General features: G+C 32.0%; 3 protein-coding genes and 1 long non-coding RNA gene across 5 annotated transcripts in view; all 4 read left to right on the forward strand.

Annotated features, from left to right (window-relative positions):
* The first annotated feature begins 4,452 nt into the window (after window positions 1-4,452).
* LOC127708324 (uncharacterized) lies at window positions 4,453-15,050 on the forward strand. Its single transcript, XM_052213177.1, has 3 exons — window positions 4,453-4,774; window positions 9,984-10,283; window positions 15,010-15,050. The coding sequence occupies exons 1-3, from the start codon at window positions 4,594-4,596 to the stop codon at window positions 15,048-15,050; spliced, it is 522 nt and encodes a 173-aa protein (XP_052069137.1). The 5' UTR covers window positions 4,453-4,593.
* Window positions 15,051-18,990: 3,940 nt separating this feature from the next.
* LOC127708806 (uncharacterized) lies at window positions 18,991-25,344 on the forward strand. Its single transcript, XR_007985395.1, has 3 exons — window positions 18,991-19,050; window positions 23,622-23,697; window positions 23,988-25,344. It is a non-coding gene; the product is annotated as an uncharacterized LOC127708806 (long non-coding RNA).
* Window positions 25,345-68,127: 42,783 nt separating this feature from the next.
* Window positions 68,128-115,784, forward strand: LOC127707967 (uncharacterized). 2 transcript variants are annotated; one of them, XM_052212733.1, is made up of 5 exons: window positions 68,128-68,351; window positions 103,864-104,053; window positions 105,301-105,395; window positions 112,928-113,023; window positions 115,406-115,784. In XM_052212733.1, the coding sequence occupies exons 1-5, from the start codon at window positions 68,276-68,278 to the stop codon at window positions 115,645-115,647; spliced, it is 699 nt and encodes a 232-aa protein (XP_052068693.1). In that variant the 5' UTR covers window positions 68,128-68,275; the 3' UTR covers window positions 115,648-115,784. The 2 variants fall into 2 exon arrangements, with proteins under 2 accessions (XP_052068693.1, XP_052068694.1); XM_052212734.1 differs by lacking the exon at window positions 112,928-113,023.
* Window positions 115,785-137,683: 21,899 nt separating this feature from the next.
* LOC127707423 (serine/arginine-rich splicing factor 2-like) overlaps window positions 137,684-144,179 on the forward strand; it is a 6,964-nt gene continuing 468 nt past the window's right edge. Inside the window, exons 1-3 of the mRNA XM_052211930.1 lie at window positions 137,684-137,996; window positions 139,849-140,094; window positions 143,176-144,179. The exon at window positions 143,176-144,179 is cut by the window's right edge and continues 468 nt beyond it. Coding sequence (XP_052067890.1) covers window positions 137,815-137,996; window positions 139,849-140,094; window positions 143,176-143,275 — 528 coding nt within the window. The 5' untranslated portion in view covers window positions 137,684-137,814 and the 3' untranslated portion in view covers window positions 143,276-144,179. The remainder of the gene's footprint in view (window positions 137,997-139,848; window positions 140,095-143,175) is intronic.

A 144,179-nucleotide genomic window follows, 5' to 3' on the forward strand; every position in this document is an offset into this window, starting at 1 on the left:
AAATGATCTGAAAGAATAATTTACGGTGGTCAAGTATTGCGATACGATCATGAAAGATCTGGTATGAGATCGTGAAGGAAATCTTATCGAAAAGACACATGCAAGGTCAATAGATAATCTGATCTATTGAATTATAAGGACAAATTTAAAAACATATAAAAACTGTCTGTCAAAATGGTTCAACATTATGAACAGTATCTTAGAAAATCAAAGTTTAGAATATCACGTTTTTTACAAAATTACAAAGAGCAGATTGCTCTTCGACATTTCAATGACATATAAAATGTAAATAAACATGATTTGTTTTTCATTATATGAATGACTTAGTTACTATTTTCTGAACAATGATGTTCAATATTAATGTTTCAAATGGGTGTCAAAATTTTTTTTGAAGTAGCTTAATCAAAAAGTGGGTCAACATTGGATTATTTGTATACATTTGATATTCAATATCGTGAAAAATCGGGTACCGCATTTTTGATATCGTGAATAGGATCGTGAAAGATCCCGTGTCGCTTATATGTCATTGCACAAATATTGAAAGTACTCAAATCATTTTGTAATTATATGAATGTATTATGTTATTGGTAAAGCAACAAATTGGACTTCCATGACTTTTTTCCGGTTCACTTTTTGCGTGGGAATAATCTGTTAGGCTATGATTGTTCAATGCCATTAGATCTGGTTTTTTATTAAGACCATGGCCACTAGTCCTAAAGCAATCACTACATATGTCTGTCCGTTCTTCAACATTTTTATGTCGTGATAATTGGTCAAGAATGCCTCATCTGATATCAATAATGTTTCTGAACAGTATTTATTTCGATAAGAGGAAGATCCTTATCGATTCTTTAAGAAAAAACGAGGGGGAACATTTTTGTAAAAAGTCATACTTTTTTGGTTAAGAAATTCTCAATTTTTGTTGAATATCTTTTGGAGCTAGAATTTCAATTGAAAAGAATAATTGTATCCGGGGATTTCAAATTTGTGGCGTGTGAAAATGTTTGAAAAAACTTTTTTTTAAATTAAGTTCCATATTGATTCCCAAAGTCAATAATAGTATTGAAAAAAAACAAATCACAAATTTGGAGAAACCTTTTCTGTTCTAGAACTAATCATAATTAAATTAAATATAGCATGCTATTCTAAATTGATTATCGGTGTCCAAATTCCGGTAAAAAATGAGCTTTTATAACGATACGCAAAAAGCTTGAGAAACATCTTTTTGTGTTACTACTTATATGTCATTCTGAATGGAATCCCGGTGAGAAAAATTATCTATTGGCTGTAATTTTTCGAAACGATCGTCAAAATGTATGAACAATTTTATAAAAGAAATTTTATATATAAATAGAACATATCCCGAAATAATTCCTGGTTTAAATTTGCTGTGTTTAAACGTTTCAAAACCACGCAATGCTTAAATGGCGGCGGTGGAAACAATGAATGATATGAGTAAAAGAACGGCGAAAGATACCAAAGGAACATTCAAACTCATAAGTCGAAAATACCGACAGCGCCATGGCTACGAAAGAAAAAACGAAAACCGAACACGACACAAACATTATATAAAATGCATTATAGAAAACTGAACAACACGAACCCCGTCAAAAACCTGGGGTGATCGCAGGTGCTCCGGAAGGGTAAGCAGGTCCTGCTCCACATCTGTCGTGTTGCTCATGTCAGTACAAACCCGGTGATACGTCTAATTCGTTAGGTAATATTCGGGGAAAAGAGGACGTGATTGTGGTTACGACGATTGGAACATATCCGTCGTCATATGTGAAACATATATTTCATAACGGTCAACCCACTCGTGATGATCTCAACTTCATCACAACAAATAAATAGAACGGTCGCCCACTTTAGCAAGAGTAAAATCGTCAGTTGATTCCGTTTAGAAATGATTTCCCTTACAGGAATCTTGATTCATTTTTGCCTTTAGGAAACTTTAAATAGAGATAAGGAGAAACTTGAAAAACAACAAATAGAATCATGTAGACAGGATCTGCATATAACATGTATAAGTTGACTGTGATCGTAATTCGCTATCATAAAGGATTTATTGCCCCTCAATGACGATTTTCGTCGGTTCTCCTTCCCTTTCTCTAGTTTGATTAAATAGGATTCAATTTAATCCTTATTCAAATTTCTTTTTAATGGAGATTTATCCAGAGAACACTATAAACAGATACTTAATTCTGTGTGAATTTCAAACGCGCGATTTTACGCCAGTACTTAAAATCTTCCATCCTTTATGGGTGGATTTTACATAGATAAATATAATCGTATAATAAAAAAGCAAAATGAGGATGTTAAATTTTATGTATGCCTTTTTGTGCTTCTTCGTTACATCTGTTTGTTTTTATAGTGGTTAAGATGATAACACAATGTAGACTGCTATCCCCCTTTTTTTTACATTTTCAATATAATGGAATTTGATGCGACTGTCATACAAGTGAGAGGTTTAGCTAGCTTTAAAACCAGGTTCAATCCACCATTTTCTACATGAGAAAATGCCTGTACCAAGTCAGGAATATGACAGTTGTTATCCATTCGTTTGATGTGTTTGAGTTTTTGCTTTTGCCATTTGATTATGACTCATATCTAGAAATTGACTATGAGGGTCGGTTGAAAACAAAAATTTACGACAAAAGAGATGATTTCAGCTTCCCAATTGTGCATTTTCATTTTTAAACCAAGTGTTCCAAATGGTGAAGTTGAAATCATCACTTTGTAAATTTTACGGACGCCATCACGAGTTGGTTGACCGTTATGGAATATCTGTTTCACAGATGATATCGGATATGTTCCTTATGTCGTAACTACAATCCCGTTCCCTTTTCACGAATGTGACCTACCAAATTAGACTATTTACCCCTATTTGTGACATTTTTACCTATTGTGTCTGTTTGTTTTGTTCACACATCGTTGTCAATATAATGGAATTTGATGCGACTGTCATACAAGTGAGAGGTTTAGCTAGCTTTAAAACCAGGTTCAATCCACCATTTTCTACATAAGAAAATGCCTGTATCAAGTCAGGAATATGACAGTTGTTATCCATTCGTTTGATGTGTTTGAGCCTTTGATTTTGCCATTTGATTAAGGACTTTCCGTTTTGAATTTTCCTTGGAGTTCAGTATTTTTGTGATTTTACTTTTTAGGTCAATAGACGGGATTTGATAATCGCCAAATGTCAATATCTTTTTTTTAAAGAGTATTCTTCTTGTAAATGAACCAAACAGGGGCTTTTGTACATAAAAAAAATCTAGATTGTTAAGTGATCTACCCAAAGTACTGCGTTAAATGTTAGATTGTAGACACGTGTGTAGACACCTGACAATAAATCAGTTTTATTTTCTGTCGCTCGAGTCTCTTAAACCGTTCCACATTTTTATTTAAGAATGTGTACAATTGAAAATCCGACACAAAATCACTGTTTCTTGAATTGTATGTAAAAGGCAGCTGAATGTTAATTAATTATCAGAAACTTTTATTTCAAATAAAACCAAATCGGTCGCTTTGGTTCTAATTCACAAAAAATGTTCTTTGTATTTTTCCATATGAAGGATCCCCTATCATAGAAGTCTTTAAACCTCTCCATGTAAAAGGAAATTAAAGTTATCAAATCAAATTAATTTCTCACTTAAAAATCAAATACTATGGATTCATTTATTTTCGATGATACCAACTTTCATTGATTTATGAAAAATTGCATTTTCGTAGATATTTGATATCGTGGTTTTTCCAAAGTCTTCTTACCAACCTTTTTGTACCTCGATGAACAACTTCAGTGTTGACAGGCTAGTGAAACAGTAGTTCGACTACTTAGATCACCCGGCCTCCTTGACAAAATTGAACCAAATGGACTACTAATATCGAAATATCATTTCAAAATTCCACTAGTATAAATGTTTAAAACAAAAACAAATTGTATTTTAATTTTTTGTCTAAATCGTAGCTAATTCCTCTTTTAATCTTTGAAAATGTAAAGATGGTATTACGCTCGCCGTTTGTTCATCCTATTTATTATTTCCTGCTTCGAATAGGCCGTGTCTTATAGTCATATAAAAATAAGAAGATGTGGTATGATACAACTCTCCGCTAGAGACAAAGTGACATAGAGGTTAACAACTACATGTCACCGTACGGCCTTCAACAATGAGCATAGTCAGCTATAAAAGGAACTGAAATTTCAAATGTAAAACAATTCAAATGAGAAAACTAACGGTCCGATTAGCTTTAATAAATATAACCTCTACTTAAAGACCAACATTAGGTAAATACGTTTGGGTATAATAAGTGCACAAAAGAGATTTATTATAAAATGAGATCGTCCCAGGTATTTTAGATACTTAGTTTGCGTTCAATAACAATAAAAGCTGCATGCAAAGGTTTGCAGTTATTAATTATTGTATTTATTTATTACTTTTTTTTTCAGAAAACGGGTTCTTTTTTCATCTTAAATCTTTAGAGGGTTCTGGTAAAGGACGACTAGAGAGTAGTCTGATTGATTTTGCGGGACTTAAATGCTTAATCATTTGGTATTATATAATTGGTAACACTGCGAATAATTTGACGTTGTACCAAATGACTAGTGGTCGGAAAAGAGAAATAATGTCTGTCCATGGAGACCCTGAAGAGAAATGGGAGAAAAGGATGGTTTCTATTCATATAGCACTATATGATCAAATCATCATTGAAGGTTCTATAAAACAGATTGGCAGCATTTCACTGGATGACATTTCCCTCTTAGAAGGCCCTTGCATAGGTAATTAATAAAATGAAGTATATTGCTAATATATAAGATCATTTATGTTTATCTATGCAATGTTTTTAAAAAGTATCAAAACTTTAACTAGAAAAGTTTTAATTCGGTACAAACATCAAAAACAAGACAGCAATTTATCGTTTTCAGTTTTTTGCAGAAGTCATCATTAAATTTTGAACGATGTTGTGTTTTTCAGTAATTCAATGTTTAGGCTTGCTTATCCTCACGTTTGTAGGTCTTCTGTGAAGAACACAAACATGATAACACTAAAATTTTCACATATTACTGCGAATATAAAGCAGCTTATCAAAAGACATTTTTAGATTGCAATCAATATAGATTTATGCATATGTCTTCATGGAGGTCACCAGGTACATAACTATACCATTTAACAAGCGACTTTTAATTTTTACGTCTGCTTTTGAACCCGATATACTTCCCTTTATAGCGTGCTTGATGTTTTTGTAATTTTGCACATTAATAAGTTAGTAAGTGATTATAAGAAAACTTAAGCAGATTGTTAAAACATTATAACTCAGTAGTTGTTAATTAAGGTACCCGTTGTTTCAAATTTCATCAACCAATAAAACAGACAAATCAAGGAATCAAACAAAAGCTGATGTAATGACATGAATTCCAAAAGGAACAAGACCGGATGTATCGACAGAGGACATGTCTCTTTCTATGAATGCATCATTAGGTATGCGAATTAACCAGCAGTCAAAATGTCACAATCGAGAAACAATCTGTAAAATTACAGTTAAGACGACCACAGAGATCTTAGACTGCGAAAGCATGTCGCCAGTGAGTTGAGACAAAGACATATCGTATCGTATAACAAATTCGAGATGGTGCCTGTAATAAACATGCACTCTAAATCTCAGTCGTTCTTCCTCATACTAGTGTTGGAACAGATTTTGTGTAAAGAGCACACCACTGCAAATGAAGTCCAGATAGTTTGATCATGCTCACGCGCAACGTATCAATTGAGACATGTAAACGCCATACAATGGGACAGGGGTTATGTTACTGCTGATAAATTGGAAGTTGACGATTGCAAAGTTGATATTATCATGTTTGGCATTGATACTAGCTTGAAACCTCCCATCATTGTCAATATTTAGGAAAAAAATCACGATATGAAGGAGACCTTCTACTTTTGATAGTATTCTTTATATCAAGTTCATTGGGATATATAAAATGCTAGCACTCACTGAAATATGCCATATTGATTGACAGGACGTTACAATATACCTGAAAGTGAAATTCTAGAACTCTAAATGGCAATGTTTCATTTCTTTTTGTCTATGAGAAAGTTTTTTATAAATTCTGCTTCATATGAGTACAAAAACAAGTAGCAGAAGGGGTGCATAATAAGTCCCCATTGAATACCGTCTATTTGTTGTAAACTTAAACTCAAAAAAAAATTTGTTGATCAAAAAGTCCAACATTTTAATGATATCATACTCGTTGTCTTTATTTTTTTTTTCATGTCCTAAAATAAGAAATGTGTATCTATGAACCTCAACAGAGGACAGCCTAAACAGGAAATATTTATAGATGGTACTTTATGGAAATGAAAATATTCATGAAGAAACTGTTGCTGAAGTATGAATATGTAAAACTTATTGTACGTGCATGTATATAATATACTACAATACGAGCAAACTGCTAATGTTTCCCCTTTTTTTCTATGAAGGTGAAAGTAAAAATTTTTGCGTGCAATGATCTGTATGATTGTACAAATTTTTCATTGTATTGGAGCTTTTACTTTTCACTTAACTTTTATATTAGTTGACAAAGAAAAAAATGCAAATACTCTTTATAAATGCTTGTATACATTGTATAACGTTGTACTAGTATTACTAATTGTCTATGTTTGAACAGAGAGTTTCAAATAAAGGACATGTTTACCGAAATCATCTGAAATTAATTGCACTTTCAAACTCTGCGGCATCAAGCATATTGATAGGTTAGACTACGAAACTTTGTTTAAATGTGAATAAAAATGTACAATGGAACATTTCTTGGATTTTTTTTTCTAAGTTTTGAGATAAGGTTCTTTTTACATACAAAATATCATAAAAGAAGACTCAATAAAAATGATTTTTTTCTAAAATAATCTATATTTAACAGACAAAAAGGTAACAATGAAATAAATAAATGTCACACTTTTCAAAAATCATTTTAATGTGTTTTAAAAATTTAAGGTATATCAAAATAATTTGGAAACATAATTATGTAGATATATAGTTTACGATGTTAATGTTACTATAAATGCAATTGTTTACACTAAATGGCGAAGTTCCTGCATAATGACAGCAGTCTCCATGTTTTGTTTTTTTTTTTTTAATTTATTTTCAGATCTATGTTAAACGGACAATTACGGGTTTAATAATTTGTGTAATGTTTCGATATGTTCGTGACTACACCAACAAAAAAACTTAAGCATAACAGAGACTGAATATCATGTGTTCCTTTAGTCGTTCTAAAGTCGTGAAATGTGTTTTCAATCATACATCGATCATTAGTATTTTTGTGTTTCAAAACGAAATATTGTTTTCCTACTTCATTTGAAACTGGCAGAGGTATTTTGCTTACAAATAGTTTTCTTACAAAAGTCATAGTTTGTTTTCCGCCATCTGACATAAATGCTACACTCTAGAGATACATATGTTTTCTTTCAGCAAATCATTTGAATTTTCAGTAATTGCAAGATACAGTAGAGACCAAATGACATAGAAATGAACAATTATTTTGTCACCGTATGGCCTTCAGTGAAAGAGAGAGAGAGAGAGAGAGAGAGAGAGAGAGAGAGAGAGAGAGAGAGAGAGAGAGAGAGAGAGAGAGAGAGAGAGAGATTCACCATTAAAAAATGGTCAAGGTTTGCCTTTTTCGATGCACATGCATAGAACGGACATGTGCGTCAAATTATTTCAAATGTAATGTGATCAAAAGACCATGGTGACAAATTACAAATACCATACGCCGCATTTTTTGCGCCTGTCCCAAGTCAAGAGCCTCTGGCCTTTGTTAGTCTTGTAGGTTTTTTTTTTTTAATTTTGGTTCATTTATATGTTTCGGAGTTTATTGTGACGTCCGTTTTCGCTGAACTAGTATACATTTTTGTAAGGGGCCATCTGAAGCCCGCCTCAGGGTGCGGGATTTTCTCGCTGTGTTGAAGACCTATTGGTGGCCTTAGGCTGGTTTCTGCTCATTGGTCGGGTTGTTGTCGCTTTAATATAATATGACTATTTATTACATAGTTACATGTATAAGGCTAAATTAAGTATGGGCCAATGCCTAACCCAAGAGACACACATATCCTTGTATTAGACATCGTGGAGGAAAATATCTTTTTGGGCACGGTTGTGGTCCATTCATCTTATTTTAAATTACATGAATCTCAAAATAGGGGTTTTTTTTTGACAGTTTTGGAAGTTTTGCAATAGTTTAAGGTATGTAAGAGTAAATTCAAAAATATAAATGCTGACGTGTGATACAAATATCTCGTGATTATCTGAAGGATGTTATTTGATAGATTTGTAAAACTCTTTGATATTCGAATTCAAGAGGCAAACAACGTGACGTACATGTACTATTAGCTTTACTTCCACTTAGTAATGCCATCGTTTCGGTTAAAATATTTAACAAAACTTCCGTATTGAATTATCATTCAACACATGAAGGACTGCCATGCTTTCTTACCGTCACTTCGGAATCTTCTATCTATAAATGTTTGGAATTTACACTGAATACAACAGACAATTGTAAAACAAAACGGTATTCGAATAGTAAAATCGAAATACTATAATATTTCGTTGTTTGCTTTCGATTTTTATCATGAATATGCTTTATGTTGCTAAGTTATGCTTAAATCTAGAATAAACTCTGGGATGTCGTAATTGTTTTGTTTTTTTGGTTTTTTTTTACATATACATAAAATGTGTTTTACTTGAATTTAGTCTCTGATTCATGATTTTTTATTATTAGTTGTTTTTGGCTTTAACTAGCTTTCAGTAACTGCGAGTACTCTCAAATCGTACTTTCGTGTTAATTTGACCTATGATGAGTCTTTTGTAGACGAAACGCGCGTCTGGCGAAAATACATAATTTCAATCCTGGTATCTATGATGAGTTTATTGACACAATTTGTAATGCATTTTTGCTATTCAATGTTTACTTATTTTGTGTTTTATCTCGTCTCACTATTTTTAATATGTACCACCTTTGAGTATTTAGTATGACGATAAATTTTCACTTCTGTTCTCGTACTATGAACAACAAATTTATTTATTTTGTAAAAAATATTTCCGTACTCCTAACAACAAAATTGTTATATTTAAATTTGCCTGTGTACGTTATTTTATCTAACGCCATTTTGTCTAAGGTTATAGTTGTCTTTTTGACATTGTTTTACATCTCCCTTTTATCTAATATTGTATTTATATTGTGTCATAGATCAAATTTATCCGTTCAGTGTATGTTTACTTGTTTTTATTAATATGTCTTTTTGACTGAGTTAAGCCATTTCAATTGATATTTTATAGTGTGTCTTTCTATGTTGTAATGTTACACTACTATGTCAGGTTATGGTGTTAGGGTGAAGGTTGGCGCCTGTTAAAACGTTTAAACCCACTGCATGGGTTTTCATCTGTCCTCAGTCAGGAACATGTTGTTCAGTGGTTGTCGTTTGTTGATGTGGTTCACAAGTGTTTCTCGTTTCTTGTTTTTTTATATAGTTAGATCGTTGGTTTTCCTGTTTGAATTGATTTACACTAGTCATTTTGGGGCCCTTTATAGCTTGCTGTTCGGTGTGAGCCACGGCTCCGTGTTAAAGGCCGTACTTGGACCTATATTTGTTTACTTTTTACTCATTGTAACTTGGATGGAGAGTTGTCTCATTGGCACTCATACCACATCTTCTAATTTCTATATAGGAAGAGTTGTCACATCTCCGAGTGTTTATGTATTAAATTTTTAGAACATAAAATTCTGTTATCTACAAAATGCATGATATAAACCAAAATGTACAGTTACTGTAGTTTTTTTAAACCCATTTGACCATAAGAAATAAATTCTATATGCTATGATTGTTATAATATTGTGAGCATAATAGTTCCATTTTTCTTCCTGGATAATAAAATGTCAGATAAAAAGAATAAAATATTATATTGACGATGTATAAAGCATAACTTATTCATTTCAGAGGATGAGGAATACAATGACTCTTGTTTAAGCATCAACCAGCAATACAAAATAGAGGAATGTGCAACATTTCATTTCCAAAGAGAAGGGTTAAATATAATGTTGCATCCATCTTTTACAAATTCAAATAACGAAGAGGAGTGCATTAATCAGGAAAATGAAATTGAATGGAATTTGAATAAATTTTGCAGAGATAATTATTTGTACAACAACTGCAATTTTAATTTGGAATCATTTATTTCGAATTACATTGACTGTTTTACTTTCAACAAGAGGATATCAATTACATATCTGTGTACAGGTTAGTAATATTGTTGATTATTTAATTCACACTTTTTGTTTGAATGTGGTTTCAAGTTTATGAGGGGTAAAGTACTTTATAGGGATTTACCTTTGACCCGAGAGTGTACTTTTCCGAAATTCACTCATCATAAAAACAGGTTAATATATCTACAATATTAGGAAACAGATTTATTATTTGAGAGCAAAAATTATATCAATGAATTGCAATTTTAATGTAACATTTTTATTATTGAACTACTGAAATAAGAATATAACTGACGAGATATTATTCAAATTATGTGTTACCCCGAAGCAAACATTAGCGATAAGAACCAACTAACAGTCAGCCTAAATGTGTCAAAAGAAGTTTCTTATCAAGATGAAGATGTCAAGAATATTGTTTAACACTATTGCTAATTTATACCATGTTGTGGCCCAAACACAATATAAATGGATTGAATGCTTACAGAGATACACTTTTGATAATCATACTGCAATATGAAATGTCAATACTTCTATAAATATTATATTAACGCATGCCAAAATAACAAAACTCCTGATGAAATGAGGAAGAGAAAAACGTTTGCACCAAAAATTCATCTATTTGCGCCACAACTGATTGGCGCCACTGTTACCTTTCGCCACTAGTTTTCAAAATGCCTAGTATCATTTTCGCCAAAAAATAAGTAAACGATTACGCCAATTCATTTTAATTAAGAAAAAAGACTTCTCTCCGCATTTATCCGGGCTAATGACCGACAGTTTATACTGGTGGAGTTGGTCACTTAAAGTAAACACAAACATGATCTCTGCGGTTGAATTCTCTTCTTGTATAATTCGGGTATTTTTGAACAGCAAAAGTTTCATTTTCTCAGTTATGCATGTTATACTCTGCACAGGGACTACGTAATTAAATGTAGGTAGTGGTTTGAAATTTCACGATATTGTCTCAAGAATACAAACATAGATTTGAGCAATAAATAAAATAGTTCATTGTATTGCTTATGAAATGCCTTTGGTCCATATATATGACCTCACGCGGCTCATTGGAATTCAACCTATGAAAAGCCTGACTATGAGTTGCTTCCTATCTTCATTCTTTTCTTAAGGGTAACAGATTGTTGGGAAACATTATAAAAGATCTCCTCAGTTATTTCAGTGTTTCACAATGTTCAATGAAAAGATCACTAAAACTTTATATTAAAATTGAGTCCAAATGTATCGAACTTACTATTTCGGAACATAAAAAAGTTATTTTGATAATTTTAACATGTTGAAAGCCGGATTCGTCTTCCTCTCAAAATCTTGTCAGACACGATAAAATATTTTTATTGAATTCTGTGTCACCACGAAAAAAATTATTGTCGTTTTCAAATAACACCATTCAGTTTTAAAATTATTATTGACTTTAACTTAACCGTTCAAATGAAAGCAAAAATTGTCAAATTCTTCTTGTAGAAAATTAAACATGACAAGACTAGGAAACTTTGCTTGTTTAGACTTGAATTTAATTTTAATGCTGTTAATCAAACTAGAAAAAAAACCAGGCCGAATATGTTTCAGTTGTAATATTTTACACTTGAAAACAACAGAACAAAACTTATTAAACATTAACTGTTCATCGAAATATGTAGCGAATAATTACTTCAATAAGATAATGTTAAATTGCATGAGACAAAACCGGGATAATAATGTGTCTATGGAACATTTATCAAATCGAAGCAATCGCTTGCCTTCTTACATTATTGATACAAGATTTCAGCTCATTTCTAGGATAAATACATATATAAATTGTGAATAATTTAAAACTAATAAGAGAGGAAATAACAAATGTGACACAGATGAACAAAATACCCCTTAAGCCAAGAGTTTAATCTTACAAAATAATATTATTTATTATTATATGTACTTCTTTTTTAAATTAAAAATATCTCTAAAAAAAGGCAGTTTCAAATACTTTATGTACTTCATAAACATTATTATCAGAAACAAACTTTAAATAGAACTGATATAGTACAAAATAAAATAAAAAGTCAAATGTGTTTTTTTTATGACGACGGGAGCGATAGACGGAGTATAGTAGGCAAAAAAATAAATATCTATTTCTTTTGTTCATTTGTTTATTGCCAGTTATTGTTTGTTTATTGCTCTTTTTCTAGGTTGTTCATATATTATATCAAATTTCATTTCTTTTAAAAGTTCTTTTCTTAGATTATCACTTATTACTATTTCCCTTAAATAAATATCATATAATATGTACCTCGGAGTCCGCATTTTCCAAGAAGAAAATTTTGAGTGATTTAACTGGTCGTTTTATACCTCAACAAAGTATACAAAATTAGTTTTATCTATACTCTAAACTTACCAACGCTCTGAAGCCCTTCATTTGTTTTAAGCAATATATGCAACTGAGCCAACTGATACAAAGTTATAAATATGTCATCATTCAATCATTGTTAATTACTCGAGTATCGCTTGGTGAACCAAGTATCGAATACCAAAACAATACACTACTAATTGGTTTCCTTTTGGAATACTGTATCCTTCCTTTCATCAAATTGATTTTCTGGATAACACTGACACAGCGCATTTAAATACGTTTCGTATATTTGCGTAGGCTTTCACATTTATCTAAATGTGTCCTGGCCATTCCGCCACATCGGTACAGTCAAATCAATATTTTTGTCTGCAGTACTGTAAATTACAATTTTACAAAACCGACTGTTTAGAAAGCTCTCTTAACCAACTTGCGAACTAGCATTGTGTTTTAGTCTTAACAACTTAGGCAGAGGTTTGATGTAATTTAAGTACCATTTGCACGCCGAACAATTCTTAAAATGTAATCGGACATGCCGCGTTGAACATTCATATCAAACAGCGAGGTCAAATTCAATCAAATTTGCCAAACTGACCTCATGATTAGTCAGTATGCTCATTAAACTGTTGTACTTCCCACAACCTATTCAAATCCATTAATCGACACAATTTCACGTATCATTATATTAGAGACATGTCAATGTAAGTAAATATATAATTTTCAGATTTAACTTATGAAAAAGAAGTATTAACTCAAAATGCAAAATCACGACACATACTTAACAAAACTAATAGCAAATGATGAGTCCTTTATTGCTGTCTTGTTATGCCATAGTGAGGTCTTAACCATTAACCAAAAGTTCGCACGTCACTAGTTTGAATGTATGTATATAAATTAGGAGATGTGGTATGATTGCCAATGAGACAACTATCCACCAAAGTTCAAATGAAGTGGATGTCAGCAATTATAGGCAACCGTACGGCCTTCAACAATAAAAAAAAAACATACCGTATAGTCGGCTATAAAAGCTCCCGGCATGACAATTTTAAACAATTCAATTGAGAAAATTAACGGTCTAATTTACAACGAATTAATTTACGAAAAAGAAATATGACAGACATGAAACAACGACAACCTATGTTTGTTTTTATATTTTCGGTAAACTTTATCACAATACTACGGATTAAGCCGATCGCTTACTTTTTATTCCATATTGTTCTACTTTTTATAGGATATTCAGGTGAGAACGGAAATAACCTATTACCGATTATAAGGTTTAGATATGACAAAAACAATGCTTTTATACTTATTATGTCATTTGATAAGTTCCTTATATGATGCCTTTAAAATTATGATAACATCCTATAAATGAACAACTTGTTTTCAGAAACATATTAATTTGCATTTCGTTTCGCACATACTAGTACAGTAACTAAAATGACCATCAAACTGAACACAGGACGAGTTCATTTTACTTCTATGAATGAAACAAAAGGCCTAGTATGAAAGGTTCGACTTTCCCGTTCTTACTGTTTCACAAAATTTTTGTCATACAGATAACTATTACAATATAAAGTTCTTCAGAATTTTAAAAACAAAGCAGATCATAGGTTTTCATCCTTTGAAAAAATTCTCATTTTGATAAAAAAAAATTAAAAAATTGTATGTATTTTACGTACGTATAGCATTTTGACAGTCTTTGCTGTTCTCATTCTAATTTAACGAAAATCAAAGCAATGAATATATGAAGTCCAAATGTATCGAACTGTCTATTTCGGAACATACAAAGTCAATTTGATAATTCTAAGGCCGGATTCGTCTTCCTCTCAAATCTTGCCAGACATGATAAGATATTTTTATTGAATTCTGTGTCACCACGAAAAAACGATTTTCGTATTCAACTAACACCATTCAGTTTAAAAATCATAATTGACTTGAACTTAACCGTTCAAATGAAAGTAAATACTGTCAAATTCTTCTTGTAAAAAATTAAACATGATAAGACTAGGAAACTTTGCATGTTTAGACTTGAATTCAATTTTAATGCTGTTAATCAAACTAGAAAAAAATGGTCGAATATGTTACAGTTGTATGATTTTACACTTGAAAACAACAGAACAAAACTTATTAAACATTAACTGTTCATCGAAATATGTAGCAAATAATTACTTCAATAAGATAATATTAAATTGTATGAGATAAAACCGGGATAATAATGTGTCTATGGAACATTTATCAAATCTATGCAACAGCTTGCCTTCTTACATTATTCGTTGATGAGATTACTTGAGATGAACGTCTTTTTTGCATTGAGACTGAAATATACAGACATCATTATTTCCATAAACATTTGCCATCCTTAATACTCAAATGTAATGTTGAGCGAGTATTCAATCGCTTAAATCTTATCTCATATTTTATTTTACAGAAAGTGATAAAACTTTAAATGATTCAGCAATAGGTAAATGACTTTTTTTTCTTTCTTCCTGTTTTATTTTAAAATTAAAATGGTCGTTTTATGAACGCAAGCGATATTCCATCGAATTAACTGAATAAGTTCTTTAAGTAATGTAACAAGGTTTGAAAATACCGAACAGCAAGGAGACTGGCCGAAAGAAGAAAATATAAAACTCAAAAACTGCATGCGAGTAATGTAAAAATTAAAAAAAAAAACATCGAAATAGCACAAAAAACAAAAATACAGATTGAGGCTATTATCAAAAAACATAAATGAAAAAATATATCTATTTTGAAAAAAAGATAATTTAATAAAAAGCTTCTTTTACATATATATATGCTATATTGTAGCAGTAAATATACGTATTTCGAGCCTCTGATTGAATGCAATTTATTTTGAAAATATGATATATCTCAACAGATAACTAATATACAAGTGAACTATCAAATCGCGTACTTCTATAATTATTCCAACACTTAACGATGAATCAATACATTAAGTCAGACTTTGTTTTTTATAAAGCAGAATGGCCATGTGGGTATAACCATCTTGTTTCATTAAGAGACATCTTTTTCCGAAATAAAAGGATTTTCTTACCCATGAAAAGATTTTAGCTGTATTTTGCAAAAACTTTCGTAATTTTGGGTCCTCCTTGATCTTCAACTTCGTACTTCATTTGGCTTTTTTTACTTTTTTTATTCGAACTTCATTAGTGAATCTTAGGAAGACGAAACGCTACTCTTGCGTACATAGTTTTAAGCCTGGTAAATATGATTAGTTTATCATACTTTGTTAAAAAAAAATGCCTGCTGGAGCACATGTGTTCACCCCCGGTGGGAGACTTGTTGCATGATCGGTAGCGTTCTTTTAGCGTTCGTTTGTTATTGTTATCTGTCCTTTCGTCGTTTTGCTCTTAGATCATTGTCTGTCTTTTTTATTGTTCCTTTGCATTGGGACAAGAAACTTTTCTATCTCTCTTGCAATGTGGTTTGATTGTCAGTTATGGAATATATATGTCACAGATAACCACGGATATGTTCTAATTATCGTAACCATCATTTCATTTTCAATTCTTCCGCCATGACATCACCGAATGTGACTTATCTCCATATGCGTACTTATGGAGCAGGGTATGCTATTCTTCCAGGGCACCTGGGATCAGACCCGATATTCGGGGGCTCCTTTTGTTCAGTTTCACATACATTTACTGTATGCTCTTGTGGACTGCTGCTTGTCATTTCGTCGTTTTTATGGTCACTGATGTTGTCTGTTATTCATCTTTAAATTATTTATTTTTTATTTCTTGCAAATTTATTTTGATTGTGGAATTACATATTTTATTACAATGGAAATATTTGGAAAATGGCTAAAATTTCGACAAGACTTTTACACGTATTACATGTAGAAAAGCTCCGTTTGTACCAAAATAACGATAACCATTTCGTCATATATTAATAGGCATATTAATTTTAACAAGTTTTTCTCAATTATTATGTAGCGATAACTTATATTCAAAATGAAATATTGGTTTTCAGACAAGAAAACTACTACAGTCTCGTCAGATAGTACCTCAGGCGATTCGAGTGCAGGTATGGCTGAATAAATACACAAAAATAAACAATATTGCTCTTTTCAAGCAACGTATATTAATTCAAATTTATGTACATTTCTTTTTGACAAACTACCTGTCTGGCCATGCATCCTATTCTCATTGATTACAAATTGAATTGTAGTGTAGTAGGGTAAAGTACTTAGCCATTCATATTTAGATCTGCATGTTTAACATGTTTTGGCTGCATGACAAGACACGACATTGTCATGACAAAAAGATATTTGAGTTTATTAATCGTTTCAGCTTAGATTCCATATGTTAAAGTATACAGCAAGTTTGTAGAATCTATTCACGTATTTTTTTCTCACATGAACTACATTTCTTAAATTGTCAAATCACACTGTAATACATCACCCATAATCAGTACAGGGAAGCTGACAAAGGGGACCTTGCTTTTATTTTACATATCTAATTTGCCAGAGAGAATACAAATGAATATTAAAAAAGTTTCCGTTTTGAATGTTCCAAACATCATTTATTTGGCGGTGTGGTACAGATAAGGAAGTACAAAGGTGTCCCTTTATATTTTATATTGTTTCTACCAAAAACGTTCTTCAAGTATACTATTTTCTTGAACGTTCGGTCTTTTAACTATGAAGGTCACAACATGCAGTAATCGCTTTTTGGTAGAATGTTTGCCTACTTAATATGAATTCCATTTAGAACTTCACATATACATGAAAAATATTCAATACCAACTTCTTTGTCAAAGTATGACAGCCAGTATTTGACAAAAACATTCGAACATTGTGTTGGACTTTCTTATTCTATAAATTAGTTTTATATGATTGCGTTTTATGAAACATTCCAAAGTCATCAGTTTGATCCCCCTAAGCTTTCACCCACACAACATAATTTATAAAAATTCAAACATCATTTACCATCCAGAAAACATCATCTGATTCACTGTACGGAAAAATGTACATTTAACATAAACTTTGAATTACTTATAACTTCTGAACTCATTTTGTTATAGTCTACACTATTGTTATCAACGTGGTCAAAACCCAACCTCGATAAATGTAAAAACCTGATCCTTTTCATTATATAATACCAGCGAAATTCAAACCGGTTATTTCCAATATCAACTACGTAGCTGAAAGTTACTACGAGCACATATATATGACATATGTATGCCACTATGGTCATTGCTATCAAATAAGGATTTTATAATAGTACATGTAGGATTCTTGTAAAAACCATCAGAGCAATCGATCAATTAAATTTTGTATCTATCACACATGTGTCTATCAAAAATATTTGAACTGTTTGCAGTTATATTAAATTTTGCAACGTTTGAACTCTTTCCTATTTTATTGATTATTGTACAGACACCTTTTTAGAATCAGAATAGTCATATTTTACTTTGGTTACTTTCGTAAGTTATATTGTTGATAACAATATAATGGTCACATTTGATACCAGATACATTATTAGTACCTAGACATATGACGGCCTTTTTTTATTTTGTTTCCGTCAGTACAGGAATAAGAAAGTTCTATATTTTTCACTGTTCTAAAGAAAAATATGCACTTAAAGTTTTCTCCGAAAGTTTTCCGATTCATTTTGCTTTCAAAGAACTTAAAACCACAATTACCATTCGAGTGTCCCGTGTCCCGTGTATTGTGTGTCTTAATTTGCGGTAAGTGTCTCCTGTTCACTGTTTTTATGTGCAAAAAAACTTCCTCGTCATCTTCCTTGTTTGAACGTCAACCCTCAAATTTTTAATATTCGTGTATTCCCCACATTGGTGGCGTTGGTGGCATGCGTCCGCAATAAGCCTACACTCTTTTATCATGTGACCTTCTCGGTGGCCACCTTTAATGCCCCCAACCCCCCCCCTCCCCCTTTCTCCACCCCCTACCCACCCCCGTTTCATCGACACAGGAACAATTTGTCCGTATTTTGTCATTTGAGTAAATATATACATATCACTGAGCTCGCACAGAGTATCTTTGATTGTAACATTCGTTATATCTTTCTCCACATTATTCAAAAGAGCTGTTCTATATCGATTTGAAACACCAGATACCGGAAGTTTGTGTTTATTTCGCAATTCATTAAAGGTAATAACACATGAATTTTCAGTGATTTGGACAACTTTTATGTCATTTCGTGAAATTTCACTTTCCAACGACTCTCATATTTCTTCATGTGTAATACCTTCATACTATTTATGACTAAATATCAATGAAAAATGTCGTCCTGATAGTCTCGGTTTGTGTAAGCGAGTGATGAGTAGATATCATATTGGTAAACATATAATATATATTTGTTTCTGAGGTTTTGCTAATTATGTAGAGATAACTGAAATGAAATATTCATGAAATAGTTGTTTTCAGTTGTGGAAACTACGAAAGTTTCATCATTTACTGCCTCAAGAGAAGGTTCAAATGCAGGTATGGCTGAATACGTTAAATAAAAGAGAAACAACAGTGATCCTTTTTTCATTTAGTGACTTATATTATTTCGGATGTTATGTATTATGTATTTTACCAAACAACTTGTGTGGTTTCGTTATCCTGTCTATTTCCTTTTTTTGGCATTTTTTTGTTTGTTTAAGCAGTGTAGTTTCATGACAAAGCGTTCTATTGTCATGAAGAAAGGGGCATTATAAAAACACTTTACTTTACCTGTAGTCTTTCAGTAATGACTGTAAATTATAACTAAACTTTACGAAAAAAAGTGATGATTTTAGCTTCCCAATTGTGAACTTTCCATTTCTATGTAGCAACATTCTAGCAGCACCTGACTATTGCATATATATCTCCCACTTTATTCGATATTTAAGAGCTCGCGTTTCCCACTGTTATTTCCTTGATAGATGGTTACTTCTTAAAAAGAAGCTATTAAAAGAGAGGCGAAAAATACTAAAGGGACATTCAAACTCATATGTCGAAAATAAGATGACAACGCAAAGGCAAAACAAGGAAAAGACAAACAACAGTTTGCAAAACACAACATAGAAAACCAATGACGGAGCAAAACGAAGCCCATCAATAAGTCGGGGGTGATCTCAGGTGCTCTGAAAGCACTTGTATATTAAAACAAGGGTTCCAAGTGATAAAATTGACATCATCACTTCGAAAACTTTATGGACACAATTACGAGTTGGTAAACCGTTATGGAATATCTGTTTCTCAGTTGACGATATTTACTTACACATGAGCAACACGACGGGGGCCACATGTATCTGATATCCCTTCATCGGCATATGAAATCACCCCCGGTTTTCGGTGGAGTTCGTATCTAGAATTCCCTAGTTTTTTATGTTATTTTTTATTTTGTCATTTGGTCGCTTTTCGTATTTTGCAATGGCGTTGTCAGTTTGTCGTCGACTTTTGAGTTTGAATATCATTTTTCTCATCTTGCGCCTCTTTTGTTAAATGATTTGCCGCCGGTAGTGACCAATCGTGCCATTTCATCAAACTCAACACCATGTATGTCACTAGTGAAGCAGAAACTATTTCATGTACGGTTTCAGAAAAAAAAGAAACAATATGTATATATAATTATTAGATATAAGAAGATGTGGTATGAGTGCCAATGAGACAACTCTCCATCCAAGTCAAAATTTATAAAAGTAAACCATTATCGGTCACAGTACGGTCTTCAACACGGAGCCTTGGCTCACACCGAACAGTAAGCTATAAAGGGCCCCAAAAAATTACTAGTGTAAAAACATTCAAAAGGGAAAACCAACGGTCTAATCTATATAAAAAACGAGAAACGAGAAACACTTATGAACCACATCAACAAACGACAACTACTGAACATCAGATTCCTGACTTAGGACAGGTGCAAACAAATGCAGCGGGTTTAAACGTTTTGATGGTACCAAACCTTCACCCTTTTTCTGAAATAATAGTGTAACATCACAACATAGAAAGACACACTATAAAATATCAACTGAAAAAGCTTACCTCAATCAAAGGAAATATTAACACCATTGAACATACACTGAACAAATAAATTTGACCTATGACACAATGTAAATACAAAATAAATAAACTAAGGGAAGAATAATAAAAGTAACATGTTATATCGGTAAGAAATGTTAAACAATTAAAGAAAAACAATATGCTCGAACAAAAAAATCAGCCATTTGCAATAACTTTAAACACAGGTAAATGAAAATAATTTTGTTGTTAGGTATACGTGTACAGTACCAATAGAGAAAGGAAATATTTTTACAAAATAAATAATTTTGATGTTCATAGTACGAAGTGAAAATTTATAGTTATACCAAACACTTATCAAAGCTGGTATATAGACCAGATATAACCCTGAATAAGATTAAATAACAAAAAAGCAATACAATTAGTATCAACAGGTCATATAAACAATAAAGTACGATTTGAGAGTACTCGCAGTTACTGACAGCTAGTTAAAAGCCAAAACAATTAATAATAAAAAATCATGCATCAGAGACTAAAATCAACTAAAACACATCCCAGGGATTTAGTATTTTAACGTCATGGACAGTCAAAGAAGACATGACTAGTGCAATGCCAAAAATAAATGTATCGACAGACAGTAGGATAGTCAGGAGTTTAACCTCTTTATAGATCTAAACGAACGTGGGTGTGTCTTTATACATCCCACTTGAAAATAATACAAATTTAGTTATGTTTTAATTTGCTGATGACAAAATCGATATTAGTGCCAATGTAAACTATATTCAAAGATCTAATTACAACATTGGTAAGATAACCTTTACTAATAAATTTGTTTAAAGGTTCGATGAGTTTACACGGATCACATAGTGATTTCCGCGCTTTAAGTACAATATTACCTAAAATTTAGGATGTGAAATACCGTTTTTAATCAGTTTTCTACAAGTACAGCCAAATTTACTAATCAAATCTTTGTATCTATGACAGAACTTAGCAAAAGTTTTACGTAATTTATGGTAACGAAATCCTTGATTTAATAATTTACCAGTGATGCATTGATTACGTTCGTTAAAATCTATGACATCACTACACACACGGGCATAACGAACGAGTTGGGATATATAAACACCGTATGATGGAGCCAAAGGAACATCGCCGTCTAAAAAAGGAAAATTAACAATAGGGAATGAAAAATCGTCTCTTTTGTCGTAAATTTTCGTATGAAGTTTTCCTTTAGAGATTGAAATGTCCAAATCCAGAAAAGGACAACTACTGCTGTTTAAGTTAGATTTAGTTAAAGTAAGTTCTATTGGGTAAATTTCGGTAGTATATTTAGAGAACTCTGGATTATTTAACGAAAAAATATCATCTAGATAACGGAAGGTATTGTTGAATGTATCAACCAAATGTAACAAGGACGTGTCTTTACTGAGTTTGGTCATAAACTGAGATTCATAGCAATACAGGAATAAATCTGCTATTAACGGGGCGCAGTTAGTGCCCATAGGAATACCTACTACGTATATATACTTGTCGATACACTCTATCGCCGAAACGTACATATATGTTGTCCAGGAGAAAATTTAAAGCTTCAATCATATCTTCACATTTCCAGTAAGTGTATCTAGCATAATTTCTTTTTTCGTTACAGAAAAAGGCTTTAAACGAGTTACAGCAAATAAATTTGTAATGAGATTTTTCAAAAGACCATTTAATTAAATATGAAAACTTTTTCTTGATAAGATTGTGTGGAAGTGTAGTATAGAGAGTAGAAAAATCATAACTGTCAACAGAATTAAAAGGACCATCAAAAGCATGTATTTTATCTAAAACCTCTAAAGAATTTTTAACACTCCAAAAATAATTAATACCATTATTTTCATAAGCTTTATTACAAAAGTTAATAACAAGTTCTTTGATAGTAGTAAGGGAGGTAGTTAGAAGCACTGATAGATTAGTAGTAGAACACTTACTAGATGCGGAGATGAAACGGAATTTAAATGGTTTTTTGTGCAATTTAGGTAACCAGTACATAGTAGGGACTTTCAAATGTTCGGAAGAGGCCTTTAGCTGGGTAGTGGCAGTGATATGCTTGTTTACAATTTGACTCTCTGTGGAGCGTACGGACCTGAATGTAGATGAATTTGTAATTTCGTTTTGGAGAACTTCCGTGTAGTATATGCGTCACACCACCACTACATTATTTGCTGCTTTGTCTGCCGGTTCGAACACAAACCGCTTTGCGAGTACTTGGAGTTTATTTTTTCTTCTGGAAATGGGAATATCATGGACCCTATTACTAATTTCAGAATTGTTTTCAAAATGAGATATACGAATATTAACAGTATTCATAATTTTATTCAAATAACTTTCTAGAGATTTTTTATCAGATTTTTCACGTTTACAGCAATTTTTACAGTAGACAGACAGAGCGTCTTTAATGATCTGACGACACTGTTTCCAATCTATTTTAGATGGAGGACGATATTTCGGTCCTTTCTTAAGAAAAGTTATGACCTCACGGTCTTCGACGATGTTGAGGTCTCCTGTAAGGACATGACCATAGGGAACATATCTAAAACTAAATGTTTCACAATCTCAAGTGGAAGGAACATTATTTTCTATATTGACGTCTGATGTAACTGACGTATAATTAGAAATCAAACTTCTGCTGGTTTTTTATAAGAATACGAAATAATAAGTGGTTCCATATTATCAAAATATGGAGGTATTTGGCTTTGATTGCATACCAATCATAATCCATATTTCGTTTACAAGAATCAAAGTTAACCCACATTACAAAATAATAAAATGTACCGGATTCAACAATTTTTGGATTTGATTTAAAGAGTTGAAAAAGGAATAACAAAAACCATTTTATTCTTTTTCACTGGAAACTATATCATTCTTTAAATTGGATAATAAAACATTTCACAACCAAACATAGAAATCGGGGATTGGTCGTTGGATCTAATTGTGTGAAAAAGATGCGAATAAAACAAATATCTTTACGGTGCACTTAATGCTACAACAACCATATAGCATGTGTTATGTTTACTTTTTACATTTTGCAGGTTTAGTCGTAAGCTTGGTAATTGGTGCTTTGTTACTATTATGTGTTGTAATTTTGATTGTTGTTCTCATAAGAAGGTATGTTTACATAAAATTGTACTTTTAAGATGCTGATATTTGATAATTAATATTTCACGAAACCCTTTCAAATTAATATTTGATTCTATGTCATTAAGAAATTCAATTATTACGCGTGATTTCTATAACAATACAAATCATTGACCTTCATAAGGAAAGCAATAACAACTAAAGCAATTCACTTTTTATGCATGTGTATTGGGTTGATAAATTATGCAGACATGGCTTATTTGTATATAATTGATTTGATTTTGAATACAAAATACTTCTTACCGTAATTTATATTAAAGGCATACATACAAGAGCAATCCAAGAGAAAAAGTAAGAAACAATCTCGGAGGAAATGACTATATTGGAAGTCAAGATATAGCTTTACCAATAACCGCCAATCATTCCAACCATATGCAAAATAATGGCATGTATGACAGGAGTAGTAATAATAGTGTTCATGGTTATGACAGTACAAATGTTAATGCTCATATCAATAATGTTCAGCATGAATACACAAACGTAGGTGCAGTCAACGGTTTTGTTAATAAAGAAAAAGCTCCGGTGCCTACATATGCACACCGTCAGGATAAAACATTTGCAGATAATCACATGTCAAATGACGATGAATATGCGATTGTTGATCCTTCAGCTGAAACAAGTTTTAATGAGCCCATAGACAACAGGACTGGAACAGCAGACAGTTACATGGTATTAGATCCAACCGAAACGGGCTTCAATAGACAACTATTTTCTAACACTCCGGTAGGTTATGAGTTTGCAAAGCCTGTTAAGGATACGGAGAACAAAATTTGCCATGAGGATCAGTATGATATATCTAATGAAGGAGTCTACGACCATTCGGGAAGTAATCGTCACAAGGAATCAGAGGATAACATTTATAACCATGCCGTTGATACAATTTACGACTCCGGAAGTCACAAAAGAAATAACGAAGGGAGAGAAGACACATATGATCATTTCTTTGGACAAAAAACAGAAGATGATTATGATGTCTCAACAACGACATGAACTTATGTAATATACAAGTTGTATATACATTTTATATTCATATTTTTTTCGGATCGAAATTTCATTTTACTTGAAAGTTATACTAAATGCTTGCATTCTAATACAGCAATACAGAGTTTTTAATAAACTGAATGGTAACAATTGAAGATTAAAGAAATACATTTAATTAAATACTATAAGATAAAGGAGATATGGAAAGATTGCAAATGAAAGCAAATGGCGCGAATATCAACGACTTATAGTATACATCTGTGTACACGTCAACATCTTTGCAATATTAAAATCATAGCCATTGTTTTCCGGCAATCATTTTAATGTATCACAGAAAGCTTGGTTTTTTCCATTATTTCCGTATTAAAAGTTCCTGACAACAAAAATCCGAAATGAGATAATAATTAATCATCGCCATAATTCTTGACAATGAAATATCTAAAACCGATAGCAAAGCTTGCAAACTCTCTGGAGTTTAAGTGTACTCTTCCAATTGATAACCAGATTACATTACAATGTATATCAGTCACTACTCATCCAAATGTATTCAGCGTATTGAACTATTATGGAATTATATATACTTTACAACACAAATAACGCAGCACATCTTAACATGCATAATAGTTTCACAATTTCCTTTTTTGGCTAAACATTTGTTGAAATATACTAGTATGTTTTATGCAAAATCTAAAATTGAATGCAGATTTTACAGAGAAGTTTTCATTCAGTTGCGACAATGGAGATTTTTGTCACAAAAGTCATAAATCAAAAATCTGAGAAAAGTCAATTTGGAATTGATCAATAGACAAGAATTCGGCTTAGAAACTGAAAATCAAAGTTATTTTCGTTGTTTTTATATGAAAAATGCACATGACTTTAGTTTTCACAAATTTGGTAACATTTGTTTAATAATGTGCTTTTTAAGAACGTAAATTTAAACTTAAAATTTAGAATTAGGAATCAGGACAATACTCAAACGAAAATAATCAAATTAAGCATGATGGGATACAAGACATAATTGTTTGTGTTTTATCATTTGTTAGCTAGCAGAATATCAGTGTTTAATGTCAAAATGAGTGTGTAAGCACGATGTAGGACCACAGGTGTAAACACTGGAGACTGTTATGCTGAATTAAGCATTCAACAATTTTTAAATGACGATGTTCTAGGCAACATTAAAATATCTTTCGTCAAGTTCACCTTCATTTTAAACGTTTATACGGGTGAAAGGACATATACAAAACCAGTTTCCCCTGATTTTAGACCACATCAGATTATTTTTTTTCGAAAAGTGTTTACATTGATACTAACATTCACAGTAAATATTCTTTTTTTTAACAACATAATGTCCTATTTCTGAACATGTAACCATATTAAAACTGCTCCAATATGACTCAAAACTGCAATTCTGTATAATTTTGGCTAATATGATATATCACACACACAAACATACGCACTCAATAATTATATACCAAAAGTTATATCGGAAGTTACGCGATATAGAAAATCAAAAATTAGACAAAAATCAAAAACGTATAACAGCATAATGACCAAAAATACCAAATTAAATGTATCTTATCGGTTCCCGATAAATTTCCATTCCTAGTTCTATGAAAGTTTGAAATAAAACAGCATTTCTGGATAAATGATAACCAATTCGTTACCGTAGAAGCAAACGTATATTGAAAATTTATATAGCCAGAACACAAAACAGATAGCTCTAGGCTTTCTAGCACTTTGTAGGAAAATTCGTTAAATTTGTATTATTGTATCTAAATTTGACGTCACCAGGATATAAAAAAAAATGTTGGATGTATACAAATCAATTTACAATGTAGTATATTTTTGTGCACTCTCTCAAATTCTTCCCTTAGGGTCATCGTGAGCTCTTGCAACACTTTGCGTCCTTTATCCGTTGTCTTCCTTTACTTTAACAAGGCTAACATAAGAATACATGTATGTATAAAAATGCAAATATTGTCTAATATCTTGAAACGCAAAATGGACATGATAGATCTAGAATGTGGAAATGTACAAAACATCAAGATTTTCCTACTGTCCATTGTATCCTAATTTTCAGACGACTCCTTACATAATTTGAAACATTAAAAAATAAAAAAAAACAGTTTTTGCGTTTTGGGGTATTGTCTTGAAATAGAATAAGATCACGAGAAACCTCCTGTATCGAACATTTATAAAAGGAAACACGATATTTCGCTATTACATGTATATATGTAAGCTGTCAGTTTGGTACGTTAAATTCATCAAAATAAGCTGAACAATATAGCTGATGTATTATTAGCTGAAGGTAAGAATTCAACCCAATTCGAATCCGAATGCATGCAAACATTTTGAAGAACATTTTACTCCTAATAACAACCACAATAGCTCTATTTCTTGTATCAAACATAAGCTAAAAGAACTCGCAAAGGAATTTGCTTTTGCCTCGACTGATAAGGCTGCCAATAATATCATTATTGTTTGACGTAAATTTTATATTTAGGTTCTGCAAAAGGAAATCACGAATTCACCAACTTTCAAACTGACTCCATTTTCGGAAAATGACATCTGTAACAAACATAAACTTTCAGCTACATCTTTACAATCAGAACCAAATATAATGAAAGTTCCAACTATGTACTGGCTTCCGAAGCTGTACAAAACACCTTACAAATATAGATTTATTTCGTATTCAAGCCATTGTTCCACTACTAAACTATCTATTCTACTTATTAGTACAATTGGTACAATCAAAAACCTGGTAATAAATTGTTCAAATAAGGCATTTAAAAATAGTGGAATTAATTACTTTTGGAATGTCAAAAATTCGTTGGAAGTACTTGATAAATTGCATGTTTATATTGGTGATTTCGAATCTGTTCAAAGTTTTGATTTTTCTACCCTAAATACTACTTTGCCTCATAAACTCATTAAGAAAAAATTCACACACCTAATTAAATGGGCATTTAAAAAGTCAGAATGTGAATATATATGTTCAAATTCTTTTAGGTCATTTTTGAGTAACAATAAACAAAATAACTATGTCAATTGGACCTGCTTGAAAAGATAACTGCACTTGAATATTTACTAGATAAGATTTTCTTTCGTTTTGGAGATTCCGTATATCGTCAATTTATCGGAATTCCAATGGGGACTAACTGTGCACCACTTATTGCGAACCTGTTTCTGTATTGTTATGAGTTACAATTTATGACTAAAATCAGCAAATACCCATCGAAACAACATCTGGTACAAATATTTAATAACACTTTCAGATATTTGGATGATATATTGGCTCTCGATAATGACGACTTCAGTATGTACACGAAAGAGATTTATCCTGCTGAACTGACTTTAAATAAAGCTAATACTAACAATGAACACTGCCCTTTCCTGAATCTTGATATCTATATTTTTAACAGGAAGCTTAATACCAAAATTTACGATAAAAGAGATGATTTTTCAATTCCTATTGTTAATTATCCATTTTTAGATGGTGACATTCCCTTGTCACCATCTTATGGTGTTTATATATCTCAACTTGTTCGATTCGCTCGTGTATGTAACAACGTATTTGATTTTAACGAAATAAATCTCTGTATTACTGGTGAATTATTACACCAGGGTTCTCGATATCACAAACAAGTCAAAATATTTACTAAATTTTATCATCGGTACAAGGACATCATCCGTAAATAGAAATCAACATGCAGACATTTTATACGTTCAGGTATCTCACATCCTATACTTATGGTAATATTCTATACAAAGCACAAAAATGTCGTCATTCACATCAAAAGCTAACCAAACCTTTAAACAGACTTTTTCAGAAGGGATATAGTTACGATACTGTTGTCAGGTCATTAAAGATGGCATATTTTGGAATTGATATTGATTCACTCATATGGTCTTTGCATCGGAAATAAACACATTTATGTTAAAACCAGTTGTTGGCATGATAAGGGTTATGTTCTTCTCATATATTTTATGATGGTATGATACTAAACCTCATACGGCAGGAATTGTGCTTGATTTTCATATGATGAAGACATAATCTTTCAATCAGTTTAATTGAGGTCTGGAGCTGGCATGTCAGTAACAGCTAGTGGTCCTTTATTAATTTATCTATCATTGTCATTTTGCGTAGTTTCTTCTGTTACCTATTCTGACATCCGACTCGGACTTCTTTTTACTGTGCGTATTACTGTGTGTTTGTTTATTATACATTGGCTAGATGTATAGGGGCAGGGTTGAGATCTCACTAAACATGTTTAACCCCGCCACATTTTTGCGCCTGTCCCAAGTCAGGAGCCTCTGGCCTTTGTTAGTCTTGTAGGTTTTTTAATTTTAGTTCATTTATATGTTTCGGAGTTTAATGTGACGTCCATTTTCACTGTACTAGTACACATTTTTGTTTCGGGGCCAGCTGAACCCTCGGTTGCGGGATTTGTGCTTGATTTTCATATGATGAAGACATAATCTTTCAATCAGTTTAATTGAGGTCTGGAGCTGGCATGTCAGTAACTGCTAGTGGTCCTTTGTTAATTTATGTATCATTGTCATTTTGCTTAGTTTCTTCTGTTACCTATTCTGACATCGGACTCGGACTTCTTTTAAACTGAGTTTTACTGTGCGCATTACTGTGTATTTGTTTATTATACATTGGCTAGATGTATAGGGGCAGGGTTGAGATCTCACTAAACATGTTTAACCCCGCCACATTTGTGCGCCTGTCCCAAGTCAGGAGCCTCTGGCCTTTGTTAGTCTTGTAGGTTTTTTTTATTTTAGTTCATTTATATGTTTCGGAGTTTAATGTGACGTCCATTTTCACTAAACTAGTACACATTTTTGTTTCGGGGCCAGTTGAACCCTCGGTTCCGGGATTTTCTCGCAGTGTTGAAGAACCATTGATGGCGTTGGGCTGTTTTCTGCTCTTTGGTCGGATTGTTGTCTCTTTGACACATTCTCCATTTCCATTCTCAATTTTAACCTTAATTTGAACTTAAGTGGAGATGGGTTGCACATATTTTCAGCATGTGGTCAGCACATTCATTAATATTTACGGAGATGTTGTTATCCAAGCCCGGAAATTTAGATACGATCCGGGTAAACTTATCGATCCTTTAAATAAATTTATTCTAAAAGGTTACCAATTCAAAACTATAATTAGATCTTTGAATATTGATTTTATTGGTATTAATATTGATTTTGTTATCAGTAAATTTAAATCAAATTAAATATTATTTTCATATACATATGCACAGTCAGTATTCTCTGAAACTGACATTATCAAGATGCTTGATTTCTTGATTGACAACATATTTGTTACTTTTGGAGGACGTGTTTTTCAAAAGACTGTCGGAATTCCAATTTGGAACCAATTGAGCCCCTCTTCTTGCCGACTTGTTTCTTTATTATTATGAGGCTGACTTCATACAGGAACTACTTAGGAAGAAAGATAAGAAGTTAGCAATATCCTTTAACTCTACGTTCCGCTATATAGATGATGTTCTCTCACTAAATAATACAAAATTTGGTGATTATGTTGAACGAATCTATCCCATCGAACTAGAGATAAAGGATACTACAGATACAGTTAAGTCTGCCTCATATCTTGACTTACATCTAGAAATTGACAATGAGGGTCGATTGAAAACAAAACTTTAAGACAAAAGAGATGATTTCAGCTTCCCAATTGTGAACTTTCCATTTCTATGTAGCAACATTCCAGCAGCGCCTGCATACGGAGTATATATCTCCCAATTGATACGATATTCCCGGGCTTGTGTTTCCTATCATGATTTCCTTGATAGAGGATTGCTGCTCAAAAGGAAGCTATTAAACCAAGAGTTCCAAATAGTGAAGTTGAAATCATCCCTTCGTAAATTTTACGGACGCCATCACGCGTTGGTTGACCGTTATGGAATAACTGTTTCACAGATGATATCGGATATGTTCCTTATGTCGTAACTACAATACTCTTCCCTTTTCACGAATGTGACCTACCGAATTAGACTATTAACCGGATTTGTAATAACATAAGCAACACGACGGGTGCCACATGTGGAGCAGGATCTGCTTACCCTTCTGGAGCACCTGAGATCACCCCCAGTTTTTGGTGGAGTTCGTGTTGCTTAGTCTTTAGTTTTCTATGTTGTGTCATCTGGACTATTATTTGTCTGTTTGTCTTTTTAGTTTTGACCATGGCGTTGTCAGTTTGTTTTCGATTTATGAGTTTGACTGTCCCTCTGGTATCTTTCGTCCCTCTTTCATGGCTCTACAATCTGTCGATACCTGTATCTTGGCATTGCACAATGTCATGTTTTTCTCTGGCTATTAATGACGTCTTTACAATAATTCCATTGGATGTTGGATGTGTACTGATTGATATTTTAGTCTTAGATGTTTGATTTTTTATTAGTTGTTATTGGCTTTAAACAAGCTGTCAGTAACTGCGAGTACTCTCAGATCTGTACTTAGTGTCTTTTTTGTTGTGGGGGGTGTATCAATACCCTGCCACGTCCGGTGTGTGTTTTTGTTAGATGTCTTTCTGCTTTGTATCAATCTGATGAGTTAAGCCCTTTTCAACTGATTTTTATAGTTTGTTCTTAGGTTGTACTGTTACACCACTGTTCCAGGTTAGGGGAGGGTTGGCGCCTTCAAACTAATTTAACCCCGCCACATTCTGTATGTGCCTGTCCCAAGTCAGGAGCCTGTAATTCAGTTGTTGCCGTTTGTTGCTGTATATTATATTTGTTTTTCGTTCATTATTTTGTACATAAATCAGGCCGTTAGTTTTCTCGTTTGAATTGTTTTACATTTATCATTTCGGGGCCTTTTATAGGTAACTATGCGGTATGAGTTTTTGCTGATTGTTGAAGGCAGTACGGTGACCTATAGTTGTTAACGTCTTTGTCATTTGGTCTCTTGTGGAGAGTTGTCTCATTGGCAATCATACCATATCTTATTTTAATATCAAAATGAAAAGAATGTCAAGATGGAAAAGCCATCAGGAATTTCGGTGACTGATCATTATCCATCCCAACAAATCATTCTTGTACAGGTAAAACGAACATTTACAAATATTTTAATCATTACAGCACGACATCAAACCGATCTTGAAAATCGTCAGTAAACGATTGCACGTGCTAGTTTGTTAATTCATATTTATGTTTATATCGGGTTATATGACCGTCTGCATTCTTCTTTGGTCAACTCGATGGACAATTATATGGCGTCTAGTCTAAAATATGAAAACAATGCTGATGTTTTAAAACAAGTCCATGCATTGAAAAATATTTTATTTGGACTTTTTGTAATTTGGATCAAGTAAAAGAATGTTATGAATCAAATACGAGATTTTTTTTCAAATCGATCGGTGAACATGAATTTGACAGCTATAATGGCCCTTTAAAATTGCAAACATGATCAGCAAGACAAGACCTTATTAAGTGATAAACTTAACGTTGCAAAAGCGTTAGACGACTCCTTTATGAGTTGTTGCCTGAAATGACAACTTTGACTCATTTTTATAATCGTAAACACTTTAATACATAGAGAGAAACTTTAAACAGGAAAAATTATTAGCAGGACAAGATCTCAATATAATACGTCAAATGGCCAAGTTCTTCAGTCGACTTTTCGGTCATTGAATGAATACCAATTTGTCAACATTTTAGCTATTATCTTGAAAAGTATACGTAATAGATAGAAGGAAACTAACAACAGAAAAAGTGATCAGCGAGACAAGATCTACACAAATTTAATTATTAAAATTGTCAATCGACTCCTTTTAGAATGTATTGCTCTTTAATGACAATATAGATGATGCCTTCTCAATAAATAATTCGAACTTATTGAACGTATCTATCCAATAGAACTTGAAATAAAGGATACAACAGATTCGGTTAAGTTTGCCTCATATCTTGACTTATATCAGAAATTGACAATGAGGGTCGGTTGAAAACAAAACTTTACGACAAAAGAGATGATTTATGTAGCAACATTCCAGCAGCGCCTGTATCTGGATTATATATCTCCTAGTCGACTAGTTGATACGACAGTCCAAGGCTTGCGTTTCCTATAATGATTTCCTTGATAGAGGATTACTGCCCACAAGGAAGCTATTAAACAAAGAGTTCCAAGCGGTAAAGTTGAAATCATCCCTTCGAAAATTTTACGGACGCCATCACGAGTTGGTTGACCGTTATGGAATATCTGTTTCACAGATGACGACGGATATGTTCCATTCGTCGTAATCACAATCCCATCCTCCTTTTCCACGAATGTGACCTACAGAATTATACTTATCACCGGGTTTGTACTTATATGATCATGAGCCACACGACGGTTGCCACATGTGGAGCAGGATCTGTTTACACCTAAGATCACTTTTTGGTGGGGTTCCTGTTTCTCAGTCTTGCTGTCTGACGTTTGGTCTTTTAGTTTTGCCGTGGCGTTGTCAGTTTTTTTTTAAACTTAGTAGTTTGAATGTCCTTTGGTATCTTTCACCTCTCGTACATTTTTGTGTGTGTTTTGCTATAATATTTAAAACTGTAATAGAGAGGGAGAGACATCTTAAACTGATAACCAAGACAAGATCTACAATTGATACAGACGGCCGAACTCCTCTGTTGACTCGTTATATAAGCTATTGCCCTTTAAGGACGATGTATACCCATTCATGTGTTTTAGAAGAACCTATTGTAGACAGAGTAAAGCTACACATATTAACAACACCAAATTCGGCAGTTAACCCTTTATAAGAGTTGTTGTCTTTTTAATGAGAGAAAAAAATATTTTAGACTTTCATGTAGGAAAACAATTGGGTGGAATTATACAGCTTTTACACAACAGAGGAAGATTTTGATGAATAGTGATAAATACATTATACATTAAGTTGGCAACCAAGGGGTCTCGGTGGCCGAGTTGTCTAAGTAGTTTAACTACTGTATTGCTAGTCTGTAAACACTGCAGTGCTGAATTCGAACCCCGCACTTGTCTGCTGGTGCGTTCGATTCCAATTTTGATTGAGCACCATTGACAGTTTTCCTGCCGAAGATAGATGGTTTTCTCCGGGCAATCCGGATTCCTCCGCCAATAAAAAAAAATCCACAACAAAATATCCAAAAGTGCTGAAAATAGCCTTAAACAATAACAATAAATCAATCAATCAAATTCTCATCTAATATCAACCACAAGGTTTACAATATCTTAGTATATGCATTATAGAAACAAAGCATATTAAATTTAAATACGAAAAACATAATATGCAATGATACAATCGAGATGACAGATGGAATAAAATTCGAAAGCAAGGACTTCTAAAGATTACCTAACTCGCATTACACATTAATTAAATCAACGAAACAGGCATTTTATGCATTGAAACAATTTCTATAAGAAAATTTCGTTCTTTGTGTACTGTGGGTTAAATTGTAGTATTGTATATTTATATTGAAAGTAATGTAATGATAAGGTTAAATGGGTTAATAAAATGTTATACTTTTATTTTCCTTATTATGAGGATGAGTTAACAAACAAAACATAACTAATAAAATTGAATAAAGCTAAATAGACAAAAGCAAAATATATAAAAAAATTTGCACATGACAACTTGATCTATTAAGTGCGTGAACATATTATATATAGGTTTATAAAAAGTTTTAAAATGTAGCATATCCACCTGTAAAATTTTAGATTACTAGTGGTTATTAATTTGTTAAGGTTCCTGTTTTGATCAACGATTCTGATTAGAGATATATATACTTTAAAAAGTTAAATTATATCGTTATGAAAGACATATTGTAGTTTTTCGTAAATCAAATGACCTTCGTCAGTGTCGTTCATTCTTTTTTTTTTTCAAAATAAAATAATACATTCTGTTAATAGTTAAGTGTTTTTTGTACAACACAAAGCTCATGTACTCATATACGGTAATTTAGATAATTTGTGTTTCTTCACGTCTTCAACGTATTTACACTTTCCAAAAAGGGTTACAGATTGTCAACCATGCAGGTTATATTGTCTCACACAATAAATTAGAGACAATGGTAATATTCAAATATCGTAAATCAATTAAGAATACACAAATCAATATAAAAAAAAATCAAACGAATTTTTTTTTTCTTTCATCTTCCAACATGCGTAAGCACACTCGGTCAATATAACAGTAGTTTCAATTGCTGAAATTTGTAGCTTATTCATCAAAACGTTACGTTATCGGCAGCTTTGTTAAATTTGAAAAATAAACAGGTCATTTCAGGAAATGTGATGGGTTCATTCTTCACAGCCGTCCGATAACTTTGTTGGCTTTGTTTTCAAATTAAACCGGTTATTTAAGGAACTGCGTTCGGTTTCTTATTTAACACAACGTTGTGTCATTTATCATTGACAACAGTCCCTTGTTGTTCTATCCTATCAGGTTTGTTTTAAACTTAAAAGACCTGTTAGCATAAGAGAGAAAAACAGTCTTCGTATGTTGCTTGTGAGTTACAATATTTGTTAATTTGAGCGAAGTTATGTCATACCGTTCTCGGATAAGATGAAAAATCTATATAACTTGCATGTCGATTTTAAATTTAAAATGACATCCTTAAATAATGCAAACATTGGCTTATATTTTGAAAATACACGTAACCTGCTTCTACGCTCACGTGATGTGTTACTTCATGATATTATATTTTGAAACAGTTTGACAGACTGTAGTTGAATATGAACATATGCTGTCATTATTGTTCATTAAATTGTAATTTTGTTTGGCGCGTGTTAGTAAATGACAATGACATGAAACTGTTCCACGCATCAAATTGATATTATACGTAGATGATCATAATAATATTGATGAAGAGGATGTTTTTCTCCTTTCCTGATACTTGGGATTCGGCCATGTAGCTAGTTATACTGAATGTAGCTTTAAATGATCATCATAATACATTAAAACGTCACATTTACCAACTGAACAGCACATGGTTCATAGAGCCTCATCTTATGACAGTGTAAACTTTTATGTACTTGTGATTTGAAGATTTTCCTTTTTTTTTTATTAATTATCCTACTATCTCCTTTGTTTGTGAACATAAAAGTGTGTATTTAAATGAGGGAGAATTTCACTAATTTGAGTTATTTTCCAAACCTTTGATATTAAAATAACGCGTATTTGCGCGACTGTGAATCTATTTGAATCACGGAAATATGTCTAAAATGTAGTCCCGTAAGACAACAAAACTTCCTTTAAAAAAATGGATTATAATTTGAATGTTTTATTATCGTTGTTACATTTATATGTTTTTGTTCTTTCATTGGTACAAGAGCAATCGGGTAAGTGCTTTTTAAACCAAACAAAAAAACAATCAGCATATTGTTATCACCTAGACCACAAAAGTCGTCTAGTGTTACTCGCATTATTTCATCACTTAAAATTCACTTAGATTTGAACATTTTAGATTGATTGATTGATTGATTTTTGGTGTTTAACGCCACTCTTAAGCACCGCTTTTGGGCTATTTCGTGGCGGCCAGTTTTTATTGGTGGAGGAAGCCGGAGTGCCCGGAGAAAACCACCGACCTTCGATAGGAAAACTGACAATCCTAGTCAATTAAGATTAGAGTCGAGTGCACTCGCGGGGTTCGAACTCACAACCTCAGTGTTGACTGGCTAGTGATTACAGTAGTAACTACTTAGACCACTCGGCCACCGAGGACCCTTTGAACATTTTAGAGAACAGACTCTAACATACTTCCATTTACACACAAATTAACAGGCGTTTAGACTTATGTCCCTTTGTATTTTGTTGTATTATAAAATATTTATAGTTTTTTGTATGATTTACAGAATACAAGTGAAGGCCAATAGAAAAAAAAAAACTGTTTATCATCTTGACAGTTGTCAAAAATTTTAAATTATACCTTTATTTCTTGTAATGTCAATTACATGATTTAAAATCATATAACTGCCAACCTTTAACAGATATGGTACATCCTTAATTGGTGTATGATACACTAATTAGCGTATTATCTCAATTCTAATTCATTTGTTTTGTAAAAAGGTTTAAATTTGAAATTACACACTATTTCTAAAACTATATTAATATTTGTACAACAGTTTTATGTATATAGCAGATCATCTTAATAACTCTACCGGCAAATTTTCATCCATTTATACCACTATTCTATTCAACTATTTTAACGATAGAACAGTGCAAGTGCATGGTGGACACTCTTCTGTAATAATTCGTTTTTCTAATAGGTTTGATTTGAGTAGGCATTCATATTTCTCCCGCTAATGAATATGTATTGATGAAATTAATATATAACAAGCAATAAGAGATATTCATCCGCAAACATAATTTTTCGGTACGTGTGCATAGGTATTAATGATTTTTTTACCTTTATATATATATTTCTCACGACAAAACATTTTCATATTATTTAAAAAATTTTGTTCTTAAAAAATATTTTCATGAGTATTCATTGAAGAAATGAATTTATAACAAGCGATAAGGAATGTTATTTTGCACTCGATAATATCCGCGTATTTATACGAAATACGTTCGGTTATCAGTCAAAAACGTAAGTCACGTGGGTAGAAATGTCTGCGGCAACATAACACCGGAATGCCCTCAAGGTCATCCGCTGTAAAAAGGCATTAATTATACACGAAGAATCAACATATAAAAACTATCTTTGACCTTTTTTGCTAACATTCTGAGAAACATAAGAAATCCTGAAAACTTTACCTTATAGCACAGTTTTTTAAATCTGGAAAAAAATTGGAAAAAAATATTCAAACAATTCCATAATAACAGATGCTCAACATTTATATCTGTGTAATCTTTCAATGAAGGTTCAGGAAAAAAATGTAGTATGAGTTGAATACCCCAAAATTGGTACCCTCTTTTGTAAATTTTGGAAAGAAAATGACTAAGTTTCAAAGACTGGAAAAATGGTAAAAAAGTCCTCAAATATTCCCCAAAGACAGTTGCATAACATCAATATGTGTGCAATCTTTCTGTGAAGTTTAAAGGGTATGCACTGAAAACTATAGGAGGATATCACTACGGTACACAAATAGTTACAATTACCTCCTCCTCAATCTCATACAATGTACTATAAACCGGTTTTGCACTAGGGAACCAGGCCAAAAATAAGTCCTGGCATTTAAGATTTCCGTTTTCTGAAAAAGTAGCATTTTTAAACAAACCCAACCTTTTGCATCCCATTCAAATTCTGATAATGTGTCATGCTTGATGTACATATAAATCTATCTATACTGTTATAAGAATAGCAAAGAAAGAAAAGATTAAATTAAACAGCAAGGTTGGGATGTGCTCCAATCTATTCATCTCTAAACTGGTGAAGCTGTTAGCAGCAAAAAGTTACAGAAAACCCCTATTAATATCAAGACTGTCAAGACACTAGGATAAGTAGAATTTTCATACTGACCTCATCTCTTCTTTTTCTGAAATTTATAAGGTTATTTGTCAACTGAACATCTAATTTTTAAATTAGTTAACAATTTAAAGTATTCGATTTTTTAACTATTTTACTATAATTGTTGTTGTTTTTTTTCAAATATGTTTTTATTGTAGAATTGTTTAGATAAGATATCATCCATTCCCAATTAGAACTTAATACTTTTTTTTTTAAATTTTTGCTTTGATAAGAAATATGCAAAACTTCATTAAATTTCATTTCATCCCTATGATAAAACAAGTGAGCTTTTTACTTCCCTTGTATTTTGTACTATTTTTAAACATCAATCAAATGTTTCACTTCACAATTTTTTCAAACCTTTCCCGAACAGCATAAAAATTCTACTTTCCAATCCTAGTGTAATGCCATTCTTTCACAAGATTCATGGTAAAACTTTGCATAGAAATTAAATTTCTACAAAAGCATATACTACTAAAAGCTGTCAAAATATTGTTACTTAAGTCCTCCTTTGGAAGGCAATGTCTCTGCCACACTTGAAGATGCACTTTTTCACAAAACATGCTTCATGTTAATAGGCATAGAAGGTAGCCAGTGGGATATCAGAGTTCTCGAAATCCCTTTCCCTGGTGGTGATTGAAGAAAATATGCGGGCCCTCACTATTATAACTATTGCCAAATACCAAAATTATGTCGACCATTGCAAAATTTTGGTGGTAAAAACCTTCATATCACCACTTTTCAAAAATTCTGGGGATATATAGCCTTTATAAAAAATCTATGACTTCGACATCAGTTTGGCAGAGCAATCAGTCTGAAAAAGAAGCAACTTGAACCTCAATTTCAGATTGTAAATCTATCACTACTGACTTATATTTACAATAATAATTAAGATGGTACCAAACACCTAGACCTAAATTTGGCTCGTTTAATTTTCATAAAAATTTGACAAAATGTTTAATTTAACCCTTTAACAAAAATATAAAAATTTCAAAAAACTTGAACCACACACTTTATCGGAAAAATTTCATTGGATATATAGCAGTTTGACAAACACTAATTTTGATCATCATTGATCATTGAGAAGCTTAATATTTCCTTAACAATAGAACGTGATTAAAACGTTCAGCTGATTTTTACAGAGTTATCTCCCTGTAGTGTTATGTACCACCTTAAAACATGCAAGATATATATATTTTGTTTCAAATCTTCACGAACTTGCTTAATCTTATTTCAATCAAGTGCATTATTTATAACTTTGTGTAAGCTGCTATTCTCACATCCATTGTACTGAGAGAAAAATATCCAAGACAAGAAAACTGATATTATAAACAACCCGCTTTCTTAAAATTGCTTATATTTTGCTCCGCAACCCCTTCTCAACCAAATAACAAATATCAATAATAAGGAATAGATACTGAATGCTCAGTGACTCAAATTATCATACAAAAAAATTACATTTCACCTAGATTTGTGTAAGTATGAAACGACAAATTGGAAATGATTTTCTACAACTTCTACAATCAGCATAAAATAAAATTGAAAAAGAAACAAATTTTAAATGTGAGAATAACTACCTAAAGTTAATTTGTTCCAAAATGCAAATATTTTAGTGATGACATTCTGGTCATACAATTAATGTTGAATAATTAATGAATAGCACCAAGCAAGTCTAACATTACTAAAGTTAAATATTTATAAGGAAAATAGATAAAATACATATATAGTTGTAGCATTAGACAAAATAACAGATGTCTAGAATATGAAATACGAAAAAATACACAACTTCGATGAAAAACAAGAATACAAAAAAATACACAACTACCATGAAAAACTATTTTTTCAACCTTCATAAAATTATAATAATAAGAAGATAGGAAAACAAAACTTATGTCCCATTCAAAATAAAACTAGTACACTGGTAAAATTTTGTGGTGAACTAAAACATGTAAAAATGAATGAAACATACTGTATAAAGGAAGACAGAATATTTGTGATGATAAAAAGTGGCAAGGTTATAAAATATATATTTTCAGTTTGGCACAATGAAGTGGTCCAAGACACTAAATAATTTTATGCATGAAAAATTCATTCAGTTATAACATTCATGCTTTAAGTAAAAATGAAATGACATTCCCTAAAGCTGAATTATGGCATGATACTTTCACTTAAACAGTAGATATATTCTTACAACATGTTACCTCTTTCCATGCATATAATTTTATACTAAGAAAATAAAACATAATTTTATACTATGAAAATAAAATGTTCTTGTAGAATTTCATTGAAAACTGTTTATTTGAAAATTAAAAAAAAAACAATACTTTTAAATAAGTACATATATATTATGCTAATTTTGATAAAAAAATAAAAATGTCAATTTTATTGGTTGTTGAATTTGTTTAGTGAGGTTTTTAGTCGTAGTTATTCCATATGTAAGAGGGTCTGGGTGGGTGGTCTTTCGTTATTTTATTAATTGTTTTGACCCTTTTTCTCTATTTTTTATTCATTTTGCCAATTATTCTCTACTCTTTATATCTTAACACCCCATTATTCTCTATTCTTTATTTTTTGCCTATTTTTCTCTATTTTTTCCCCCTTTATTCCACTCTTTTTGCCAATTATTCTCTTTTCTGTAAACACCACCAGACCCTCAAGTAAGCCTATAAAATCATTATGTTCACATAAGGTTATATTCCACCCATTATAGAATTTCATTCCACTGACAAGTCTTCTCACAGGGATTTTCAAAATCCTTTATTATTCATTTTCTTCATCATAAATTTAGTTTGAGAACTAAATTACTTCCTTAGAAAGAAATTAAATTTTAAGAGAATATTCGTGGATTTAGCATTCAGTAAACTGTACTTGCTATTTGCAGTAGATAAATGACTGATATAAGAAGCCACTCTATGTAATTCATACTCTGATTTATGTAATCTTTGGTATTCTCATTCTTAGTGTAACAAAAATATGAAAGTGTAGACACATAAACATGATGAACATATAACAAGTTTCAGCGTTAATTCAAAAAACCCTGTAGCAGGAATTTATTTAGATTCAGAAGTTATCGATCACAAAAGTCCATGTTTTTGAATAAAATAGTATTTCTAAGTGAACACTCTATTTCATTGCAGTTACTGGCCATGCTGAATTCGGAGAGGTTTGATAATCTTTTAAAAGCAGTCAAATATATATCATAACTTTTCATTCAAACATGCAATCTTGACCAGTATACATGGGCAATAAAAAGTCAATACATCAAGTCATTGTACCTTTGAACTAGTCAGTTATAATTTCATTTAAGGGCATACGATACAGTTTTGATCCCGCGGTGAATTTTTTGGACATTTGTATCCTTTGAATAGACATACCTAACGTTTTTGTTTCAAAAGATAAACACAAGCGGATTTTTGTAGAACATTTTGAAAATCTTCATTACATAAGTATGCTCTAAATTTATATAACAATTCTTTGGAAATAATTATTTTTTATCAAAGTTTCATGATTTTAGAAAAAAAACGGCATTTTTTGCTGTATATTTATCTAATTTATAAAGATTTCATCGGTGACTTTTTCATAAAAATTGGTACCAATAACCGTCATACGAAATCAAACCTAATGTAATTTTAAAAAAGAGGGGTCCATGAACTCGTTTTCAAGTTAAATCAGTCTGAATGATAAAAATCAGTCTAAAAATGCATCTTTTCCCGATATGTCACAGTTTGACGTCGCGAAAATAAAATTTTACGTTAGCAACGTCATTACCTCCCCTGTAACTGTATCGTATGCCCTTAAAGAGACAATTGATGAAACTGGTTGCTGTTTAAAATAAATGAATCTTATAACAGTATGATGTTCTTAAAAAAGATTATATCTAAAATAATTAAAATGAATATGTCTATAAAAACCAAACCTAGAATTATAATAAGTATAACCCCGTGAAATTCGGTATAACTCCGTGAATTTCGGCACAGGTTACATTAAAGTCTGTAGGTCTATAATCGACACTGTGGCTGCTTTAAACGCAAGACCGTATACAATATATACAAATTTATTAACACAAGTTTACAGCTTGAAAGCTAGGGGAAGACTGCCCAAGCAACAGTTTACAAAACATACAATAATTCATTAATCTCAAGTTAAGGATCGTAAAAACATTATAAAAGGTTCTCATGAAATATACATGTCATTGTCTAATCTTATGTAATCATAAACGGATTATTGTACTCCGGCTAAACTTAGCAAAATAGCGATAATTGCTTCTTTTGAAGTTGAGTGTAAGTTTCGCACTTTTGACAGCCATCGGATTAAGTTGTAAAATAGTAAATCTATAATCTCTTTGGGTATTTGAAATCAAGAAACATTATATTTAAGAATAAAGAAACATTTAAAACAAGAAATATTCAACTTAAAATTAAAACGAGAAATAGTCAATTTAAAACGAGAGTCCATATAAATATCCAATTTAAAACGAGAGTTCATATAAATATTCTATCTAAAACGAGAGTTGATATAAAGCACTTTGCGAATTATTGTAAAAGTTCCCAATGACACTTTTCTTCCGGTTATATTAGCACCTAAGCAAAGTAATTGGCAGGACTAGATTTTGAATAAATTACTAGTTACACCTGGTATGCACAAATATGAAAATCATGATTTGCCCAGACACCACTATGATCCATATGAGATTCATTGCATTGTTTTGTTCAGTCAAAGTTCATGTCATGCAGAGTCAACGTTCAAAGTTCATACAGGGTATGGTATTGCTACAACACTTAGTTCTATATAAACCAAAGTACTTCAATGCATTGTGCACTTTCTTATAATTAGATTTAAACAATTTGACATGATATGTTTCCAGAAGCTGTTGCAACATGAAAGCTTAAGACTTCAAAGCACTATAAATGACAATACATACACACTTCAATTTTCATTAATAATCACCATTTAACGAATATTCTTATAATATTCATATTTTGATACACACTTTTATCAATGAATATACATGTATGATTAAAATTTAATTTTCCATTTGTTTTTAACATCTACTTCTAAAACAATTATACTTTTCTCCCAACAATAAAAAAAAAAGGCCGAAACTACTTCACAAAATATGGCCGAAATAGTAGTATGGAGGAAAAAAACTGTGGCCGAACTTGCAGTGTGGCAAGACGTCTTGCATCGGTAATGCATTATATCAAAGTATTTCTAAATTCTCTTATCCACACATCTAAAGTATGCAGATTTCTTGGACTGTAACTTTACACAACTTGATATTTATTCATTTATAACATTGTTTCAAGTATGATATTGGGCAATATAATTATTTTTTTTTCAAACTTTAGAAAGAGAAATCTTTATCTTAAACTTGTAAAGAGTTTAAAGGTAAAATTTGCAGGAATTTGCACTCCTAATTTACAGAATTAAAAGTTAATGGTTCAATCTTGATATTCAATGACTGTGATTTAAAGCAGGAAAGACAAATATGAAATTTTTCCTGTAATGAAACACTGCACTAATAAACAATATTTTTTTTTTTCTCAGTACTGAATAGGACCATCTATTTTCAGTATGTTCTTGAGGTTTGAGATCTCAAAAAACATGTTTAACCCCGCCGCATTTTTGTGCCTGTCCCAAGTCAGGAGCCTCTGGCATTTGTTTGTCTTGTATCATTTTTAATTTTAGTTTCTTGTGTATAATTTGGAGTTTAGTATGATGTCCATTATCACTGAACTAGTATACATATGTGTTAAGGGACCAGCTGAAGGACGCCTCCGGCTGCGGGAGTTTCTCGCTGCATTGAAGACCCATTGGTGGCCTTCGGCTGTTGTCTGTGCTATGGTCGGGTTGTTGTCTCTTTGACACATTCCCCATTTCCATTCTCAATTTTATCTTCACTATCTAATATCAGTATGACCATGTCATTCTATTTCCAGTATGACCATGACATTCTATTTTCAGTAAAATTATAATATCATCACATTTTTGTCTCCCCTTGTCATCAAAGTTTAGTTTCATAGGTGATATTACAATATGAATTATAATACCATTATCCCCAATGATTCAATTCTAAAATCACAAAACACTGGTCTTAAAAAGGAATTTAAATAGAAACTACATTTGTATTATAAACTTGTAAACAGAAGTGACTTTACTACGCTAGTTTCTTTTTTAAGAGAGTACCGGTGACTTCTGCCAAAATAATGTTGTCAAATTCGTATAATAAGTTTGAAACGGATGTACTCCACGACTCTTAATCTCTGATCTGGAAGGGAAATTGAGGTGAAGGTCAGATGGCACAAGCTACATGGACAAGAAATTTTGAACACAAGATATAACTAACTTACCTCACTTACTCACTTAGCCACACCCTGAAATCCAAAACAGACCAAAAGATGAAATTAACAAAAATGCGAGTTTAATTATTGCGATTTTAGGAAAAGCTACATACAGATATATGTATTTGATATCAGAATACAAGTTTTTATTATTGTGATACTCAAATAGTCGCATTATTCGCAATAATTTCTGAATTTATAGTAATCTTAATCATATGTACCCGTAATACATATTTTAAAATGAAGTTCCAAATAGGTAATAATTACATCATAGTCAATCAAAATTAACTATAATTAAATCAACGAATAAGTAAATTATAGAAAACTGACTTGTAAGCAAAGGCCTCAACAGAAAAAAATATAATTAAAACTCATTTAAGTAATGCAATTTTATAGTTCATGAAGTATCATTTTTCTCTAATTTTGAGATCAGGAATTGCTCGGGGAGACCAGATATTAATCCAGATCTGGGAAAATATTTTGTCGACCATTTCATAAATGTATTAACCATGCAGCACTATGTTTTTAGAACTTTGATATGGTGAATCAGTTTGGAAAACATATCATACCTTTGTATCAAATTTTGGTGAAAGATTTTTCAACTTTTGTGATATTCTAAACAAAAAGCAAACTTTTACCCATACTCGAAACCAAGAATCAATAAGGAATAGCATATTATACCTACATATCAATTTTGGTTGAAATCCTAGCATTAAAAGATTCTTTAAAAAGATCTCACACAAAATTAGTTGATACCTATATATATTTTTTTTATTTTTGACACCAGCAAACAATTTCGAATGGCATATTATACCTATATATGTCATTTTTTGCTGTTGAAATCTTAGCACAAAAAGCAAAACAATTGTGATCTTTAAACGAAAACTCCGTTTTATCAGCCTATTTGTTCCCCTTTGTTTGATATTTAGAGTCAATTTTAAATAGCACAATATAATTACCTATATTTATTTTTTTTTTAAATTCTAGCACAAAAAGAAGTTTCTCAAAATCTGTATTCTGTTCACCAAAAGTGTTTTACCCAGAGCTTGTATAAATGTAAAACAAAATCGAAAGGAACCTCCTTAATTAGGTTTTAACACTGTATTTAATTGGTCAAGACAATCTTGACTAATATCACGACAAAAAAGTGCTGGCGGACGGACAAACAGACAGAGTGCATACTACAGGACACCGCCGACTTGTCGTCAGGCCCTTATACACTACATGAATGTGATACAGTTTAGTGGACTATCACGTATATCTCACTTTCACCAATAGACGTCACACAGTATAATATAGGTTAGGCAAAACAAACTCGTTAATGTGTCAAGGCAACATAGTGGCAGTTTTGAAATCGAAAAGGACGGAGACCTAGAGACGGTAAATCAATTCATAAAAGAAAATCAATACGTACACAAGATAAAACCAAAAGGGAAAGGAACGGCGTTTTCATTGCTGTTCTTCATCTCAATCATTGTTCAATTAAACCTTCGAATTGGAATTCCCTCCCTTTAAGATGAAGACGGCTTTAGCACTGGCTTGAGTGGATTTCTTTGCTTTATTTCGAATTATATTATGCTACAACGTAAGAACACGCTGCTGTGTTATAACTACAAATTACAAATTGGCAAAACAAATCTAACAAATTCTGTCAAAAATTGCACGACAATTTCAATGTAAAATACATAAACAATACAAACAATAAGACAATCACGGGGCATCTTAATGTCTTTCTTAGATAACTTAGATAACATATATTTCATTTAACAATTTCCAATAAAGCGGCGGTGCATGTTCCCCAGGGACAAAGTAAAAGGTGCACTAGAATACGGAAGCCCATAATACGAATTCGAGTTAATGAATTTGGAAAATAGAGATCACGGATTAAATCGTTATTATGAATTACATAATTCGTTATCAAGAACTATGATTCGTTATGACGGATTGAATTCGTTATACCGGATCTGTGATATTAGCTATTACATAATTTTGTAATTCGGGATAATTGATTAAATTCGTTATCACAGATTTTTTAAATTCGTGATAACCGATTGCACTCGTTTTCGCAATTTCAAAAATTTATTTCCACAGATTTGAAAATTTATAATAACGGATTTAATTCGTGAATAAGAATTACATAAATGTGACTGCTTATTCCACGGACTCGTTCTCATCACTTAATTCTTGATAACGAATTACAATTCGTAGTAACGAAAAATTAAATCTGTGATAACGAAAATTCATCAGATTCGTTATCACTTATCAAATCCGTGATAACGAATTACAAAATTAGTAATTGCGATTTTAATCAGTGATCACGATTTTTTAATTCGTAACCTCAAATTCAAATTCAAATTATATTTTTTGAAAAATGGGCTTCCATACCAGAGGGTTTTAACCATAGCAGTTATGAATTTATCTTCAATCCATTTAGTGAAATTCAACATTTCATTCATTCAAAGCCATTTTTAAAAGGGGGGGGGGGTTCCAACTATATGTCCCCATTCAAATGCATTGATCGTCAAAAAAAAGGGGGGTTCCAACCCCCGGACCCCCCCCCCCCCCCCCCCCCCCCCCTGGATCCGCCACTGTGTTTAGATATTAGCAATATTAAGTTCTTTTAAACTCGTTATTAAAAGAAAAATCAAGTGAAATATCTAATCCCAAAAAATGAAAATAAATACCTTTTGCTGCCCTTTTTAAAAATGAACAGATGTTTCCCTGACCAAACCTAATCTCGCATGTCGTAGGGACATTTTCAAGTACTTTCAATTGAACAGCAATCAATCAAGAAATATCTATGATCTATATTAAAGTTATTTCACGTGCATTAACAATTACCGATATATGAACGTCTTTTTTTTTGTTGGGTTGTTGTATTTTTGACTTACACCTAACATGTTCTTGTAAGAATAATAAAACAAAAAGTTGAATGCATAACTGTGCATAGGAATCTTGTGTCATACACAATATAAACGTTATAATTTTCTATCTATGCCGTATTGAAACTATCGAATATGATCTCTCAAAACGAAAAGCGAATGGACACATTAGACGTGTTACGAAAAGGTATATACTCGACGCTGATGTTTAAATGTGGTGACTGTGTCAAAACATTGATTATCGATTAAAACAGGTAAAATCAATTTGCGTGATGTTAACCAGGTATCCTACACACTTCTTTCGTTCATTTGAAATTATATTAATTTAGAAAGATTATTTTCTGATATCATTGCTTATGATTATAGGACGGGAAAGGTGTACGTGTGTGCGGGGAAAGGGGTTGATGGTAATTCAAGTATGCACTTCTAGATTTTGAAAAAAATCACATAATAAGCCAGTTTGATTTTTTTTTTTATATATTAATTACTGTTCTTCGAGCATAATTATCAATCTGACACTCCACTACTTAATCTCGTCCTGAAAATGCATGAAATATATGTCACTGGACGAACAACAAACAATCGATCTCTACGTAAAACGCACAAAGCTCCACAGTCTGGTCTGGTTGATTTTGAGTTTGAAAGTTTTTAAGCGGCCTGAAATTTACTCGACAATGCTCGACTGTAGTCTGAACCATACTTAACAGTCTGAACTTTTACTGGACCTTTACTCAACCAGTACTTAACCCTTTTATAAGTATCTGAACCATTCTCGACCAAGTCTGAACCATACTTGACCTAGTCTGAACCATACTTGGCCTAGTCTGAACCATACTCGGCCTAGTCTGAACCATACCCGACCAAGTTTTAACCAACCTAGACCTATTTCTGTATCTACCCATTGTATTTCATCAATTAAGAACTATTTTAACAACAGTTATTTACCTTGGCTAGAAATTTGAACAACAATTTGAAATCCAAAATGTATTTAATATAGCATTGAAACCCAAATTTCACAATAATGTTTCACAATGGTCTGGTCTCAAGATGAATTTAGAAAAAACAAAGGTAGTATGGATTGGGAAAAAGAAATATAGCCAAGATACAATGTGTGTAAAGTGGGGATTGGAGTGGGGTTCCAACAGATTTACGCTCCTGGGTATTGAATATTCGGTTGATAAGCTTAATCACTTATTTTTAACATTACCAAATCTTAACAATGGGTTACTTAACCAATTTATTAATGATTTATTTTCTTTTATTTGGGATGGCAAACCTAATAAAATTAAAAGAGAAACAATTTCTCAAATATATGAATTTGGTGGAATTAACGTGTTAAACCTAAAAAAACCTTTGGTCTAATATGGTTCAGACTGAAAAAAAATAGGTCAGGAACTGGTCGAGTATTGGTGAAGTACAGGTTCAGAATGGGTGAAGACTGTTTCAGACTGGTCGAGTAATAGTTCGGACTTTTTTCAATGGCAAAGATAAGGGTCAAGTACAAATCAATACGGTCGAGTACGGTTAAGATTGGGGTCGAGTAATATCAAGTAAAATTCAGACCAATTCAGACTGGTCGAGTAAAAATCAGTACAGTTGAGTACAGATATAGACCATTTCAGACTTTTACTGGTTTGTAGTAAATAGAAACTTTAAAAAAGAAAAATGATCAGCAGGTTAAGATCTACAAATACGTGAACTTGGATGAAATTGTCAATTAACTCTTAAGACTATTATTGCCCTTTAATGGTGATTTTTACAAAAAGAAGTAGCAATTGTTGAAGATGCAGGTGAGCGACACAAGCTCTAGTTTTTTTTTTTTAAAGTTATCTCCCCAATTTAGATACATACACGTCTTTACAAGTGCAAATTTTTGTTTAAAGGGCAGATAATGATTAATTTATTTTCAATAATAGAAGTTCTGTTGAATTTTATATTGTACTTATGCTAGTACTTGATTAAAGGTGTCTTATTGGTAAATTATGGATAAAGTTCCAAATCGTTTCACTTACAACGAATCTGTACTTTAGTTCATTTCAACTAGAACACTGTAACACACTTATTTCGTTCAGGCTACGAGATCAACTAATATTCCCTTTACTAGACACAACAGCATTACAGAGAAGGCGTTCGTTATCAGTTGGAGGAAAGTATCAATAGTTTTATTATCAAACAAGTTTTGAACAAATTTCAGATGCTCTCTCAAAACAAGACCAGGGGACTGTTTATCGAAGCTGTCCTAGGATTTGTCCTAAAACCTCTCTTAGGAATAAATTAGGATAATGTTAGGACCGACTTACGACATGTCTCAGCATGTACATCGAAACTATTTTAGGACTATCCTTGCTAGGATATCCTAACCGCTGTCCTAAGTGTTAGCGTAAAGAAAAATAGGATTTTAACATTTTAAATGTTTAATAATGCATTGAATTTCACCAGTAGTAAATAATTATAAGATTAAAAGTTAGAAACATTATTAGTAATATTATAAAGATAATAAACAATATTTATCTAATAATTGTACATTCAAATTTTATGAAACAAAAACAAAACAAAAAAGATGTAACAACCTTTAATAAAATAATTGAAAATATTATTTGTAAATAGTGAATACTAAGTTCCAACGAATATATACTTTTGTGTATTCCAATAAAATCACTGGAACATCCTTTTTTCAAAATAAGATCACAATCATTCAAAGGGCAAATGCCAATAAATACTTTCCCCTGAACTCCCTTAACATATTCCGGGGAACCCATTTCCATTGACATATACCATATGTTTGATTTACTTAAATAAAAATTATGGATGTATTATACATGTTTTTATGGCTTTTCGTGCGTGCTAGTTAAAACCCCGAGGACAAAACCGTTTGTCTATATGTATTTATAATCCTGCAGTCAGTTGGACGGTCTTCAACAATGAGCTATAGAAAGCCCCATTAAGTCCAGCTGATATCAGAACAATTGTTCACTTTATGGTAAAAGCATGAAACATGATAAAGCACGATTTGTAGTCAGAATATCAGGAAAATGGAAAATCCAGACAAAGAGTTTACATTATTTTGCCTCTGATGACCAAAAACAGTTCGGTTGATTTAAAAAAAATGTTTAAGCTTTCATATAAACACCAGCGGTTTAATTAGATGAATGCTACAAATGTTATAAAAAAATAACCCCTACCTCTCAAAAATTTCAATTAGATACTGTGAATATTTACAAATGAACAACTTAAATACTTCAGCCGAAGTATAATTTGGCAAAATTGGTAGTACTTGATGTATTTGAAAATCATTTGGCAACATTAATATAATTTGTGTAAGCCCAAATCATTTGTGGAAAAGGGACTATTTTGGTTTTTTAAACTTTTCACATTTTCTTACATTCTTTCATAGTTATTCTTTTAAATCAAAATATGTATGTTATATACAGACCTATAGGCTTTCCCAGGTGGAGGAATGGAACAGATAGTGTACCAACCACAACGGTCAATTTTATGATCATATAAAATCATGTAAAGATTGAAAATATTAAAAATCATCGAATGACGACTCAATACACACAAAGAAGCAAAAATTTTGGCTTAAAAGAATTATATTTATATCAAATACATATATTTAAGCATCCTAGATCGTTCAAAGCTATTTTTATATACAATGAAATTAAAAAAAAAAACGGATAAATTTGGATTTGCAGATTTTTATAATTAATACAAAAATGTCATAAATCCATCTAATATCAAAATGCTTTGAAAATTTCGTTAACTCTAAAGCGTTGAGCCTTTATAAATTCCACAATGCAATTTCTTTATAAAACGTCACCAGTGTCTGAGCAGAAAGTTGATGAACCAGGGTTATATTAAAGAAAGTCTCGTCCTTTTTCTAAAAAAGTACATCGGAAGATACCAAAACCTTGTTGATATTCCGTATCAACTTCACAAATAATACATTATGGTCTTGAAGTATAGATTCTAGGTACTGACGTTTTTCATCATCTTAATTACGTGTTATAGTGTTCTTTTTATCTGTCTTTGTATATTTTTAACCTTTATTCAGTCCAATTTTGGTAATATCCTTTTGACGTGGCTCGGTATTTAGAAATCCCGCCATTGTATTATAGTGCTATGGTCATTTTTTGTATTCTTGTCTTTCCTTTTTTGCTTATGTGCTTTGCCTATAGAGCGTCTTCATGCCATTTTGTTTTTCTTTGTTGACATAATTGGTTTTTTTTTATAGTGATTAAGATTATAACACAATGTTGCCTGCTGTACCCCAATTTTTGACATTTTAACCTATTATGTCTGTTTGTTTTGATCACACATTGTTGTCAATATAATGGAATTTTATGCAACTGTCATTCAAGTGAGAGGATTAGCTAGCTATAAACCAGGTTTAATCAACCATTTTCTACATAAGGAAATGCCTGTTCCAAGTCAGGAATATGACAGTTGTTTTCCATTCGTTTGGTGTGTTTGAGCTTTAAATTTTGCCATTTGATAAGGGACTTTCCTTTTTGAATTTTCTGTGGAGTTATATTTTTGTTATTTTACTTTTAACTTCTCTTGTTTTTAATACAAGGGATTACAATAATTAAAACTGGATGTTTGAACTTTCGATATGAGATTTTAATTTGATTTTGACTTTTTGTATGCTTGTTACTAAAATGCTATGTACAACTATTTTTTCGTGTGCTGTCAGACTAATGGGCTGTAAGAATATCGGATCGAAATCAAAATTCGCTCAGGGATGATTGATAATAAAAAATAATAAGCATGCATTAAATTTATGTAAACACCAAAGGGGTTAGTCGTCTTGAGATTCTTCACTGTACGATATTCTATTGACTTCACAGAAGCTTCAAGATAAGAAACAGCAAAACATTATATGTGTTAATGATTTCAAATAAACCCAAAATGTGAAAATCAAATGGACTAATCTTACTGGCGTAGAATTTGACGTATGTGAGAAACATGAATAAAAGCATTGTTTATAAATTTCGCGCAAGCGGGTTTATTTTTATTATGGAAAATTACACGCATGACGTCCCGTCGAATGCAACGTTTTTTGGGGAGAATTTGAACACAAAGAATGAACTCCCTGGAAACTGTATCGGACCCCCTTCAAGATGGAAAATTGTTGAGTAAAACACCAATTGGCCATAACTCATGATTATTATATGAAAAAATCAAATGAATTAAATGTTATAACTAACCGTGTGCGTGAATTTGGCATTTAAAGTAGGGTAAATGTTGACCATACACAGGTTATTATGCTATGCATTGGAAAATATGTCATTGAAACTTGTTATCGTCCGGGTTGATTCTTAAAAAGATAAAACAGTTGTTCTTGAAGGAAATCACTCCATATACATGTAGGTATATTTATGTATATATAGAGAGGTTTCTGCATTTTAAAAGGTTTATTAAACTGCATAAAATATAAGTGTATAGGATTTATTTCGAAATACAATACTGAAAATATTGAAAAATGTAATAGTTTGAGTAAAGTAGGTTAATTTTGAATGTTTTACATGGATAAAGGGAGAACAGTCATCACACTGTTACTGAATATACCTTGTATACTACAGCTAGCTAAGAATGTGACCTATTTTCCATTAAATATCATTCAGTGCGCATATCATGTATACAACGTAATCATACTGGATTATGATATCAATTTTAGTGGTAATCTTGTTGATACCTGGACTGTGTAGATTTTGTATTGCTTATTTCAATTTAGGACAATATGGTCTATCTAGACAATACGGTAGATTTCTGCGCATTTAAAACCGGTGTAACTAAACCACTTTTTGAGATTCTTCTAATTTTGTCTTTTCGATATGGAACATTTATGGGGTTTTTTTTTGTTTCTGTATGTGCATTTTGAGAGAAGCAGGTTATAGTTGGTTGATGTGGTCTGGTGTACTGCCTAATGTTTTTGGTAATTAAATCATTTTAATATGTTGTATGCGTTACGACAGGGAAAGACTATTTGATATAAATATAATTCTTTTTAACCAAATATTTGTTTCTTTGTGAATTGAAGTATAAAAGGCACAGAGCAGTGCCAACCTTTTACCGACCCACCTGTTATACAATGATTGTACCATTTCACTATAATAAATTTACCGAAATTTTTGTGTGAACTTTCAAGAAAGCTAATCCTTCGTATGATAATGTTTTTTAAAGACCCAGACAGCTGATCACCTGGTAATATTTTAGAGAAAATTAGAGAAATTGTTATCTGAGACTACTGGAAAATGTTTAACAAATTTATATACATATCTACTTTAATCAGATTGAGTATCCTCCCTTATAGATAATTACAACTGTTTATGACTTCTCATTTCCATGCTTGTTTAACATCTGACATACATGTATATACGTACATTTCTAGCACCATATTATCAAATTATGCTCATTTACTGAACAAAAATTCATACAATTTGACATTCGTGATTTTACACATTTCATTTGAAAATAATTGAATTTCCAGAGAATACGGTCTATCAGGACGATAACTTCTAATGTATTTTTAATATCACTGTTTCTTACATTGCCGTATATTACATTAGGAAAAATTTTTCAAAGAAACAATATTTGTAGGTGTTCTAAAACAAACTGCGACTAATTAAATAGTCATAAAATACACAAATAGAACACACAAAAAAATGTTATTGAATAATTCAAGATTGAATAGATTTCTTATAATTTAATAAATGCGAACACACCCAAATTTATATCTACCTGGAAAAAATGTGTTTGAAGTCTATATAAAAGGGAATTTAACAGGCACTTCAATGTCTTACAAGGAAATTGACTTGATCATTCGAACATCACATATTTCATTTATATATATATAGATAAAAAGAGAAATAGATTCTGAATAATTAAACAACAATGGAATTACGTTTTCCTTTGCTTAGTCAATATGAACATATGCTATTTCTTAATTAAATAAGGCCGAAACACAAAAATGTGAAAAAGTCCACACTAACAAACGCAACAAATCAAATGACACACAGAAGATTAAATATGTTAAACCTATGTCTTGAAAATTTAGAAGATAAGAAGATGTTGCTGCAATCCCATCTGCCTCCCATGTGACTGTACAATATTTCTGTGAACAGAGATGCTAACAACAGCTGCTGAATCACCAGCACTTCTGAGATTACGAAGTCGATGTTTGCATCTTGTTACCTGTTTCTTGAAGTGCATCTGAGTATTACAAACCTAATCTTGAATTCTATCCTAATTCTATCCTATTTTGGGGAAATTTTTAGAAATTCAAATGTGACTTCACTTTGTGCGTTGATCTCTTTGGCTAACTGGTCTGTGAATTTTTATGGGCTGGTTTATGTTGTTTTATGTATCCGTTTTTATTCTGTAGTTAGTCACCACTTCGTGTTATCATGTATATCTATTATGTAATCATTTTTATAAATTTACTGTTTGCAAAAGTATCAATTATTCTAAATACTAAGGATTTTCTTATCCCAGACATATAACCTTAGCCGTATTTGGAACAACTTTTTGGAACTTTTGGTCCTCAATGTTTTTCGACTTTGTACTTGTTTTGGCTTTCGAACTTTTTTGATCTGAGCGTCACTGGTTAGTCTTTTGTGGACGAAACGCGCTTCTTGCGTATTAAATTTTAAACCTGGTACCTTTTGTTAGCTATTATTCGTATGTTTCTCTGTCCTATATGTTCATCCATTTATTTGTATTGTAGTCCTGTCATGTAATGTTGTCATTTTAATGTTATATTTAACATTGCCATAAACGCGGGAGGCTTGGCTAGCCACAAAACCAGGTTCAACCCACCATTTTTTTCTTAAAATGTCCTGTACCAAGTTAGGAAAATATCCATTGTTATATTATAGTTCGTTTCTGTGTGTGTTACATTTTAATGTTGAGTTTCTGGTGTGTCGTAGTTCTCCTCTTATATTTGATGTGTTTCCTTCAGTTTTAGTTTGTAACCCGGATTTGTTTTTTTCTCAATCGATTTATGAATTTCGAACAGCGGTATACTACTGTTGCCTTAATCTAGCTCTATCTCGTTTGCTTAAATATATGATAAAGACTTTTTAGATTTAACGATTTATTAAAAAGTAACTTATCTGAAAAATAATTTATATCAATCGTAATGCCTTTTTAATTATTCTTCAATTATATCTCCTGGACAAATATATTATAACTTTTTTACAGTAATCTTTAATGTTAAATTAGATGTTTCCCAATCAAAACCAAACCCAATAATTTGCGTGTTGATGGCCACACATTGTTATCCTGAATATGGAGAGAATCTGCAATTTTTTTCAAAAGTTTTTTAATTATCTGGAAAAACCACGACCGTCGTCTCAATAAAACATGACAGAATGATTGAATAAGGCAATATTCAAATCTCATAAATCGGTTCAGAAGAAATATCAAGGTAGCAAACAAATACTGAGGGACCGGTTGCGTCAACAGGGTGAACTTTGTATGCTATGGATGCATAAACCGTCATGAATCCACCCTCAGTCAAAATGTCGATATCGGAAATAGGACACAGTCGGTTAAACTACGGATTAGATTAGTATTCTGATATCAAAAGATTGTAGACTGTGAAAACATATTTATATCGTGATGAGAAAAACACTTGTCGTATAGAACAACCAATTCGTGATGATGACCGTTAACCTTCGATTATTCTACATCATCACTCTGTAGGATAAGTTTTTTGTATAAAAAGCCTGCCCCTGCTAATGAAGTCCGTAAAGTGTGAGTATGCAAGAGCGTAATGTGTCAATTGAGATATGTAAATTCCATACTAAGCGCAGACTCAGAGATGTACATATTAATGGCTGTTACTATTTACCTCCCACGTAAATCCACGTGTAACGTAACCTGTGTGCAAATGTCGATTTCGTTGTGTTCAAACTGAAATTGAAAAAGAACCGTTATTCCTATTGTAATAACAAAAAGAATCAATGCATAAGATCTTAAAAATGTACAAAAATCAAATGTCAAAACAGGACGTCATACGAATAAAAACTCTCAAGCTGAAGATAACACCGGTACGTGTACGCTCTAAATTTGGATAATATCGCATTAAAATGGAGTTTAGAGTTGTCTCATTGGCACTCATACCACATCTTCTTATATCTATTTAGAGATATGTGTTGTTTTATTTTTTATTCTATTGCATCATTTGCACATTCATGGGTTTCAGCAAGTCAACATGGCGGCTCACTCCTTAGTTAAGACATGTCAACTGTGGTTTTGACAGCAAGTAGTAGCCAACGAAAAAACATTTTGGGTTAAGAATTATAAGGATTGAACACATTTTTTCTAGTGGTTATTTAAGTAATATTTCATGGAAGCCTTAGATTTGTTTGAAATGTGTAGCCTTTATCTTACATGGGGTGAAATGGAACAGCCATATACAAGGCAATCTTACCTTCGCTTCAGTTTTTCAAATTACCGTATTTGTCCTATAAGAATCGAAACAATTCATGCAAGCCATATATTTTTTATCATTTTCACATGGGCTGTGTTAAATTAATGATCAGTTCTTTGGAACTCATTAAAAGCACTGAAATTCTTATAGTAGAACAAATACTAGAGCCGAGATGAAACGATATTTTACGACTTTTTTATGTGTAGTTTAGGTAACCAATACATAATAGGGACCTTCAAATGTTCGCAAGAGGACTTAGGCTGAGCTGTGGTTGTGACATGATTATCTAATATATGACTCTCTGTGGATCGTACGGCCTTGAATGTAGTTGAATGTATAATTTCATTCTTATGAACTTCCGTGTAGTATTTACGTCATACCACCACATTGTTGGCTGCTTTGTCAGCCGGTACAAACACAAAACGCTTTGCGAGTACTTGAATTTTGTTTTTAATCCTAGAAATGGGAGTATTACTTATCTTCTTACTTATAAGCTTGTTTAATAAATTGATTAACGTCTAAAGACAATTTTGTTATGTATAGTGCTAACGAAAACAAATTAATATTCCTAAAAATATATAAATTCTGCAAGTACTGGTGAATCGGTCTTGATCTGAAATGATCATTTTGATTTTACAGGTCTTAAAAGACTGAACCATTAATCACTTCCATATATTCAGTGTTTCAGTCAATTGAAAGTCACTTCGGAAAAATCAGTCTGTTTCATACTTTTTGCTTACAGTGTATTTTTATATATGGACAGTCTGTTTTTAGACCTATCAGTGCATGTACAAAACAAACAACCACTTAAAGGCTACTGAACAGTACTAGATTGACCGAATGAAAAAATACTGAACAGTATTAAATTAACAATTAGAAAAAATCTGCAAAAATAGTTAAACTTTTAACAAGATTGAATATTTTCAGGTTCACAGTTTTCAGATCAAAATAACCTTTTTAAGAGTAAAATTCCTTTACTAGTGAATATTGGTCAACCAGGATGATGGTCGGGAAATTCCGACTGCCACTGAAAAAAGAGAATATGTTTTGCCTTGTTACATGCCACGTACAGACTGTTCAGGGAGATGTTGCAACAGTTCTTTAATGTGCATATAGTGTTCAACGCGTCCTTGGCAATACATCGAATTCAACGCCCACATACACACATCGTTGTCAATATAATGGAATTTGATGCGACTGTCATACAAGTAAGAGGTTTAGCTAGCTATAAAACCAGGTTCAATCCACCATTTTCTACATAAGAAAATGCATGTACCAAGTCAGGTATATGACAGTTGTCATCCATTCGTTTGATGTGTTTAAGCATTTGATTTTTCCATTTGAGTAGGGACTTTCCTTTTTGAATTTTCCTCGGAGTTCAGTATTTTTGTGATTTTACTTTTTATTCAAATATCACATTTTATCGCATCATTCGAAAGTTGAATTTCTTACCTCTGGGTAGATATAGCCTCATTCGGTAACAATGGGAACGTTAAATCATAGATTTATGTTCATTTGGAATTCCAAGCTAATATCTTGATCTTATTTGTATCAGTATAGTAATCAAAATTCATAAGAGTCATTACAAACAACTTTATATTACTGAGTCTGCCAACTACTCCAAAAAGAATGCTTTTCTAATCATTAACATCAATTCTATTAGCAATCGAAGCCGGGTTCCGAATTACTGTAATGCTATCTAATTTAGGGGAGGTGTGAATCAGATCTAGATATTTTAAACGATTTGTTAGAGTACCTGCTAATTACATCTATCCTCCTTTACACTAGTATGCCACACTTATTCCACACTTAAAGAAAGATTACAAGAATTTATTTCTATGTAGCAACATTTCAACAGCACTCGAATAGAGTATGTATCTTCAAGTTGATACATTATTCTTAACTTGCCTTTCCTGTCATGATTTCCTTCATAGGCCATTGCTGCTTACATTGTACAATGAAGCTGTTAAACAAATATATCTCCGTAGACAAAAGGAAGACTACTGGATTAGGGAATTGAGAACTACGACACCATATGGTTGCAATGTGAATATTGATGGTATAGATATCCTTCCTATTGCTCGGTGCATGGGATGACTATTCATAACTCTGCTCCTTGAAGAAGATGCAGTCATGGTCATCGTCATATATCACTTACTCACCGCGATGTTTCTATTAATAACCTTCTGCAATTTATACAAAAGCTATTGCGAATTCATCACATTATAACAAAGTTTTATTCACTACCCCTTTCGAAACTTAATTTTCTTCGCAACTTATGTTTGGAAACAACTGTTACAAATCTCCATGCAAACCAATACAAACCTTCAGGTATCATCTCGAATATTATCAGTCACAGACTTGTCAGACCGGTTCCAGAGATTATCCCTTTTAAAACTTTCCTTTTCCAACTACGGTCTCGATGCCATTTACTTTGGCAATATCCCTCATCATAAACTAGTTCATTTGAAAATACCTCCCTACTTTTAAAATCTCGCAGGACCTGTTTTCTCTAATGTCTATACCAAGCCAATTGCAACTAAGCTTTAAACGTTTTTTTTTTTTTTTTTTTTTTTTTTTATTTTATTCAAAAACAAGATTGCTGTTAACAATTACTCCATTTACACAGCTATCTCAGTGGCGATTCCCGTTTAATTAGTACCAGAAGTTCATGAATTCTTCAGGTATATAAACTGCATATTGTTAGTCGTTTACAAAAATATTAATATAACGTCAATAGATAAATAATGCCATTATAATAAAGTACTATAATGGCATTATTTAATGTATGTTTATATGATATGTTAGTAATGTTAACTTTGTGTATTAATTAATTTTTTATTTATGGTAAATTATAAATTAATTAATACACAAAATTAACATTACTAACATATCATTTAATTCAAATACACCTTAATGTTGTTTTTTTTCTAATATACCTCGTCTCTGTGATAAAATATTTGTTTTGCAGAATTAACCAATTTCTAAACTCTTTTAAATGTTTTTAAATACAGAAAATACATTAATATTCTTTGTTCTAATTTCTGACAAACAATGTATTTTGTGAATTGAAAACATAATCACTGTGAGAACAAAAAATAATATCGTAGTATTGTATATCATTTATTTTGTAACCCCAAATCAAATTCTTAAGAGTTAAAATGTGTTTTCAAAGTTTAACTTTTTCTAACAGATTATATATTTCTTCCCATAACTTATCAAGAAAGTGACATTTAATAAAAAAAAGTTTTCATAATCTTCTGTAATGTTACAGTCATTACAGTGTGAGTTTGGACAAATTTTCCATAGTTTTAATAAAACTTTGTTTTGAAGAAAAAAATGTAAAAGTTTCCATCTGAACATTTTTAATGTATTTTCTTTCAAATACTTATGAACACATTTTAATAAATTTTGAACTTTATTCTCAATGTTTTCTAAATTTAGTAGTCTCTTCCATTTGTAAAAGCCAGTTGGTATTTCTTTATCTTTATCTTGTTTTATTAATATTTTGTAAATTTTACTTGTTTTTAATGTATTCATATCTAGTTTGAAGTTATCTTTGTCATAAATATACAAAAAATTATCTGTCAGTACATCAGTTGTTCTTGAACAGTTTTCAGCTAATATATCAACCCACTCTTTTGGTATAGCTTTTTTTAATTCTAAGAATTCAGTAATGCAATTTGTCTTTTTATTTGGCTTTTGTCTAATAAAAATGTCTGTTATATTTCCATTTTCATTAATGATAGTATTTATATGTATATTATTTTGCTATCTATCCAGCTTTTGAATAATATTGGTTTTTTTTCTGAAATGATATCAACTTGATGGTTGATTAGTTTTTTGGATGTTTATTTATTTTTTTTTAATTATTATTTTTATTCTGAATCCAAACTTATTATATAATTGATTATATCAAGATAAAACTCTGGTAATTGTTTTATATCTGGTATTGAATGTACACTATCCAGATTCACTTACAATATGAGTAGATTGTTTCCAAATTTGTTTTAATAAATTTTGGTATAACAATGCAGGTTAATAATTTCTCTGAAGTTTATCTTTTAGTCAATACAATCTGTACATACAATTTAAATATCTTTCCTCTTGCAATAGTATTAAAACATTTGACTTCCATCCCCCGTTCTAAACTAAAAGACAAATTAAAAGAATTGGTCCTGCTTTGTTTCATAAAAAGAATGGCCAAAGTAGATATAAATATCTTGTCTTATGGCGGGACAAATAACTCTGAATGAAACAAAAAGGTTCTGTGAAACTGACATTATTACAAAGCTTGATTTCATGATTCACAACATGTTTGTTACGTTTGGAGGACGTATTTTTCAACAAAAAATCGCCATTCCCACGGTTACCAACTGCAATCCTCTTCTTGTAGACTTTGTGTTCCTGTGTTCATACGACAAAAGAGATGTGTAAGCTTCCAAGCTGTAAAATTTCGTTTCTATGTAGCAACATTACATCAGCGCATGCATATGAAGTTTATTTATGAGCCTGAGCTTGCTATAAAGCCAGGTTTAATCCTACATTTTCTTCGGAAAATACCTGTACCAAGTCAGGAATATGGCAGTTGTTTTTCACTTGTTCCGTTGAATAATAGCTTTAGATTTTGTATGTTTTTATGGACTTCCCTTTTTTTAATTTACCTTTGAGTTCGGTATTTTTGTAATTTTTTTGATACGATAATCCACACCTTGCTTCTCATATCTTGATTTGCTTGATAAAGGGTTGACTAGTTGGTGACTGTTATGGAATATCTTTGACAAAGGAGACCACGGGTAGATACCAAGTTTTGGTACCATAAATCCTTGCTCTTTTCCATGATTGTGACCTACTGAATTAAACTTGAGGATATGTTATATGATTTTAAAAAAATACTACACATGCTTTATTAAACCAAAAGCATTTGATGAGCGCTTGTATGTCTGTTCACCATCTCAAAGTCTTATAGAAGTCTCCGGTATTAAGTAAAATTTTGCACCGCACTTGTTTCTATCATACCATGGTATTTGCTTTACATTGTTGGCTGACTATATCACGGAAGAACAGATTGAGCTGTCTACTGACTTCAAACGTTTCATTTTACCTACATTTTTCAAATTGTTCTCCTTCATATGGAAGATGTGTGTGCCTAGTCTAAAATAACATCTAACCAAACGGCAATATTTCCTTTTCCGTCAAAAAATATTCCCGGGAAAATAGTACCAATATTAAAAGTAACATTGCTGGCTAAAGGTGTAATACCACCAAATCATAGTACGTCACATCCGATTGCATACGAAAATAGGTCCAAAAAAAATATTCCCTTGAATTTGACAGTTGTAGGTAATTGATCCTACATTTCATTGCAGTAAAACATTTCTGGGTCATAAACATATATCTTGGGTATTTCAAAGCACCATTATTTTTTTATTTGGGGTTTCTATAGAATATTTTGGAAACTTGAGGTTACATGGTTACTAAAGCTTGTACACAGGTTAAAAAAGGGGGAAAATTTGATTGGTTAACTTCCAGTGATGGTTATTTTCTTATATGCAATGAAATGTTATGTGAAATTTTTTCTATAGTACTGGACAGGATAAAACTTTACTCATGCCAAGTATTTCTTTATTTGAAACAAAGATAAATTCTGCACAATTTTTTGAAAAGTGCAAATTTAACAAAGACTAATAGAGGAAAATCAATGGTGGTATTACACCTAATATGGGAAGCTGTACATGCACCTTTGACCTTGTGGGTACTCTCATGTGTTAAAATTTCTTGCTATTTAAGTGAAATATTACAAATAATGAAATATTCTGAGTGGATTGAGTCTCCAAAACACATTTTATGAGAAAATTTCCTTGAAATAGGACTTTACCATGAATATAAGTTTACAGAACAAGCCATACTTAGAGTTTTGGGGAGCTTTTTCTCCTTATTTCTTATATTCTGCTATACTAGAAAATTTTTCCTAAGAAATACTTTAATAAATATATAGTTTTAAGTAAAGTAAGTAAAGTAAGTAAAGTAAAGCAGTAACAACAAATTATTCACCAAAAGAGAAGCTTTGTATGTCCCTCTCTGGAACGCGGCGTAAATTTAAGTTTTACCTAAGGACTTATTGAAACCTCCTTGGAGACAGTAAACGTTTATACGGATAGTTCATTCAGCTTGAATACTTCAATTAATCATGTATTATAACATTTCTATCATAAATGAGTGAAAGTTACCCCAAAATTTTTATTTATTGGCATAAAAAGTAGAAATTTTGAGGAAATGAGAGGTATAAATGGACCAAAAGAGACCTTATAAGGAAGACAAAGAGGTCCATTAGTAGTATTTACCATCCTTAAGTCATCTTTTGTATCATATTCAACTGTTTGTAGGCAGGTGAGATAAATATTTGATCATTTATTGGTCCACACTATATTCTATCATGATGCGGCTTGGTTTGGATTTTTCGAAGAAATTTTGCTCGAATCGCTGTAGATGTCGTCTTACATTATACTAGATTTTTCTCAAACTATTGAACTGATTATTACAAAACTTGACAGGAATGCTTGAAATAACCAGTATTACAAAGGAAAAAAGTCACATTCAGTTTATTTAACAAAAAAGTCTTCTTAAGGTGTAATACCACCAAATCATAGTACGTAACATCCGGTTGCATACGAAAATAAATCCAAAAAAAATATTCCCTTGAATTTGACAGTTGTAGGTAATTGATCCTACATTTCATTGCAGTAAAACATTTCTGGGTCATAAACATATATCTTGGGTATTTCAAAGCACCATTATTTTTTTTATTTGGGGTTTCTATAGAATATTTTGGAAACTTGAGGTTACATGGTTACTAAAGCTTGTACACAGGTTAAAAAAGGGGGAAAATTTGATTGGTTAACTTCCAGTGATGGTTATTTTCTTATATGCAATGAAATGTTATGTGAAATTTTTTCTATAGTACTGGGCAGGATAAAACTTTACTCATGCCAAGTATTTCTTTATTTGAAATAAAGATAAATTCTGCACAATTTTTTGAAAAGTGCAAATTTAACAAAGACTAATAGAGGAAAATCAATGGTGGTATTACACCTAATATGGGAAGCTGTACATGCACCTTTGACCTTGTGGGTACTCTCATGTGTTAAAATTTCTTGCTATTTAAGTGAAATATTACAAATAATGAAATATTCTGAGTGGATTGAGTCTCCAAAACACATTTTATGAGAAAATTTCCTTGAAATAGGACTTTACCATGAATATAAGTTTACAGAACAAGCCATACTTAGAGTTTTGGGGAGCTTTTTCTCCTTATTTTTTATATTCTGATATACTAGAAAATTTTTCCTAAGAAATACTTTAATAAATATATAGTTTTAAGTAAATGAAATTACTTTTAAAGCAGTAACAACAAATTATTCACCAAAAGAGAAGCTTTGTATGTCCCTCTCTGGAACACGGCGTAAATTTAAGTTTTACCTAAGGACTTATTGAAACCTCCTTGGAGACAGTAAACGTTTATACGGATAGTTCATTCAGCTTGAATACTTCAATTAATCATGTATTATAACATTTCTATCATAAATGAGTGAAAGTTACCCCAAAATTTTTATTTATTGGCATAAAAAGTAGAAATTTTGAGGAAATGAGAGGTTTAAATGGACCAAAAGAGACCTTATAAGGAAGACAAAGAGGTCCATTAGTAGTATTTACCATCGTAAAGTCATCTTTTGTATCATATTCAACTGTTTGTAGGCAGATGAGATAAATGTTTGATCATTTATTGGTCCACACTATATTCTATCATGATGCGGCTTGGTTTGGATTTTTCGAAGAAATTTTGCTCGAATCGCTGTAGATGTCGTCTTACATTATACTAGATTTTTCTCAAACTATTGAACTGATTATTACAAAACTTGACAGGAATGCTTGAAATAACCAGTATTACAAAGGAAAAAAGTCACATTCAGTTTATTTAACAAAAAAGTCTTCTTTAAATGCGCTAGACTTATTCAGGACGGTCCGTTTAACACGTAAAAATATTTACAAATTTACAGATTCAACAGAAACGTTTCAGTTTTTCGGAAAAAAAAACGATTACTCAACGCATTACAGCTACTATCCATTTTTCCTTCACCACAAACATGCTTGTCTTCCATACACATTTTCCAGCCTACAATATGAAAGTAAAATTTCAGGATAAAACCGGACTGTTTCTCCTTCAGATTTAATGTAATATAAGAAGATAGGGGATCTTTGCTTTTTTTTTTTTTTTTTTTGCCGAAAAGCTACAAATAATCTGTCCATGTTATCGATAAAAGTAGCTAATATAATGCAAATATGGAATTTGTTAACGTAACTTTTCAATTAAAAAATTTTAAGTGAAATATGCATGTCACGGCATTATCTTTTAAAAAAACACACATTATTTTTATCCCTTGAAAATTTTATTCAATTATATCATTGGAGATACTTCGTGTAAAGTATTTTCATGCAGGACTGTACAGTAAATCTACATATTCTGTTCTGTAGCAAGAACACAGAATTGATTGACTCCTATTTGTCTTTTGTATTTTCCAAGACCCCATTATATAGGAGCTATTTTCTCACATTAGATTTTCTAAATTCTTTCGTTTAGTATTCTTTCTACTCACATACAAGTGATATTTCCATGTATAATCCTTAAAATGATTTTGAACAACCTGAAGCTTACTGAATTTACGGATCTATAGCGTAGACTTTTTCGATGATAATGATTACCTGGGGTTCAATCTTGTGGTACGTTTAGAGAACGTACGTCCAGAACTTGGTGATAGCTGTCCATTTTTATTAATTTGAATTGGGATTTGTAACAGATGTTCCAAAGCATAAGTCATGTTCTTGCATAAAATAGAAAGAAGGGGTGAAATTATATGTAAAACTTTTTGTTATAGAGGTTGTATTAAGGCGGCTACGCCCACACAGTTTTGAAAATTTGCATCACATTCACCGATCTGCAGGAAGGACTAGATATACCGTCTATTAAGAAATTGCAACTGGAGTGTCGCAGTGTCCAGTTCTCTAATTCAGGATATTTGTTTAAACAAATCAAATTATATTGTATTGCTGATTGTTCATCAGTAATTACCGATATTCATCAATTTTTTAGTGAGCCTTATTCAGTTAGAATATAAGGTTGACCTTTTATGATTTTATGCCTACCTGAAAACACAACAAAATGACAGATATTTCAAAGTATGAATGTGTGGCTAATTAAATGGCTAATTTTAGGGAGAACACATGCATGCTGGCCTCAGTAGAGGATTGATGTGATGCAACATATTATTCACTTGCGAATAAATTAAGAGATAAGAATTGTTATAATATTCATTTCGTAATTCTTTACGTGTAAATCAACATAATTGTACTTTTATTATCTGTTATTGTCAGATTAACAAAATCAATGACATGTGCGAAGTAAATGTAAAAACAACAAGGAAGTTACTATTGCAATTGATTGAAAACATAAAAGGAAGAATAACTCACAACCAATCAAATAACAGTAATGATATTGATGAATACTTCCTTATTGCATTGTATTGGTTAAACTTGTATGTGCAATCTTTGAATACAGTACAACCTCGTTCAAAATATCCTGAATAATGTGCTTTTTTTCATATGCAGAAATAGTTTATTTATCAATCATGATTCTATTGTATAATTATTTTATTAGACGTATTTACTTTGTATTGTTATCAGTGTCCAAATATTATTTCATCAGTCGCTATGATGTAATGAATTAATTTTAGTCCCTCTTTGGGACGTAGTTATAGCCATAATGTATTAACAATTATTGTTTTAAAGAGTCATGGGATTTTCACCATGTTTGGCCTGATGTAGCAATATAATCTTTATACATCTATATAATAATGAGTTGTTGAACATACTAGAGTCCAATAAAGATACGACAATTTTCGGATGAGCCAAACTAATTCTAATAGAATGTTATTTTAATTCACACATGTGCATGTCATTAACATATTACACGAAATGCCATAAACATATTTTCAGTGAAATCTTTTGCCCTCTGATATGACGTGTTCTACAATAAATATTGTATCATTATTAAATTTTCAAAACAATTCAATAGTTCTCAAAAGTATCTCATTTCAACAGAATTTCCAGGAGCTAGTGGAGTACTCACAATAGCTTATCGATGATTATATTACAAGTTAAAATAAGACAAATGTCAAGTGTGCACGAAAATATTATCATATGTTTTAAGGCTAGTTTTGTGTTTCAAAGGGGCATTAGCTACGAGATATACAAAAAAATTGAAATATGATTTTTTTTGTTCAATCATTAATGAAAGTGAAATAGTGAAATACTAATTCGCATTTAGCAACCAGTTTGGTTCAATTTCGTCAAAATAAGCTAAGAAACATCGCTAATGAATTATTCACTTGCAAGTGAATAATTCGACATCATTGAATCTGTATTCATGTGACCTTCAAATTAACCCCTGAGCTAGAGATGGAATACGCATGAATTAGGCGTGATCATTTATTGAAAGGAAAAGAATGTCAACATTGAAAGTGAAACAAGGGTTAATCATTTGGTTGACTGATTCGATCCACAAATACTCATTCTTATACAGGTAAAAACGATAACTAACATATATTTTCAATCTATAATATGAAATCAAACAGACCTAAAAAAAAAATCTAATGGCACGTTTTTGCATTCCATTTATATCTATATTTCTGTTTATATCGGGTTAAATGACCGTCGGCAGTCTTAGGAAGTCACCTCGGTGGTTAATAAGATGGCGTCTAAACTAAAATACACACGAAATGTTGATACATATATTCGAGCCCATGCATCGAAAATTGTTTATTTTAGACTTTTTATAATTTGGATATACATATACGTTTTAGTATGTTATACATCAAATATGAGAATTTGAGTCAAATAGGTGAACATGAATTTGACAGCTAATGCCCCATTAATTGTTGTTGTTTTTGTCTGTTGCTGTTTTTGTTTGTTTTAGTTTGCTATTTGATTTACTTTAAACGTTCGATTGTGGTTTTATGTCTTGCATTCAATAATGCAACATTGGTTTTCATACGTTGTGAGTCATCTGTGTTATACTTATATCAATCATCATATGCATAATGCTTGATTAATTTGTCTTCAATAGAAATTCTTTTAACATAAATTTAGAAGTGAATATTCTATCCCCCCCCCCCCCCCCCCCCCCCCCTTCACATTAGATTGACAATATTGTGTGATTGACATGAGACGTTTTCACAGAAACTTCACTGTATTGAGAAAATATTTAATTGATTTTATGATTATTAAACACCTATATCGTCACACTTGTTCACTTCGTCACATCTGGTTTAAATCAAACAAGACAAACAAGCAAATCAGTTACTTAATAAATTAACAAGAAGGAATATATTGAATTGAGAATTGAAATTTGTTTGGGCAATCATGGTGTATAGACCAGGCAACACTAACGTGATAATTATAATTTATTGGACGTTCTACCTTTTTGTAATTTCTGCAGGTAAGATTTATTTATCAATAATATTGTTTCATTAATTATTAATTATAGCCCATTTGTTGTGTAATATTTAAACAACATCTTACTAATTGTATGCTTCCGAAGCGCTTTTCTGAATTTACCTTTATCAAGGATAGCTAAAACCCCAAATATTGAATACCAAGGATGTATATGTACATAAACAACTGAAGAGTTAAATGACCAAAACGGATCAAAACATGATGCTGTTATAGACATCATAAGGAATGAGAATTTGTAGCAACTCGAGTTATTTGATTTCAATGTTATAATAAATGAGCCTTCGTCGAGTTTATTATAACTATTTAAATTAAATAACAAGAGTCGATATCAACATGATCAAGCGATATCCAACTCTCATGTGTTGTTTTACCTATTTATCTTATCGTCAACACTATTATTGTGTTAAATACAAATTCCGCGAATCGATGATCTAGCCTTTTGCATATACCAGTAAGACGACATATGTCCTGTTCTGGTCAAACTTTATCATCAGACATTGTAAAACTTTCTGTACGCTGCAGAATGTAATAAAATTTGACAAAAAGAAGATTTTCATGTAAAAACAAATGTGAAGGTTTTTGTATATTATTTAAGAAATCACATATGTCCATTGACATGGGTCAAACGTACATCGTTTCAACCTTTGAAAGTAATCAATGACCTAACGAATAGCCTATGGAAATGTCGTCATATCGTCTCATGATGATTGATAGGCCAATCAAATTAACGCATTTTTCATATCACATTTTCGTTTCACACTCCTTGCAGCATGATACGAGAAATATGTCGTCATGCAAGAAATAGATAACAGGCCACAACCATAAGACACATTATGTTTTATCATTGATTCTACTCAAAAAATTAAAGCAAAGTATACGAACATAATAATGCGAGCGTTTTTCTATCAAATTAAATGTCATATATGCAAACAGTGTGGTGATAATTTTAAAACGTTTCTTATATGTTTTCTTTTAAATAAAGGTTCATCTTTAATACTCAATTTATTTTTTTTTTTTTCATGTAAATTACAGTAATCAGCTGTCAGCTTTTTGTTCTTTTTTTGTCTTTTTTTTCCCTTTTTTCTACCTTATATTTATTCAATTAAGCATTCTTAAATTCATTCTAATCGTAAAATAATTTGTTGCCCATTGGCGTTGCTTGTATTATTACGATAATATATTCCAGCGTCTCTGAATTTAATTAGCATTCGTTTCAGTTAAACTGGACACAGCTTAAACATTGGAATACATGCTAGCCTCTTTTACATAAAAGGCAATTCTAAAATGTAACCAATTCACGAATGGGCATCTATCTGACTATTTTTATTGAGATTAAATCTGCTTTGATAACGATGTCATCTCGAATAAGAGTATAGTGTAAGTGACGTTATCAAACTGTAAGTAACCATATGTCCAACAAGTCGATAATTATATAATATCTTATAACAAAAGTATTTGAAAATCAAAATGCAATACAAAACTTTTATTGGTTAAATCCAATTCAATTAGATAACGTTATGAAATATTACATTTTGAAATTACAATATTTATATTATTATTCTACCTTTTTGTAATTTCTGCGGGTAAGATTAATTTATCAATAATATTTTTTCATTAATTATTAATTATAGCCCATTTGTTGTGTAATATTAATAATTTAAACAACACTTTACTAATTGTATGCTTCCGAAGCGCTTTTCTGAATTTACCTTTATCAAGTATAGCTAAAACCCCAAATATTGAATACCAAGGATGTATGTGTACCTAAACACGTGAAGAGTTATATGAACAAAACGGATCAAAACATGATGTAGCTATAGACTTCATAACGAATGATAATTGAATATCGCTTGATAGCAACTCGAGTTATTTGATTTCAATGTTATAATAAATGAGCCTTCGTCGAGTTTATTATAACTATTTAAATAAAATAACAAGAGTCGATATCAACATGATCAAGCGATATCCAACTCTCATGTGTTGTTTTACCTATTTATCTTATCGTCAACACTCTTATTGTGTTAAATACGAATTCCGCGAATCGATGATCTAGCCTTTTGCATATACCAGTAAGACGTCATATGTCCTGTTCTGGTCAAACTTTATCATCAGACATTTTAAAACTTTCTGTATGCTGCAGAATGTAATAAAATTTGACAAAAAGAAGATTTTCATGTAAAAACAAATGTGAAGGTTTTTGTATATTATTTTAAGAAATCACATATGTCCATTGACATGGGTCAAAGGTACATCGTTTCAACCTTTGAAAATAATCAATGACCTAACGAATAGCCTATGGAAATGTCGTCATATCGTCTCATGATAATCGATAGGCCAATCAAATTAACGCATTTTTCGTATCACATTTTCGTTTCACACTCCTTGCAGCATGATACGAGAAATATATCGTCATGCAAGAAATAGATAACAGGCCACAACCATAAGACACATTATGTTTTATCATTGATTCTACTCAATAAATTAAAGCAAAGTATACGAACATAATAATGCGAGCGTTTTTCTATCAAATTAAATATCATATATGCATACAGTTAGAACAAAAAAAAACAAGGCATGCAAACAGTGTGGTGATAATTTTAAAACGTTTCGTATATGTTTTCTTTTAAATAAAGGTTCATCTTAAATACTCAATTTTTTTCTTATTTTTTTTTCATGTAAATTTCAGTAATCAGCTGTCAGCTTTTTGTTCTTTTTTCTCTTTTTTTTTTCCTTTTTTCTACCTTATATTTATTCAATTAAGCATTCTTTGATTCATTCTAATCGTTAAATAATTTGTTGTCCTTTTGCGATGCTTGTATTATTGCGATAATATATTCCAGCGTCTCTGAATTTAATTAGCATTCGTTTCAGTTAAACTGGACACACAGCTGAAACATTGGAATACATGCTAGATATAAGAAGATGTGGTATGAATGCCAATGAGACAACTCTCCATCCAAGTCAAAACTTATAAAAGTAAACAATAATAGGTCAAAGTATGGTCTTCGACACGGAGCCTTGGCTCACACCGAACAGCAAGCTATAAAGGGCCCCAAAAATGACTAGTGTAAAACCATTTAAACGGGAAAACCAACGGTCTAATCTATATAAAAAACGAGAAAAGAGAAACACTTATGAACCACATCAACAAACGACAACTACTGAACATCAGATTCCTGACTTAGGACAGGTTCAAACAATTGCTGCGGGTTTAAACGTTTTAATGGTACCAAACCTTCACCCTTATCTGAAACAATAGTGTAACATCACAACATAGAAAGACACACTATAAAATATCAATTGAAATGGCTTAACTCAATCAAAAGACATATTAACACCATTGTTGTTAGGTATACGTGTAGCCTCTTTTACATAAAAGGCAATTCTAAAATGAAACTAATTCACGAATGGGCATCTATCCGACTATTTTTATTGAGATTAAATTTGCTTTTGATTAACGATGTAATCTCGAATAAGAGTAAAGTGTAAGTGCTGGTATAAAACTGTAAGTAACCATATGTCCAACAAGTCGATAATTATAACATTTGCAACACGACGGGTGCCACATGTGGAGCAGGATCTGCTTACCCTTCCGGAGCACCTGGGATCACCCCCAGTTTTTGGTAGGGTTCGTGTTGCTTAGTCTTTAGTTTTCTATGTTGTGTCATCTGTACTATTATGTGTCTGTTTGTCTTTTTATTTTTGGCCATGGTGTTGTCAGTTTGTTTTCGATCTATGAGTTTGACTGTCCCTCTGGTATCTTTTGTCCCTCTTTTATACAATATCTTATAACAAAAGTATTTGGAAAATCAAAATGCAATACAAAACTTTACATGTTAAATCCAATTCAATTAGATAACGTTATGAAATACTACATTTTGAAATTACCAGAATTTTTTAATATGATATGGCTAGACTTTTGTCCTTTTTGGTCTATAAGCTCTTCATTTGGTTAACATTGTTAATAAGTTTTTGATTTTCAAATATTTTGGCCTTGAGCAACACTGAAAAGATATTTATTGTCGAAATGCGCTTGTGTTGACAAAAAATTGGTACCGTTAATAGCGTCGATATATTGATAAGCTTGGACATTAATCAATAATTAGAATAATGATTTTTAGGAGGAACCATATGCAATGATGGGGCATATCTAATGATGTAGCCTCGATTTTTTAAAAATGTCCTGTACCAAGTCAGGAAAATTGCAATTGTTATCGTATAGTTTGTTTCTGTGTGTGTTGCATTGTCGTTTGTTGTTTGTTCACTTCAGTGTTTCTGTTGTTTCGTTGTCCAAATGTACAAATTGTATTGTTTATTTGCGTAATTCTCTGTCCGTAATGTTGTACTGTATTCATGTCATGTAATGGTGTCATTTTAGTGTTATATTTAACATTGCCATAAAAGTGCGAGGTTTGGCTAGCCACAAAACCATGTTCAACCCACCATTTTTTTCTTAAAATGTCCTGTATCAAGTCAGGAAAATGACCATTGTTATATTATAGTTCGTTTCTGTGTGTGTTACATTTTAATGTTGTGTTTCTGTTGTGTCGTAGTTCTCCTCTTATATTTGATGTGTTTCCCTCAGTTTTAGTTTGTAACCCGGATTTGTTTTTTTCTCAATCGATTTATGAATTTCGAACAGCGGTATACTACTCCTGCCTTTAAATATAGAAATTGCAATGAGTTCTTTTTTAATGACATATGATTTCAATAGACGTTTATATAGTAGCATGCTAAACTTCATTGAGATGTTTTCTCTTTTTAAATGACATATGATTTCAATAGACCTTTATTTAGTAGCATGCTAAACTTCATTGAGGTATTTTCTCTTTTTGAATGGAAAATGCCGATCGTTAAATAAGCGTTCCAAAGTAGGAAAAGCCAGCGAATGATATGTGTTTGTATGCTGGTGTAACCACACTTTCTTTCATATTCTTGTGGAATGTTATGTTGGCTTAAAAGGATCCAACCGTAACTATTCATGTCTATATAGTACGTAGTCGTGAGGACATAACAGTACTGATGTCATGACCAAAAATGTATGTTTTGAATTGTGAATATATGTGAACAAGTTCACTTCAAATAGATAAAAATCGAATGTTGTCTTCTTACGTTGTCATCTGCAATTATCTTCGTGCACATGCATACAGCTAGCCAAAACAGTAGATCAGAAATTGGGTTTGCATTTCAGAAAGATTTTAAAGGCCAATATATATTTGTAGAATAATATTGCTCATATCACTTGTTTGAAAACGTATTTCATTTTATATCAATAGAATGATATGAGGGGTTTTAGTCTACGATGTCAACCGAACGACAGAAAATATCACAATACATTTAGAGGGCGGCATACAGTTTTCAAAAATATATATGTGTATTTTCTATATATCTTAACTCTGAGTCGTCTACAGTTTAAAACAATGCGATTGAGAGAAACAATCAAACATCTTTCGAGAAAACAAAACAAACCAGTCAAATTATTCATTATATAAGTATTGTAAAGCTGGATATGTAGTTTAGTGCAGACTTCGCATGACGCAAATAAACTAAAAGTTTACGCCTCGTGCATTTCATATAAAGTTATCTTCTTTCAGTTTCTGCGTTTTATAGTAAACGTAAATTTTCTATGATTACGTTCAAAATTGAAATGTACAATATAAAAAAAAGAATATGTAGTATAACTGCCAATGAGACAACTCTACACCAGTAACCCTTTTTTGGTTAAAAATATTTTACCAAGTATTATTCAGTATACAACTGATACAGCTAAAAAGAATGATTTATTTATCAAAAAATCAAGTGGCATTAAGTGTATTTAAATTTTCTGAAAAATCTTTTTAAAATCAAGTGCAGATACTTATATTGTATTTAATAGGGCAATTTATGTTTTTGGGTTTTTTTAAGAAAATTAGGGCCGTGACCCCTTTTTATATATATATATATTGGAAGTATTAATGAAAAGCAATTTTCGCATTGAATTTTAACCAATTCTTGTGTTTAATGTTTCCTCAAAAAGAAAAAAATTAGGTTTCCCCTATATAATCCATGTGTTTTACACATCTTTTGTACAACATTTAGACACCCCACCCTCTTTAAATCGTTAAATCGTAATGTCTACTTAAGTAAACACACGCTTACCTTGTTAATTGTAGTAAAAAGATTTGTTACTACAGATGCACAACATTCAATTTTTACATACATTTTTACCTTTTTAAGAGACAGGCTCAACCAAGGGGATATGCAAACTCATCAGTCGAAAACACACTGAAAATACTATGGCAAAGCACCAAAAAATAAGACTGATAGACAAACAGTACACATAACGCAACATTGAAAGCTTAACACTGAGCAACAAGAGCCCGAACAAAAACTGTGGGTGATCTCGGGTGCTCCGGAAAGGGTAAGCAGATCCTGCTCCACATGTGGCATCCGTCGTGTTGCTCAAGTAAATACAAACCCGATGATAAGTCTAATTTTGTAGGTTACGTTAACGCGTGTTCAACTTAGCTATAATTGCAGTAATGTTTTGCCATATCTTCATCAATTTAAAATCATTTCATGATTGCTGATTGCTGAACATCCAATGAGAAAAAAATCCATGCATACTCAGAACGAGAATGAATTAATTATTTTAATATTAGATGGGTGTGGGGATTAAATATCATTGGTATATCACTTTAGGGTTCTAAAACATATACCTACATACAGGAACTTCACCAGTCACTCAGACATGAAATATAGGTCATAATGATGCAAATGTTTCTGATTTGTGTTGTACTATATATGATGTCTATAGTGGTGAAAAATCATTGATATTTTACTATAGGTTTCTCAGAAATGGCCAATAAATGAAAAAACTTAACCAAGCCACTAAAGCATGAAATAAAGGTCAAAGTATATTAATTGCTTAAGAAATGTACTTTACTATGTTAGAGGGTAGTAGTTGTGAAATATCATTGATATATTACTATAGGTTCCCGAGATATTATTGATAAATTCTTTTAGTCACTCAAGAATAAAATGTAGGTCAAATTGACCCAAATGTTTTTGAACTGTGTTCTCCATTCTAAGAGAACTGCAGTGGCATAATATCATTGATATATCGTAGAGAATTTCAGAGAAATTGACCTAAACACAAATAATGAACCAATCCGGACGAATGTACTGTCAAACATTGTCAAACTTCCACATTCGAGGACAAGGCATAAAACATTACTCAAGTAGGAGCACATAACCTATTTTTTCTACTGATAGGCAATAAAGACTATAGACCATTACACTATATAAATCTTGTGAGGTTCTAACGGAGAGTTGTAAGTTTGTTGCCGATTAATAAGGGACCGTTCAATATTTATCAGATGGATTGGCCTGTGCAAAATGGGGCGGGGCAAGCACTTTTTTTGTGGAAATATTTTTATGGGCGAGAACTTTTTTTTACATGTATAGTGGATGGGCAAGAACTTATTTTATAGGAAAAATTTTGCTATCAATTTTATCGGTGTGTTAGAAATTTCTTTTGCAGGCACACAAAACATAAAAGACATGGTCTCAACAAACTGGTAACTTGGTTCATTTCTGTCAATTTTAAGGATTTAATTAAAGAATACAAAAGCTAGAAATTTCTATTCGGACTAATTTCAGATAGTCACTTTTAAAAGTTTATATAAATTTTCAAAACCACTTGTATTTTCATATCAATTGTATTTTGACCTTATAGAATTCCAGGTTGTTTGATAGTTTGGTGTATTGCTGTCAAATTTATGGATTTTATTTATAAGTAAGAAAAAAAGCTACAATTTTCAGTTTAGGCTAAATTCAGATGGTCACCTTTAAAAGTTTTTATAACTTTTTCAATTCAACTTGGATTTTCATAAAACTCTACACCTATCTCATTCATATATTGATCTTACAGAATGCCAGGTTGTTTGGGAGTTTAGTGTATTGCTGTCATTTTTATGGATTTAATAAATAGGTTAAAAAAAAGCTTAAATTTTAAGTTTAGGTTAATACCAGATACTCATCTTTAAAAATTTTTATAACATTTTCAAATCAACTTGGATTTTCATATAACTCTACAGCTATCTCATTAACATATTGATCTTACAGAATGTCAGGTTGTTTGGTACTTTGGTTTATTGCTGTCATTTTTATGGATTTAGTTAATAGGTTTAAAAAGCTACAATTTTCAGTTTAGGCTAAATTCAGATAGTCACCTTTAAAGTTTTTCATAACTTTTTCAAATCAACTTAGATTTTCATATAACTTTACAGCTATCTCATTTATATGTTGATCTTACAGAATGCCAGGTTGTTTGGTAGTTTTGGTGTATTGCTGTCATTTTTATGGATTTAATATATAGGTTAAAAAAAGCTTAAATGTTCAATTTAGACTAAATTCAGATAGTCATCTTTAAAAATTGGTATAAATTTTTCAAATCAACTTGGATTTTTATATAGCTCTTCAACTATCTCATTAACATATTGATCTTACAGAATACCAGGTTGTTTGGTACTTTGGTTGTTGTCATGTTTATGGATTTAGTTAATAGGTAAAAGAAGCTACAATTTTCAGTTTAGGCTAAATTCAGATAGTCATCTTTAAAAATTGGTGTAACGTCACCAAATCAACTTTGATTTTCATAAATCTCTACAGCCATCTCATTTATATATTGATCTTACAGAATGCCAGGTTGTTTGGTAGTTTGGTGTACATGTATTGCTGACAAATTTAGGGATACAGTGGCGGATCCAAAAATTTTCATAAGAAGGGGCCCACTGACTGCCTAAGAGGGGGCCCGCTCCAGTCATACTTCAGTGATTTCCTATATAATCAACTAAATTTTTCCCACAAAAAGGGGGGCTCGGGGCCCCTGCCCCATCCCCCCCCCCCCCCCCCCCCACACCTTAAATCCGCCTTTGGGATTTAATTAATACGTAAAAAAGCTGCATCAAAGTCAATAACATGTCTGCCTAAATTGATTTAAAAAGAACATAATTTCTTTCTCGAAAAGTAGAATAGATAAAGGGACATTGTATATTTGAAATAATAATTCAGCATATGGTAATATGTTTACTAGTCTAAGAGTTATTGTCCCTTAATTTAAATTATTCCCTTTATTTTAAATTCATATTGTATTTTGAAAATTGTATACAAATTGGATAGTTAGTTAATATTTTTTTGATTGTTAACAATAGTTTGAATAAATCTTTATGTCCTATGGTCACAAAAGGGGAAAAAAGGGGTGACCCTCAATTATCTAATAGAACAAAGACGTAAGAAGAGATAAATTAAACTGTTTCAAATTTAAGATGACCTCAGATTTCAAAAAAATATAAACTAAGTACATTTAATAGTATGGTTAATATTTCTTCATATTTTTTTACTTTTATGACTTGCATGAATATTTTTAGCACTTCTTGAGCCTCTATGAAAGGCTGGCTGATATAGTATGCTATTACTTATGTCTTGAGATTTAATTGTGATGTTGTATCTGGGGCTGCACATATAAAATCAAATCTATACATGCATATTCATACTGGTTTGAAAATTAATAAAATGTATGTTTCTGATACACACATCAATATATATATATATATGTGGAATTAACTAGCACATTTTGAATTTTGTATTTTTATACACCAAAGTCTATTCTTTGATTTACAGACATAAACATGCAAATATTAAAATAGAAAAAGAACCTAAATCATTTTTGATTGTCTTTAAGTTTTAGAGGGGCAAGGACTCTTTTTATAGTTTTTTAGATGGGCAAGGACATTTTTGCAGAATTTAAAAGGATGTATGGCACGCCTGAACAACTTTTATAGATAATCCTAGATTATCTCAGATAAACTAGGATTATCTCAGATAAACTAGCATTATCTCACTATTTTACATTAAGCTCAGATAAACCGGGATTATCTCGATTTTTTTCAGATAATCCCGGTTTATCTCAGAATTTTAAGATAAACCGGGATTTTCTCAGCTTAATGCATATTTGAGATAATTCATTATATTCCTCACAAAATTAGATAAATAATTAACTGGAGAAAATCCGGGATTATCTGAAAATTCTGAGATAATCCGGGATTATCTGAGAATTTTGAGAAAATCGATTAACTGAAAAAAAGTAGCCAATAGAAAGCCACGACAAATTGGAGGAAAATTTCATGGTCATAAGGGATAAGATATAGATACAATGGTGCATCTATACAGATAGAGAAAAATGAAAGATTACGCTCTTACGGGAAACGTTTTAGAAGTTTTAAATTTCCAAATTTGATAAAAATAACAATTGATTTATTCAGGATGTACATGTATGACAAGTGTATCGATAATAATGAAGATCAGAGGGATCTAGAATTTAGAAGTTTGTCTTGAGAGGTTTTTTTTAAGAGAATTTGAATGTTATATCCGTATTTGTCTTTATGAAGATATTGAAATATGTTACATAAATCTGGTATCCGCATAATTAACTAGGACAAATAACTAAAATGTTGAAATAAGTTAAGCAAAGTTGAAATACACCATTTCGAAGTTCTAATGAGTTTTCTTTTAGAAAGTTATAATCTTCAAAAAAAAAAATATCACCCGCCGTTTTTCTTTCCTTAATTTTCCCTATTAAAAGAGTAAAATATGGTGCAGGAATTTATCATCCATTTATTGCAAAGTGTTACATTTTAGTACTTACTTGGTAAGTTGTATAAAGTGTTTGATGTCAATTAGATAACCTAATCATGATAATGACAAATGCCCAATACCTGAAATATTTATTACCTTACAACTCTATTATATTGTTAATCAGTTTGTTTTTTAACGACACGTGGCCAATGCATAATTAACCTTTAAACAAACGCTGTTAAAACGGGGTTTTGATCCCTGAAGGACGCCACACTTTGTAATGAATAAGATCTATATTTGTTAACGTTTTCAAATTAAATAAACTGAATGGATTTCTTAAAATTCTCAAATGGCTTTAATATTACAAACAAAACGAAACGTTTATTTAACATTTTTTGTAACTTTTATCTTTATTTTTGTTCTAAAAAAAACCTTTCTTGCTTGGTTAACTAGTATGTGTTGATTACCTTCACTAATTACTAAAGATCAGACGACCTAATTAAGTATTTGTATAGACCTAATCAACATGATAATTGGTATCGAATATGATCATCGGTCATGCATGACATATTCCAAATAACGGCGCGTGTTAATAAACACTTCAATAACTTCTGAAATATTCAATTAATTTTATTCAAACAAAAATATTAAGATAAAAAAATAAATAATTTATCGGACGCATACCCTCAACGCCCACTAAAATATCTATTACATGTCCTGAGTGCACTCAGGAGGCCCTGAGCGGTTTTAAAACGTACCGCAAAATTATTACTTAAAATAATTTTTGTTGACTGTTAAATGAAATACATTTCAATTCATGGAGTGTCAGTGAGTTATAATATATTTTACAAATGAGGGCCCCACTTTGGTAGTCCAACTTGAACACATTGAGCGATCGTATATATGCAATCAGGAACAGATGTATCCACGAAATTATATTAACATTTTATGAACTTGCCTGCTTAAATAAATCATGTTTTAGTTATAACATACACTTTTAATGTACTATTATTTATAAATCAATGTTTAAAATTCACATATAATATGTGCTTAGATTAAAACTTCATGTAATATTTTAATACTTTATTCTTGTAAAATTTTTCATTAATAAATACTGTTTAAACTAAGATTAAAATTTCATGTGTCATACGGTCATTCCAAGTGTCATTCGGTCATTCGTGTTACGTATCTCCAGTACTTCTCTATGGATAAGAGCTAAAACTACCGAAAACAAGTCACCAGAATTAATCGAAAACTTCCAGAAAACGCTACTAATAAGCTTATACTCTCATTACCAACTTATGTAGCAGATGTTACTATCAACATCCTAAACGGAATACTACCAGTAGAAGCCCAACTACATATCCGAGTACTTGGACTATTGAACAACATCTGTAATCAGCCCGAAAAAAGAATAGATAAATTGCTAGCTGACGACAACTTAAACTGAAAAGTTCTAGTTGCGTGTCGCTATAAAACATATGCCCAAGAAGGACGATCTACAAAATGGTACATGGACAACACCGTCAAAAAAATATTATGGACCTCCAACATCAAGAAAACAGTACAGAGCTACTAGTCTAAGAGTAACTTCAGTAAACAGCAACACTGTATTCTAGCTTCGAAGGCCGTACGGTGACGTATAGTTGTTAGTTTAAACATATTTTATTGTTCCAAAATGACAAATGGATTAGACACAAGTTTTTCAACTTAGTAACGTCTTCTATTGTTGTCAATTTCTGTGTCATATGGTCTCTTGTGGAGAGTTGTCTCATTGGCAATCATACCACATCTTCTTTTTAATTTCCAAAACGACGAGTGTAAAAAAAAAAGCAAATATGCAAACATACAGCCTGATTTAAATTTACAACAAAAACAAAATGAAGTACAGGAACAAAGACTCAATGACACAATATGTCATGACGGAGGAAGGCACATGCATATTTGGAAGGGGCTAAAAAAAGGTCTAGTACCAAACCATACCTTAAACTGAAACTGTACACATGGGATAAGACCGAAGTCAGAACTTAAAGTAAAAAATTGACGAAAAAGGTCCAGGGTACCGTTTCACAAAGCCTTCGTAAGTCTACGTGTCAACGTACGTTCATCGTAAATAAATCGTAGGTTTTACAGCCGTTTCACAAAGCCGTCGTAAGTTAAGATGAGCGTAAATAATACGTAAATCCTGGCGTAACTTACTACAGCTATACCCAGTCGTATCTCGATCATAGTTTGTCCGCGAATATGAATTAAACCATATCTAAGATGGCTTTATTCTCGATCAAGATGCCGCAAATGTTAGAAGACGAAGAAAAATCTTCAATATTAGAACCACACTTTCTTCGTTTGATCATTTTGAAAATGAAATGGATATTATATCCAGATACAGACTGGATAGACACAGTATCAATTAAATAACATTGGCAATAGAACCAGATATAAAACATGATACAAATAGGTCCCATGCACTTACTCCTGAAACGCAGGTTTTGTTAGCTTTGCGCTACTCACTGGTTCTCCGGTAAAGCGCCCATTTTATTTTGTCCCACCGTAACAAAGCAAAACTAACGACTTCGAGTTATATACCCGTAGCTTGTTATACTTATATCTGAGATTTTTATATTTCTTTATTATCTACATATTGCACAACGATAGTGATCGTACCGGCCGTCATAATGTTTTCTTCGTAAACCTGTAATTCCCGTTAACGGATAGAAGACCAAGCAAGAATAAATATTTAGCACAACATAGAGTGTCATATGAGTTATATTTGATTATAAGGTTACCATAAATAATTTTGTTTATAAAGTTACCATAAATAATTTTGTTAAATCGTCATTTATTCCAAATCATATCAATCTTGAAAACTAAACAAAATTGAAAACTGCAGAAATTTGTTAAGCATGTAATCTCCGTGGAATGGTATATCCTAAACAAACACCTTTTTTGAAAATAAATTCTACATCCAACAGATCGACATCGGTGTCAACATTCAAGTTTAATACAGATATTCAGATTCGCGTATTATATTTTATAAATGGGGGGGGGGGGGGGGGGGGGGGGGGGCTATAAATGACGAAATCATCGAAATATAATCTCCGTTCACGTTTTTGTATTCTGTAATTCTTTTGGCCATTTTTCTCTATTCAGTAAGAAATATGCTTATTCTGTAAATTCTTGTGTTCAGACCGTGCATATGAAAATTTCCTGTTGTATCATGATTTTGACATGATAAGATCTTTTTGTCTGTATCAACGACATATAAATATTTGAATCTACATTTTAAATTGATACAAAAAATCAAAATTCTCTGATCTATAGATTTTCATAAATGGAGTCTAAAATATATCCATAATAAATGCACTGTATCAAATGCATATATGAGAACAACTACTTATAAACTGCTACGCGTCGCATACTATGTATAGAGACATGCATCATAAATCTAAGTTAAAAGACAAATTGAAAAAAAGGAATTTTAAAAGCTTTCTTTGACAAATTTTATACTAACTTCATTTTAACAAGTTTAAATTACATTTTCTAAAATAGAGCCAAGAACTGTTTGTAATGTTGTAAATTTAATTCGTTTGAAATTTTTATTCAAATACGCTGTTGAAGATTACTAAGCGCCAATAGAATACAATAATTTTGTATTTTATAAATTAGTGTCTTCGATAATGAAAAATTCTTCATCGAACAGTCTCATTATAATGTCGGTATTCGAAATGACTCGTTTCATTGTTATTACAAAAAATAGTTCATAATAACATGACAGAGTTTTTTTTGCTTCAGAATGTTCTAGATAAATATACAAAAAGCAAAGTTTAGACAATGTACCCTCATAAGCCTGGAAGTGGCTAGTCACATATAGTTAACAGCGTTTTTCTCACAATGATGTTCTACCTCCATAAGCCTGGAAATGTCGTGGCGGGTCACATATAATCAATCCTTCTGACTTCATAAATTTTGTTAGAGAGTCGGCTGAATTAAGACGTTATATGATGAAAATTAATTAATTTCCTTCCGTGAAAATGCATCGCATGTACAATAGAAATGAATCGCCCCTACAGTGAAAATTAAAGTCTAGTATCATTATTCGACAGTAAACATGAATCGCATAATGAAAACAGCATAGTGGAATTTAATTCAATATCAACAAGCTGAATAACAAAACCTGTTTTAAGTTATACAACATTAATAATTATGTTAAAAGGTACATTTTTCTGCAAATGAAACTTAACTGCTGCTTTTAAATCTCTTGCGCGCTCTGTTCGTGAACTATTCTTAATATTTATCTATTTGTGTATCAATTTTACACCTGGATGGCTGTAGGCGCGATGAAAACCCGTCCGCATCTCATACCTATATCATGAATTTATAAAAACAGTACACATTATATCTTATATCTTATTCTATTCAAAAATCATGAATTTGTCGTCTGTTTATTTATCATTCTACATTAGAAATTCATAACGGATACAGTGAAAATGGTATTTCAGGATTCGCACATTATATACACTGGTTTTGTTTATTTTTATTGGACTTTCATTTAATTCTTTTCAACGACAACACATGCAACTTCTTATTTCTTGTTTGAAAATTCTTCTCTTGCTCATAAATCTGCATGAAATATTTGCCACTGTACGTTCAGAAAACAGCAATCAATCAATCATATCTCCTCTAAAATTGCAGTACTATAATAACTTTAGACATTATCAAATAATTGTTAAAAAATTCGTTTAATTCTTTGATCAGATATAAACACGTCTCGTCACTCTCCTATATATTATTTCAAATTTCCGATACAAAGAAAAAAAGTATTATTGAATATCAAAGGAAGTAACCCATCAAAGATACAAGGCTTGTGTTTCGTCTACAAATGAAAAACATACGAACACACCCACTCACCTGATTCGCTCGTCCTCACAAATATAAAAAAATCAAAATAAAGAAACAATTATATACAAAATAAAGGATAAGGTCACCCCGGATGCCGCACAAATGTCAAGGCAACGAACGAGAAACCGGAAAGGACATACTTGGATTCCAAACCGATACCGCTAAATGCCCAGCTGTATTCCTGGTAGAGGAAAGCCGAAAATCCTACAATAAAGCATCTCGGAAAGAAACTACCGATCCATTAGGGGAACAACAGCTAAAACCCTCAGACATCAAATAGATTGGTCTGATAGTTTCCCACATGGAAACTTCTTATGGATTCCATCTGACCACATGTCTCAAACAAACCTGAAAATATCTGCAGAAACTTTCCTCAACAAAAAAATATAATCCAAAACATAAAATATAAGATGTAAGGATAACAATATGTATCCATGAAACCAATTTGGCAAAACAATTTCAATGATGTTGAAGGATTCTCTCTGCAAACATTTTCACGTCCACTCTCATCGGCATGCTCGACTAATCGATCTGTGAAAGAAGAGTGTGCCATATTCCGATGTAAATAAACTACGATTCACACCTCCTGTTTACAGCTAGAGTTCCGTTTTACGATACACTTACGATGATACACAGTGCGTAACTTGCGATCAACTTAGTAGTCCTTTACGATGCCTTTGTGAAACACACGTAACGGGAACGTAGAACCACACGTAAACGAATCGTAAAATGATACGGTGATCGTAAGTTAAGAAGGCTCTGTGAAACGGTGGCCAGATCAACACAATACAGACAAAAAAACGTATACCAATAAATAGGACACAATAGAACGATCTGATAGTACTAGCATTTTATAACCTAGTTCAACATGTTCAAAGTCAGTAAACTTTGATAGATCATACAGAGTGGTGATAGATATGCAGTGTGGTGGTAGATGTACAGAATGATGATATATAAACGAAGTGGTGATAGATATACAGAACGGTGATAGATATACAGAGTGGTAGTAGATATACAGAGTGTTGATAGATATAAAGAGTGGTGGTATATATACAGTGTGGTGATAGATATACAGAGTGGTGATAAATATACAGAGTGGTGATAGATATACATATTGGAGATAGATATGCAGAAAGGTGGTATATATACAGAGTGGTGATATCTATACAAAGTGGTGATAGATATACAGAATGGTGATATATAAACGAAGTGGTGATAGATATACAGAAAGGTGATAGATATACAGAGTGGTGATATATATATACAGGGTGGTGGTAGATATACAGGATGGGGATAGATACACAGAGTTGTGATATATATACACAGTGGTGATAGATATACAGAGTGGAGATAGATATGCAGAGTGGTGATAGATATACAGAGTGGTGACAAATATACAGAGTGGTGATAGATATACAGAGTGGGGTTAGATATACAGAGTGTTGGTAGATATACAGAGTGGTGATAGATATACAAAATGGTGATAGATATATAAATTGGTGATATATATGCAGAGTGGTGGTAGATATACAGAGTGTTGAAAGATATACAGAGTGGTGATATATATACAGAGTAGTGATAGATATACAGAGTGGTGATAGATATGCAGAGTAGTGGTAGATATATAGAGTGGTGATAGATATACAGAGTGGTGATAGATATACAGAGTGGTGGTAGATATACAGAGTGGTGATGGATAAACAAAGTGGTGATAGATATATAAAATTGTGATAGATATGCAGAGTGGTGGTAGATATACAGAGTGGTGGAAGATATACAGAGGGGTGATAGATATACAGAGTAGTGATAGGTATACAGAGTGGTGATAGATATACAGAGTGGTTGTAGATATACAGAGTGGTGGTAGATATAAAGAGGGATGGTAGATATACAGAGTGGTGATAGATATACAAAGTGATGATAGATATACAGAGTGGTGATAGATATACAGAGTAGTGGTAGATTAACAGAGTGGCGATATATATACAGAGTATTGATAGATATACAAACGAGAAATATATATTGTGGAAATAGATATACAGAGTGGTGGTAGATATACAGAGTGATGGAAGATATATACAGATTGGTGATAGATATGCGGAGTGGTGATAGATATACAGAGTGGTGATAGATATACAGAGTGGTGATAGATATACAGAATAGTGATAGATATACTGAGTGGTGATATATATACAGAGTTGTAGTAGATATACAGAGTGTTGATAGATATACAGAGTGGTGGTAGATATACAGAGTAGTGATAAATATACAAAGTGGTGATAGATATACAGAGTGAAGATAGATATGCAGAGTGGTGATAGATATACAGAGTGGTAATAGATATACAGAGTGGTGATAGATATACAAAGTGGTGATAGATATACAAAGTGGTGATAGATATACAGAATGTTGGTAGATATACAGGGTGGAGACAGATATACAGAGTGGTGGTAGATATACAAAGTGAGGATATATATACAAAGTGGTGATAGATATACAGAGTGGTGGTAGATTAACATAGTGGCGATATATATACAGAGTATTAATAGATATACAAACGAGAGATAGATATTGTGGAAATAGATATACAGAGTGGTGGTAGATATACAGAGTGATGGAAGATATATACAGATTGGTGATAGATATGCAGAGTGGTGATAGATATACAGAGTGGTGATAGATATACAGAGTAGTGATAGATATACTGAGTGGTTATAGATATACAGAGTAGATATAGTTATAGTAGGAACTTGCTGAATGTCTTATAGTAATGGCAAATACATGTTGAATGTCCTATATCTAAAGCAGGTACTTGTTGAATATCCTATTGGTATAGTAGGTACTTGTTGAATGTTCTATATAGTAGTATATAACAGGTACGTGTTGAATTCCTATTGTTATACTAGGAACTTGTTGAATGTCCTATAGTTATAGCAGTTCCTTGGTGAATGTCACAAAGCTATAGCAGGTACTTGTTGAATGTCCTATAGTCATAGATGGTACTCGATGAATGAGTGGAGATAGATATGTGTGTAATGCAGAGTGGTGGTAGATATACAGAGTGGTGATAGATATACAGATTGGTGATAGATATACAGAGTGGTGATAAAAATACAAAGTGGTGATAGATATATATAAAGTGGTGATAGATATGAAGAGTGGTGGTAGATATACAGAGTGGTGATAGATATACAAAATGGTAATAGATATATAAAGTTGTGATAGATATGCAGAGTGGTGGTAGATATACAAAGTGGTGATAGATATACAGAGTAGAGATAGATATGCAGAGTGGTGGTAGATATGCAGAGTGGAGATAGATATACAGAATGGTGTTAGATATACAGCGTGGGGATATATATATAGAGTTGTGATATATATACACAGTGGTGACAGATATACAGAGTGGAGATAGATATGCATAGTGGTGAAAGATATACAGAGTGGTGATAGATATACAGAGTGGGGTAGATATACAGAGTGGTGGTATATATACAGAGTGGTGATAGATATACAAAATGGTGATAGATATATAAATTGGTGATAGATATGCAGAGTGGTGGTAGATATACAGAGTGTTGAAAGATATACAGAGTGGTGATATATATACAGAGTAGTGATAGATATACAGAGTGGTGATAGATATGCAGAGTAGTGGTAGATATACAGAGTGGTGATAGATATACAGAGTGGTGGTAGATATACAGAGTGGTGGTAGATATACAGAGTGGTGGTAAATATACAGAAGGGTGATAGATATACAGAGTAGTGATAGATATACAGAGTGGTGAAAGATATACAGAGTGGAGATATATAAGGTGGTGAGAGATATGCAGAGTGGTGGTAGATATACAGAGTGGTGACAGATATACAAAGTGGTGATAGATATACAGAGTGGAGATAGATATGCAGAGTGGTGGTAGATATACAGAGTGGTGGTAGATATACAGAGTGGTGATAGATATATAGAGTGGTGATAAATATACAAAGTGGTGATAGATATACAGAATGGTGATATATAAACGAAGTGGTGATAGATATACAGAATGGTGATAGATGTACAGAGTGGTAGTAGATATACAGAGTGTTGATAGATATACAGAGTGGTGGTAGATATACAGAGTGGTGATAGATATACAAAGTGGTGATAGATATACAGAGTGAAGATAGATATGCAGAGTGGTGATAGATATACAGAGTGGTGATAGATATACAGATTGGTGATAGATATACAAAGTGGTGATAGATATACAGAGTGGTGATAGATATACAATATGTTGGTAGATATACAGGTTTGAGACAGATATACAGAGTGGTGGTATATATATACAAAGTGAGGATAGATATACAAAGTGGTGATAGGTATACAGAGTGGTGATAGATATACAGAGTGGTGGTGGATTAACAGGTACGTGTTGAATTCCTATTGTTATACTAGGAACTTGTTGAATGTCCTATACTTATAGCAGTTCCTTGGTGAATGTCCCAAAGCTATAGCAGGTACATGTACTTGTTGAATGTCCTATAGTCATATATGGTACTCGATGAATGTCCTATTGATTTCCCGTGTGGGTTATGGTTACCAGAAGTAGAGGTATGCATGGTATCTAAAATTACCCTTAGCACTAGACCAGTAAACGTTTTGGAGCATTAAGGTAGAAGGTGTCTGGTTTGTCACAACGACCACTATTACTATTACCGGCTGTCGGCCATGATAATAGAGGTAGAGATAGAGTTAGGCATTGACCTCTAAAATGGACCAAATCATTTATACATTTTAAATTATAAACCAAATTCATGAAAGAATCCCACACAGTGATTTTTTTCTGAGACTTATTTTTCGACATTCCAATACACTATGACAGCATGTTTTTTTTGGTCTCGTAAACACCACAAAGGACCTACTTTGAGCACAATGTAGCAGAAAGGACCTACTTTGAACACAATGTAGCAGAAAGTACCACAAAGGAGTTTATAAGAGCACAAAGGACCTTATAATCACTGTTTTGTAAGGAAATAGTATTTTTTTTAAATCTGTATTTCAGAAATGTCAATATATGCTTTGCTTTATCAAATTTTATTTTGGACAAAAACAAAGAATCTACAGAAATGTTCTTACTTTGTGAATCCTAATTTGCTTTGAGGAACAAAAAGTGCACATGGTGCAATAAAGAAAAAGGTGCAATAAAAAAGGACTGCACAGCTGTCTTTTGGGTATATGTTTCGTTGGGCTGTTTGATGAAACAGATAATATACCTGTCTAGATAACCTCGATATGTAATTGTAATAAAAGTTTATCATCATTCCGTGAAATATATGGCCGTGAAGAATATATTTATGAAAAACTCTCTGAACTTTATACCTTCTAATAAAAAATTTGACAAAATGGTTTCTATTTCTCCCTTTTTTACATCAACAAACGATGAACGATGTCTTTGGTCGTCGCTTGTGTAAATGTTTATTAAATAAATATTATTGTATTTGATAAAGTTTATATGTTTTTAAAGACTATATTTTTTAACACCGAAATTTTGAAAATGTCATGTTTTAAATACTATCATTCAATACACTAAATATAGTTGACCTATTGCTGATAAATTCTAAAAAACAGACTTATTGCATATAGTATTAGTAAAATTAAAAAAGAAAACATTATTTTGTGCATTCGTCGACTTTGAAAAAGCGTTTGACACGATTTGGCGAGACGCAATGCTTTTGAATAATATGAATGGATGTATGTATAATGTTATTGTAAATATGTATCAAGGTACTAAGTCATGTATGTATTTCATATAACAATTCCGTGTCTGATTTTTTCCCATGTAATAACGGGGTTAGGCAAGGCGAAAATTTATCGCCTTTTCTTTTTTCTCTATTTTTGAATGATCTTGATTCATTTTTCCAAACCTGTAATATAGAGGGCCTAAAATCAGTCTCAACAGAGCTTGAAGAAAAACTTGACATATTTTTAAAACTTTTTATTATTCTGTATGCTGATGATACTATGTTGATGGTCGAATCCGCAACTGAACTCCAAAAACTATTAGATTGTTTTCTAGATTACTAATACACAGATGTATGGAGGCTAAAAGTAAATGTTGATAAAACAAAAGTCGTGGTTTTTTCAAGGAGACGACCATCATGTAATTTTCAATGTTTCTTTAATGAAAAAAAAACTGGATATCGTTGATGAATTTAACTATTTGGGCATAATTCTAACAAGAACAGGCAATTTTAATAAAACGAAGCAATCAATGTAGAAAAGGCTACTAAGGCTTTTTACGAAGTGTTAAGACTAGGTCGTCTACATAATCTTTCTATATGTAGTCAGTTGGACTTATTTGATAAAAAGGTGAAATCAATATTACTGTACGGTTGTGATTTATGGGGTATTGGAAATAATGAGATAATTGAAAAGGTACAACTAAAATTTTGTAAATTATTATTAGGTCTGAAAACATCAACACCCTCTTACATGATTTATGGGGAGCTTGGAAGATATCCTATAGACTTGGACATAAAAACTAGATTGATCTCATTTTGGGGGGAATTAAATTCTGGTAAAGAGACAAAACTATCATATACCCTATATGAATTGTGTTATCACATGTCTATTAATGACAATGTGCATTTTTCATGGTTAAACAGAGTAAAGACTATTTTAAATGAATGTGGTATCCCCAATGTGTGGGAAACGCAATCTTTTATGAATTGTAAATGGTTAGTTTCATTCATCAAGGTCAGACTTAAAAATCAGTTTGTACAAGTCTGGCATTCTTTGCTTGAAAACTCACCAAAAGCACTTAATTATAAACATTTTAAAGATTTTTTTGGAAAAGAAGATTATTTTGAAATTCTTGGGAACAAACTGTCTATTGATTTTTGTAGATTTAGGACCACAAATCACAAGCTCCCTATTGAACAGGGTAGATGGAATAATATAGTTAGAAGTAATAGATTGTGTCTTCTATGTAATAAAAATAACATTGGTGATGAATTTCATTACATATTAGAATGCAAATACTTTGAAGAAAACAGGAAACATTGTATGTCACATTATTATTTTAAAAATGCAAATACTGTTAAATACAAGCAGATTATGTCTTCAAAACACAAATCAGAACTGATTTAAACTTTGTAAATTTATAAAGATTATCAACACAGGTATATGTGCTCCTGGCTAAAATGTACTTCATATATTGTCTGAGCAATAGTTCTGTTTGTTCTGTCTTATTGTAAATATTGTACATAAATGTCTTCTCTATACCTATGTACATGTATATAGTTTATTGAGAATAAAGAAAAAGTATGAGAAAAAAAGACCAAAACTCAGAAACTTAATTTTGACAACTGAACCATGAAAATGAGGCCAAGGTTAGATGACACCTGCAAGCTAGACATGTACACCTTACAATCATTCCATACACCAAATATAGTAGACATCTTGCATACAGTATAAGAAAAACAGACCAAAACACAAAAACTTATCTATAACCACTGAACCATGAAAATGAGGTCAAAGGTCACATGACACATACCAGTTGGACATGTACACCTTACAGTCCTTCCATATACCGAATATACTTGACCTATTGCTTATAGTATCTGAGATATAGACTTGACCACCAAAACTTAACCTTGTTCACTGATCCATGAAATGAGGTCGAGGTCAAGTGAAAACTGTCTGACGGACATGAGGACCTTGCAAGGTACGCAAATACAAAACATAGTTATCATGTTACTCATAATAAGAGAGAAATTATCATTACAAAAAATCTTAACTTTTTTTTCAAGTAGTCACTGAACCATGAAAATGAGGTAAAGGACAATGGACATGTGACAGACGGAAACTTCGTAACATGAGGCATCTATATACAAAGTTTGAAGCATCCAAGTCTTCCACCTTCTAAAATATAAAGCTTTTAAGAAGTTAGCTAACGACCCCCTATGTCGAGCTTTCTGCGACAAAAGTCGCAGGCTCGACAAAAATCCAACTGGTTGTCTAAAAAGATAAGTCCTTCCTTAAATATATGCTAGTTTTCGAGTCAAAAGATATTATTAGAATAAAATATTTGAGAAAAAGATTGAACAGAAACCATAAGAATATAAATCTTTCAAAATTTCTTTTTCGTGCCTGAATTAAAATATTGTTTTGAACAGTCTTAAACAAACTTTTATTACTTTTTTCCTGTTATGTGAACATTTATTGGGGGCAGTTGTTATATATTAGCACTATAACAGGTAAAGCTTTGACAATCTTGTCACCTGTAATTACATTTACCTGTAAGAATAAAACGTTTTGGTTCAAGATTTAGAAACAGAACGAAGAGGTTTTCTCCTGTTTCTTAGCCACGGGTGTCATTCGGTTTATCGAGAGAAATGATAGTGAAAGAATATTTTACGGTGGTCAAGTATTGCGAGACGATCGTGGAATCTCTGGTACCGGATCGTGAATGTAATTAAATGTAAATTCTACTTCAGAATGTGTGAAAAAATCGCTGAATTTTCAAAATGCGGAACAAATCCGAACAAAAAAATATGTCAGTCAAAATGATTCAACTTCCTCAACATTACTGTGCAATAAGATAAAGAAAATATGCAGTACTTAATGAAAAAACACAAAAGGCACAATGCATGTCTATGGGATTAATTAAAAAAACACGTTTTTTGTACCTATAATGGTCATATATCAATATATCATGATATATTTGAAATTTAATCTTTGTTGTGTCCGAAAGTACAGTAAAATAAAAGTATGCTCTTCCCTTAAAATCGTTCATTTGTTTATGAAAACCTTGAATTTTGTTGATTTTTCATCAAACTTGATCGTGATAGATCAGGCAACGCATTATTTTGATCGTGAAAGATAATGCGTGACCAGACTTAATAATCAGAAATCAATATTTCTTTTACCATTTGATATACCTGCAACTGGTTCAAGCCAGTAACTTTTTTGATAAGAACGAACATGAAAGCTATCATTTGTTTTTTAAATTCAACACTTTACCTCTAAAGTTAAAAAAATTTAACTTAAAACGTGTCTAAATCAGTGTGAAAAATTCAGCTCTGAGAATCGGACTAGTACAAATCAGGCAGACCGCCATTATTTAGCCAATAATATGGGTATGCAACGTTCAAACCAAAAAGTTAACCATCAACCAAAAACTTATAGCAAAAACAGCATCTTTCATGAAAAATTTGAGATTGAACGATAACCAACATTTTGTTATATGTATCTTTGTATACAACGTAGCAGATGTGGATTGATTTCCAATGAGACAACTATATATTACAGAATAAAGAATACCAGAGCGCAAATGCTGAAATGTCTCGTCTGCTTTACTTATGATAGTATATTTTTTGAACTTCTGTAATATTAAGGGTTTTACTAGAAGTGTCACATACTCTTAAAATTGTCAATGATTCATAAAAAGAGGTCAAGGTCAGATGAACCATGACATACAGATATCTACAAAAATCCCGTACACCAAATATAGGTGTTCCGATGCTTACAGTACCTTAGAAACTGACAAATGTAAAAGTTATGTTTGGCCAATTAATTCGGAACATGAGGTCGAAAGTATATGAACCCTGACCGACAGTCAGACACAGACATCTTACTATCATTCAATATATCAAATACAATTGACGTCATATATGAAACATGCAGACAGACATGTACACCATACACCAAATACCGTGGCCCTATAGCATACAGGTATGCAAGCTTTATAAATATAATGGGCATAAAGATGAGAATTCAAAGTTATAAATACAAAATAAAACATCTTAATGTATAAAAAAAACAATACTTATGAAGGACGGACAAATGGACTGGTATTGATACAATTTACCAAGTCTGTGTGGTATTATAAGATATTAGATCCAATGGCATTGCACGATTATAGCCCTATTCACCAGCAAAAGAGACCCGGGTCAGTCATGCCAATCTATTTTTTTTTAATACCAATAACAAATATTAATTATCATATAATTGAAGAATAATATGAACGTCTTCGTAGCATTAGATCTTTTACGATCCTTTTCACGATCTTCATAATCCAGTCCGTGATCTTTCACGATCCGAAATATCAATTTTGTGTAAATATTTCTTTTTTTACCAAGTTTCAGATTATGTTTATACAAAATAACTATGAGAACCATTTGATGCATTCAAATAGAATGCCCTTTTTCGAAGAAAAATAGTTTATTTTATTGGAATTTGTGAAAAAATCATGTTTGTTTACATTTTTGATGTCACTGAAATGTCGAGGAGCAATATGCCTTTTGTTGTTTTGTAAAAACTATGTACTTTTAGAACTGGATTTTCTCACATACTGATCATAATGTTCGACCATTTTGACAGACAGTTTTATTTTGTTGTAAATTTGTCCGTGTAATTAATTAAATTCGATTATTTAATAACTTTTCATATGTCTTCTCGATTAAATTTCTTTCACGATCCGGTACCAGAGCTTTCACGATCGTCTCGCAATACTTGACCTCCGTTAGATATTCTTTCACGATCATTTCTCTCGATAAACCGAATGACACCCGTGTTCGCGAGTACACACACATTTTGTATTCAGACAATGTACATTTATTGTTTATATCCTACAATTAATAACTCGCGCTTTAAGGTTCGTGGCATATAAACTCTTATGTATTTAATTATTTTGAAAACAAAATGAAAATTATGTCTAATGAATAACCATGATGAAATAATTGTTTTTTCCATAATTGAATCGTGCATTTGTGTATTGGATTACTTAGTTGCCTTCTTTCTAGTGCTATTTATTTTGTTTACTGACAAATGACGAAATAACGCAATAGTTAAAATTAAATATTTTACAAAACTTTGTCACGATTAAAAAATTAAAACCGACTGAATGAATTAAAATATGAGAATTCAATGATTATCGATGTCGAAATTAGCCGTCGGTAATAAACAGTCAGTTTGTGTAAAAGAAATAGCTACCAAATTTGTTTATTACGTATGTACAAAGTATATGTATATTGTATATAATCAGCCCTTCTGTATATTACTTGTTTTTATAATTGATTCAACAAATTTCGCTTGTCCAGGTGTCAATAACGGTGATGTTCACACCACGAGTAGTGATAAATGACACAATAACAGCGATCGATCAGTTAAAATTGCGTGCCGTATGCTGAATGTCACCCCTCCTCTGAAAAGGACGCTAATTTTTATATAAAATCTCGCAAAATTATGACCCATATTTTGGCACATCCCCGTTCACCCAATAATAGGAAGTGAATTCGTCACCATCATGGTTTCAAAGAGAAAGTAAAACGTTAAACGCCGGATTCAGTGTCGTCCAATTAAAACACTCGTTACATTGTTCTTTTGTATATTTAGAATCCGAGATAAACCTAGATTTTCTCGAGAAATGAGATAATTCATTATCTGAAATTGAGAAAATTAATTATCTGGAGATAAATTAGGATTATCTGAAAATCGATCAGAAAAACCTAGATTTTCTTAATATTTTGAGATAAATCGGGATTTTCTCCAGATAATGAATTTTCTGTATTTTCTGAGATAAACTAGGATTTTCTCGAATTTGAATTAAGCTGAGATAATCTTAGTTTATCTGAGATAAACCGGGATTATCTGAGATAATCCTAGTTTATCTGAGATAATCTCAGATTAATTAATAAAAGTGGTTCAGGCGTGCCATAAGGATGGGTATTAACTTTTTTTAATGAAATAATATTAAGAATGCACCGGCCCATCCATCTGGTAAATATTGAACGGTCCCTAAGTCAATATTTCCGCCCCTTAGGACAATATTATATTTCACACCTTAATTAAGAAATGTAGCATCCTTGTGTGGTATTGACTGGTAGATTTTTTATTCTGTTTTGAGTTGTCAAATTGATGATATAAACTTCAACTGATGAAAAGTGATTGAAATAGACTTATTTTGAAGATTTTACTTACTTGTGACTGAGATAAATTATTTTGACTTCCATATTCTTCTTATGTTACTGTATATTCAGATGCATTTTGAAATCCTGCATGAGCTAAATGCAGTGACAGATTTTTAGTTTTCAAACCTAATTGATTAGAAATAAATATACAGATGTTCTTAAATGACAAGGTCTTTATACTGTATAAGGTTTGCGTTAAACTTGTGTTTTTGTGTGTTTTGTGTAAACTAAGAAAGTTTGTACTACAGGCAAACATATTTTTTTTATGTAAGGCATGCTTTATGTATACAAACTTGAAATTTATACATCTATTAAACATATAAAGCATATGATGAGACCCCTTCAATTCATATAACGCAAGCCTTCATCTGCCAACAAAAAAGTAAAGAAAAAAAAATGCAAATAAAAACATATAATTTCGTTTAAATAAATGTACTTCTTGGCAAATGTTAAGGAGATTTTTTTCTATTTTCTTTGCACTTTATTTTACTGAGCAGATATGGTTAATATTCATTGGATTTTTTAATTTTTTTATTTTTGTTTTTGTCATTTTCATGTTTATAGAGCTTGCAAAGCTGAACATGTATATAAGAGTAATGAATTTGAAAATAGAAAAAAATCGACAGATATTCTGATCATTAAAATAATATATTGTTTGAAATACCGGGACATCTTCACACTTTCCTTGATCCAGACTTTCACCTTCTGTTTCTGTGGACTGCTTGAAAATTTTGATAGCATGAATAAAGCAGCTGGTGCACGCACCTGAAAAAAAAACATTAACCAAACATAGGTTGTATTTATCATTCAATTGTATGGAAATGTGTGTGTTCAGATTATTTTTTTTTAAAGGTTTCACAGTTATTGTCATGCTGGGTGTTTTAATATATTGTATTTTTATTTCTCATACATGTAATATTGGAACTGATCATTACTGAAAACTTGTATAAACATGTACATGTATATGGTTAGAAATTTAAGAGCAATGTTTATGTTTAGTTTTCATCTTCTAGATACCTACGTTACCTAATCCAAATCATTAGGCCAGTTCAACTAAATTTGTAGGTTTTCATCCGCCAGGACAAAACATTGGTTGAACTGGCCAATTTTATATCTATTTTTTTATATACATTTGTGGGTAAACCCTTCAAAGTAAAATGCAATTCTCTGATCAGATTCGTAGTTATAATCTATCATGTTAGTGAAATAATAATATCGTTAACAAGTAAAAGACCCGAAATGCAATCAAAAGTAATCTACTGACTGATATACAGACCACGACATTATGTTGATTTATGTTCAATCTTCACGCTTAATTACAGGCCCACCACCCCAGGCTTGCAAAATTTCTTTTGGGCCTGTACAAATTCATTAATCGGTTTAGGATGAGTTGTGGATGAAGGATGTGAATCCTTCACCTCTTGGAACTTGCCGAAGACCACAGTTTTTACAGACATCTTAACAGAAGATGAACATGTTCATGTGTATGACCCATTGACATATATATTTCTACCCATTGATATATTACCTCCAAGAAATTGCACCCCATTGATAATTTTTTTTTACATTCCAAAGATGTGACCCATACCAGCGCGCGTCTGTGTATACCTTTATAGAGGGTGGTAAAGGGTTATTTTCGTGCAACGTGATCGCCGTTTTTTATTTCACGTTCAACGTGTTTTTACTTTTTTATTTGACGTTCAGTCGTGCAAGACAGGTGCCTCGTTCAACGTGTTCTGCTTATTTAATTTTACGTGCATCGTGATTTTCAAAAACTTATTTTGCGTGCTCGGTATTTTTCAAATAATATTCAAACACTTGGCAGGGATCGTCAAGAAAAAAATGGATTCAATTTTGTTTTTTGATAAAGCGGAAAGGCCTTTGATGTTGTTCCTTATCGATTTTGGAGCTTCCAAGATACATGTACTGGTTTGGCCTAACGCATTGTTCATTAAGTATTAAGTAACTACATCACACTGACATTTTATTGTCTAAACAAATGTGTAACGGGCCATACATATTTATTTTTGTCGTATTCTTTCGATTTGATTCAGTTTGCGATAAGTTCAAAATCGTTGTACCATATGGTACTATAGTCCTCTTGTATGAATATGTTGATGGATTGCTGTATTGCCATATATGTCTCTAGTTCATGATTGTAATGTTAGAAAACATAAAAAAATAAAAGGACTAATGAGACCTGCATGGTATGAATTACTAGGGAAAGCTGTAGGATTAGGGATATATTACAGTCAACTTGTGCTTCTGTTCGTCAATCCAACAAATACTTCCGTTAGATTTTTCTAAGAAACAACTTTACATAATGACTTCATATTAAGTTCAAATCTGATCTGTTTTTAACTTGTGAACACTTTTCGGATCTCCTCAGTAGATACATGCTTCCTCATTGCCGATTCTTTGAATTTTTTGGTAAAATGAAAAGAATGACTTTAAATAGGATCAACATCTTAACAGTGATGAGCTTTAACGTGTTTGTACTTTCCATCATCTGTCAGTTCAAACTTCCTAGTTCTGATACTTTTAACCACGAGTCGTGGTAGCTGGTGGCATGGATAACATGACAACGTGTTTATTCTTGTTAATAAAAACAATGAAATAGATCAAGAATACACTTTCGTGTCTGTGGGATATTTGCATTTTAAAAGTTAAGAAGATCGTTATATACTTTTTTAAAAGCCGTAAACCATTTATATTATAAATGTGTATACTAAATCGGGAATATCAAGTAAAACAGAGAGTTTATATATACAAGAAGACAGTGACTCAGTCACAAAAGGTTCACATCAAAGTCTTTATTTTTCGTGCAACGTGCATGACAGAAATTATTCCACGTTCAACGTGAAATTATGTCTTATTTCACGTTTTTTCCGTGCAAACACCCCCCCTTTACCACCCTCTTTATATAGGAAGAGACCTCTAGTGTTTTTATCCTCCCCATCATAAAGGGTTGCAAAAAGGGGGGTCTTTTCATTTTTAGAGGGTTGTTTAAAATTTTTTTTAAAAAAATTGTAAATTACCAGGCAATTAGAAAATAAAAAATGACCAGTCATAAACAATTTAGTTTTTACGTGTTCCAATTGGAAGTGTCAGACCATAACACTTCTGAATCTTCTCCACATCGTTGATAGTAATGTTCCGGCTGGGCTTTAGTTTTTTAACACCAACAAAAGAATTTGATGATACTGGAGGATGAGCATTTATCAAAGTAGGAAGCTGACATACTTTTCTCCTTCTTTTTAGTAATTGGTTAAAATGGGTTGAACTTGTCTAACATTCAGTAAATTTCTTTGGCCAAAGACCAGATTTAGTTCACTCATCTGTAGTGCAGTTGGTGTTAAAATTGCAAACAAGTTCGTGTGTCTGCTGCTGCAAGTTCCATTGATTCTATTTTTATTTCAACATAAACACAAACAAGTTATACTAAGAGAAATAACTCTTGCAGAATTTTGCACTTCTGACAGCTAATTTCTAAATGATCAAGAGTGAATATCTTTATTATTTGAAATAACTCATATCTTATTTTTGGCATATGAAAGCTATTAGATGGGAACTTTGTTCTTTGTTTATTTGAGGGGATTTTATCGGTGCCATTTGAAGAAACAACAAATTGGATTTTGAAGGTTTTTACTATAAAATTTCTAAATATGAGTTGTATGGTTACCATGGCAATGCAAATTATCGTATTTTTTATTATGATCATTATGTTTCTACATTTAGCAAAGTTTATGAAAATCTGTGACCACAGGTTTCCATCAAATTTTGATGCTTACAGAGAATGGCTCTTAATACAATGGGTGTGTTCTACAATGTGCACGCTGTGAAATGCAGGAATTTGGTTGACTATATGAAATAAGAGTATGGATAGTGGCAGACATTTTGTCATGTGTTAGGCCACGTAAGGATCTTTAGATATGTGTTGCAATGGTTCTTCTGTATGCAGAACGAGTGGCACTCATTTACATGAGAAGTTTAATATTCCCATTTCAACCGGATGTGGCTTCCAATTTATACATTCTGCACAATTAAACGGACACCCCACTTTATCAAGGCTTCAAAACTGTTGTAATCGGACGCGTCTAGAAATTACCATAAATATATACTCCAGTCAATCCTTTAGTCAAGTATTCAGAATTTTTCAAGTTTTTAAATCTCTCTTTGGTATCTTTCGCCTCTCTTTTGAATGTGTGAATAGGCGAGAAAAGAAAGACACAACTCAAGTTGTTAGTATATCATGATACTCTCTGGAGCCCAAGTACTCAACTGGCCTTACACTTGAGATACCATTATACAAGTATGAATATTTCAACGTTATATGTGTTTTTCACGGTTCACTTCTTCTGTGCAATAGAAATCGTTTAAACACGTGTTTCAAGATAGATAACTCCTCAATGATTTGACTATTTCAGTTCATGAAGACTTTCTTTTATCTTGACGCACTGATCATTTTAAGATTTTTACGTTTCCCCAGGCTCCTTATACAAACTCTAGAAATATTAGACAATACAAGTAAAACGCGCATTTTATGGGCACAGTTTTTTTCAACGAATTATTTTGCTTAACGTTTTATACTTTTAAAAATATCAGACAAAACCATGAAAATATTATCTAATAAAACTTTGAATATATGTTATAACCTAAATACCACTATGGACCATTCGCACAAACTTTTGGTTAAAATTTGTTCAGCGTTTTCTTAGGATACCATTTTTCAATAAAATAGGATTATATATTTATATTTAACTAAACTGATGATAAAATAAAAAGGAATATATATTGCAGGTAAAAATATCCATTAGTTTAATCCGATTAATATTCGCGGCACCAGCGTGTTTGAAACCGGGAAAATTTACATTGACGATACAAACATAATATGCGAACAATCGCCATGTCGTCTGCGGAAAGAAAGAGAATGTTACGAACTTAAAAAGGGAAGTTTCAGTCTCAGAAGTCATTGTCAAGCAATTAAAGACACAAGAGTCTAAAACCAACGCATCACCAAGACGCCCTGCTAATGATACTGAACACAATTATTTCGCCGGCCCAGATGTGATCTCCGACTTAGATCTAGATTTCAGGGCAAGTTTCACTGTTGACCCCGCCACAGATGACAGCTGGAAGACTGGCAGGAGGGTCGTTGAACTAGAGCCTCTAGCTCAACAGATGTACTGTACATCGTGCCAGTCCCCTCTTCACCTCAGTGACATTGAAAGTGAGAGACGGTTTGGCCTATGTAGCATTCTATACATCCGTTGCAAGAACAGTGTAGGAACTTGGGTATGATGTTATCAGGGTGTGACAGTTATAGGAACATTGGTATGATGTTATCAGGGTGTGACAGTTAAAGGAACTTTAGTATGATGTTATGAGGGTGGGACATTTATAGGAACTTGCAATTGAGTATGATGTTATGAGTGCATGACAGTTATAGGGACTTGGTACAACGTTTAACGGGGAGACAGATATAGTAGCTAAGGTATGGTTTTACCAGGGCGTGACAGTAATAGGAACTCGGGTATGATGTTATGAGGGCGTGACAGTTATAGGAATTTGGGTATGATGTTATCAGGGCGTGACAGTAATAGGAACTTGGGTATGATGTTATGATGACGTGACAGTTAAAGGAACTTAGATATGATGTTTTGTGGGTGTGACAGTTTTAGGAACTTGGGTATGATGTTATGAGTGTGTGACAGATATAGGAACACCGACCGAATTTTGTTGTCAACCTTGCATGTTTTTTGGCGATCTAATGGATTGGGTGCAAATGAAAATTTTTGTAGTTTTGGACCTGCTTACATCCTATTTTTACTTCTTCTTTGATCTTACATTGTTCGCGTAAAGATCATTTATTTTGAAAGATATAAAAAAAAATGTACTTCAGTTTCATTCTCCTTCTTTGAGTATATAAGTGTTGCACCGACCATTCAGCCAGAAAGGGGAAGGCACAGGTGCTACGTTTGAAAAAAAAATGACGAGATCCCCCTTCAAGTTTTATGGTCGTCCCATACTTCTGAAAGTTTGACAATTTTTCATTTTATAAAATTCAATCTAAACTTGCATAAATGCTGTAATCACCAACACAATCTCCAAAAGATATTTCTATATCAAGGAAGAAATGTGAAAAAAGGACAGATACAGGCCAATGACACAAAGACACCACAAATCACATAATGGGATATACAAAACAGATATCCAGATGTGAACTTCATTTAACTGATTATAATTTATTAAAGATTTTCATATTACAGGTCTACATAACCATATTACTTATTTTATATACGAACAATACATATACAGCTGGTCATTTGTGTTCCCTGACCATCTTCTGTTTCGTCTATCCTCATGTATAGGAGCATGCAGTTTGTTTGGTCAAAGACTCCAAATCTGAACATGGTGTAACAATTGGACAAATCATACCAGTAATCTATCTTTCTCCTGCAGGGCTTTTTCCTGCTTAGTCATAAATATTTGTATAATATGTGTTGGTGTCCAGATTGAAATGAATGGAATAAACACGGCTGCTGTACATGACTTTAATAGTCAAAACTGATGTCTTTTCATCCAATAACTGCATACAAACAATTTACCAAACATGGGACAATAAGGACATTTTCATTACTTTTAATGGCAATCAGAATGTTATCCTAAGATTCAAAATAATACAGTTTGAAGCACTGAAAGAAAATAAGTGTTTCATTCAAAATCAGAGACTTGTATATGTAATACACAAGTATGACCAAAGTTAAACACCTCCCCTTACGACTGATAGATGTGGGCATAAAAGGTAAGTTAATCACTTTTTCCTCTAATTGGTTATGATCAATCCCTATGTGTTACAAGACAAAATGATTCTTTGAAAAAAGATGCTCCCAAAGATGACTTTCAATGTGAAATCTTCTTTGCAGATCCACAAAAAACGTATGTTTGCGTTTTACAGAGATTACATGATGAATATATAATGCCCATTTCCGTGAAAACGAGTTCGGGGACATATCAATTTTATTAGCTCATTATAATGAAAATAATTAAATACTTCAGTTCTCAGTTTTTTTACAAAAACGGTGGACATGGAAACGGGATATTTTTTTGCTTTTTGTTGCCATGGCAATGGTTTTATTTTAACCCCCCCAAAAATCTAGTTTTTTAGTACTTTTTTATCATGTTTATGAAGTTTTGAATTAAAATTTATTATTAATGAATGGACCACAATTATTTATACATGCTTTATTCAGTTTTATTTTTTATTGTCACTTGCATAAATTATTTATTAAGAAGAGTTCAAATAAAATTTTCCCTAAAAAAACATCCAAAAATCGCAATTTTGAGCTTTTCACACAAGAAAACGGGACGGGCAATATTCGATTTTGTTTTTCATTAAATGATCGGGTACTCCTCCATGAACAAAATGATATATCATAAAGGTATAGTATCACTTAGAAAAAAATCCAGGTATCATGCAAACCTAACTTTAAATTGCAATAATAATTTTAAACGATTTACCGTTGTGTATTAATCTTATTTCTTCATGTTCATTGTCTTTCTTTTAAAAAGGAAAATAGTACTCATTTGTTTGTTTTTTGTTTTTTGTTTTTTGTTTATCTTACTTAAATCTGATAATCAAACAGTAAAATATACTGTACAGTGATTTTTTTAAGTATCTCCCTTAAATATTATTTTAGTAAACAATAAAATATAAAAAGGGTGCAATTTTTAGTATCATCCTCAGCAACACGTTTATGTGTATCAAACCATTTACAGGTTTAAAAAAAGGCTGGTGTCATTTAACAAACTAGTATGTATTTATTAATTGTGAAGGAAAACAAAGAATTGCAGAACTTTAATTTTATCTGGTAAGTTAACATTGCAGTTGCCAATTATCGATTTTTAAAGCAAACGGTAATATAATTGATTGAAGCAATAAGAAAGCATATGCGATTTGATATCCGTATAATTTAAATAACAAGAAATTTTCCTTTTAAGTAAACATATGAATTTTTTTTCAGGTCAACCCAAGATTCCTTGTACCTTCCCTTGTGATTTTATAAATAAAACGTTTGATGTGTATTCTCAAGCAACAGAATTCAGTGTGAGTTCTTATGGTAGTTGGACTTTCAGTGCTGACAAATCGACAGGGACATATCTTAATATTAATGTAGACTGTTTTCAAATATCGGAACAGTTCCTTGTTCTCAGGTATTTATGAACAAATTGTCCATTATTTTGTTATTGCTTATCAATTTGAATGTATGATGCATGGATTTCTTTGGTTTTCTTGGAAATTTTTTTTTGGGGGGGGGAGAGGGAGTTGTGATTAATTTAGTGTCGTCTTGTCGACAAGTTTCCATGTTTGTGCTAGTTCATTTTTATACAGGGCTTATTTATAAGGATATGTAAAGCATACACTCTCCTCTTATAATCTTACGCATTACACCATTGAACTATTCTATAGTTTTGATGACTAGGATTAACGTATTTGGATAATTAAACAATTGAAAATGACTCTTTATAAATGCTATTGGCGTAAACTGTTTTACTTGATTTATCTTCATCATGATCGCTAAAAACCAAACATTTGAAAGCCAGGATGTATGAAAACCGAAACATGTGAGGAGCTATATGACTAAAAGGGAGCTAAGACTTATAGCCAAATATATATAAGGTAAACAAGGATACAAGATGCAATGCTAGGTTTTATTCAAAATAAGTACTCCTGTTTTATTTTCTAATTCAAAAATAAAGGCAACAGAAGTATACCGCTGTTCAATAGTCATAAATCGATTAAGCGAAAACAATCCTGGTCACAAACCAAAACCGAGGGAAACACATCAACTATAAGAGGAAAACAACGGAACAACAGAAACACTGAACTGCAACGAAAACAAACGCCAACATAAATAGACACGGACTATTTGATAACAACTGCCATATTCCTGACTTCGTACAGGACATTTTAAGATGTCCTGTATAACATCACAAACATGTTCAGCCCCGCCACATTCTTTATGTGCCTATCCCAAGTCAGAAGTCTGTAGTTCAGTGGTTGTCGTTAGTTCATGTCTGTCTTATTTGTTTTTCGTTAATTGTTTTGTTATAAATAAGGCCATTAGTTTTCTCAATTGAATTGTTTCATATTTTTCATGTCGGGGCCTTTTATAGCCGACTATACGGTATGGCTTTTTTTCATTGTTGAAGGCCGTACGGATGCCTATAATTACTTACATCCACTTTATTTGAACTTTGGTGCTTAGCTGTCTCATTGGCAATCATACCTTATATCCTTATTTCTATATCTAACTTATTTAGAGTATTTTAGACCTCGCTAAAAGCAGGTGAAGAGACTGTGATAAACATTATATCTACGTATTATGTTATATTTTTCGTTGACATGAGGTGAAATAAATATTTCGTCGATTTGTGATAAATTCTAAATATTTTTTCAGACTAAGCGAGTCATCAACGACAGAAGAAACTGAGTTTTTATGTTTCCCAGTCTTCTACACAGTTGGGCAATCATTCTTTAAATATCTGAGTAAAGGTAAATGATATGATTAATTGTTGCTGTCCATTGGCAAGTATTGAATGTATCCAGGCCAACAAAATGTGGATCCCCGAAAAAAACAAACGCAATTTCTCCCTTAATTTTCATTCATATTTCACTTTGAAGAACAAATGGCATAGAATTTGAAACAGATAAAATAGTAAATGGAAAAATTATGTTTGGTTGACCCTGCACATTTTTGAACAAAACGTAAAGATATGATGAGCTACAAAGATATGATGAGCTAAAATTATTGCAACTTTACAATTGTAGGCCTGGCATCTTTTATATGTTTTTACACTCAAGTTTTAGTTCAAAATGTTTTTGTTTTCCAGGTTAGAGGAGGGTTGAGTGCTGACAAACACGTTTAACCCCACACATGCTTTATATGCCTTTCCAAAGAAATCAGACGGCAATTTAAAATTTTTCGTTGGTTACTGTCTGTCATATTTGTTTAACGTTTATCCTTATAACTTTGAATCGTTATATATAAAACATGTCTGAAGGAGCATTAAAATATCCATGTACAGATTTGACATTTATTTCAAAAATATTTCATGGGGTGGATACCTTTTTTGTTCTTAACTTTCAGATAATTAAAAATTCTCGTTTAGCAAAGGTAATGAAATGATAATAAAGTAAACATAAATCTCTTGCATAGTAGACTAAACAGGAATCAATCGTCAGATTCGACCGACGGCAATGACTAAGAAAAAGTTACCGGGGTTAAAATCTGATCGATAATTGATTAGAAAGAGACAAATCAAGGTTAAAAACAAGAACCGAGGAACTGGAGCAAAACTGAGTGTGTAGACGGCTTAAGTATTTCTTGTTATGCAGCCATGTCACTAATGAGTTGCGTCACCGACACATGGTATCGATCAACCAAATCGTGTTAGTGACCACATAACTAATGTAGGGTTGCTTTCAGTCATTCTTTATCATAGTTTATGTGAAGGGGCACACCCCGTTGATAAAGTCCGTATAGTCTTAACATGCATTCACGTAATGTATTAACTAAGATATGTAAATAATATGCGACGGTTCAGATGTTGGATTTACTTCGAATTGGCCGTTCAGTTAAACATATTTTTCTGTTCAAACCCGACCAATAAGGACACAGAAGTTAAATTGTAGTTACCGAAGTTGGCATGCGCGTATCTTGTCCATTTTGTTCATGCTCGTGATATCAAGCTGATGAAAAAGATATTTCAATTGTTTAAATGGCCTTGCTATTATTTGTAGTTGAACTTAACTATGTTAAAACTTATTTTCTAGTGAAATGTGTATTGAATATATATATGTATAAATGATGTTTAGAACTTTATAGACTTTTTTGTGTTCTTAATAGTAATTAAGCACGTCAAAGTTGTCAGATTTTGAAATGACCAACTTTTGTCTGTATTAGTACTTCTTAACAATCTAAACAGTATAAATGCCACCCACAATTATCCTCAACACTGTTTAAATTTTCTTAAATTATTCTGATTTTACTGAATGTTAACAGTCAGAACACTGTACAAATATGTTTCAACACATTCTTAACATTTTGAACACTATCTTTATGTAAACACAACAGTCAAAAAGCTGTCATAAGATGTAAACCAAACGCCTGAAACAGTCAGAATACGTACAATCTCTCGGAATTTTTTCTGTAAAAATGTATAGTTTTCACTGCTGGGGCTTCAAAGACTTCATTTGAATATGTCCAGACCAAATAGTGAAAAAAGATTAGTATGATCTGTACCAAATATAAAAATTTTTACTACTATTCTTTTTTGTGGGTTCAATAAAATAATAATGTTTATATTGTTTTATTTTGTTTTTTATAATGATAAAACAATTATGTATATATGTAATTTAAGATGCGAAAAATTAAATTTGCTAGTTGTAAATCTTTCACAGTAAAATTTCTAATCTCCATTTGTTGTAGTCTTAACTTCAAAAGACTTATGGTAGACTTACATGACTGTATAACTGCTAAATTTATTTACCTTTATTTACCGACTGTAGATAAGTTATTAACCATGACGTTATGTATATTGTTTACAGTTTTTGGAAAGGCAGCAAAAGGGACGCAATATTGTGTAAATTTCGTTTGCCTACGACCACATAGGATTCATCAATAACGATAGTATAATTCAATTATCAACTTATAAATTGTTGACATTTGTTTTGCTTTGTGCAAGAAATTGAAATAAATTAAATACTTCACCAAAAAGAATAGAATGTTAACCTCGTTTAAACCAATAAAAAAACTTACTGAATTTAATATAAACATAATCAAAACCTGGATACATTCAAAATCTTGAAACGAACTAAATCAATTTTCATATAAGGAACCGGTCAAAATTTTTCAAGCCATGGGACCGGTGCAAATTAGCATGGGACATGCACTTTTTTAAAGCAAAATTTCCATGGGACCTGACTTAATCTTACATCTTAATTAAGTGTGCATGGGACATTGACTTTTTTTATTGAATCAAATCAAAAAGGTTATAACTGTGAACCATGTATATGGCCTGCACAGATACAAAGAAAGTCACATATATCATTTCCCACATTTGTTGGCATCTACCATTCCTGCAAGTTAAAATTTTCAGTTCAGACAAAAGTCACTTTTAAAAATTTCTATAACTTTTTCAAATCAACTTGGATTTTCATAAATTATGACAGCCATCTAATTGTTATACTATTCTTACTAATGCCAATGTTATTCTGTATTTGGTTTATTGATGTCAAAGGAGTAGGCCCGGTAAGACCCCTTTTTGACCCCAAAATATAGCATTTTTACAATTTTGTTGAAAGACAATACACATGCATCAGGTAATCGCATTATAAATGCATGCAAAATTACTGAAATCTTCACAATTGTAGCATTTATGCTAATTTTAAGACGGTTTTTGTCTAAAATGGAAGTGGCTGCATTTATGTTCAGTCTTAATATTTAAATATATGTTGTATTTGATGATAATACATAACATATATGAAGGTTGAGACTGAACACTAATGCGGCCACTTCCATTTTAGACAAAAACCATTTGAAAAGTGACGTTTTATGGCATATTTGATAGATTTTTCATATTTAAGCTTGAATTTGAGCGTCTTTAATGACCAAATCAGTTCAAATCTTTTACATAAACTTATTGAATCGATTGAAGTAGGCACTTCAGTGTTTAAAAATGTCAAAATTTTTCATCAGATGTACTCCGAATTTGAGGCAAAAACTAGCCCTTACCGGACTTTCTCCTTTAATGTTTTAACCAATACATGAAAAAAACTAAGTTAAGACTAAATTCAGGTGGTCACCTTTACAAATTTCTATAACTTTTTTTTAAATCAACTAGGACTTTCATAAAACATGACAGCTATCTCATTTATATACTAATCTTATTAATTGCAAAATGATTTGATATTTGTTTTATTGCAGTCAAATCAAATGTTTTAATCAATACGTGAAAAGGCTAGATTTTTCATTTCGAACTAAATTCAGATGGTCACCTTTAAATTTTTTTATAACTTTTTTAATTCAACTTGGATTTTCATAAAACTTGACAGCTAATTCAAATATATACTATTCTTTCTAATTCCAAAATAATTTGGTATTTTGTTTTTTGCTGTCAAATTTAATGTTTTAAGTAATAGACTGTGAAAAAAGCTAGAATTTTCAGTTTGGCCAAAATTCAGATGGTCGCCTTTAAAAATTTCCAAAAGTTTTTCAAATCAACTTAGATTTTCATAAAACATGACAGCTATCTCATTTATATACTAATCTTACAAATTCAAAAGTTATTTGGTATTTGGTATATTGCTGTCAAATTTAATGTTTTAATTATAGACTGTAAAAAAGCTAGAGTTTTCAATTCGGACAAATTCAGATGGTCACTTTAAATAAATTTCTATTACTTTTTTATTTCAACTTGGATTTGTTGTAAACATGACAGGTAATTCAATCATATACTATTCTTACTAATTCTAAAATCATTTGGTATTTGGTTTATTGCTGTCAAATTTAATGTTTTAATAAATAGCTGAAAAAGCTAGAATTTTCAGTTAGAAACATAATTCAGATGGTCACCTTTGAAAATTACAATAACTTTTTTCAAAACAACTTAGATTTTCATAAAACATGACAGCTATCTCATTTATATACTAATCATACGAATTCCGAAGTTATTAGGTATTTGGTTCATTGCTGTCAAATTTAATGTTTTAATTTATAGGTAAAAATAGCTAGAGTTTTTCAGTTTGGACAAAATTCTAATGGTCACCTATAAAAATTTCTATAACTTTTTTAATTCAACTTGGATTTTCATAAAATATGACAACAAACTGCTAGACATAACACAATATCAAGTTACTTGTCTTGTAAAACATGGCATTCTTACACATTGGTGAAACACATTTAACAGCGTTGTCATCAACCCACATGTCAGTTGTATTTGAATGATGTATGCTTTTCTGACACAATGGTTTGAAGAACAGTTTATACTGTATGAACTAACATGAGACACCAACTTATTTTGTTGAAAAAATAGAATGGGACATAAACTTTTCTTCATTTGTATAACCATGGGACCTCGATTTTTTTTTATAGATCATTTATGTCTTGAACCGGTCTCATGGCTTGCGATATTTTGACCGGTCCCTAAGCAAATTCGACAGCAAATCATTTGGCCAAATAAATACATCAAAATAAATAGAAAATATCTTATATTCAAAAATTGGATAAAATGTGAAATTTTATTTGTCAATGATAAAATTAATGATGAAGGGAAAATAAATCAAAATGTCTAATTAGATAAACTGTCTTCGCATGCTTATTGGTTTTCAGAATACTCTAAGTTAGTGAAAGAAATACCAAAACTGTGATTGTAGAACTAACGAAAGAAGAACCAATTTAAAAAAAAGTTGCTACTGATTCGGAGTTTAAATTTCAAATTAGGGAAGGAAAAAAAAGATACCAATACAAAAATTATCGGCTCAAAACATTTATCGTTCCCTCTTGGACAGATATTGTGAGAAAGCAGTAGGGTTTGCAAACTGTAAAGGGTAGATTACTCTAGATGACCAACCAAAGAAAAGAGAACAAATGTTCTTTTATATTTTCAGTCATTTACAAAAAACAAGTTGAAAATGCTAAAATGGAAATTTTTAATTTACATATTACCATCAAAATAACTACTATTCTCCTGGAAAATAGCGAAAAGTCCTTTATGTCATATATATGTAATGTTATCGAAGATTTTGAACATTACTGTTTGAAATGCAAATATCTGGAATTATTTTTGGGATAGAATCAAAACTGTTACTTGATAGAATTAGAATAGGACATATTATTTCAATAAATTCTCCTTTATATGGATACAAGATAAATGATAAAAAAATATTATAGTATTAATGATTTTCTCACTATTTTACTTTTTACTGTGTATAAAGTCTATTATATGTCTGAACAGAAAACTAAACAAATCGGTGTATTTTGGAATTTAAAATAAGAGTTTAGTCAACATTAATACTCGAGAAGTAAACAACGCAAATGTGACAACAATACCGAATTGGTTGCAGAAAAAATAAATCTATTTTCCAAAATTAAATCGATATAAATATTCTTTGGTCATTCATATGAATGATTGTGATACAGAATTCATTAAATCTATGGTTTTATTTTTATTTTATTTTTTCATTTTTCATTTATAACAATTTGAAAAAAAATGTTTTTTAAAAGCCGATTCAAAATATACAATATAAAAATGTTCCTTCTTATATGCTGTAAAAAATCAGGAATAAGTTTTTACTAACTTAACTATTCTGTAAATTGTATATTGTGTACTAACATATATTAACCATGTACTAACGTGTACTAACATGTACTAACCATTTCTACATGAGAAAATGCGAGTACCAAAGTCAGGAATCTGACAGTTGTTATCCATTCATTTGATGTGTTTGAGCTTTTGGTTTTGACATTTGATTACGGACTTTCCGTTTTCAATTTTCCCCGGAGTTCGGTATTATTGTTATTTTACTTTGTACTAACCATGATAATGAACTGTATAATACTAATGTTAACGAGACCGGTGTATTCAACTAACGTAGTTCTAACTGCCGAAATGATATAAAGGGTAAACTTTAAATCTAAACACTAAAAGATAATATCATAAGATTCCAATCATCCCGAGGAATAGAAAAACTTAAAACACTGATATAGTTTGTTTAATTGATGTTAAAAAATAAAGGAAGTCCATCCCATCTGCTGTTTTTACAAAAAAAATAAAAAGGACCCACTTTAATCTCACTTTATCGAATGTTATGTGTGCTGAGTAATTTTGGTTTCAATGTTCTGGGTTACATCTTTATGCATGTATTATTACTCATCTAGTTTATGACTACCGGTTTACTGGGATACTGGCATGAAAATACAGATCTTGTCTCAATAAATTTGCTGTTACAAAATTCTATATTTATTTTAAATTAAGGAGTTTTCTCCATTATGCAAAACTCTTATTCCTTGCCGGCTTTGGGTGTACGCTTTGTCCATTTTGATCTAAAAGCTCTTCATTCGTTGAATAAGTTTTGGATTTTCAAATATTTTGGCCCGAGCATCACCGAAGAATTAATAATTGTCGAAATGCGCATCTGGTGCAGTAAAATTGGTATCTTTAACCTTTAACCTATTATAAAAGTTACCAATTTTGTCGACGTAACGGAACTATAAACAACTGTCATACAAGTTGGAGGTTTAGATTAGCTATAAAACCAAGTTTAAGGTAGATGGGGTGTCTTCCAACATCTTTGATTGCTAAATAGCAGAAAATGATCGGTCTAGATCTTTAATGAAATGTGTAATTTTTGAGAGAGAAATGTAATACATTTGTAATTATGTTCATCTAAATGAAGAAAATTGTGTGTTTTATCTTATTGTAATACCTGTTTTTACAAAAGCAGAATATTTTTGTTTTGTTTAATTTTTTTTCAACTTTGCCATTTAAGGGCAGATAATGTAACTTTTATAAAGGAATATGTTAGGAATTTATTTGTTTTGTTGTGTAGCAAGACAACTATGCCGGTGACCCTAATTTTATTTTTATTTTCAGAAAGCATATTACATGAGCTATCTTCTCATATTCTATCTCAAAACAATTTGGTTTAGTTTTCTTACTATTAAACAAAATTTTGTTTTTTATGCATAATCCATACAGAATCTGACAATTTTGAACAGCCTGTAGCTTGAAAAAAAGCGCCGTAACCCATACTTTTTATTAAATTTTTGAAGAAAAAAACATGATTACAGTTTCATTTTGGCAAATTATCAAAAATTCTATAGATTTTAATTTAGACTCCCCATCTACCTTAACTCACCATTTTTGTCGTGAAATGCCTGTACCATATCACAAATTTTCCATTTATTTTTTTGTTTGTTTGTTGATATAGTCTAACATTTGTCTGTTTGTATGGAAATCCCCCTTTTGAATTTACCTATGAGTTCGGTAGTTTTATACGACTGTTATAATATTATTTTCTTTTAGGAGTTGTCTCGAAGCTTTCAAATATAAGTTCAGCCTTAACTGAGTCTCAATTGTGTAAGATTTGTGATTTAAGTGGTTTTACAACGTTAGCAGTAGGTAAGGTTATTCACAGGAATTATTATCCTTGGTGGTAAATAAATTTTCATGCGCTTATAATCGGTATATTATAGACTTAAGGATCGTAAGCTAAAGCTTCAGATTAATTGGAATATACAGTCGGGCTTTATTGAATGATAATCATATCTAGGATTGCTGTATACCTTACTTCATTTATTTATTACACGTAAGTTAACTCAAGAAAGGTGCAAATGTTAAATAGTTATTAAATATTTGTAACAAACAACTCTAATAATCAATCTCAATTCGTTATATCGGTTTAAGGATGTTCGCTACTTTTGTTTTTGACTTTTTGTCAGATATTCGGAATTCTCTAGTTTTATCCATGTAGTGCCAATAAAAATTTTGCCCACTGACCTTTACATTTTTTTTCATAATTTTATTGCATATAGTTTTTAAAGTCATTTTTGAAAATTTCATAAATCCTTGTTATTTTTTCATAGCTTTTGAAAGGAAAAATAAAGGCAACAGTAGTATACCGCTGTTCGAAACTCATAAATCGATAGATATAAATACAAATCTGGGTTACAAACTAAAACTGAGGGAAACGCATCCAATATAAGTGGAGAACAACGAAACAACAAAAACACAACATTAAAATGTAACACACACAGAAACGAACTATAATATAACAATGGCCATTTTCCCGACTTGGTACAGGACATTTTAAGAAAAAAAATGGTGGGTTTAACCTGGTTTTGTGGCATGCCAAACCTCCCGCTTTATGGCAATGTTAAATATAACATTAAAATGACAACATTACATGACATGACTACAATACAAATAAATGGGAATACATATAGGACAAAGAAACACACGAATAATAGCTAACAAAAGGAACTAGGTTTAAAATTTAATACGCCAGACGTGCGTCTAGTCCACACAAGACTAACCAGTGACGTTCAGATGAAAAAAGTTTGAAAGCCAAAACAAGTACAAAGCTGAAGAGCACAAAAAGGTGTCAATGTTAAATGTAAGAAAAATCTAGAGGGAACCATTTCCCGCCAAATTTTCAATTGAACTGAAACACGGACCTATCATTTTTTTTCAATTTTTATGTTTCCTTATATTCTATCAACCTATAACGATCATTTAAAAACCTTATTATTTTGAAACAGAGGAGCGAGCATCCTTAACTTGCTTACAGTTTAATTTTTTGTATATTGACAGTAACGGAAAACATTCCAATGAACAAGCAAGCTTCAAAGGACATGAATATATGCAATTATCTCTCTTGTTTTGACAATAACCTTCAAAAGTGAACAATAGAAGTATAGAAAATATTTTAGTTGTATAATGGAAATGATTAAAACTTATATATCTTAGCTGATCGATATCAATAAACCGACCGATGTTCCTAGTGCTACATGAACTGAGGACCACTTTGGAAGCAAATTATTTCTTGGCTTTCGTAATGGTTAATTGTTAGTTTCTATTCATTATTAAGGCCACCAGTGCTAAATGTTTTCATTGCCACGATTTTGGAGCAACTACTTCCACTAGTAAAAAGCCTTGATATCTTAATAGTGATTGAGTCACGTTTTATTTTATTGTTTTACAGAACAACCATGTAAGTATAGTTAACAAGGTAAAAAACTTTACGAAAAGGATACAAGAAAAAATAAAGAGAAACTGATTAAAATTTTCAAATTCTATCAGGATATTATCTTGTCAATTCTGTAGTATGTAGAGAGAATATTGATAAAATTCAAAAAGATAAGTCTGAAAAAGATGACTGATATGTACTTAAAAAAAGAACACTAAGCTACTTTTATTAAAAAAAAATAACCTAATATTTCTAAATAAGAATATTCTAGGTCTTCAAGGGAAGCTTATTTAAGATTGTTTGAACATATAGCTTTATCATTATTGAAGCAAAAGGTGAAATTCCACAAAAAGAAAACTTTAATAAAAAAAACACTAATAAGTAAATGCAAAACAAAATCTTTTCTAAATGTTTTATACTAACACGTAGAATCTGCAATGTTTTAAAGCCTTATTTTGAGAAGAGCTCACAAATTAGAAAATGATCTCAAAGATTATTCCCAGTTTGACATAATATTATCTTTGTGTTTTTAAAATAATAATTTTCCATTGTTTCCCATAAAGGACTACTGCTACCTGTATATATTAAACATGTTACGCCAAAAGTAACTCCTTATCGTAGATATTTGTATTTCAAATTTAAAAAAAAAATAGTTAGAAAAATATGACACACGTGATGAAACATTGTCCTGTAAGAAAGAAGAAAGTCTAAACTTGGTTTTCATATGGAATGACTTGCCAACATAGTTTAGCAAACTATATTTATCTATGCTACTTGCTTGTTTCATTATGTGATATTTTTAATGCGATTTTCAGCGTCAGTACCAGAATCAGTTACTCCCGTTGTTTGTGAAGTTCCATCATTCTGTCAACCAAGTAATAACATACCCTGTCCAGGAGGAGGAAGTCTTCCAACGGGATGTAGTGGCATGACTACGAATCCAACAACGACTACTACTACAAACACACCAACCACGACCACTTCAGACACTCAAACGACTATTAGAACCAAGAAACCATGTGGGAGGAGGAGACGCAAGCACATAAATGGACATTGAAAACAGTATATGAATGATAAAAGAATTAAACAAAACCAACCTAAAATGAATAACATGACTATTTTTATTTGTCTAGAATAACAACCAGCTTTAATTTTGTCAACGACAATTAGATTACAGAGCAGCTGATACTTTCATTGTTATTACTTTACTTGCTACTCGTTACGTATGTTTTTTATTTGAATAAGCTTGTGTTTGCAATTAAATTTAAAGTATCATTGTTAAAGAGAAGCAATAGATACTAAAGGGACATTAAAACTAATAAGTCGAAAAACAAATTGACAGCACCACGGCAAATAACAAAAAGCAACCAAAAGATAAACAATAGTATACAACACACAACATAGAAAAACTTAAGCACGAACTCATCAAAAACAGGGAGTGATCGCAGGTGCTCCGGAAAAATACGCAGATCCTGCTCTACATATGGCACCCGTCGTATTGCTCATGTATGATCAAACCCCATGATAAGTCTTATTTTGAAGGTCAGCTCGAAGAAACGAAGACGGGAAAAATTGTAACATAGACTCTTTATCTGTGAAACAGACATTTCATAACGGTCAATAATTAACACGTCATGGTGTCCGTAATATTTTCGAAGGGATGATTTCAAATCTATCACTAAGTTTCTTTTGGTACTTTTTGTTCACATGGTTCGGTCGATTAAATCAGTTTTGCAGATTCAAAAATCAATGACAAATGGCATTTGTTAATGACGTATGTGCAAAAATCCAGATAATGAAATAGCTCTATTCATGTTCATTCTATATATTAAACTAAGAGTGAACTTATTGTAGCTATTCATTTGAACAGTTACTTGACACACAAAACTGTCCACCAACAGAACACACACTTAAATATGAGTACATGTCCGTTCGTAGTAGTGTCAGCATGCAGAACAGGTAAAGAAATGTGCGGTCCATATACATTCCAGTTCTCTTAAAAATAGACATATTTTAATTAGAAACGGTCGGTTGTCAATGTTTAGAGGAGATGAGGTGGTAGAAATTACACATTATTTGTAAAAGCATTATAAGGAAAGCAATTTGACATTTTCTGTCGGTGTTACTGATAGTAACTCAACCTGCAGCTTATTTTATTACCGGTCACCATCAGATATAAGGTAACATCCATACTGGTTAAGACAATGTTGAGAGTTAGTTGACCTGAATGTGTTTGCTTGAATCGTAAACTGTTGGTACATACTTGACACCGCTGGTACTTTCAGCTTAATAAAAGCAAAGTTTAATTTTGCATGATACATACAGAAAACTTGGTATTGATGTTTTCTGCACCTGCCATAAATATGATAATGAAAACAAAGATCCGTGCATCATAACATATACGTTGCTGGTCGCAATTTAGGAATCTTTGCTTGCTATCGTTAAGTGCCAGATATTTCAAGCATATTTAGGTCAAACATAAATTTAATTGGCAGGTTCCACAAAGGGCGGGAATTTAAGACTTAGAAAGTGAAAGCGTCGATACGAATTATCATTCCACCATCGTATACACATATAACAAAACTCCAACAAATAACGAAAAAAATGCTAATGTTATCTAAGAACATTTCATCAATCAAGTTAAGCTGTCAAAATTTTGATCGCTAACAATGTGCCATATTTTCCCAGGCCATCTATAATTCTCTTGCATTTGATATTACGTCTAATACTAGAATTGACCACAAAGGGAAATATTCTGTCAATATAAAAAAGGTGGTAACAATAAAATATATTTACGACAGTGTACGCCGGCAGCTGGTTGGTTTGGGAGAGCTACAGCCCATACTTGGTATTGGTACATAAAACTGGAGTTCCCGTAAACATGGTAAATGTATAGCTGGAGAAAACTGGGATATCCGGAGAGAACAACCGAGCAACTTACGATTTTTGTCAATAAAAATCGTAGTCAAAAACGCCTTACCAGGAGCAGGGTTCGAGCTCTCAACATCAGAGTTAACAGGCTAATGGTCACTGTTGTCGGAAAAACTTTGACCTATATGTTACCGAGACCCCTCATACTTAACATATAAGTCAAACTTCTGTTAGATAGTATGTGTTTCCCTTTTTATGTTCTAGTGTACTAGTACCTTTTACTTTCAAAGATTGTTATGCTTCCTACATAATTGGAATGCTATGAGGTTCTATCGATGTGTTTGGGAATTTTATTCAATGATACTGGACATGGCTGCATATAACATGCATAAATACTTTCCTCACAGCCAAAAAGTGAAAGTCACTCTGTAGGTTTACGAGGACAAACAATATATAACATACAATATAAAACGATTACCGATATATATAATCTGCAGAAAGCAAGGACTGTTGTTGATACATTTAGACAAGAAACATTCAAACAATTAGATTTGTACAAACATGAATATTTCTATGTCCAATTTATCTCTGGCGCGAATATACGTGAAATATTTGACACTGTACGTTAGACAAGCAGCACTCAATTGATCAGAATCTATCCATGCCACATCGATTCTAAATCCTTTATTTTTATTGCAAGAATGATATGGTCACTCATTACAGTTTTTTAAAAGAATGAAAACAATACCTTATAACTTTATGCGTCCGAAGCGGTTTTCTGGATTTACCTTCATCAGGAACGCTCCAGGCCGAATATTTGAAAGCCAAGGATGTATAAGAACCGAAACAGTTGAAGAGCTATATTACCAAAAAGGACCTAATAACTAGCAGAATCCTTCTAAGGTCAACTTTGCCTGAGGGAGTTGAAACCTTGGTTTCTAATAATTTGAAAATTTATTAATTACCGAAGTACTGACTACTGGGCTGATGATACCCTCGGGGACTTATGTGCATTCGGTTTCATAATCATAAAATCGTTATAATAGCTAGTTTTATAGATTGATTGTTTAACGTCCAATACTATTTTTTCTGCAAATTGATAACAAAAACATATTATTTGTCTAGAAATAGATTATGTTAGAGTGCCTGCATATTACTTCTATATCCTTTACATTAGTATTCCTCACTTATTCCACACTTAAAGAAAGATTACAAGAATTTATTTCTATGTAGCAATATTTCAACAGCGCGTGAATAAAGTATAAATCTTCTATTTGGTGCATTATTCTTAACTTGCCTTTCCTGTCATGATTTCCTTGATAGACCATTGCTGTTTACATTGTAAAATGAAAATGTTAAACCAAGTGTTCCCTATTCGTGTTATTGTTAAGTTGAAGTACATTTCAATGAGTCTGATCATTCAATCCATTCTATGCGAGATCTCATCATCAAACAAATATAACATAGGACTAGCAATTCTCGTCTTGCAGGAAATCTCCGTAGACAAAAGGAAAACTACTGGATTTGGAAATCGGAAACTGCGACGAACAAATGGTTGCAATGTCATTACTGATGGTATATATGTTCTTCCTGTAGCTCGATGAATGAATTAATATTTATAACTTTGCTCCTCGACGTAGATACAGTCATGGTCATTGTCATTATATATCACTTATTCTCCATTCAAACTTACAGCTTTCATCTCGAATATTATCAGTCACCGACTTTTCAGACCAGTTCGAGAAATGATCCTTTTTAAAACTTTTCTTTTCCAGCTAAGGTCTCGATGCTATCAACTTGGGCAATATCCTTTTTTATAAATCAGTTCCTTTGGGAATACCTCTCTACGTTAAAGATCTGTCTGTACTTATCATCTCTTATACCTATACCAAACCAATGGCAATGTTGCCGGATCTCAATATTGACGACGTAAATTCTAAACCTCCTGATTGCACCTGTGCTATCTCCCAATAAATTCAAAATCCGACTGCCCACGTTATTACTTGTGGCCGGGACATTGTCAATAACATGAATAACACTTCTCTGCGAAATGTGTTATCCAAAGGCCTAAAATATCGAAAACCTAAATCCATCAATCGGAAACACAACTTCAAAATACTTATGACTCAGTCGAGGATTACGCCAGGCAATGGAATAAAAGTGAAAAAGAAAACGTGAATACTCTTTCCGAATTGATTAAGGATGAGAAGTCGTTGATACAAATTAGGACTAAAAAACTAAATGGGTCTATGAATACAGATGCTACATCCATCTTACAAAACCAAATGTTGCTAAGCACCTGTCCTACTCAATGACAAATGTGTTGTAGTCCCCGCAAATAAAGCCCCAAACGACATCGTGTTTGTATGAAAATCACATTTCATAAAAGATTGATAAAGGAATTAGGTATTAACAATCATTTCAAATTGAAACTTAGCATATACCCTTTGACACTTACCAAGTAGGAAATAATGAATAATCATAGGTCTGTCTGTTCAATGTTCCTTTGGAATTTAAACCAAAGATGAAGAATTAATTCTTCCTTCACTGTATTGGATACCTAAATTACATAAGTGCCTTACAAACGTTATATTGCTGGATCTTCCAAGTGCCCCACGAAACCTCTTTCTAAATTATTAACTTCAAAATTCAGCATATCCCCTATGACACTTACCAAGTAGGAAAAAAATAAAAATCATAGGTCTGTTCAATGTTCCTTTGAAATTTCAACAAAATATTGTTTACATTTGCATCACAGCTTCTATCCATTTTTCCTTCCCCACAAACATGCTTGTCTTTCGTACAAATTTTCCAGCCCACAATATTAAAGTAAAATTACAGGCTGAAGTCGGACTGTTTCTTGTTCAGCTTTAATGTATTATAAGAATATCGGGAATCTATGTTTTTTTTTTTTTTGGCGAAAAGCTGCAAATAATCGATGCAGATTTACGATAAAAATATCAAAAATAATGCACAAAAGTCATATGGAATTATTTTACACAACTTTTCAATTAAATCAAGAAAACAAATTGATTTCATCGGAATGTATCGTCAATTCACCTATAATAAGGTCTTATTATCTTGGATGTCTGGTTACTTAATTTTGTAGCATTGCCTCTTAAATAAAAACAGGTCTAAATATGGGTATATATGTTATGTACAAGTTATCAAAATAATAATGTGTACAAAAAAATACAAAAAAATCACTTATAACTTGTATAATAATTTATAGTATGGATTTTGTTAAAAAAAAAGCATTGACACACACTAAAGAAATTTTGATCAATGACCACACAATAAACCTTATTTACAAAATACAAAACTAGTACTGTATCATTTGTTTGTGCATGTGAATGAATTATGGCATCGGAAATGCACATCTTTTGCTTTTTATATTTACATTTGGAAGTGCTGCACCCCCCCCCCCCCCCCTTTTGCATTTACATGAAAGAAATCCCTGACCACCAGTTTTGAAAGCTTTTTAACGAAAGTTGAAGCTCATGAACTTTTGCTGCGAATAAAGATATGTCTTTAACAGCTTCAATTTAATTTCTCGACAAATATCCTGTTAAAATTCTTACAGCTGTTCCAATGCAGTACCCAAATTCTCCAGATTCAATAATTACACCTAAGATATTTCGAGGATCAGTTTGGGCACGATCACACTGAGGAATTGGTATAATGACACTATCCCCCACAGCGAGTTCTGGTTATTCTTGTTTAGATATTCGGCTTGGATCTGTTGGCCAGACAGCGCACGTTTCCCGTGGCACGTATGATTGGTGTTTTAACGTCAGTGTCATCCTGATAGTCACTCGGGCCAATTTCTATTATACTATCAGAATTGTCACTGGGGCCAATTTCTATTATACTATCAGAATTGTCACTTTGGCCAATTTCTATTATACTATCAGAATTGTCACTGGGGCCAATTTCTATTATACTATTATTCCACTGCATACTGATTTTGATAGCGAAATCAACATTTGATTGGTTGCAACTATCCCACGTGACGTCGAACAAAACTTCATATTCCCTTCTGAGTATCACATTCCCCTCTGAACGTCGGGATTGCCTTGTGCGACGTTACCCGCGGTTAATGTGTTAAAACGTTTTGATCGGGGTTTTTTTAAGATAGTATAGTAATTTCGTATTTGAAAGTTATTTCAGATCTAAAAACAAACAGAAATGAATAAATAATTAACTTTTAATCGATACTGATTATCATTGTGTATGTTGTGTTTAGTTATAAAAAAAAAAACGGATAAGAAAACAATTATGTAAATTAATATCTTATGTTCAGAAGTAAAAAAAAGTATAGGCAGTGGAATAAAACATTCATTTCCCTTGGTTTAGGGAGATATGAAGATTTGTTCACCCTCGAAAAGTCGTATTTCCCTCGGGCGATGCCCTCGTGAGATATGATTTTTCTTGTGTGAACAAATCTTCATATCTCCCTCAGGCACGGAAAATAAATGTATATTGTCACTGGGCCAATTTTTATTATTCTATCAGAATTGTTACTGGGGCCAATTTCTATTTTACTATCAGAATTAACTGGCATGCATGTACCAATTACATTTCCTGTCTCCATCTGTTTTTTGGGTTTTTTTTTTGTATTTTGTAAATAAGGTTTATTGTGTGGTCATTGAATAAAAATTCTATAGTGTGTATCAATGCTTTTTTATAACAAAATCCATACTTTAAATTATTGTACAAGTTAAAAGTGAAATTTAGTCAAATTTTGTACAAATTGTAATTTGTACAAGCACTTTTTATACAAATTACAATTTGTACAAAGTCAAAATACAAATTATAATTTGTACAATTTTTTTTGTACAAATTATAGTTTGTACAAAATGATAACTTGTATACAACATATATATCACAAAAAAAAGGAAAGCATTGTTTTACGTATGAGTAAGTAACTTTCGCGCTTCAACCAATTACAAGTATATCAACTGGTAAAAGAAATGTTGTTTACTGATCATTAAATATTAAATATGGTCATGCCTTGTCTTTCACGATCAAAATAATACGTTGAATGATCTTTCACGATCAACTTTGATGAAAAATCAACAAAATTATATCTTTTTCAAACATAATATGCACTTTTTCAAGTAATAACATACTTTTATCTCACCGGACTATCTGACAAAAAAAAGATTAAGTTTCAAATATATGATGATATACAGAAATGTGACCATTATAGATACAACATGTGATGCTATTTATAGCATGTTGTTTTCATTTTTTTCATAATGGTTCTCATATGATTGTGTGTCGCTTTTTGTGTTTTATCAAAAAAGTACTGCATCTTTTCTTTAACTTAGTGCACAGTATTATTAAGCAAGTTGAATCATTTTGACAAACATATTCTTTTTCTGATTCGTTCCACCTTTCGAAAATACAGCAGATTTTTCACAGACTTTGAAGTAGAATTACACTTAATTGCATTCACTATCAGAAACCAGATCTTTCACGATCCGATCGCAATGCTTAACAGCCGTTAGTTATTCTTTCACACTCATTTTTCTCGATATACCGAATGACACCCGTGAGAAAGCATTAAGGATAAAATTAGGCAAAGCTTTTATTAAAGATTTTAATTGTATATATGTAAACATGGTGAATGAGGTCCAGATAATAGACATTAATACATAGTTCCATAAATCACTACAAGACTTTGAAGTTTTCAATTTACTTTAAAACTCCTCTATCTTCATTTATGTCCGACTGTACATGGATTAAAAATATATGGGAACAGGTCTCAATGCATTCTGATGATCTTCTGATGTATTCACTCTATGACATCACCAAAAAACTTTGTTTCATAAATTCATATCTAGTTTTCGATAAGTTTACTTCTTGTAAAATGTCGAAAACCGATTTTTTTAAGTCAATATCATCCACTGCTACTTCGTCACAACATACCCTTTAGTCAGATAACATTGCAGGATGAAAGTTATGTCGACTCTATAAGTCAAAAATTATATTGTGGGGGACACAATGCAGAAGGATGCGTCTTCGAGATTTTAAATTGTGCAAGACCCTGTTTTCGGAGGAAAAATACCAATGCTTATGAATGTATATACTTGGCACAGCTAAGATCAATGAAAAAGTTCCGATTACGATCATTTCGACATTTTATACCAAATGATCTACTAGACTTATTGTCAATTATCAATAATATGTTTATCTCTATTCTTTCCAAAAAAGGCGTCACAAAAAAAAATTAAAATAGCCTTTCAAGACTTCATAATTACTTGGACTATTACACACACTCATATAGAGATTGGTTTAAACTATTTACTTTTTTTAATTTTACTATTTCTAAATTCGACATTTTTTGTTAAATTACCGAGTCTATCTCTATATCTATACTGTTTGCGAGGGTGTGTGTGTGTGTTAATCGTTCCCTTCAAATTGACACTGGATTTCATATGCTCGCTCGTGTTTACATCTTCTGCAAAGGCTAAATGCACCAGAGATTGGTACATACTTAATTATTCGATGATTTTAAACTAATTAATATCGTTTGAAAGATTGAGACCAAATTAGTTGTGCATCTAGCATTAACTGAAGATATTTCTAGTTGTAAAATAGGCATAGATGCTTTGTATCCATCTGATGAGTTAAGCCATTTTCAACTGATGTTTATAGTTTGTTCTTATGTTGTACTGATACACCATTGTCCCAGGTTAGAGGGAGGGTTGGCGCCTTCAAACTAGTTTCATCCCGCCACATTCGATATGTGCCTGTCCCAAGTCAGTAGCCTGTAATTCAGTTGATGTCGTTTGTTGCTGTATATCATATTTGTTTTTCGTTCATTTTTTGGTACATAAATCAGGCCTTTAGTTTTCTCGTTTACATTGTTTTACATTTGTCATTTCGGGGCCTTTTATAGCTGACTATGCGGTATGGGTTTTACTCATTGTTGAAGGCCATATAGTGACCTATAGTTGTTAATGTCTGTGTCAGTTGGTCTTTAGAGAGAGTTTTCTCATTGGCAGTCATACCACATCTTATTTTTACATGAAAATCCTTTGGGCAATGCAAAGGCAACCATTTAACTTTGTTTCAAATTTATTATTTAAATTATAATGGAAAAAACTTCATAAAATTTATTTTTTCAATCTCAGATTTTTTTCATAAATTTGTCCATACCTTGAAGCATCTCTTTGTGTGGTAAATCTCGATTATATGTTAATGCCATACATTAATAAATAAAAATAATTATGATTCTTGTCGTTAAATTAAAAAAATTATACTTCAAGAATTTCATTAAAATGTGAATGGCTTAATCATTTAAAAATATGCATGTTTTAACATTTCCCGCGCAAAGTGTTGAATCGGGTCAACATATAAAGCAACGTATCGGTCGCAAATGTATCAAACCTCTTTTTTCAATTGTCGGATATTAAAGGTGTGTTTTGTTTGCGATATGCTAAAATTTTTAATGAAACGTTTGATTCAGAAAAGAATCCGGCTTTATTGGATAAAACATGGACTCAGCGTTATTTTGGGAATGTAATACATGCCCCCTTTTACGTTCGTCCTTAACTTAGTCAAAACAGAGCTTTCTTACATTTTGATGGGACGGGGTTAAACAAGTTTGTGGGACAGTGGTGTAGAAGCACAACATAAAAACAAAATATAACAAGTGTGCACACGCTGAAATGTCTCGCCTTCTTTACTAATCATTGTTATTATGTTGATAGTCCTAAATATAAAGCTTTATTACAACTGTCACATGAACTTAACATTAACCAAGTAAACTAAACTTTGACCAATGAACCATGAAAATGAGGTCAAGGTCAGATGAACCATGCTAGGCAGGCATGTACAGCTAACAATTCTTCCATACAACAAATAAAGTTGACCTATTGCTTATAGTTTTAAGAAAAACAGACCAAAACACAAAAACGTAACACTGAGCAATGAACCTTGAAAATGAGGTCAAGGTCAAATAAAACCTGCGTGACTGACATATAGATCATAAAATATTTCCATACCCCAAATATAGTTGAACTATTGCATATAGTATTAGAAAAAAAGACCAAAACTCAAAAACTTAACTTTGACCACTGAACCATGAAAATTAGGTCAAGGTCAGATGACACCTGCCAGCTAGACATGTACACCTTACAATCATTCCATACACCAAATATAGTAGACCTATTGCATATACAGTATAAGAAAAACAGAACAAAACACAAAAACTTAACTATAACCACTGAACCATGAAAATGAGTTCAAGGTCAGATGACACCTGCCAGTTGGACATGTACACCTTACAGTCCTTCCATACACCGAATATACTAGACCTATTGCTTATAGTATCTGAGATATGGACTTGACCACCAAAACTTAACCTTGTTCACTGATCCATGAAATGAGGTCGAGGTCAATTGAAAACTGTCTGACGGGCATGAGGACCTTGAAAGGTACGCACATACCAAATATAGTTATCCTATTACATGTACTTATAATAAGAGAGAATTCAACATTACAAAAAATCTTAACTTTTTTTTCAAGTAGTCACTGAACCATGAAAATGAGGTCAAGGACATTGGACATGTGACTGACGGAAACTTCGTAATATTAGGCATCCATATACAAAGTATGAAGCATCCAGATCTTCCACCTCTAAAATATAAAGCTTTTAAGAAGCTAGCTAACGTCGCCGCCGCCGTAGCCGGATCACTATGTGCGTTCGACTCCAATTTTAAAATTTGACAATGATTCTCAGTTAGCCAGATGAAGGTCGGTGGATTTCTCTCGGGCTTCCTACGCCAAAATAAAACTGAACGCAACGGCGATATAGCCAACACCTGCAAGTGGCGTTAATACACCAACACTCAGTTAATCAAACTGCACGTGAAAGTACCCTTGCAACAACTCTCGGAGTCTTTCTGTCCACATCTAATAGAAATCCTTACTGTTCCAGTGACAGTCCAAAATTCATCCAGCTGCTATTAAATTCTAAATCATATATATAGCTCCCCCCACCTTTTCCCACCAATGACGTATATGTTAGATATACGTCCTTGCCCCCACATTGTCACTGGTCAAACAAAAACTCACCAATGATCAGTTTCACAAAAAATAGTACGACTAAAGTGGATCGTAAGTCATGAACAATTCAGTTTGCTTACGATCAACTTTAGTTGTAAGATTTTTTGTACAACTGATTACAGATTTCCTAAGTTCAAAAACTAATAACTCCTTCAAAAGTCAAGTGATGAAATTTTTTTGTAGATGCACATCTACATATAATGTCCTTATTTTCTACAAAGTGTCATAAAATTCTGTTGTGTGATTTCAGAGGAGTTGCGATGACAAAATGTTGCAGTAGTAAATTTAGGGCAAAATTTTAAGTTCAAAGTGGCTTAACTCCTAGAAAAAAATGGAATAAATTTCCTGTCGATATTCACATCTACATCAATCTACATCGTATGTCTTAATCTACAAAGTTTCGTGAAATTCTGCTGTGTGGTTTTAGAGGAGTTGAAATGAAAAAAAAAAATGTTGCAGTAGTGTATTTAGGCCAAAATTCTAATTTCAAAGGGGCATAGCATAACTCCTAGAAAAAAAAGTTGAATCATAATTTCCTGTCGATAAACACATTTACATTTTTTTAACTCAAAACTCCTGTCCTGCCTATTTTTTTCAAATTTCAAAAAAAAAGAATGCCCTCCTCTGCCATTTCAAAAAAATTAAATTTCCAAATTTCATGCCTACCGGCGTTTCCGGTAAAATTGTTACTTTATTGTGTAACACTAATTAACTGACAATGGGAATAAGTTAAATACCTAATTCTTTGGCAGTTTTATCACCTTTGATAATGATTGTTTACTGCTAATTAGTGGATTTAAGATAATTGAACAAATACTAGATATTTAATACAGAATGAAATGTCCACATGTTATCCATTTGTAATGTTTATGTACAGTATGTACATCTGAAAAAAATTATTTTAGTAGGCATAACATAAAAAATAAAATCTTAAACAATTTCAAAGGCATACATAGTTTTGACTTAATTGGTAAAGAATGTTTTGTTTCTTAACCATGAGTATGAAATTTAAAGAAGAATCAAAGAAATTTGTACTTTGAACATAACAAGATTCACTTCCTGTTTAACTTCTTGTATTTTATAATCCTCCTGACATAGGAGCACTCAACAAATTTATTTTTAACAATGATGGAGAAAAATGTAACTGTTTATACCTTCTGCAATATATTATTGCATCAATATAATATGATCATCTCCTGTCTCACCTGTTATATTTATAAAACTCCTTACTGAGGAGCACTTTGGTGTGCACTTAAAAATACTTTTTCGTAACAATTCAAATGATAATAAATAACTGTCATTAATCACATATATACTATATGTTTGAACAAGTAATTTAAATGTAGATTACATTAAACTTTCAATTTTGCATGTATAACTCTTTCAAAACTAATTGTTTATTTTGGTATAAGTTGAAATTTCTGATGATTATTTGCAATACCAAATGTACAAGTTTGTTGGTAGATTAACATCAAAATGATATGCTTTGCTTAATGGTATGATAAATTGATAAAAAAAAATTCTTACTGGAACCAACATCAAGAACACATTAATTTCTGAATATGGTTTAAATACAACTAATGTTCTCCAGCTGAGCCTAGCAATATTCAAGGTAATTTATACACTGTCCAACATTGCCCTTAAAATCTGGGTTATAACGCTAAAGTGCCCTTTCAGACAACTAGTACCCTTCTGCCCTTAGATTCAAGCTGGAACATTGTGTACTATTGTGATAGACATAAAATGGAGATTTATACTTACTAACCATGCATTTAATTTTTAAATGGTTATTGCCCAAAATCGGTCTTACCTGGTACATGGACGACAAGTCACCTGTCTTCTCCAAATTATAATAAAGGGACAAAATTCGCTAAAACAATAAGAAGCAGGTGTCCTCAATAGAATCTGTGAATTTTCGTTGAATTTTTAATAAAATGTAAATTAACAAGAAAGATAATTTGGATGACAACAAAAAGGAAAGAAGACATCACCCATTACATGTTCACGACTCCATTCCAACCAGTTTCAGGATACTTCAAAAATATGTATTTCGGAAAGAAAATCAACATGATCAATGAAGCTAAAACTTACAATTTTTGAATCCATGACTTGAACTTTAATATCAAAACTGTTCAAAATCTACTTCTAAATTTCTATAAAGTACAGTGAAGCATGCAAATTAATTTTTTTCAAATAATACTTTTTCAATTATAACACTGAATGGAGAGAAGTCTTCATGAAATTTATCTTTTAATCACCACATCTGCTTGCCTCAGCAAGCAGTTAATACACCTGATCAATGACAGCAACACAACATATCAGCATGGGAATGTTCAGGAAAAACAACAGCAAACTGCTCTGCTCATTTTGGTAGCAGCTGCACATATGAATAAAAGAAAGATGAAACCTTGTCAATTTTATGAAATGATCACAACCATGTTCATGATCAACACAAATAAGCACTAAACACTTTAATCAATATTTAACATTAATGCTGAACACTGCTACTTATTTTAAATAAGTAAATACATTATTTTCCATTTCACAAAATTTTGTTTCATTAATCATTTCAAAGTATATTCAGTTTCCATTTTTCCACAATTGATACAGTCAAAATTTAAAATTTGTAAATTCATTTTTTTCAAAATTTTGTTTCATTAATCATTTGCGAACTCATACAGATTCCATTTTTTCCACAAAAAACATATTCAACATTATTTGTCTTGTTTGAACAATTCTAAATGTTAACACGCAGCAACTGTGTCAATATCAAACTTTAATTTGTCACAAAAAGTATACGTCCAATGAAAAGTAAAATAAAAAAAATATGAACTCCAAGGAAAATTCAAAACGGAAAGACCCTTTTCAAATGTATCTAGTCTTAATCAGGTACAACAAAAAGCAATTGAAAATATTGGGGATAAAAGCTTACAAAACAATGGTTTACACGTACCATAACATATGTTTTCTTTCTCCTAAGTATATCTTTTTTGAATGGTGAGTTTTAAAAGAATGATATATATAAAGTTGAATAAATGTTTGAAATTTTTTTTATAAGAACTGTTTCATCGAAAATAGCATGCAGCATTTAGGAAGGTTATAGCTGTGGCATATCGATTGTGTGGTCTGTCAAAAGTTTGGTAATGTTTTGAACAAGAGGCTGCCAAGAGCCTAAATCACTCACCCAGCAGGGTAAAAAATATGTCATTTTGATATTTTTTTCTTTCTTGCAATCAATTTAAAGGCAATAAATCCTGTTACTAGTGAAAAAAAATAGCCATATTGTCTTACTTGCAGATCTAATTTAGCTGATTTTTTCTATTTCAAGTTTCTCTCCAACTCCAATAGTTTTTAAGATAAATGCAAAAAATGGGTAAAAATCATCATTCAAGGAAATTAACTTATATAAGGAGTCTGTTGAGTTTCAACCATGACAAATGATTTGTAAATCTTATTGTGCTGAACAGTTCTGCTTTTTACTATTTCTCGCAGTCTGTTATAGTTCGTGCAGAAAACGCACAAATAGAAAAAAATCTTCTTTCAAGGGCAATAATTCCTTAATTTCTTTGCTTTTTACATATCTGTCTATATTGATTTCTGCAAAAAAATGCAAAATGGATAAAACCATCTTTTAAGGGCAATAACTCCTGCAAGGGGTCAATTGACAATTTTGGTTATGTTGACTTATTTGTAGATCTTGTTTTGAGTACAACTTTTGCTTCCAAGAACAAAAACTATAAGAGATTAAATGACAATTCATGCAAACTGACTTACTTAATCTTTTTTTGCTGAACAGTTTTGCTTTTTACAATTTTTCTCCATTTATTATAGTTTCTGCAAAAATTGAGTAAAATTAGTCTTCCAAGGGCAATAACTTCTATAAGGGGTCAACTGACAATTGGTCCATGTGGACTCAATTGTAGATCTTATTGTTGTCGTTCTTTTTTCTGTTTAAAATTTCTCTCCATCTATATTGCTTCAAGAATTTTGAGTTATGCCCCAGAAATCTACTCTGAAGTAACTGTATTATAACAAAGTTAATGTAGGACTTTCTTTGAGATACTATGGTGTCAGGGAGACACAAATGATGCCCCCGCAGATACAAAGTGTTATTTCAAAAAACAAATAAATGTGGATAGTGTCCACATGTGGACACAGATGATGACCCCGCTTGCATATCATATAGTTATAAAGGGACATAACTGAAGAAAGGTAAAAGTGACGCTACCCAAATTTGAACTTGATCTGAGTTTTGTGGTAATAAGCATTGTGTGTAAGTCTCATAATATTTGGTTGAGGCTAACTTAAGTAGAGAACAGAAACTAAAAATTCAGCAATTTTTCTATTTGTAAACACGCATAACTCTAGAACGGTTGTGTATAAGTTTTATAACATTTGGTTGAGACGAACTAAAAAATTCAGCAATTTCTATGTTTATAAAGGGACATAACTCAAGAATGGTAAAAGTGTCGCCACCAATGTTCGTACTTAATCTGTATTATGTAGAAATAAGCATTGTGTATAAGTTTCATAACATTTGGTTGAGGCAAACTAAAGTTAGAAAACGGAAACAAAAAATTTGTACTTGATCTGAGTTTTGTGGTAATGAATATTGTGTATAGGTTTCATAATATTTGGTTGGGGCAAAATTAAGTTACAGAATGGAAACTAAAAATTTTGCAATCTTTCGATTTATAAAGGGGCATAACTCAATAATGGTTAAAGTGACACTACCCAAATTCAACTTGATCTGTGTTTTATCAGTGGAAGTCAAAATTAAACATTGCATTGTATAAAGCATTGATTGTAGTTGATTCAACCAGAATCATGGACAAAGGAAGATAACTCCGATTCTAAAAATTACTAGATATTTGGAAGAAAATAAAAATTTTGTAATTTTTCCATTTATAAAGGGGCATAACTCTAAAACGGTTAAAGTGACGCCACCAATATTCAAACATGATCTGTGTTTTGTGGTAATAAGCATTGTGTATAAGTTTCATAGCATTTGGTTGAGGCAAACTTAAGTTAGAGAACAGAAACTAAAAATTTTGCAATTTTTCCATTTATAAAGGGGCATTTAATACTCTAGAACGGTTAAAGTGACGCCACCAAAATTCAAACTTGATCTGTGTTTTGTAGTAATTAGCATTGTGTATAAGTTTCATAACATTTGGTTGAGGCAAACTTAAGTTAGAGAACGGAAGCTAAAAATTTTGCAATTTTTCCATTTATAAAGGGGCATTTAATACTCTAGAACGGTTAAAGTGACGCCACCAAAATTCAAACTTGATCTGTGTTTTGTAGTAATTAGCATTGTGTATAAGTTTCATAACATTTGGTTGAGGCAAACTTAAGTTAGAGAACGGAAGCTAAAAATTTTGCAATTTTTCCATTTATAAAGGGGCATAACTCTAGAACGGTTAAAGTGACGCTCGGCTGTTACCACGATCAGTTTAACAACAGTGAACAAAACGGTACTTAATCCTTAGATCTGGCATTACAGGCCAAGGTTTAGGAAGGTTAACTACCAGTTATTACGACGCCGACGGCCACGTCTCGGAGCGACATCTCGAAAATCATCAGGTCGGTCATATCTTGCCATCTGCACTCTTAGCTCCCTGCCGTCCATAATTGCTCCGTCCATAGCATCTACAGCATCTGCAGCGTCACGTTTATCTGGGTATCTAACGAAGGCAAAACCTCGACTTTCTCGGATTAATCTGTCTCGAGGAATGTACACATCTCCAACTTCACCATATCTATCGAAAGCTCTCCGTAAATCGTCTGGAGTAGTTCTGTATGTGAGATTGTCAACTTTTAGGGATATCATCCCTGAAATATTAGGAGGGTTTCTTCCAAAACTCATGATACATATAGTAGGTACGTCTGTTCAATCGGCGACAATGAAATAAACGCTTTGTTGATTCAGATCAAACATGCTAGGCAGCTGAATGGGCAATGTGTAAATTGTGGCAGGGATACTATCTAAAATAGAGAATGGAAATGGGGAATGTGTAAAAGAGACAACAACCCGACTATAGAGCAGACAACAGCCGAAGGCCACCAATGGGTCTTCAATGCATCGAGAAACTCCCTCACCCGAAGGCGTCCTTCAGCTGGCCCCTAAACAAATATGTCAGTCATTCCATAAAAATCTGTACAAAAAGCCGTAAAAATACGTCTCTAGATGTATTTAAAGTAAATTTAGTGTTTTCCTTTATCATACTGATAATTTTCTCACGGTAAATGTTCATTTTCACCAAAAGCTTGCAAAAAAAATCGTAAGGAATCTTGTAAATTGTAGATTCTGAAACTTATAGATGCTGTGAAGTGTTATATATTTTCGTGTAAAATACGGTTGTCGCTTTTTCTTATTTTTTCTACGCTATGATGATTCTTTTGATATTTACACGTATACTAGTTCAGTGATAATGGACGTCATACTAAACTCCAAATTATACACAGGAAACTAAAATTAAAAATGATACAAGACTAACAAAGGCCAGAGGCTCCTGACTTGGGACAGGCGCAAAAATGCGGCGGGGTTAAACATGTTTTTTGAGATCTCAACCCTCCCCCTATACCTCTAGCCAATGTAGAAAAAACAAACGCACAACAGTACGTACAGTAAAACTCAGTATAAGAGAAGTCCGATGTCAGAATAGGAAACAAAAGAAAATAAACAAAATGACAATAATACATAAATAACAACAGACTACTAGCAGTTACTGACATGCCAGCTCCAGACCTCAATTAAACTGATTAAAAGATTGTCTTCATCATATGAATATCAGGCACAATCCCTCCTGTTAGAGGTTTTGTATTATATCGTCGTTAGGGGTTTAGTATTATACCGTTGTTATCTCTATTTTTATTTTAAATGCTGATGTAAGATAGCACATTTAACTAACCAATAGAATTAAAGTTCAAAACTAATTTCAACTTTTTAATTTTTTTAAATTTTATTTGTAAATATATCCAGTTCTTACTAAACTTTCTTCTGGGACTATCATACTATACTATTAGTATGATAGTCCCAGCTTTCTTACACCTCAGCACATGTTTTTTTTATAATATAACTATTATGACTATTATGATTAATGATTAATTTTATCAGAGACTAATATCACACATTGTGTTATCAAAAAATAACGGATTTTGGGAAAGGGAAGGGGGGGGGGGGGCTAAAAAAAATGTCCTCTTCCCAAGTACCTCAGTACGCCCAAGGATTTGTCTTCCTATACACAGGGGCTGGTCCAGGTGAGGGCTTAATGGGCGTACGCCCCCCCCCCCCCTTTCCAAAAAAATAAAATAAAAAAACTATCGTAATCTGCTAATATTGTATTGAATATGGCAATTTATCATTATTTTATGTTTTTTAGCAAAAAAAGGTCGAAAATTTTTTTCGCCTCGATCCCTCGGCGGAAGATTTGATTCTACGCCCCTCTTTCAAATATCCTAGAAACGCCCCTGATACATGCTATACAAATCCTTGCTATGCCCAAAATGAGAAGAATAATTCCAACAGACAGTATACTATGTCATTGCTGTTTTCATTTTTAAACCTGTAATAATTGACAAACTATAAGCAAGTGTCAAAATTTCTCTATCTGAATTTTCCATTAACCAAACTGATAAAAACAGATTTCAAATGATTTGTTAACAGAGTCATTTTTTTTAAGTATTAGTGTTTTTACCAGTTTTTACTAATTATTTTGCCAAAAAAGGGATAACTAACATTAATCAAAGCTTTTCATATTAACAGAAAATGCATCTCGAGAGCCGTAACTACCATTGAAGCAATTGACCAACTAAATTTCGACACTGAAATATTTTTTTTTTTGTGTATATCTTTAAGGTAATTAAATACGAAATATAGTCATTTGTTTTTTGTTTGTTTTTTTTTTTTTTTCTGTCTCAAGTTACCCTTAATTTCTATAACTTGACATCGTTCCTCTTAAATTATTCTTCCCGGATATAACTCAGCAAGTTTTTCGATTACATTAACCTAGTACCGAGCGGTCCTGTCTGAGTATTGAATTTCATTCTCTATTCGTTCGCTTTACAGATAACCTAAATATAAATAACACGAAACCTGCATGGATTAGTTTTAATCCATGTTTCTTTTAACTTAAAATTTTAAAGAACATCCCGTAATCCAATTTTGAAATTATTGAGGGACGGTAGGACCTTAAAACATGATTTCGTGTTTTTCTAATTCGGGACTATACGGGATCATGCTTCGTGTTCGTTTTAATTCGGGATTTAGGGACCCCCTCCTACCCCTTCATTATTCGATTGTCGATCTAAAATATCTTATCCCTGACTATTTCCAGAAATAATCTGAAATCACGGACCTACATGTAAACGGCGAAAACTCCAGTCCACTTCCCTGTATCTAAAAAAAACAAACAAACAAACTAAAAAAAATTAAAATTCAATATTCCTAGAATAACATAAAATGATATAGTTATATTCAATTTCCCGTACCCATAACATTAAAAGGTAGCATGTAGCAAAAAGAAAAACTAAAACTAATATTCATAAAATAACATTAAAATGAGAAAGGGGGTACCCCATATCTTTGTGAATTCAGATGACAAAGATATGATTACTAGTATCAGATATTCCTGAAGGTGAAATGGCAAAGTAGATCCCGATATACCCTGTTCAAGGTCCTTTGTCAAGGCTTATTTAAAGCTGAAAACTGATATTTAGCTCCGTCCGCAATGAAACGGTTTGAAATCAATCCGTGACATCTTCAATCTATGCAATGATGTCAAGCTCTCTGGAAATGTCCAGAATGCAGGATTTTACATTATTTATCCCAGACCCCCTGCCGAAATTTTTCGCCTCGCTTTGATCAGTTCTATAGTTTTTTTGCCTCGCTCCCCTCGGCGATCAGTTCTGCTTTACTTAAATAAGATGCCTAGTTACATTCTTGATCTCATCTTCTATTTCCTCATCACAGAGTTTGCATATTATATTTTCTAGTTTTATATTGACATGATTAAAGTAACGATCTTTTTCTAATTCAAGTTTATGAGCTCTAATTCTAAATCTTGTTTTTTAAACACATCTTTGAAGATAAAAAGTATGGTAATTTCAATAAGCATGGCTCAAAATAAAAGTTTGGTTTGAATAATCGATCAGGTATAAGCCGGTTTATTTCCAGATGTCTTATTTTGTCTTTTATTATTAAATAACTCTTTATTCCTCATGCGACAATATTTGAATATTAATTCTTTTTCACCATATATTTCATGTTTGTTTTAGATGAGAGTCGTTGATGCTCTTGTAAATCAAGGAATTTCAGGATATCACGAGTTCAATCACCATGATCACCCCTGACAACACCATGGCCACAATAAAAAAGACGGAATGTTTTGCAGTGGCGGAACCAGAACCTTTCATAAGGGGGGGGAGGGGGCGCTGACTGACCTAAAAAGGGGGGGGCGCTGACTGACCTAAAAGGGGGGGCGCTCCAGTCATGCTTCAGTGATTCCCTATATAATCAACCAAATTTTTCCCATGAAAAGGGGGGGGGGCGGCCCTCCAGCCCCCCCCCCCCCCCCCCCTTGGATCCGCCTATGTTTTGATATTTTTATAGTTTCTATGAGGACTGCCAGATTTAATTCATATCATTTTTATTTCTCTTATCTTTGGTAATAAAATGATAGATGACAATGAAGCAAACGGTGCATCTTCAGTACCGTGACTTTTTTTTTCAAAAGTTTTACATGGTAGTAAGAATAAAAAAATGTGTTGGGCTTCTGATTGGTTGGTATGCTTTTAATTTATTAATTGGATAAACCATTTATGTGCTAAAATAATTACAATTTGGAATTATTTAATTCTCTGTGAAATTGAATTTTTTTGGAAAAATGCATTTTTCTCAGTCTGTAGATATAAGAAGATGTGGTATGAGTGCCAATTAATGAGACAACTCTCCATCCAAGTCACAATTTGTAAAAGTAAACCATTATAGGTCAAAAGTACGGCCTTTAACACGGAGCCTTGGATCACACCGAACAGCAAGCTATAAAGGGCCCCAAAAATGACTAGTGTAAAACCATTCAAACAGGAAAACTAACGGTCTAATCTAAATAAAAAACGAGAAACGAGAAACACGTATGAACCACATCAACGACAACCACTGAACATCAGGTATACGTTTTTGTTTAGGGGCAGCAAAAGCCCGGCTCCGTGTGCGGGATTTTCTCGCTGTGTTGAAGACTTGCTGGTGGCCTTGAGCTGTTTCTGCTCTTTTCTTTCTTTCCCCGTTTCCATTCTCAATTTTATTGTAAATAATGCCCCCTCCCTCCCCAATAATTGCGCAATTGTAATCTATAAGGCAACACAGGACCATATGATTTACCACTCCAGCACGATATCATGGATTTAAACTTATTTAAACTTGAGCATCGTCTGAATTCCTCGGGGAAAGAGTTGCAGAGAAATGGAGCAGCATACATAAAAGATCGTTGTAAAGCGCGTACCTTGTTCTTCTCACTTGTGGTATCGGCTGGTAAACATTTATTTAATAATTAAATGTTAAGAGGTAACCTGATGAATAAGTCCTAGATGGGTTTTTCTCATTGCTTAAAATCTGGTAAAATCTTAAAACTGTTATTTAAAATCTGGGAACAGTATATCAATATATATGTTCCTGTTTAAAATAAAACATCTTTTTAAATTTTTTTTTTTTTCATCCTCGATAATGTCGTGTCCATAATTTCCACCGTGCTGAGCACTACTGCTATTTTTACAAGAGATGCAAGCGGAACACATGAAACTCGCCCCATTCGAAAATCCCCCCACACCAAATCGCCGCTTTTTTCTCCAACTCGCCCCACTGTGGTTTACCAAATCGCCCCACGTATGAAAAAAAGATTTAAAAAAAATAAAGGCACTGGGCGGCTACGGTTACATTGAAATGTAACAATAATAAAAAAGTTACTGTTACATTGGAGACTAATTGCGGGAATGCAGGGTTGGGAAAGGAACTGATTAATCACGAATGTAACAATAATATTTGTGTCTACAGTTACATTGTGTTATTGTTTTTTATATGATGGCGAGTTGGTAAACAAGAGCGGGGCGAGTAGGTGGAAATGTGGGTCGATTTGGTATGGGTTCCATGCAAGCGTTACATTGACATTGAATTTTAAGAACGAGGCTGGATAAATTTTGACGAGAAGGAACATGCAAGAAACAAAATAGGATCAATTTTATATACTTTACATACATAGGTCGAAACTAAAGCGACAAAATGAGTTACTCTCGCCCTCCACCAAACACAGAACGTATGTCATCTCTTAAAGTTGACAATCTCACATTCAGAACAACACCAGAGGATCTGAGACGCGCCTTTGAGAAGTACGGCGAGGTTGGCGACATTTATATTCCCAGAGATCGTTTCACTCGGAAAAGCAGAGGTTTTGCATTTGTCAGGTTGGTTTCTTTGACTTGTCCAGGTAATTGTCAATGGTTATCTTGGCAACAATCCCTATACTGCCCATTACTGGCTATACGGGACCTTAATTTAAAGTTTAATATGAGGGTAGGAATGGGTTCCCCACATGACAAATGACCGTAAAATATTTGTTAAACGTAAACGTTTTACTCCATTTGATCCTGAAGAAAAAATGAGATTTGACAAATGACTTCAAACACTTGAGGCCCATTTGACAGTTTACGGTAGCGAAAAATAGACGTTTGACGCTTGAGGATAAAGGGCATTTCTACCCTCTAATATTCAGGTTGTGAACTACTGTACATGCGTTTACTGTAGTCTCAATAATAATGTATTCTAGTCACTACAGCTCTAGTTCAAATATTTATGACGTCTTGAAAGGGGTAATTATTTGGACCTAACATCACTACTCAGCACATGGTCAAATCAGCACAATAAATACTGGACAGAGCAACAGACATCACCAACACTTAAACAAAAATACACTAAAAAGAGTGAACAATAAGCAACACATACTGACATACTACATAGCCTAGTTACATTTGTAGCTTTATCTGGGACATAAGTAAACATTAGTATCTATGTTGATGGTTTTCTGAAATATATTGACAGGACTCAATGCAACAATCATATCAATTACCTTGCCGAGTCAGTTCTAATTACAGATATGGTAAGGAAACGGAGTTGTGTCAACTTGCGTATATGAACTTGCTTTTATTGATGATACTATACGGCCCTACAATACAGAGATGCAAACAGTTTTGTTTTTTCTGTCAGACATTCTGATTGGGGCCTACAGGGTAGCAAGTTTTGCCAGACTTATATTTTCACTCAAAAATAAAATGAGACTCTTGAATGATTAATTTTTATTTTCTTATATATTATTGTAATCTGTGATTCATATTCATAAACATTGTAGTTTATTCAATATATTAATACATAAATGATGATCTAAGGGTTATTCCTCACAGGAGTACATTTTGTACTTTGACACAACTTGTGACAAGATAATCTATTTGTTCTTATGCCAATAAGAACAATTAGATCAAAAACAAAAACAGTGGCAAGCTACATGTACATTTGTACATCAAAACGAATATATGTGTTCATACATTAACTAAAATAAAGAAAAAATACACTCTTAGAAAACTAAAATAATAGTTGTTTTTGTTTGATTTTATAATTTACTTAAATCTGGTCATTACGACATTAGTTGTCCCTTAATAGAACTTTTGGTTTTCAGTGCTTTTCAACTACATAATTGATTTGACCATCTATTGTTCCAACTGTTCATGCACCACTGATGTGTCATATGCTATGGAGTCAAACTCGTTTTTTCATACTAAAAATGTTCTCGTTAAGGCGACGTATTTAAAGTAACATGTCATCTGGTCATGATCATGTAAATGTAGAACACAGCTGCTGGTTGAATCACTTGGTTGTTGAAAAAAAAACACAAAAAATTTGAACTGATTTGATTGAATACTCCAAAAAATCAAACATAGTTCAGTCCTAATAATTTTCATGAAGTCTCATCATGCTCATCTCAAAATTAAATTGAAATTGACAGACAGTATTTGTTAGGTGTCAGACCATTAGTTGATAATACATGTAAGTATTGATGGGAATAGGAAGACATTTCATAATTGATTTATATGATTCATTGCTTATTCACAATCAACTATCGAGCGATTCAGAACAATGTGAAAACTCTTTTGAACATTGTTTATAGATCAAGACTAATTTATTGCTGATTATGAACTGTTCGGCAAGATGTAAATTTCTCACAATTACAGGAATAACGACGCGATGAAATTTTATATATCTCAGGTACTATGATAAAAGAGATGCGGAGGACGCACTTGATTCAATGGACAGAGCCATGTTAGATGGCAGGGAACTCCGTGTACAGATGGCAAGATACGGAAGACCTTCAAATGACCGTAGAGGTGGAAGAAGGGGAGGTGGAGGTTATGGTGGGGGTGGTGGTGGCAGAGATGGAGGAGGAGGTAGATATGGAGGTGGAGACCGTGGTGGTAGCAGTAGGGACAGGGATAGTAGGCGGAGATCTTACAGGTAAACACAATTATAAATCATTCTACAGTTACAAAGATAAAAATGGAAAATCAGTAATAGTTGTAAATTTGTCGTAGCCTTCGATCCTGGTTCATTATTTTATAGTAAGTCATGGAGGATTATGATTACAATGAGTGCATGGTATAATGGCTTCATTTTTAGGAGAGAAAACATTTTGTCATCATATAGTTTGCTTTTCATTATAATTTATAAATCGTGCCAATTGTATAACCAGGAATGAAATTGAACAATTTGTAAGCACTGACTTAAAATTAAATAATTTAGATAGGCCAAGTGCTCAATTACATTTGTTAACTTTAAGAATAACAAGTTATCCTTTTGGTACACAGAAAATATTTTACTAATTTGTCAATTGATTGCTATCTCATTGACATAAAATGTACATGTATGCAACATATCCTTTTCTTCAGATTTATTTTTTTGACAGTGTTTCATGTACATGTAGGACCCTGTCATATAATTTCTGTTGACTTTTAACTTCTGAATGTACATTCACCATGGACACCAGAATTCACTTAAAGATCAGACACAATTATATTTTCAAAATAAAAAAATACCTGCTTTAACAGACTTTACTTGCTTTAGAGGCAGTGTATGAACTTGGATCCCAGGCAACATATATATCTGATTTCTCACATTTGGCAGACAAATTAAGAAAATATTAATGTTTTGTAGCTTGGTAGAACATGTAGAAGTAGCTTAAAAAAATGTTTTTTTTTTTGTTTGATCCAGTTTTGCTTTATGTGTGTATCTAAAAAAAAATTAAATATATTTTGTTATCAGGATATTGTTGATATTGTACATCAGTTAAGGGTTAACTAATTTAGATTTGAGACAATCACAGGAAGGCATTATGATATTACTGGTGTTCTTGGCTGGCATTTCAGTTCAGTTTTGTTACATGTGCAGAATTGTCTATTGTACTGTGAATTCATTATTTAATATTATTCGTGGGATACCAATTTTTGTAGAATTACAGGGTATAGGAAAACCATGAATTTAAATGTTCAAGGACGCACATATTTTCTATAAGCTTGTTTGCAGACTTTGGCAGAACTGCAAAATCAAATTTCCAGAAAATACACATTTGCTTCGCTCCACTAAAGCTGGTACCCATGATAATAACTCACTGTATATTGACTTGTTAAATCTGTTGCAGCCAATGATTTATTTAACACCAAAGATTTAAATGAGGTTTAACATTAATTGAAGTTTGTGCAACCAAGCCTAGAATTATAAATATTTCAGCAGGATTCCTTCTGAAGGATCAGCCAAGAGTGATCTTCAATCGAACTCTTTTTTTGTGTATCTTATTTTTGTTTGTATATATGTACAAATGTATTATGAATTTCCATCGCAAGAAATTGGGCATTTGTCTTGTCCATGTTTTTTTCTAAAAGATCAAAGTCATTTGAAAGTAATTGAGTTCTGTTGCTTGTGAGGAACTAGTATTAATTACTGTAAATTCAGAAATTATTGCGATGTATTTATTATTGCGAAAAATGCGACAGGGTTATAATCGCAATAATTTGGACTTGCATTTTTAAATTTTTTATATGAATTAAACAGAATTTTTCTCAATATCGCAAAAATTAAAATCACATTTTAGTCTAAAATGACAAAATCGCAATAATAAATGCACGCAATGATTTCTTAATTTACCAGTCTACCAGTTGATGCACACAAAGTGTATAACAGTACATGAAGAAAAATTAAAAAATAAACCTGAAAATACTTTGACCTTTTGAAAATAACATGAAAGTGAATAGATTGTCTAAATAACAGTGAGTCCTGAATGCAAGGCATATTCATATTTTTATTCAAATACTGTGTATTTATTATTAATCATGGAAAACTAATATTTGTGGATTTTGTGTGTTTAAGTTAACCACAAATTCAAGTGTTTAAAGAAATACAAATTTCCTTTTTAGTTGTACATGTATGTATAATGTTAAAACCTCTAATTACAGTACAATGTACATTGCATGTAGTACAGACACATTTATCTAAGAAAATGTAATTTTTCCTAAATCCATGAAATTAGTATTCATGAAAATATATAAATCCATAGTGAAATTTGAATTAAATCATTTGTTATGACATATCAAAATTCTATTTCATTTGCATACATGTTCATGTATTGACTATATAAAGCTACAAATACGATACACATCTGTTAATTTTAACGGACAAATAAATATATTTAAGTCTAATCAGCTCTATATATAGTATATATTTAATATCCAATTTCTACGTACCAACTAAAAAGCTTTACTTTCTTTTTGGACCCAGGGAAAGGGACCTGATATGAGTTTAAAAGGATCATAGATTCCTGTACTAGATAATGTAATCCTGGGGTAACATGCACAGTGCAGTCTACAAGCTCCTGTTGCAGTAGAATGCATATTGTGCAGTTAAGTTACACGAGCACCTGCTGCATGTGAAAGGCAAGGCAATCTTGCAGTCAAGTAACACGAGAACGTCGAGTTGTTATAGCTTGTATTGTAAAAGAGTAGCTGTTCCCAGATTTTTAGCTTCGAGGTTGTAAAATTAAGGAACCCGGTGTAGATTGTGGCAGGGAAATAATGGCCGACAAATTTAGTTTTAGAACAAGCGTTTATAAGGGGTAAGAGGTAAGATTGGAACAAAACTTTAATGAAAGCTCAAAAAGGTTACTGCTACCTAATTATGAATTATAATTAATGTTTATTCCCAAATAATGTCTGTGTTTAACACATGTAATAAATTGTTTATCATATATATATATATATATATATCATATTACATTTTATCAGAAAACTTGTTATTAAACTTAATTCTTTTTATTTATTTTTATTTTATTTTATTTTTTTAAAACTCAATCAACGGTTTAATCCACACACCTTTTCAGAAATAAAAAAAAAACAATTGTTATAAATTCAAGATTTTTTTCCCAGTACCAAGTACTGTGTTTTTTTAATCACTAATCTGATTTTATTTTATTTAAATTTCACAGGAAAAACATCAGATGTTTATCGAAAACTTTATATACTTATTTATTTCTTTCTTTTTAATCAACAGGTCCAGATCTAGAAGTAGGAGTAGATCACGATCAAGGAGTCGATCTGACAGTTCCAGAAGTCGTAGCAAGAGTAGGTCTCGTTCCAGGTCAAGGTCATAAACCAGATGATAAATAAGACTTCATAGCTTTGTGTTTCATTATCATGTATAAATAATGGCTTTATAGGAGCAAACATGTTAGCAAGGGGGGGTGTGGTTAGGTCTTTGGCTATTTAAATTTTGTATAGTATGGATGGAGGCAGAGGGGGTGGGGGAGATGATGATTTCCCAAATACAAATTGGCCTTAATTAACTATTAAACAAATTGTTGGATTTTTAGATTCTGTGCTTTACCTTCATGTGTATACTCAGTTGCCACCATTCATTCTAAGATCAATCCCGACAAATTGGATAAGGTGGTTCCTGGTTTGTCTGCTCCGTTTTTTTTTTATTTCATATTTGTATTAAACTTTTGTGCTAGAAAATAAACATTGACACAAGCTGCATTCTTTCACTCAAATATTTTTTTTTTATGACCTTTCGGATTTATTTTTATTTTTCGACAGATATTCATTTTTAATGGAGTTCATCATGTTCATGTTGTGTAGTTTTACTATGTTCATGTTGTGTAGTTAAACCATGTTCATGTTCATGTTGTGAAGTTAGACCATAAATTTAAGAATTCAACAAAATGAACAATTTGTAAATAATTTAATTCACAGTAATTAATTTTTTTACATTTTTTGTTCCTGGAAAAACAATAATAAAGTCTCATCAGAGTTGTTTTTTTACAGCCATTACATGTTTTATCAAAATTATTGCTTTGGTTGTTAATCATTTCTTATATATTTTGCAAAGGTCATTTACCAAATTTCAAGGAACTAGTCTTGGATGATCACAACTTTGAACCCTGCTTGCTTAATCTGAAATTTGTCAGAAAGTCATTTGAGGGGCTTTTATTATAATCTGGTATTTATTTTAAAGATTTGACCATTTTTTGTTTAGACAAGAAAAAGTTTGTTGTT

This window comes from Mytilus californianus, unplaced genomic scaffold (assembly GCF_021869535.1).
Source record: "Mytilus californianus isolate M0D057914Y unplaced genomic scaffold, xbMytCali1.0.p SCAF_7, whole genome shotgun sequence".
Classification (NCBI taxonomy): Eukaryota; Metazoa; Mollusca; class Bivalvia; order Mytilida; family Mytilidae; genus Mytilus; species Mytilus californianus.

Bases quoted from the DNA above. Each gene is read 5' to 3' on its own strand.
- LOC127708324 (XM_052213177.1), top strand. From the start codon at position 4,594: ATGACTAGTGGTCGGAAAAGAGAAATAATGTCTGTCCATGGAGACCCT. The intron at 4,775-9,983 runs GTAATTAATAAA...TATTCATTTCAG, and splicing joins CTTAGAAGGCCCTTGCATAG to AGGATGAGGAATACAATGAC. The intron at 10,284-15,009 runs GTTAGTAATATT...TTTATTTTACAG, and splicing joins AATTACATATCTGTGTACAG to AAAGTGATAAAACTTTAAAT.
- LOC127707967 (XM_052212733.1), top strand. From the start codon at position 68,276: ATGGTGTATAGACCAGGCAACACTAACGTGATAATTATAATTTATTGG. The intron at 104,054-105,300 runs GTATTTATGAAC...ATATTTTTTCAG, and splicing joins GAACAGTTCCTTGTTCTCAG to ACTAAGCGAGTCATCAACGA. The intron at 113,024-115,405 runs GTAAGGTTATTC...TGCGATTTTCAG, and splicing joins TTTTACAACGTTAGCAGTAG to CGTCAGTACCAGAATCAGTT.